Below are 129,589 nucleotides of genomic sequence, written 5' to 3' on the forward strand. Positions count from 1 at the left end.
GCTCCATCGAACTTAACAATAAACAATAGGAAAGAAAGGATTTATTGACTGTTTTATTGATTTTTCACTACTTAAATGTCAAGTACTATAGACATGATATACATCATTTTAATGCTAATTTCAAGCAGAATATTTTGGTTGAATATCTCAAAAATGATGATTGGCGACATCCGGGCTCAGTTGTGGCGAGGAGTCACATATGTGGTATTCCCATGTTTCTTGATGGGTTTTTTTTTTGGGGGAGGTATTTTGTTCAGTTTTCAATGTTTATAAACAAAGGGACGGTATGCAAGCTTTAAGGTGGTGTGCGCTAACTTATTGTCAATACTGGCTTTAAAAATCTGCTAGCGCAGAATTTCTATACAAATAACGGAACAAGAAAATAAAATGCCACAGCTCTTTTTTCCTTTGATATTGATTTTAATGTTCTTTGTTGTTGTTTAAAAAAATAATTGTTAAATGAATTGGACTCTTATTCAAATAGAAAATACAGGTTTCACATTCCCTGTCATGCACCGTCTGGACTGCCAAATTTGAACTAAATTAAGCCTGTAACCCAAACCACGCCCCCTTTCCTGGGTGCAGCAAAACAGGAAAATGGCAGAAAATACACTGAAACATCACCTTGCTAAAGACGATTTTAACCCTGATGCCTGTAAGTATTTGTTGTAAGGATAACATTGTTTCAATATTTAGAGTAACTGAAAAGCTATGGTTGTCTGTTGTTGCTCCTGCTTACTTATACTCGGTGTTTCAGGACTTTATAGTGGTGTGTGTGTGGACTGATTTTTTTTTTCATATTGTTTGTATATTATTATATCAATAGGTAAGCTTAAATTTATGCTTATTAAACTAGCTTGAAATGTTCTCAGACTCCATCAGTATCAATTTTATTTGTTTATTTCAATTACGACAAAATAAGTACTTACATGCTAATGTCAATTTCAGAGAAAATCGGAAATTTGTTCTTGAATTTGAAAACTAGGTATGTACATGTACGTAGCAATAATTCTTCAGCGAATGTTGTCGGTTTTCACTCATTGTTCACAATGTGACATGCACAACAAATACAACCCCCGAAATGGTCTACTTTTTAGCGAGCCTTAACTCCGAAACAGTTTAGTCAAAGTTAAAAATGCGATCCCCAACCCTTTGCTTAATACCTTTGGACGAATTTGCAGTAAAATCTGCTAGCTCTGTGTTGAAAAATGTCCGGTACTTGCCCGGTACAAACATAGAAATGGCCACACCGCTTCAGTCCTGGCAATGAATATTTCTTGCGTAAATCCAATGGTTCCAACGTGGGCATCACGATGATAGTCTCCTACACAACCAGATTGTGTCGGCCTGACGTTCGTCGATCCTAATCGCTAAAGTGAGGAGAGCGTGAGCTCTTACCTGCGTAAGAGTCTGTTCGCTGATTGACAGCGCCGTACATTGGGCGGAGCCATTATGCCCATATTAGGTGCATATATTACGGCGGACAGGTTGCGCTGTCCACTGACCCTGACTGTTCGTCACATAGACAGACCGTGACCTGGGTATGTACAAAGCAGGGGATGCGACTGCGAGCCGCCATTTTGACACATGGTATCTACTCTTCAGAAAAATTACTTTTGTTGACGTTTTATATCAAACAATTTTCGATAACGGATTTCTACTAGGATTTAAATTTTTTATTAATGGAGGTACATGTAGTTTTGAGGAATAACACGGGATGTTTTGAGTTTTATTACAACTGGTGGTGTAGGAAGGTGAGTGAATTTGTGAATGAGGCCGGGGATTGAGGTTTTGTTGTTTCAACGATCCGATAGTAGGATACGAAACGTAGGCTAAAAATGTCTAATGATGCCATGTTTACATGAAAACATTAGCTGCTGCGAGGTCAGTGTCGTTGAATTCGTTACCTAAATTCCTTTCAGGATATTCTGATTTCACTTATTTATAATGTGTACGAATGTGCTCCATACAAACTCAAAAGTATGAATGCAAGGTGTTACTGCTGACAATAGAAACATTGTTGCAAAGTCATTAAAAACAGGTATGTACTAGAGACGTTCTTTCCCTGAAACGTGATACAGGCCAGTAACACAGTCTGTTTGAAAACAATGTCAATGGAATTTATAACTTAATAAATTAACAATCCAACAAAAGTCCAAAATGTTGATAAAATCACATGACAATCCACTTAATAAGCTTTGATGAAGTCTTTAACTTGTAAGGGGGGTTTCATTTTCTTCAGAAGGGGGGTCATAAAGAGAGAGAGTTGGCGTAGGCAGCGGTAGTTCCACCCTCGCCTTGCTCGAGATGTCTAGCCAAGAATTTGCTCACCGATAGCTTCACATTCAAGGCTAGAGACCGTAGCATTCAAAATGTAGTCGGATTCGCTGAAGCATGACACCGTGTAAAGCAATGGAAGTTCAGAAATAAATACAGCCGATCACGACAGGCGATTGCATCAAAAATGTTGCTAAAATTACACTTCAGCAAAATTTTAGACTGCCCAAAATAGGCAAATCTTGTCAAAAGATACAGTTGACTCATCGAAATAACTTTCATCCAAATTTCAACATTACCAGAATAAATAACCTCCGGTGCAAAAAATTGCACCGCTGTCCGACCGAAAAACCATAGCAAAGCACTCTAGCTTCGAATGCGTAACTATCGTGTGCAAATTCGAAGCTTAGAGTTCTCAAGTAACCCTCGCCTTGCACCACTGAGGTCCCGGGTTCAAGCCCTGGCCGTGCCCAGAGACTGTATGTGCATTTGGTTTATCCCGATTCCATGCTCGCTCTCGCAGTTTTTCCCCGGGATCTCCGGTTTCCTTCCGCTTTCAAAAAATCGGGTGATTAGTTGTTTGGTTATCAAAAACTTACTTCATCAATGGAATTTGGGGAGCTGCGCAGATAATTGGTGGATGTTACAATCTTAAGTTTTTGTCAAAGAAGAACGGCATTTGTTTAAATTTTGAGAGCGTGCAAAGCGTATACGGTACATGGAAGTGTTGTTCTGATTGGCTGAATCAATCATCTGACAATCATAGCAACAGACCGATAATCTGATTGGCCGATTGTGCGTCAAATCGTCGGTCGGCACAGATCGGCGCCCTTGAAGTGAACACAAAGCTCCGCGTATGTCACTCATTAAAGTTTCCACAGGGCGCTCGCATCAATCTGAGCAAGGTACTGCTGTTCTTCTCTGAAACCCAGTGTCATAGCAACAGACCGATAATCTGATTGGCCGATTGTGCGTCAAATCGTCGGTCGGCACAGATCGGCGCCCTTGAAGTGAACACAAAGCTCCGCGTATGTCACTCATTAAAGTTTCCATAATTCCAGGGTTTAGACCAACCTTAACAGGACGCTCGCATCAATCTGAGCAAGGTACTGCTGTTCTTCTCTGAAACCCAGTGTAAGTGCGGATAGGTCTGCGCCAGGTTCGGCTGCAACTGACCTAGATGATGCAATCTGGTGATCCACCATGGCAGCGAAATTATGTACAGCGCTTTGAATCCTTGAAGATCTAGCTGGAAAAAGGCGCTATAAAAATCTGTAATTTATTATTTTATTTAATAAAGAAAAATGGGGGGTCAAAAACATTTTGATGACCGAAAGGGAGTCACAAGATGACCACAGATAGTGTGTTTATTTTATGCAAAAAGACTGATATCAATACAATTTTAGCCTGTTTAGGGGGTATGGTGTATCGGTGGGGGGGGGTCATAGTCTTTGCTGACGAAATAGGGAGGGGTTGCAATTTTATTGAAGCCGACTTTTTGTAAATGTGGCCCCCCTTGCGAAGAAAATGATAGCCCCCTAAATAATCCAACAAATCAAGGACAGTAGCACACGCGCAAACAATGCTTCAGTCTATCTAGCATGTTTTTGATGGTGTGAAAATGATTGGTCGTTGGAGGGGTATTTCTAATTGCTCAATAGTCAATTACATCAATTATAGCAACACCTAGTATAGACTTTTAGACTTACCTCAATTATTTCGATGTCCGTGCAGTGCACTGTTCAACATGTGTGAAGCGGCCAATTTTTTTCAACTGGAACAAGATTAGCTTGATTGTTAAAAAAGGCTACCGTTTGGCGTAAGTTGGCAACATTTTCAGTGTAATTTTAGTGTATGCCGGAGTAAATCCCAGTAAATGTTCAGTTCAAAGGTTTAAGTGACTGATTAAGATTTTTTTAAAGAAGTGGATACAAGTACATGGTCATTAAATTTTTACATGCACACTTCCACAGTGTGCATGTATGTTCAAATGTTTAATTGTACAGAGAAATAAGTACATGCGCTGGTGCATGCTTGAACCCGTCTAAATGGAGCAGAGTGAAACAAAGAAGATGTTGGTCGTACAAATCTTTCAACAAATTATTTTAAAACATTTTTTTGCCAATATTTTTGTTAAACAAATATCGGGGACGGATTCAATTGTCCAATTTCTCCGAGACAAATGAGCACCGCAAAAATAATCATGCAGGGCATCTCTGAGACCCCCCGGTTCTAATTTCTCATTCATGATACAAATGTATGTTAGGAATGAATTATGACATACCTGCTGTTGTTTAGAATAATGGTGAAACTAACTGGTACTTTCATTCTTTTGCATAGATTAGCATTTCAAAAGTGTTTCCCTTCACATCCACAGGATATTTTGAATTAATTGAGTTAGTACCTTCAAGACTTTATTTCCTTCTGAGAGCATACATAGAGTGAACAACACTTGTACATCATGCATGCTACATAGCCAAGTCATGGTATGTTTCATACTAATTTGCATCATAGTCCGCATGTGGAATGCTCTCCATGCACATATCCCTGATCTGCCATCAGAACACAGGTTTGATTCAGCAAGGAGGTTAATCGCTGTGTAGGTGACCATTTTGTCTGCAGCTTCTACAACAAGATGATAGCTAGTTTCTTGCTGTTAATTCATATCTTGATATAAAAAAAATTACCAGAACAAACAAGTCCCTCATAAAATCTACAAAAATCATGTAAAATCAATTATTTGGGAGTACAGTCAATACAACCTCTCAGCTGTCCCCCAATAAAAAGACTATTATGAATTCCAGGATCCATTGCATTGTAAAATGTCTCAGTGTGAAGGGTTTACTGGATTACTCAGGACTGTTTTCTCATAATTATTGGTGTGCAAATGAGATGGAATCCTGAATCGAACATTGATGTCGAAAGTTGAACATGAAACTAGCTTTCCTAAAAGTTTAATTTTTTATGTCTAACCCATTTTGCAATTGATTTAACATTTTCAATATATTTTTGGGATTTGAAGCATATTTTACTGTACATTTATATCCTGACACACAAATTTAAAACAAACCACCACATACATATCTAGAATCTTGGGTTTTTTTTTAGTACTAACTAAAGAAACATGGATTTTTTTTCATCTAATAGACAGGTTAAAAAATAGGTAGGTACCAGTTGGAGGAGATATATTATTATATGGTTTACAAGAATTTGTGAGGTAAAAAGCATGTAACCTGAAAACTTTTCAAAGGGGCCACCAAAAATCAATAAAAAGCATATAAATGGTTAAAATAGCCACTTGTAACAGGTATACTTGACCAGATTTTAGATCAATATTGATGGCAGTAAATCACAAAGTCAAGTTATTGATAAAAAGGTACCAGGAGGACACAGTTGTATACAAAGATTTGACATATTGTTTTCTTTTTAACTTCTTCTCACTCAGATGTATCTGACATCTCATCAGGAGGTGATGTATACCAGGATTTACTGGAGCATCGTCAGAGGGTACAGAAGCTTAGTGATGAGACCTCCATAGCACTCAAGAAGAATGTCTACCGCAACTATGCTCAGTTTATTGAAACGGCCAAGGAGATCTCCTGTATCCTTATTGTAATAAATGCAAATAAATTGCATCCACAGGCCTTTACATTGCAAATATCAAGAAACTGAATTACCTATTTACCAGGATCATGGCCCGATATATTCAAGGGGGAAACTCAGGAAACAACATAGAGGGCCAGCCTTGAGATCAATATATAGGACTTCCAATGACTTTTTTTTTGGTACTTAGCAATCAACCAGTGTCCGAAATAAGGAAAATATGGAGGTTGTCCTGAGGACAACTAAAGCATGAATTCTGCTTGTCCTCAAAACATTTTGGTTGTCCCCACTCCCCAAAATATATATGTCATGTTTTTGAGTGCAAAGAATCCAAATAGTGGTTGTCCAGGGGATAAGTACACAGCTCAATATGGTTATCCACAGTGATTTTTGGACAACAGGATAAGAGAATTATAAGTGCTTATTTCGAACACTGCAATCAACCATATCGAATCACATTATCATCATCATGCATGAGGTGCATATTTTTGGATTCAGCACACCAAAATTGTCTTAAAAGGATTATGTTTAGAATCTAACAGACCTTTTGCACACTAAGTTTAAATGATTTTGATGGCCATTTTATTTTTATGCAAATTTTGACCCAAAATGCCAAAATTGTAACAGCCAACACCCCATGGGCCAATGTGCACCACATAATGATGTGATTCCACATGGTTGGCTGCTTGTAACAAAACATGCTATCAACAAAACACTTACACTTTAATATTATCCCCATGACTGCTTGTCTAAGAGTAACACCAGTATAGTTTAAAGCAGCCATATAACAAATTTGACAAACAACTCTTGCTGTAAAATTTCTTTACTCCAGTGTGTAAATCGTTACAGGTATTTGATCGTTTAAAAGAAGCATATGCTTGAAAATTTGTGAAAATAGTTTGCAAGTTGACTCTTAAAATTAAACTTGATTTAAATAAAGCTGCACAATAACTTTACAGCATAAGCTAATACACCCCCCCTCCATCCCTCCACACACACAGAAGCAGAATAAAACATAACATGTGAGCAAGTTTAATTAAGCACACACCATCAGGGATTATTCAGTAAACTGTAGCAGTCGTAAAAATAACAAATTAACTCCTTAACTGCTTTTTACTCAGATCTGGAAGGAGAAATGTACTCCCTGAGTCATATATTGACTGAGCAAAAAGGCATTATGGGCCAGATGCTAGAGATGTCTGTTGCTGGCAAAGGTAAGTCGTGTATGGGAAAAAAAGAAAAGTGATAGTTCCTTAATTAAAATACAAACATTAAAATGAAATTAAATCTTTCAGATTTGTTTAAGGGGATGGTAGTAAGGGGATGGTAAAACACACCTATTTGTGCCAATTTAGATTTGAAGTATTAAACGATTCTAAATTTGGTGTTGACGTGATAACGCCTTCATGTGTACATGAGTTGTTCCCATTAGTCGTGTCGACAATGTGACAAGACAAAATGGCGGATTGTATCGTGAAGTAAACAACTTGTTCTACTACCATAATTTGACTAAATTCATTATTTAACAGCATTCCACTGATGTGTGGATCACCAACGAGTATTTGTTAAGTAAGTCAATGCAATATTGGTGCATATGTCATTGTCAAGACCAAGGTGTAATTTGAGTAACAATTTGAGTAGGAACAGAATTTTCGTCTCACATGTCCCAAGGTTTCATCAGAACACCTGCCTAACACTCTTTGAGTTTATTGAAATGATGCATCAAACATGGAATAAAGCACAGCTCAAGAGTGGCGTACTTGATTGCGCAACCTAGCCGACAGTATCAGGATGTGACACTTGACATTTGTTTTTTATTTTCAGAGGACAACGATAGGGAAAAGGAAGCAACACCACAACCTGAAGAACCTAAACGGAGTATAGCCTCCATGTTGGATAGAGTAGAGGGGTGCTCGGTAGGTTTATTCAAAGGCTATATTTAAAAGTCAAATTTGTAATGTTGTAAGAAGTTGAAGTGTGCCAAGAAAGGAATTCAAATTTATTACTTGGCGGTCAGGCCTCAAAATGCATTTTCATTTTCAGGGGTTACTTTTCAAAAACATCACCCCTGTTTTTTCGGGGGTTACTTTCAGGGGCTAAATATAACCTAAATCCCCATTCATTTTGAGCCACAAGCCTCAAAATAGTTTCCTTTCAGGGTCTACTTTCTATTAAGAATCTCCCGTGTTATTTTAATTTTTGAGGGCTATTTTGTAATTTTCAGGGGAAATTGCCCTTAGCCCCTGTTTATTTTGAGCACTGCTTCAGGTCAGGTTACATGGTTACTTTGAATAGTGGCCTCTGTGAATTACATGGAAAAAACAAAAACAGTGTTTAAAATTGCCCTTTATAGAGGGTATTCATTACTACGTCATTGATGTGATTGCTCATGCATAAAATTCCTCCACATAGGTTGTTTAGCTTAATCGGAGAGTGACCTCTTGAAATGATGATCACAGTTATCTTTGAGTTATTACAGTGAGGCCCACGTGCAATGTTCAACACAAAGTGAACAATGCTATAACTTGGAGGACAAACAAACCAACACCGCCAAATTCGACAGACATGTGTACAACGTGGGAAGCTATGGGGAAATTGAACACTTGTTGTCTGCTCATGCATGTGTTTATGGTTCGGGTAGCGGTTACTTAGCAACTTTCGTTCCGCTTGGGTTTATTGCATACACTCTATAATCAGGTGTTAGTTAGAACGTTTTATATTATATATCTCTTTGTTTTGAGACGTTTAGAAAGAGACCAGTAGTTTGATAGATAAAGCTGATATTTATATTCTGATATTCACTGCAATGTTTTGTCCATGCTCAATTTTGCAGCGTATAACTGAGATTCCTGGTCGCTACATAGTTCACGATGGTGATCTAGTGGAGCTGGATACTGACTCGTTCTCTGAAGTGCAACATGTCCATGCCTACTTGCTAAATGATTGTTTGGTCATCACAACACCAGTTGTTAACAGGTCAGTAAAAGTGGTCAGGCAGAAGCTATATTATCTGAGGAGGAAGGAAATTCAAGAAATTGTTCATACATATATGTGAGGATTCATGCTTCACTTGGCCAGTAAGAACTTGCTTGCAAGTCAGGAGTATCATTTTAGAGAACTTGCATTTTCCAAACACTGTGATCATATACCAGTGCATCTATTCAAAATCCCAACATAAGAGAATGATTTTGAATAGATGCAAGGGCGTACGATCACGGCATTGGGAAATCACAAGCTCCCTAATATTTCTCTTAAAACACATTTTTCATTGCGACTCTTTTGGTTCCCACAAATTAGTTATATATAAAATACTTTGGTCCATCTTGTTTTCACAATATTTCAACATAGAAAGAAGGCTGGTATATTTACGCGCATATTGATACCCCATTTGTCAAATGTTGTTCAAATTATACCCAAATTTAAAAAAGGATCAATGGTTATTAACACAGACATTATGGCACGAATAACCCTCCATTATCTTCGCGCTGACTTTAAATCAATACAAATAGCTGCAACTTTTAAATTATGTTATTTTTCTTTCAAAACTATGCTGTGCTGTTAATATTGAACAGAATTGGACAAATAGGGTATCAAAATGTGCGTAAATAAATCATCCGTCATGTTATGTTAAAATACTATGAAAACAATTATTAGTTCTGAAGCTATGCGCATGTTAATAACAGCTGAGTTACTTCTTGTACAGACTTAAGTTCATCAGTCTGTGTAGATAGTTGTTTGAAGATTGATTACATTGACTTTGTATGTTATTACTTTTCAGGCGAGGTCCAGTGAGGTATAAATATCAAGCTCTGTATGAATTAGACAGTCTTGCTGTTGTCAATGTCAGAGATGTAGGACGTAAGTTGTTATTATTGTTATAATTAGCAGGGATAGATTCTCTTGCTAGAGCTAACCAGTGGCATGGGTTTACTATGTACAGGATTTCCTGAAGAAGTTACTGTTGAGCTTTTTGCTTAATTTTCATTACTGCAAACATGTACTGAGACATCAATACCTGAGTAAGTGGACACAGACCGTTGGAATATACTGCCCCTCCATGGCAAAAGGGCCTAACTAACAATTTTTTGAGAAATCAATTATCTTAAAAAGATCAATATGTTAGCCCTTATGCTGTGGAGGGGCAACATAAGTGTCCGAGTTCAATGAAGTTTAACTCATAGCCAAGTGTTAGTCCAGTTAAGGGGGTACTACACCCCTGTGGTAAATTTGTGACTATTTTTGCATTTTTCTTAAAAAATAATAACACACTGGTAACAAAAGTTATGTATATTATTGGGGCAAGGAATCTAATTACTACACTGAAATTTCAGTGACTCAAGACAAGCGGTTCAGTATAAATGATCGGAAATGAGGTACATCCTAGCGGTACCTCTTTTCTTATCATAAATAACGAACCGCTTGTCTTGGGTCATTGAAATTCCAGTGTAGTAATTGGACTCCTTGCCCCTATAATATACATAATTTTTGTTACCACTGTGTTATTAGTTTTTGAGAAAAATGCAAAAATAGACACAAATTTATTGAGGGTGTAGTACCCCTAAGCCAATGTACAAGTCCAGCAGTCTAGAGTCTTTGACTTGGTTAAAACCAAGTCAAGGTCAAGGTCCAATGGAAAATGCACTTAATTCAGGACTCAATTCTCCAACACAAGTGTTTACATAATCAAAAAGGTAATTTTGTAGAAATCTTACTTCATTACTTATATGCTCAGAATAGTCATATTGGAAACTTCTCTGTATTTTAGTATCAAAACTTCATCCCTTCAAATTTTATAATGATAAATGTCCACACTGTATATGAATAATGCATGTGAACATACTGAATCAATGTTTCTATTGCTTTCACAATACTAGCTGTCAAGAATGCTTTCAAGCTGCTTATGTTTCCTGACCAACGCATCTACCGAGCTGATGAAAGCAAAACCAAGGTAAACATTCTTACATAATCAGTCTTTTAGCGTAAAGAGGTACTTTATGATCCACATTATTCTTTCAATTTCAAACTCTTTCAGATTCATTTTCAGTTTCAAACTATTTTTGCTCAAAATGAATCTCCAACACAGGAAGTGATTTCAAATTGAGTTACCTGAATGGGTGACTCCCATTTGAAAGTTACACTCCTGTGTGGGAGATATTATAGGTCATGTCTTCTGAATACACCACGCTGCCCTGGTACATTCACGCGGTACCTCTGCATTGAACCATATCATGCTTATCACTCACACCTGTAAGATTAGTATCTTTGAAAAGACCAGTATTGTATTCAATCTACGATTGCAGACATACACAGGTGACGAGTGCAACCTGCTTGTAGTGCAGCGCGATGTATTCAAAATTGTTTTCACCTATTGCTATGGTGGTTAATCCGATTTATTACGTCACTTCGCCAGCGTACGGGGTTGTATGGATTTCAATTAGAATAGCTCACTGAGTACATTTTTTATAAATATACCAATCATCAAATTAATTTTGACAATCTTCTTTCTCGCTTCACCCAGAATCGCTGGCTCAAGAAAATGGATCAAGCCAAGAAAGCAAAACAAGCACATGACAAGAAGAAGAAAGAGTTAGAGGCACAGAAAAGTATAGAAAGTGATGCTTATAACCGTAAGTGAAACAATCCAATGTGTTTGACTGTCATTATTCTGTAGTCTTGATCACTTGGTTCCTGGTACATCCGCCTCCACTTGATTCACATTCACACTACATGTACTGCTACAAGTCAATTGAATCCACTTTGGGTGAGACTTTTTGCTTACATGTAGTGCAGTCAGTGACATAAACACATTATTGAGGGAACTGTTTCATGCATGCATCTATACAGTGTCTTATAACGTGTACATGTATGTGTGAACACCATCGCGTTGAGTGAATGATTGCGATTTGAAGTTGTGCCAAATTAATTTTGAAGTGGTGTTACTGATTACCCTTGGCCAAAAGCACTGTTATATTTAGTCTAGATGTCAAATAATACAGAAGTTGAATCATGTTTGGCCCACAAGTTGGTTCACATGGATGTGGAACGCTTGAGGACAAACTCATATTCATTTTATGTAATTTGGTTTCAGGTTCTTTATAATAGGACTGAATCTTCACACATCAGATAGAACTGAATTGCTTTTTATTTCCTCACCTCCTGTACCCTAATAACAAATTGGCATAATATGAATGCACAGTTAGTTCAGTTCCATAATATATAAGAATTAACTGTATATGAGTGTAATGGAAGAAATATAATCATGAGGTGAAAGATAGATTGTTCCATTTCACAAGACAGGTAATATTTTTGTCACATAAATTTGATAACTTTTCAAGACTAGAACACAAGTTATATGCTATGGGTATTAGAAATCTTGGTTGGGGGATTGTGGTTCACTATATGCATGTTGTGGAGGAATCATCTATTATGAGTTCATAAACTTCTTTAGTGTAAAATTTTAATAAATAAAGTCCGGGCACCTCAAGGCGTTAATGGGTGAAAATTCCTGATTTTAATTTCTGTGTAAAGTTTAGACAACAAAATCATCATCATACCATCTGTAAAATAATTTTCTTATGCACAAAACCAAAATATTTTACTCACTTGACGGTTTCGCCTATCATGGTCGATAGGCATCATCAGAATGATGTTGGATGATCCTTACTTCCGGTAGGGCGATCCCGACTGTAGAGGGTGTATTTACAGCCAGGAGAGGATCATACACGTGACTGAGAGTAGTGGGCCCCTCGTCTCTATTCATGACATTGGGTCCTCGTCTCCTGATCCATATAGATTCTTTGACATATCTGGCATTTGCATCACACTCCTTGCTAAGAATTTTGGCATTGTCCCAATTGATGATATGATTTTGTTGCACTCGTGGTCTGTTATAGCTGACTTGGATTGTTCACTTGCTGATTGTTTTCGGGTTTGCCGGGTGTAATTTGATTTGGTTTTTGACACCCTGTCTGTCTCTTTCTGGTGTTCTTTTAGACGAGTCTCAAATTTTCTTCCCGTTTCACCAACATATGAGTGATTACAATTTAGCATGGAATTTCATAAACGCAGATCAGTTGTGCTAAGTGGGTCTATTTTGTCTTTGGGATGAACCAGTATTTTTCGGAGCGTGGTGTTAGGTTTCATAGCAGTGGCAATTCCGTGTTTCGGAAGATCCTATTGGCTTTGTCTGCGAGACCCTCTACGTACGGTATCGCGACAAATCCCTTGGTCCGATCGCTATTATCTTTCTTGGTGTTGGGCTTGCTCTGTTTGTTAACCATTTTTTCTTTCACTTTCTTAAAGGTCCAATTAGGATAGCCACAACGCCCGAGCGCCTGCTTGATCTTCTCTTCTTCTTGTTTTCTGTCCTCGTCTTCCGTTACAACACTGTTCATTCTGTCTAACAGAGTGCGAATTACACCTAGTTTGTGGTGTATGGGATGGTGCTTGAGTCGAAATTTAGGTACTGGTCAGTGTGAGTGACCTTTCTATAGACTAACAGCTTGACCGAGCCATCTGCTTTTTTGACTATTAGAGTGTCCAAAAATGGAATAGTGCCCTCATGCTCTTTTTCATACGTGAATTTTATGCTACCTGTTGGATCGCTCTGGTTTAGATGACTGGTGAGGTTATCGACCTGGTCTTCCTTAACAATTTCCAATATGTCGTCGACGTATCTTTTCCAGAGTCTAGGTCTACAATCAAGCGGAGCTGTGGCTAAGGCATGCTGTTCTAAGAACTCTAAATATAAATTAGCCACCACCGGGGAAACCGGGCTGCCCATAGCAGCGCCGAACCGCTGTTTATAAATTTTCCCGCGGAACAAAAAATACGTAGTAGTGAGGATAAACCGAAGCAATGTCATCACATCTGTAGCCGAGAGTAGAGTTCTTTCTTTCAAGGTGGTGTCATTTTCTAGCCGGGTTTTAATGACTTCAAGGGATTTGTCTATGGGAGTGTTCGTGAACAACGAAACAACATCGTGTGAGTTGAAAATCTCCCCTTCCTCGATCATTACTTCTACCATATCTTCAGCTAAATGTTTTGAATTGCGTACATGGTGCTCCGTACCACCTACTTAGGGAGCCAAAATATCAGCTAAAGCACGCGATGTCTGGTAACCGATAGAGCCGGTGTAATCGACTATCGGGCGAACTTTGTTACCCGGCTTGTGAATTTTGGGGGTACCATAAATTGGGTATATTTTCAACCGTAGGATAGAGGAGATCATACTGAAATCTTGTAATTTTATCCTCTTTCTTAAGCTTACTCAAAGTAGCCACTAGCTCTCTTTTGTACTTTTGAGTAGGGTCAGCAGGGAGTTGTTCATAGGTTCTTTCATCATTCAACAACTCAGATAATTTGTCCTCATATTCAGACACTTCCATAATAACAGTGGCTTTGCCTTTGTCTGCAGGGAGTACAAGCAATGATTCATCTTTTTGAGCTCATTGATAGCACGTCTTTCCTCCCTGGTGATATTAGATTTAGGGGTTTGAACTACGCATGGCCCCGGCCATTTCAGATCTAAGCAAAGTAGCTTCATTTTTGGGTAACTTACGGCACGCTAGCTCTGTAGCAACGATGTAATCTTCGTAAGGAAGCTTAGCCGGAGTCGGCGCAAAAATTCAGTCCTTTCGCCAAAACACTCTCTTGTGGCTTGGTGAGCTCTTTCTTAGAAAGATTGATCACCCATTTCTTCAGTTGTTCGCCTCCCAACTCCACATTATCCGGTGTATTTCTCCTCTTCTTCGGTTGGTTTCGCTGTTGTAAGCGATCCAATTTTTGCATGTGCCGACATTTTGTTTTGGCATGTTCACTTTCTGACTTCGGGTCACATGATCAGTCACCTGATTCGCAAGATCTCCAGGCAACCGCGAAAACAAATCGGATTCAACTCGCGATTTTCCTTCCTTTAGTGACTCTAATTTGTTGTTAATTAAACGGATGCGTTCGCGAACAAGTTGTTGTTTTGCCTTTTCTACAATGTTCCTAGCGTTCAAGGTGTTAATCGGGCACTTTAGTTGCAAACTGCGAGGTGTGATGCGTAATTATTTACATCGGAGTGTGAATACCAAATGATTTCTATGTCGGGCGATTTTCTTGCCAAATCCTTCCAAATCACGTAGTTGTTTCACAGATTCTTGTCCATAATTATTCCTCAAATCACTAAATAGATTCATCAGGTTTGTAGATATACAGTAAAATAATTTTCTTATGCACAAAACCAAAATATTTTACTCACTCTCCTGGCTTTACACCTATCGGGATGGTGCCCTACCGATAAGGCATCATCAGAATGATGTTGGATGATGCCTTACTTCATGATAGGCGTATCCGACTGTAGAGTGTATTTAAAAGAGGATTTTGGTTTTGTGACTAAGAAAATTATTTTACTGTATATCTACAAACCTGATGAATCTATTTAGTGATCATACCATCTATTTTGGGCTAAGAAAGCAATTTTGTTTCAGAAAAAGTCAACAATTTTAGTAGACATTAAAAAAGCTTACACGGTTATCAGAGAAATTTGGTGTTTTTTTGCCAATGTAGCACATGTGTTGCATACACACATTCACATTAGAAACATCAGCACCTCATTTGCTGAACAAGCCACATAACACCACCTTGACTCTGACTCGGCTCTTTTACATAAAAACAAACAGGACACGCCTTTCAGCAAATGCTGAAGTTCTCTGGCAGACACTGTAGGACTTCCTGTTGTGTTCTATTGCATCATATTCATTGTACTCGTTGTGTCACACTTACTGTTGTCAAATCATTTCGAGTTAGCTGCCTCGGCTGCCAGGACATATTTGTTTGCACAGATATAAATTCACAGGCAAAACACCAATATCTTGTTTTGTTTACAGCCTCACTGTTTAAAAAAGCCACGCTCCTTATTTGAAGGTATTATGTTGTGCATGCTAAGAGTCTGATTCTTTATTTCAGCATGTTCTCAATTACTGCATTGTTCCTTGATTTGTGTAGCATATGTTTGGAAGTCATTATTCCTTTTTCTTGTTGTTGTCACAGTTTTTAATTTGAGAATAGGTTAATTTTTCCCACAGCATGGTTTATTTCCAAAATAAGTCTATTTTAGTAATCCAAATTGTCGGTTGTTTTGTGTCTGTGGTTGTTTGTTATTTGTTTGTTTGTTTATTTTTTTCTTGTTTTGTGTAATGTCTACCTGTCATTGTAATCCCAGGATTAGTGTGTGTTCGTAATCCCAGGATTAGTGTGTGTTCATAATCTCAGCTCTAGAGGGCATGTTGATAATCAGCAGATGATTGTCAAAATAAAGAGTATGATTTAGACTAGAGTACCAATATGTGTGTTGTTGCTATGTTTAAAATGTAAGACAGTGATTGTTGACCCTACCAAAAAAGTTCAAAGGGTAATTAGAAGTGGAATATAGGAAGGACCTGCAAAATTGCCAAATTTGAAATGAGCGCTCTCCCTCTTTCTCTCTCTCTCTCTCTCTCTCACTCTCTTTCTCTATGTGCGGAGTGTGGGTATCAAATGTGTCAATACTCCGGCTGATTATTACCACAGTTGAACCATACCTTTAGACACTTGCTGAATTGCAGATTGTAGGGGTTGTATATGAGGGTCAATGGTCACCAAGAGATCAAATCGGAGAAAACCCTCAAAATACCAACTTTGGTATAGAATTATTTTTAGATTACGTGCTGTGATCAAAGTTGGACCATGAATAGACCATAACTTCAGTCAAAGGTCAATTGGAGGTAAAGTATGTAAAATCTGCGAAATGACCAAATTTGGTATGAATTAATGTTTGACCAAATATTGTAGATGTTATGATTTTGTACTTCTGATTTTATACATCATATAATTTACTAATCTGCTTGTTTAATTTTATTAACCTATATTTTATGATATAAATGCATTCAACAAATCCCGAATCCAATTTCAAGTTTCAGTGCATGATGCATTTTGCTTTTAATTTTGCACCTTTTTAATCATCAAAAGTAAGACAAAGGCCTTGCTACTATCAGATTCAATCATAATACAGTCTGACTATCATTTGTGATTCAATACGGCTATTCCAGATGAAATACATCACTCCCTATGGATAGCATGACCTTTTAAATCTTCCGCACAGGGAGTGTGAATTTCAAATGGGGTGACCTGAATGGGTTACTCCATTTAAAATGTATGCCCCCTGTGTGGGAGATTAAGGTTATGTCTTACACAGGGGGTGTATGGATTTCAACTGGAATAGTATATTTGTTTGCTTTGAATGCCACACAGGTTCTGTATAGTAAAATAATACTAACATCTATTTATTTTACATATTATTTATATTTGATATACCAGCTTTTGCAGAATCAGAAGACACATCACCCTTTGGTTCTTCTGAGCACAACATCTTGGAAGAAGAGTGGATTATGGAGCTACCAGAGGATTTGGACATGCTCATTGCTCAGAGGAACTTTGAAGATGCTGCTGATCTTGTATTAAAAGGTAAAATCAAACCTTTCCGCCAGATTCGTGTGTAATGAAGAAGGAGGTAGCCTATATGCTTCACCCTAGCAGGGCATAAGACAATGCGAGACACAAATTAATATATAAGAGGATCGGAAATAAACGATGCAAGCCCAAGAAGTTATGAGATTGCGACTCTCAACTGCCAACAGTCAATTTACAAATTGGAGCTTATTAGAGGTTATTTTCTATCATGATGTTACTGGGGGTGGATCAGGTGGTGTAAATGAAACCCAGTTCTGCAAAATATTGGAATTAGAAATTTATTCTCATTAACCTTAATCATTAATTGTCTCTTTTGTTATTGCAGCTAATGAGACTCTATCTTCAGTACCACAAAGTCCTGCATTAAAAGAAATGAGGTAAGTTAGTGGGTTATTTTGTCAAGAATAGTTCCATCAGCCAGGAGCTGGACTTGAACTGCTACCAGTTCTTGTTTTTGCAGTGATGCTTTTTGTAGGCATTTATGGTGCAGAGTTGTATTAAATGACCCATATCATTTCATGGTCAAGTCATTTCTAGCAATTTCTAGAGTTGAGTTGATTCCACAAAATTAGAGACGGAGAACCGGGACTCCCTATACCGCCACATACAATCGCGCTGTCAGCTATGGGGAGAAAATTGGGGATATTCGGGTCATTGTCGACGGTGCGCGGAGACAAACGAAAACAATTCTGCGTCTCATCTGAAGCATCTTGGTACTCGCGTGCAGGTTGCATCAAATGCATCTCTCAAATGTGCCCTACATCCATGTTGTGCTTGCATGACAACAAATGCCTCAAGTGCAATCCGAGGGAAACCGAATACCCCAATTTTTGCCCATGCCTGTATCAAGATCAAGGCGGTCGAGTCCCGATTCTCCTACTCTGATTTTGTGGTTGATTCCAAATTATTTTTGAAAAGGTGAGTCTTGAGTCACGACTCGTCACAAATCTGCTATTTTGAAATTTTGAGTAAGGAGTTTGATGTTAGCTTTTTTAATCCCACATTGATTATTCAAGTAGTGTCCACAAAGTATACTTATTAATATAAAATATTAATACTATTCTTGCAGAGCTCGTGTAGACCACCGTGTCAAGCAACTCACAGATGTCCTGACTCGTGAGTTACAAGTCTCACCAGATAGATCATTACGTGGAGGACCACAGGTGACAAGGAGGGCCGTTACACAACTCATTAGATTAGGCAGAGCCACACAGGTAGGATAGACAGGGGAAATATTGGTCCCATGATGTGGTACATCAGTTTTAGGGCTCTTATGTTCCTTGTTAAAAGTAAACATAATAATATAATGTTCCTTGTTAAAAGTAAACATTTTGTGCACTTTTCATCAGAGAGTACTAATAGGTAATAAAATATCACAAATATTTTTTATAGGATATACCTTTGGATTCCTAAATTGTTTTCTATCTTGCAAGCTGTGATTTGCTATATTATCAAGCAAATATACCAGTTATCATGGTTATAATATATTCACTATTATGATTAAATTATACCTATCAAATTTGGGCATATGGTTCCCAAAAATTATTATTTTAATTTTTACTATAAACAATAAAATACAAGAACAATATTGTACCACTCTTTTAGTAAATTCTCATTAACTGTATGCAAATTTAGGCTCATTTAGGCTTGATCACATTTTGTATTGGCTTTGCTGATACTAACGATTGCAAAAACAAATTTACTTAATTAATTGATAAAATATTCTCATCTTGTCTATGAGAAACTAAAATGGTAATGATAATGAGATTTGGATAAAAGAAGGGTACGTTATTTGATTGCTTTGTATCTTATTGTTTTCAGTACACATTGTTAAATTTTGAAATTAATTTGAACATTCTCCGTTTATGCCAGGCTCCTATTAATCGGTACGGTGCGAGACGCAGCTAGCATGTGTAGGTTTATGGTCCAAATTGCTGCTTCCACATTTTATATAGTGCAAGATGGAATTCTCTCTCATACGAAATTTTAAAAATTCAACAATGAAGAAACATCTTTCAAACTTATAGATTGTTTTGAAATCTGCATCAGTCATTTTGTATTTTAAAATTCTCATGCAAATCTACTCAATAATAAAGCTACTTCTTCTCTATTTAATAATAGTTTAATATGTAATATTTATTATTTTTCAAATATTCTTGAAAAGAGTTGTTTTTTGCTTGCATGACTCTTAAGCCATTTTCATTACAACTCGATTCCAAAACTGGATTATCTTTCAATTACAATCCCAATATTCTGATGCTGCCTATATTGGTAGTAATATTTTGATGTAAATAAATGATGTATGTGGTCTCTGGACGTAATATTCTTACTACATCGACTTATTGCTTTGTCAACAACTTGTAGATGTCGGATCTTGATATTACTCGACATTTACAGCCCTATTACTAACACATATACTGCACCAAGAAAGTATCTGAACACTTGGAAAAAAAATCATAATTTTAAAACTAAACTATATTTGGGTAAATTGATTTTTTGAATAGCACATTGTGACATTGAATCCAATGCGACTTCTAGAAGCAAAGTTATAATATGAAAGGACGAAGGTTCAATTTTAAAAGCGACACTTTGGGCTATAAATTTACATAAATATAGTTTAGTTTTAAAATTAAGATGCCGATACTTTCTGGGCACAATATAGATTCTAATTATTTGAATGGTGAAATTGTATATCATCATCATAACCATTTATATTATAATTGAAGACACTTCTTCAAAACTTCACTCAGACCGCTATCTTCATATTCATCACTTACATGCAGTATTGTTTGGTCAGCCAATATTTTCCAAAGAAAAGGTTATTTTCCCCAAATATTGGTTTGAAAATACAAATCTTTCACAGACTGGTTTATAATATGACAGTCTGCAGACAGATATCGTCAGCCTGCTATGCTAATTGCCCAAGTCATTTTTTGTAATTTTGAGAACAAAGTACAAAATATGGTTCAAGCAGGTATATTATAAACATACTAATTCACCAATCTTTGCACAAGATACAAATGAAAGGGAATAACCTGAAATAATTAGGGTGATTACGTTACTGATGCATGCTTGAACCACATTTTGTTCCTTGTTCTCAAAATTACAAAAATGACTTGGGCTGACGATATACGAGGGGGTATCCAAAAGTTTTTACATCACCCAGAAGTGAAAGAGCTATACCGATGAAAACCTGTCAGTGTAATCACTGGTCCCCATGCACACCATGGTCCAAAAATGGTCTCATAAGCACGCTTACTTTCTTCACAGGCGGCGCTAGATGGGAAGTAGGCGCATAACCTTTTCATGATAAGATCCTCCGCTTTCTTGAGTTTTTTCACTGTGGCCGCATCATCCATAAGTGATGGACGTCCACTTCTTAGCTCATCTGTGAGGGACATGTGGCCAGTTTGGAAATTCCTTTTTCAAAAAGCAATAGTGCCATATGATGGGCAATCATCACCGTGAGATTGCTTTCATTTCATCATAGATTTTCTGAGCATTGTAGGCCTAACCCTTCAAATGCAGGAACTTAATCACGCTATGTGCCTCAATTTTCACCATCTTGCAGGTTATGCGCCTACTGCCCATCTAAGCGCCACCCGTAAAAAAAAGTAAACACACTTATGAGACCACTTCTGGACCACAATGCACATAAGGACCAGCGACTACACTGACAAAATTTCATCAGTACAGCTCTTTCACTTCCTAGTGATGTCAAAAACTTTTGGATACCCCCTCGTATTGAATAAATGACTATATCGAATGGATGAGTAAAATAAGACCGATATTAATTGCTTCAAGTTGTGTGATAGTACATGATCCCATCCTTCAATGAAATAAGAACTGTTCTACCATCAGCTAATAAAAAGAAACAATCCAACCAGCTCCAAAGATATGAGCAATTAAAGACTTTCCAAAACAAAAGGAAATTTTCTTTTGATTGGCTATATCTCAAAATCAATATTTCCGAGTTCCGACTGATTTTGCTCGATCACATCACATATTAGGCCTATCACATATGTTTCAAAAAACTTGAGATGTCTATGGAAATTCTTTCTTTACAGAACTGAAACATTTTTGTGTCTTTCAAGATGCAAAATCAAGTCAGAATATTTAATTCTGTTTGAAATGGTCTTCAGTGTGCTATTGATAAATTACATGACTATTGTTTAAGGTTAGCCGAGAGTTTTTCATGCGCTGGATTTCAGAGGGGCGTAAGTTCATAACAGAAACAGCCATGCAGAAAATGAAAAAGCGCGGGACGAAGGCCTACTTACAATAGAATATCGATCCACGGTCAAGACATGAAACTTGGTTTAGCTCGAGCTCGTGAGTCGGGTGGGGGGGGGGGGTGTCATGAGGGGCGGCATGCCGGGTCGGATGAGGGGGGGGGGGGGCACAAGCCGGTTTCGGCCATTTTCATAAGGATTTTATAAATTTTAAAATTGATTGGGGGCACTTCATCAAGCTACGCCCTGGAAAATGTGTTGATTATGAATTTATAGCCTTCATATCTTTGATGAAATAGATCAGTGCTGCTATTCCCCTGATTACAATGTAATAGGGTACAACAATAACATGAACAACAATATCAAAAAGCAATTATTTGCAAATCGAAGTTGGGAAGAATATTCAACAATACATTTTCGACTTAGCAGGCCTACAAATTTCTGAATTATATAAAGTGAAAAACAATCAATCACGATTCACGATCAATCAAATAAAACTAAAAAGAAAGGAGCAAGAAAGAATAAAGAAATAGTGAAAAAGAAAGAAAGAAAGAAAGAAAGAAAGAAAGAAAGAAAGAAAGAAAGAAAGAAAGAAAGAAAGAAAGAAAGAAAGAAAGAAAGAAAGAAAGAAAGAAAGAAAGAAAGAAAGAAAGAAAGAAAGAAAGAAAGAAAGAAAGAAAGAAAGAAAGAAAGAAAGAAAGAAAGAAAGAAAGAAAGAAAGAAAGAAAGAAAGAAAGAAAGAAAGAAAGAAAGAAAAAATGAAAACAGAAAATGAAAAAAGAAAAGGAGAAAGAAAAGAGGAAAGAAAGGAAGTAAAAATGAGAAAAAAAGAATAAAAAGAAAATTCAGCCACACAGGACTTGAACCCACAAAAATAGTTCTTAACAGATTCCCAGTCCAACGCTCTATCCACTCGGCCACACATCAACTTACGCAATTACTTATTCTCGAAGCGGATATATAACTATAATTGGATGCAATTACTTGATTACAATCGCGTCCGCACAATGGCTCTTAGAATAAACACGCATGTCGGCGCTGAAATTTTGAACGAACTGATGGAGGAAAAACCTCGCTTTTTGCAATACTAGCTTCAATTTGGAGTGCAAATCAAATGGGATAGCAATTGGCAGAATGTTGAGAAATACTGTAGGTATTCAGATGTCTTATTTATCGCCCCGTTATCAAGCTTTCGATAATTTCACAAAACAGTTTTTTCGGGCAAGATTCTCGAAAATGTTCCCCAAAACGGGCTTTTAAAATTTAATCGGTACTGTATTTGGTTCTTCCCAATGGCAACATTATTTCTTTAATCGATTTGTAATAAAAAAAAAAAAAGAGGAAAACAATCACTTGGCATGGTTTTATACGGGCGCACATTTGAAAAAATCGTCATGGAACGCAGCGTTTTTGATCTTGTGAACATGGTGCGTAAAAAGCGGCTTTAAACGAAGGATTTTCAAAGTTATTCTAAAAATTTGCATAAATCCACAAGAAAAATGTTAAGCTACATCCAATGCACCAACATTTCACTTGCTGCGATATTTGATTACTGAGAAAACTCTGTTTTAGAGAACAACTTTATACGTCTTTTATACGTCTTTTATACGTTTCTTCGTGTAACCTTAAAATGGAAATTGTTGGTTAATATTAACAAGTCAAATATTATGATATTTAATAAGCGTGGGCTCATTTAAAAAAAAATTTGCCTTTAAATATGGTGATAATAATTTACAAATAACGGATGAATATTGTTATTTGGGTATTATTTTTACACCTTCAGGTTCTTTTAAAAATGCTATGGTTCGGCTACAGGACAAAGCATTAAAGGCTTGTTTTAAGATAAGAGACAGTCTTTATAGTAGTTCAGTTAAATGTAGTACAACTCTATTTCGTACTCTTATTCAACCAATTATTTCGTATGGTTGTGAAGTATGGGCTCCATATTTACTTACCTCGCTTAATGAAAGTAATTTTATAAATGTTTGTGATAAACCTCCTGGTGAGAACTTAAATATCATATTCTGTAAATTAGGTCTGGGTGTACATAAGAAGGCTACAAATCATGCTGTCAGAGGCGAACTTGGCAAGTATCCACTCCTTCTTGCTATGTTGTCACTTTCCATAAAATATTGGTGGTAACTCAATATTAATTGTATGGATGGTCATGATTCCCTTGTTATCAAAGCTTTAATTGAAAACAGAAAAATTGAGTCATTTTCTTGGTCTACTGGAATTCAAAATATTTTGGGATTGCTTAAAAAAGAAGATATATGGTACAAACCTATTCTTATTTCTAAGAATAACTTTGATTCGATGATTGTTTCTTGTTTAAAAGCAACGTATGATAACTTATGGTTAAATTCAATTACTAATCACTCGCCTAAATTGTGAACATACTGTCAGTTCAAAGATACATTTTCAATGGTGAATTATGTTATGTTTTTGAACCGCTCTGCAAGATCTGCTTTTTGTAAACTTCGTATCAGCGCTTATCAACTCATGATTGAAAAGGGTCGTTATTCCTCACCAAAAATTCCTCCTGAAAATCGTCTTTGTACTTTTTGTGAGCTTCACGAGGTTGAAGATGAATTCCATTTTGTTATGCGTTGTTCGCTTTATGATAACTTGCGTTGCGTGGTAATTTGTTTGATAAATTTAGTGATATATTTGATTTCAATTCAATGTTAATAACAAATTTCATTTAATTATGAGTGCTAACGATCATGATACAGTTCATGTAGTTGCTAATTATGTTAAATCTGCATTTGATCTACGATTATCAATAAATTGATTAATTAGTTTTCAGTGTTACAGTATTATTGTGCTAGTTTATAATAGTAATTTTAAAAATTGTATTAGTTGTAGTATTTAGTGTTGTCTTGTATTTTGACCATACCTGTTATATGGTGAATGTCAATAAAATTCTGATTCTGATTCTGATTCTTATGAAATGCCAGTACACAGGAGGATGCTAAGAATACCCACTACTTCCTGGGTTGAGAATTACTCTATAGCGGGAAATTTTGTGAGGTTTTATTTTTCACTGTTAATTTCAGAACCGCAAATTTAAAAGCTACAAAAATATTTTTTACCATAGCCTGTAATGTGTAACTGTTTTTAAATGCAAATATAAGGAACCACAAAAGTGCTCTGAACAGGTGAAATTGAAAAAAAAATCAATACCGCGAAAATATCATGCTTTACACTCGTATTAATGGCTTAAGTATCCATCAGACACCAAAATGTTTAAAAAATGTTTGTAATGTGTTTTTTGTTTTGTTTTACCCAGAACATTTTAATGTTAATAACATTAAATATTGGGTTATCTTAAGGTCGTGAAAACATTTCCATAATAATACGATTTTTCACTTTGTTGGGCAGATATGTGAAGAAAGAAATACGATTTCAAAATTTTGAGCAGATTTGTAAAAGGGAGCAGGACCCTTACTTACCTTTTTTTTATAGTACATCTAAATGTCATATTTGTTATTACACATAAGTTTTTTCCTTTTATCTCTCCTCTAGGCCTGTGACTTGTTTCTGAAAAATCGTAGTGCTGCAATAAAACAGTCTCTCACGACAATTACGTATTGAAGGTGCTACTAGTATATACATTACCAAACTTTGCAGTGTGTTCTTCAACCATATCATTGAAACAGGCAAAGAGTTCCGCACAACCTTTGCTGAAAATCAAGGATGTTTTTCAGGTAAGTGTATCATATATTTCAATATTTTGGGTCAAATATTTTATACAGGCTGTTTCATACATGTAGATGCAAAATGTATTCAGTATCTACTTGTATCAGAATGAAAGTATATTGCATGATATTTTTATATCTCAAGACAAGCTGGTACTACATTTTAACTCTAATGCCAAAAGTGGTTTTTGGCAAAAAGGAAAGAAGGAACGGAAAAGGAGAGAAAATTAACAAAATGGATAAACATGTTACATTATAGATATACGCACGTTTTCACTATGGCTTCTATAGGGTATTGCAAGTGATTAGATACCCAGCTATTTTGATAATAGAAAATAGTATATCAGTATGGAACCAAAATCACCAAACATGTCAATCTTTCTCATTTAAGAATCCTCAGGGTTCTACCAAGGCTCAACATTTATCTTTTACACCCCTGTATGGGTGACTAAGGTCATGTCTTCCATAGCGGTGTATATTTCAACTAGAATAGCCCATTGCTTGGCTGCCCTCACAGAGGCCAAAATGAATGACTGAATTCACCTTTTCTTTGCTGGTTTCCCTTCCTCCAACAGCTTTTGTAGTGTGGTCCAAAGGTGAACTGAATGGTTTCATACTCAACTTCTCACGTCAAGCTCTTGCCAAGAAAACAACTCTATCAACCGTTGCTGAGTGCGTAGGCATCGCCAGAAGCTACTGTGAACGGCTGTCTACCATAGGTCTCGATCTGCTGTTTGCAATGAATGGTTTATTACTCAAAGGAATAAGAGAGTCAATACAGTTTAATAAGGATCAACTCATTGAAGCCTCTAGACATAGGAATGCTGTAGGTGGTATTTCCCAACTTAATGAATTAATAACATATTTGCATGTTTGCAGCTATGGGAAAGTGTGTTTTTTTAATATGCAAATAGGATGCATGGTCCTTCTTTAAAATTCTATAAAAGTGTTACCTTTCCTAATCCAAGGCTTTTACTCATAAAAGCAAGAAACTATTATTTTTAGCCAAAACATATATTGCAAGAATTTTATTCAGGATAGAGGTGTAAACCTTTACACACTGCTAAAAGTGATCACTTACATGAGCTTTTGATGTAACAACTCTCTCTCTCTCACTCTTTGATAATGGTGTTATACTGATACTGATGGTCACATTACATCTCGTTGTTCATGCTGTCATGTGATCAAATGGATTGGATACTGTGGATACTGGTGCAAGATTGCAAGGTCTTTGTCTTCATTTTTGCCGATTCCCTGACTCCTCAGCTAAGCCAATTCAAATCCGGGTCCAGTACTTTGGTTTAAACTGTCTGAATGTCATGGGGCAGAAAGAAAGTGCTTTTATATGTGCAAAGAATATACTTGATTGAATGTGTGTAATAAATAATTGTTTTAGTGTGACACAATATGGAATGCAGCTTTTACTATACATATGTGTGCAACATTTGCTTTCTTCTTTTTCATGGAAGTGGCTTTTTCATCCAATATGCAGTTTGCTTTAATGAAAGTTAATTGTATTTGGTTTAACCATGGAGGTAGGTTTAACAAAGTCTGTGTCTGTCTTTCAAAGGAAGAACGCTGGTATCCACTGAATCAGAAGAACCCACATGCCGCCAACAACCTGACTCAAGAAATGAGGAACCTGGGATTTGAAAACTTCCATACATTAGTTTATGGTAAGTGAGTGTTAAGAAACATACATAATTGGTTACAGTGCATTCACTTGTTTGTATTGTAGAGAGGTGATTAGTAGAGTTTATATGATCTTGCAAATGTGACATAATAGCATAGATATTACATACTAGCCATCTACAACTGTCTTCCGAGTTATGTGAAACCTTTGGGAACCACTGCCTTGGAAGAGGTCTCTCAATGGTGCCCCACATAATGAGTTGTGGTGAGCTATTTTTAACTAAAAATTGTCTGATCATAATAGTTGAAAACCTGAGCAGATGTTAATTATGCAAGTTTCAATACCTATGCCATTGGTTGACTGTATGTTTGGCATTTTATCTATTCGGTAGCAATGTCAAAGACAGTAGCTTTCATCAAAATCTTACATTCATATCTTATTTTTTTTGCAGACACTTGTTTTATAAGCATTGCTGGAACTACGGTAGCCTTCACCAAAGTCTTACTCTCATTCCTGAATGATTCACTTAGATTATATTTACCAGACGTAAGTAGTATTTTACTTACGCTTTTTGAATTGCATCTGTGAAGATTAAATGTTTTGTAGCTCCACTCTGTCATGAGTTTTTGGGTCTTGATTCTTGAGTAACTCAAGTATAAAGATATGCTTGTTCCAGGAGGATTATGTTGTGCATACATGGCAAAAGGTGCAGGAAAATGGGAATGTATGTTACCGCCATTGGTCTTTGGACTGGCAATCCTGCATGCTTATAATTATGGCAAGGCACTCATTGGCACGGTGTGTCTTATGCTGCATCGTACCTTAATGGCAGTGTGCTGAGTGGTGATTTATGAACAGTGGGGAAATGTGTGAATGTTTCATATGTGTTTAATGTTCATGTTTTCATGCACCTGTCAGTGCACTTTTGAAGTAATTATTGAAAATATTAAACAAATTGATAATCTTGGTTGTCCGCTTCATTCAACAGAATGAAATGTGATCATTACTTGTTTGTACCATACATATAAATGTATTACATGGGATTAAAGAAATAATTGTCAAAAGTTTCATCAAGGTTAATCATTATATAACCTGTATAATTTGTAAACACAAATTGTTTGCTCCACCAGCAGAAACAGAGATTTGCCGCAGGTAAATAAGAATGTTTTTCCAGAGGCTACCTGTGTAAATCATGATTGATTTGGGATAAGTCAAACTTTGATATGGTAATGGGGTTTGCTGTGTGTAATGTAAGGATCAAAAGCAAAAACAAAAACAGAATGATTTGTAACCAACTTCTAGCTTCCAAGTTCCATTGGGCAAAAACTTGTAAATATTCATTTGAACTCACTGTATGTACTTCCTACTTAAAAACCTTTATTATAAACTTCAAACAGAAGTGTTGTGTCTTGTGCTGTTTATCTTGTGTATGTGTTGTGTACATGTTTGTTTGTCTGTTTGTCTGTCTGTAGCCTTGCTATCTGAAATGTTACTCTCGTCTCACACTAGAGCTCATCTTTATTGATTCAGAGCCTATGCCTCGTGTTCATACATTTGATGAGGTTTGTCACTGCATGGACCAATGTGTACTACTAACTTTTATAATCAACATTTAACAAACTGTGTTTCAAAAATTAATCTTAACACATTCTTTAAAATTGCAAAATTAAGTTTACATGTCATCATTGCATGATAAATTGTTACAATGAATTGTGTCTCTTGCCATGCATTGTATTGTATAGTTAAGGGGGTACTACACCCCTGCCAAATTTTGTGCCTATTTTTGCATTTTTCTCAAAAATTATAGCGCATTGGGGACAAGTAAGATATGTATATTATAGGATCAAGGACTACAACTTCTGCACTGGAAATTTTATTTCAGCACAGACAACAGTTGTGGAGTTACAGTCAAAAATGAGGGAAAACCATTATTTGATCAATAAATCAATAACTACTTGCTTTGAGTTGCTGACATTTCAGTACAGTAGTTGTAGTCCTTGCCCCTCTAATATACATATCTTACAAGTTGTCACCAATGTGCTATAAGTTTTGAGAAAAATGCAAAAATGGGCACAAAACTGGCCAGGGGTGTAGTACCCCCTTAAAAGTATAAAAAGCAAATATATTCATCTTGGATATTCTTCAAACAATGAAATAAAGGGTTATGATGAATTGCAAAAATACACTGGATTATTCTTAATTGAGCCCAAATAGATGTGGATTGGCTTGGAGGTTAATAGTCTTTAAGGCTCAAGAAGATATTTGTAATTATCTATCACTGATTTAGACCAGGCTTGCCAAGAGAGCTTGGAACTCATATTGGATTGCCATTAATAGAGACCAAAATAGTGTAGCGCTGGTATTTTTTATCAAATGCATAAAATTGAATGATAATCAGCATCTGAAAGCATGATGTAAAACCAAAGGTTTGCACAGGTAATTGTGGTAATGCATTGGTAATTATCATAATTATACACTTACATGCATTGCAAATAAGCAAAAGCAAAGTTTGCTGATTTTTGATCAGAACCAATGCTGTATTTTTTGTTCTCTGCAGAGAGGTCCTTCTCTGCAATTTTTGGGATCAGCTTTATTTGTGACTTTATTCATTTTTGCTGCAGTGGAAAAATATTGCACCAAATTTGTCTCAACAGCAAAATGCATGTAAGATTCTAGTCTTTGTCAAAGACTATTCGCGATTGAGGGGGCACAAAGCCCCATTCGCAAACCGCAACTGTGGTTACAAAGAGTGTGTGGTTCCCAGTAGTTTCTCTCCCTATGGGTAATATAGTTACACGGTCAGTAGCACAGACTAGTAAAATAAAATTCAGGACTATATATTGGCCTTAAATCAGTGGCTGTCAACACATGTTCCTATTCATCTTCTTTTGCTTGATAACTATTTTGCAAAAATGTAAGTCTGTAACTAATTGCAAAAATATATAATCAATTGCATGATATAATCCTAACCCTATAAATAATATGTTAACTTTTGACAAGCCATTTATTTCTAGCTTAAATATATTAAGGGGGGAAAAGTCTTTTGCATATCATTCAAAAGTTCACAAATTTCAGTGGTAACAAAATATAGACTATCTGATAATGTAGCAATTGAATTACACAAGATCACAAGGTCAATTTGTGGGTCTATTTATTAGAATGTTCCACATCCTTTGAATCTCTGTCCTATAATGTAATTTACAACTGAAAGTATTGTATTTGACCTAATTAGTGCACCTCTCCTAATAAGTGCCACCTGCAAAAGTTTTCAATCAAATACCTGTGCCTAAATGAAATTACCATCTTAACTCCCAATAGCTTTTACTCTTTAAAAAATCATGTTTTTTTAAATAAGTTCTCCCGAAAGCTTATCACCCAGGGCGCTGATTTAATTAATTAATTTGGCTGTAATAGGTTGTAATTAATTATGAATGTCAAAGGATGACATTCACTATTACCGTAACCACTTGGGTATACACCTACCCCCCCCCCTAGATGGCAGATTTCACTTCAAAATGGGGGTGGGCTTATACCCAGGGAGGGGCTAGTACTTGAATTTAGAAATAAGATAAATCATCCCCAGGAATCATCCCCATTTGTATATGCCCAATGTACCAGTAAGTTCTATCATCTATGTCAATTTCTTAACATTCTAAGTGTGGAATGTTAATTATCAGTTGATATTTTATTTTTATTTGTTCTTAAATGTGAGAGAAAAGCATTGATTTGATTTAAGAACTTGGCCAAAATTTAGTGCTGGGCTGATAGCCGAGTGCATTCTTGTTCCCAGAATGTTTTGAAAAATAGGGGGTGGGCTTATACCTGAAGGTGGGCTTATACCCGGGTGGTTACGGTATACAATTTATATGATTGTCCGCATTTTAATACAACCTTCATGCATATTCTGCACTGTATTACTCAAAATCAAATCTGCTAACTTTACGAGCGGTTTGTGATGGACGGTATATATGTGTAGAATATACATTACATTAACTTCAGCAGTGGCAATTTGTGACCTGTTCAGCAGAATGAAAATATGTGAGTCCTCTAGCCATACTACTCATGAGAACCCCATTAATATTAACCTTTTATTATTTATATTAACAGCGTAACATTTTGTTTTGATCTCATTGTCTTATCAACTTAATCATATTATATTTATAATGTTTAAGACTAAACTTGACTGCTCTTTGTATTCATTACTCCTCATTATTCCTGTATTGTTACTTCCCAGTATGAGTATACCGTATATCCTCAAATAGTAGCCCCCCTTTAATTAAACGCCCCAACATTTTCAACCAAGATGTTTCAAAAATGCTGATATTTTCATGCTATCTTGTGTAGCAAGCTTACCAAGGTGCACACATGATCGCTAATTTTGGTGGAAGTCTGATCGTAAACCTGGAAGAGAACCGAAGTCACTGTTCCTAAGTTTATAGTTTCTCATTTCAGCGTGAGTTTTAAGTTTACCTAATGATTTTAATGGGAATTACCATTCTAAAAATGACCTGTAATAAACGTCCCCCTTTTGGAAAATGCAATGCCCCTGGGGGTGACTTGGAAGATATACAGTAGGTTTAAAAAATGCTAAAAGGGCACATAGTTATCCCATTCTTGTACCACTTCCATCAGCAAAATAGAGACCAATGAAACAGGTAGCGCTTGTTGATGGTTGTGGGGTTTTTATGAGACAATCCGAGATTTCCTGTTCAAAATATTTACCTAAATTCTCCTGCAGATGATAAGGCATACGTAAGTCAAAATTCAAATGCTTAACTTGTTCTGTATGTGGCTATCCCCAGTGTCTACTACACATGCTGAATTGTTAAGCATGGTTTCTGAATTCGACAGCCTCAATTATTCAATGATAAAAGCATGTGCACTTAACTTTTCTAAGCCTCTGTCCTATCTTCATAAGATATGTCAGATATTGTCTAGTAGATTGCTTTTACATTGGATATTTGCAGGGTCCGTTACCATTTTTTGCTTGTCCCAGAAAAAGAGAAATTGAGGTGGATTTTGATCATTTGCAGAGTGTTCAGCAGATCTCTGATTGGCCCTTTACTTTGATTTCAAATCAGTATTTGTGCATGTGACTAATTAGATATTTGTTGTTATTTTAGTTATATCCAGACCTGACAATTGCTCTCAAAGAAGTTATTGACAGCCATGTGAATCTTGTTGAGGGCGCTGTGATCGCGGAACGGTATGAGGAGGAACGGGCATTCATCATGAAAAATATAGACTACATCTTCAAGAACTTGCTGCCACTTGTAGAGAAAAAATTAAAGGTAAACACATGGAATATGTTGTATCAATGAGCACTTTTTATGAAGGATTAGGAAGCCCTATGAAGCATGATCTGTTCTCGGCAATGAAATTAAAATTGTAAAAGCTACATGTATGATCCTCTGAGCCAAACCTCTTTTGTTTTTGGCCTAAAAGGACTTCAGCGATATTGTTGTGTTCCTTCATTGACATGTTGCGTTCCCAAACTATGCAAGCAATCAAATGATATTCAATAAATAAACAATATTTATATTTGCCACCTTTACATAAAAAAATTGACGGCATACTTTGACCCTTTCAAAAGGGCATTTTGTGATCCACAGCCTCACCCCCCCACTTTTCTCAAAAAAAGTTGAGATTTCTATATCACTGGAAACCTCTGGCTACATAATGTTTATGTACAAAAAATTTCTTGTAGATTAATTTGTTTAGCAAAAATATTGTCAAATTTGAATTACATTCTGGTGTACCAGAACAAAATTACAAAAGTGGCCTATGGACCAGGGTTATATGCATAATCATGCATAACTCGCAAACGCAAAATCGGAATCAACTCAAATTTTGGGAATAAGCTTTTTTTGTTGATATCTATTGAAAAATGTCATAAAAAGAGGATGCTTGGATCACAAAATACTCCTTTAATTTATTATGTAAGGTTAGATTTTCTTTTAACTACTAAGAAAATAATCATATACTTACAACACAGATCAACAACCTGGTTTCTTGTAATATAATCCTTCAATTTTGGTTTATTTATTTACAGGACAAGTCTGGGCGAAGTTTGAAAGAGTTTGCACTACTACGACGTCGACATAAAGATATCATGCACAAGGTCCAGAATTTGGGAGCATTATGTTGATCTGATATGAAATAACTATACAATTCGGAGCAAGAAATAGTGACTTATTCTCATCAAATATAATGTGCAATCATTTTCCCTCTAAAAATAACCATGTAAACTACAATTCCAGAAAAATGCAGCACTGAGTTTGTTGCTGTTGTTTTTATGCACTCAAACAAACATGTAAGTGTAAATTAAAATGTTATGCAAATTGCTTAGCATTTCATACAAAGTCTTCGTATTTTCTGATGAAAAACTAAAATTTGGTGACCAATATCATGAGTTACATCTAAATATAGGTATATTTTGGAATTGTTCTTGAATTTGATGCAGCTTATTGGTGAAACTTTGATTCTGATGATTCTTGCGACATTTGCTTGAAAAAAAACCATTTGATTCACTGAAGATCAACCTACAGAGATCAAAATCAGAACCGGTTGGGTTGAACAGCCACACTTTCCGGTCTCCAGGCTGTATCAAAATGATTGGTACTCTTCAGTTTTGATGTTTATTGAAAATCTGCTTCTTCCAAACGCAACAGCAACATTATATAAGTCTGAAAATATTGGGGTGGCCATCAATAACTACGGGCCAAATTAAGGTTTTGTGCAAAATCAATATGATTTTGTAAAGAAATACATACCAGGACTGTATGACATTTTATAATATTACACTACACATTTGATAGATCATATGTTTTTGATGTGACAGTCTTGTGAAGAAAACTGATGGGTAGGCCTACCTGCAATCAGGCCAAAAAAAGATTGTTTGCCTGTCCTTGTCTGACCAACTGCCCCAAACGTTCTGACAAAAATTCCAACACAAAGAAGCTAAAAAAATCATATTCTATATTTCAGAATTCATAAGGTTCATAATTCATTTGCCAACCCAAGTGAGAATGCATGAATGTTGGCATGCTGCCTGGGGCATGCTGGTCACTTTTCACCAAAAAAATCTTACACAAACTGACTAACTCAGCCATTTAAAAAAGTGGTCTATGGACAAGCAAATTTGTCCTCCCCCGACCCTAATCTGGAAAATCTGTAAAAAAGTTTTGTTTTGTTTTGTTTTACTGTACAAATGAATACTGACCCTAATTTTGGAAATTCCAGAACAAGTTTTTTTTCTTTCAACATTTTGACATCCTGAAAAGTTTTTTACAGTTTCTAAACTGTTTTAAAACCATGAATGAAGTGGTATACAGTAGAGAAATACCCCCAATTCACAACTATTTGGGCTATCTATTAAGCTAGTTAAAGTCAAACAGTCATGTTTTGCCTATGACCTTTAAAAAAAAAAAATTTTAATCCTGACTGACCGGCCCAATTCTGAAAAAGTTGTGGAGGACAAACAAACAATCTTTTTTTTGCCTTATCCAGCTGCACTACGTACATGACATTTATAGCAGACTGCTGTCATGAAGTTGATAACCACTCTCTCTCAAGTGTCAGCAGCCAAAAGACTTGTAAATTAAGAAGATGGTCACCTAGCAGGGGCAAGGCAGTGTGAGGCACAATTGATATAGTATGCATGGATAGAAAATAGAAGATTTTAGCATGAAAGCACAATCAGTCCCAGAATAATGCCAGATATGTAAAGATGAATGTGTCCATGGCACATCAAGAAATCTCATTTCTATCAACAGGCAGTGACCAGTATATAGATTCACATGAATGCCTAGGGTGGGTTTTTGTCTTGGATTTGGATAAAGCTTAAGAATATTGGCTGTTATATTGTGAAATTAAGCCAGAAAGTTGTCTCACACAAACATATACATACCTTGGCTGACCTTGTAATTTCTAGGTCCAGCATGGGCAGATTGTCTCACACAGTAAAGGATGTGGCCCGTGTACTGATATGTACATACCTTGGCTGACCTTGTAATTTCTAGGTCTAGCATGGGCAGATTGTCTCACACAGTAAAGGATGTGGCCCATGTACTGATATGTGCATACCTTGGCTGACCTTGTAATTTCTAGGTCCAACATGGGCAGATTGTAAAGCATGTGGCCCATGTACTGATATGTGCATACCTTGGCTGACCTTGTAAATTCTAGGTCTAGCATGGGCAGATTGTCTCACACAGTAAAGGATGTGGCCCATGTACTGATATGTGCATACCTTGGCTGACCTTGTAATTTCTAGGTCCAACATGGGCAGATTGTAAAGCATGTGGCCCATGTACTGATATGTGCATACCTTGGCTGACCTTGTAATTGCTAGTACAAAAGTAAAAAGTAGGAAACTGCCGTGAAGTATATAAAATTGGGCAAGCTTTCGGCCATAGGCTTTTTTCATAGCCATGATATAATACTTGTTATTATAATACTTGTTATTATAATTGCTAGGTCCAGCGTGGGCAGATTGTCTCACACGGTAAAGGATATGGCCCGTGTACTGATATGTGCATACCTTGGCTGACCTTGTCATTTCTAGGTGTACCGTGGGAGATAGTCTCACACGGTAAAAGATATGGCCCATGTACTGATATGTGCATATCTTGGCTGACCTTGTAATTGCTAGGTCTACCGTGGCAGATTGTCTCACACAGTAAAGGATGTGGCCCGTGTACTGATATGTGCATACCTTGGGTGACCTTGTAATTTCTAGGTCGAGCATGGGCAGATTGTCTCACACAGTAAAGGATGTGGCCCATGTACTGATATGTGCATATCTTGGCTGACCTTGTAATTTCTAGGTCCAGCATGGGCAGATTGTCTCACACAGTAAAGGATGTGGCCCATGTACGTACTGATATGTGCATATCTTGGGTGACCTTGTAATTTCTAGGTCCAGCATGGACATAATTATTAACTAACATAATTATTTAGAGATTGAAAACATATAGGGCCGGTTTCTTAAAGCATGCCTAGTGGTCAGGCTTCCTAAGACATCAGGCTAATTAGTGCTACATACCAGTGCTTACACTATCATATCATACATCACCTAGAAAGATAAAATAAAATGAATCCACTTCGTGAAGTCTGACCACAAGCTTGGAGAAATCGGACCTTAGGGATCAAAGCAGTCAACTTGAGATAAACATGCTATGGACCCTTGAGTGCATGTGCAATGATTCAATCCCTTTTGATTCATGTTTTAATCGGTTACAGCCTGCTATGTTGAACGTTGGTTATGACAAAAATAAGGTTCGCTATACTATGATCAGCTCTTAATAGGCGGGATTTATTTGGTTTTTGTTACTAAAGTTCCAACTTACGCACGCGTAAATTCACAAAAGCACGCATCATTCACGCAAAACGCCAAGCGCAGTTCGCGTATGTGCTGCGCCTAGCCGTGTGTACGCCATTCTGTATCAATCCACAATGTTATGAGTCCCGCCTATTAAGAGCTGATCAGAGATTAGAGACATTGCGATTTCCAAACGTAGCATCGAACGTACGTGGAATCTATTCAAAATCCCGTCAAATCTAACCCTAACCATTACTCTGACCCATAAACCCTTAATCTAGTCATAACCCATAGCAGCTGAAGGGAGTATCCCATCATGCATTGCAGTATATCTGCATGCCCCATAGCAAATGTATGCAAAAAATAAACAAGAGCTGCTTAGATATTGAGAGCTATGGATAGTTTCACAATACTTTAGGGGTCATATTTTTGCAAACAAAAGTCTAAGCTTCCCTGATTTAAATGAGTTATTTAAAGTTAAAGTGAGGGATTTTGTGTACATTTTCTATGGCACATTCAGTTCTATTATGGTAACGCAAAGCATAATGGGATACTCCCTTCAGCTGCTGTGGTCATAACCATAGCTCTCCTGATTTCATATTGGACTTTTTTTAAATATTTAGCTGAGCTGTAGTCAACATAGCAGGCTGACACTTTTTTACCTCAATTCGGTTGTCAGTTCCACCAGCTTCCTTTTCTGCACATTTTGTTGCATGTACTATAGCAGATTCAACCCATCGAGTAGACTATGCCATAGTCGAAATTTATTAAAAATATGTTATTATTAGTCATGATGAACCCATTTCGTTAAACTCAAAATTATACTGATGTTTATTAAAATATTCAATAGTAAAATGGTCATAAAGAGTTAAAAATATCAGATGATTAGTGACAATAAAAGTAATTGAATGCAACATTATCTTGCATAAATATAATGGCTCACTTTAATACTGAACAATTCTGATTTTGGAATCTACCAGTTTATTGATAGCGAACCCCGAAAATTCGACTATGGACTTTGAATTGTAAGCAGAACTTTACCCCCTGGACTTTGCTCTCTAAAAACACACTGTCAAGCATACTTGTTTATCAGTCCATTAACCACAAGTACTAAAGCATGTATAGTACAAGACGCGCTAGATGTTTGATGAGATATTAACTTTCAACGTCAACACAAAAGCGCCGCAAATACCACAGACAGTTGTGTACGGTGTAGTTAATGGTAATGGCGCTGGGCCCAGAAGATTTAAACCATAGCGAGATATGGGCGACCAATCACAAGGCAGATCCATTTAAAGATGCATTACATCATGGCCAAATATAGTTAGGCCAGAAATTGGCCTAACTCTCCATAGAGCCCGTGTTAAAAATCTTAACCGCAAGGCAAAGTCAGTAGTCTACTTGGGAAGCTAACAAAGAGAGGGAGTAGGGTGACTGAAAAGATCAGATGTGAAAATCTATCAATTGTGCACACATTAATTAAATCAGAGTTTTAAGCTTAAATACAATATCCAGAGTATGCACAATGGGCAAGTGGACTACGGGGTAGTCTACCCATCGAGTGACTTTTTTCAAACAAATCTAGGCTACCGGGCGTTCATGCATATCAGGCTAAAGACGAGGTACAAATGATTGACTGGCAACCTGGATTTTTTGGAAAAACACCCACGATGGGTTGAATCTGCTATAATTAATGTATGTAGAATGGCAATGTGATTTGCTACAATATAAAATCATAATAAAAGGTTTTTGTTTATTTGTACATTTCATTTTGCAGATGCATGTAAAAAATATATAAATATATAGTATACATAATATAAAACATATACTCCAGAATATTGTCTTACACTTTGTATTTCTTAATGTTAATTTGAGATCTAAGGAAATAACTCTAACCATGATAACCTCCTGTAGTCCATTGGGCTTCATTAAGGGAGTGAATACTTTCTTGCAGTTGCCTCACATATGTGCAAATGCTTCACCTCTATTAATACTGCACCTGTTGGAGCATGCACTGCAGTCACTACCTCAAGGAAGCCACTTAGTTATAATATCTATGCTGAACACTTTGTGTAATAACTAAGTTTATCTCAGGTAAACTGAGTTTATCAAAAGTGAGCAACTGATAAACTTCAGTATTTCTTAATAGATAAACTTAGTTTAACAGGCCAAGTGTTTGGTACTTAGATTATCAAAGTTTATGTCAGAAAAACTAAGTTTATGTGAGTGAGAAAAAACTAACTTAAAGGCTTAATGTACGATTTCCTTCAAATTTTAAATTTGTCATTATATACTCAAAATGCTGAAATAATACTAGTAATAATGATCGGGAATTGTTTCTGTCCATTTTGAGCTGACATAACGAGGTAACGTGAAAGAAACACTGCTTGTTATTTTGGCCGTTTAACACACAGTTCTATGGGCGGACATAAAGTCATAATTTCTTGAATTATGACTTTATGTCTAACTTTGCTCTGTTTACCTACAAACACAACAAATTTGGCTGATTCCATTTAGGTGCAAGTTGTGACATGTAAACATTACAAATATGCCAAAAATCAGGTTTGAAAAAATTAACCAAATTCATATTATAAGATCGTACATTATGACTTTAATCAAATTACTGAACACATGGTTAGCTCACTCTGGGGTAGTTTGAAGTGAATTTGCTAATTGTTCACAGTGCAATGGTGATCATCAAGTGTGTAGAAGAAGCGAAGTCTCTGTTCCTTCTATACGCTCGATGACCAATGGATCAACCATCTCATTGTCGTGATTGTTGATCAGCCAATTACTTCTGCTATGTCTTCATCCTCATATAGGCTCAAGGCACGGCACGGAACTCTTATCTGAACAATTAAGAAATTTACTTTGACGCAGTGCAAATATCTAAGTGTTGAAACAGAGTGTTACTGAACATGTAGCTAAAGCATGCATTGCCAGAAGCATTGCTTTACAAGAGGCAGTTAAATTAGCATTGGTAAAGTATTGCCTCTATGCATTTTTTTGCATTGGTAATGTATTGCTTTTATGCATTTTTTGCATCTAGTGTAAGGGGTCAGTCACCCATCTTTGCACAGTATTTTTGTGGGACCTAAGCGCATTTCAGACACAGCAAATTGCATTCTGAATACAAGGAATGTCCTGATGATATCAAATAATTTTGAGTTTATGAAATTTGCGATATACAAATTTTATGGCAAATTATTGATATTTTTGACATTCAACAGTCCTCGAAGAAAACTATAAATCTAATGATACATGCTTTAAGTGTATGTAGCTGGGAGGAAAAGCCGACCATCATATGAACTTTTGTATTGATAATATACATGAAGCTCATAAAAGAACTAAAATTTTAGGTCTTTTGGGAAACTTCATGTATTATCTTCATTACGAAAGGTCAACATTTTCATATGATCTTTGTTTGAAATACAAAATTATTGGGTAAATAAAATTTTGGAGAAATATGTCAACCAATATATTATTATATAAAATAACATTAACATTATACTCATGTTGATCCAACAAATTGTAAAATAAGTCAGCCGACACACGAAATAATATATTTTAATTTTTTTATTGAACATGTTAAAAACCGATTTCAAAGCGTTTTTTCCCTGATCACGTCAAACTGATTTCGATTAAAAAGCCCATTCAATAATCCAAGCGAAAGTGTAAAAAAAAATAAAAATGTGTAGGACATAAGTCATTAAAATTGTCTTTTGGTATTGATACCATGCATTTCAATCAGTTCATTAATCATGTTAATCTTCCTTTTCTGTGTTTAAAGTTTCTTGCACATAACCCACTATTTACAAGGCGATACTAAACAGTTCAGCCTGTGTTTTTGTACTTTTTTTTCAAGTTATGTTTGCATTTACAATTGAATACCTGAGTGAAAGAAGGGCCCAACTCCATCAAAACTGTTTTTGAGATATTAAGAAAAAACTTAATATTTGGAAAAGTTTTGTAGACAGAATGTTTTCATCTTCAGGGGACCTTCAATACATGAACATACAATATTACATACATTCGAAATTATATATGATGTTTCAACGGTACAGGTCTTAATACGAGCTGGAGTTGGGCCCTTCTTCCACTTATATACTGCAAGTGCCAGTTCCGTAAGCAGATGTGTTATAAATAGCTACATAAATTTGATAATTATCCATTAATTGCACAAGTAGAAGCATGTACCGTAATATGTTAGCAAGATAGTTTATTGTAGTGAAAAGCAGATTTCATGGATGAACAAAATTCCTCTTTAACCCAATATTTGTGGAAGAAGCGCCCAACTCCATGGAGTTGGGCCTTTCTTCAATGAAAACCATAATTAAGTGTACGCGGAAGACTGTTGAATTTTGGCTCATCTTTCACACACAAGGAAGAACAGTCTACTGGCAATAAAATGATGGGTCTAACTCATTTTTGTAAAACTTTGGAGTTGGGCCCTTCCACTCAGGTATTCAATTTTACATAAACTCTTTAAAATACCTCTGCAAAATGTTTCAATCATACAATATTATAATTGTGAAACTTGTGTTCTCCTGAGTTGTAATAAATGGGCTACTGTAAATATTACAATAATTTATGTTTAACTTGCAAATTTAATGTCCGAATCAACTTAAATTTCAGATATATATACGTTTTTTGTGGAAATCTATTAACCAATGCCATAAACAGAGGATCTTAGAATCACAAAATGCCCCTTTGAATGGCAACATTTGCACAGTAGTTTTTGTGGGACATGAGAGCACATCAGACATATCGAATTGCATTCTGAATACGAGGAATGTCCTTTTGATATCAAATAATTTTATAAATTTTTTAAATAATACTGTGCAAATGTCGCTATCTGAGCAAACAATGTGGTAAAATAAAATCTATTTGATTGCACTGTCACAAGAACCACCATTCCCGGTCCCAACTCCCGATTCCAGAAAAACAGCACTAATTGTTTGCTATCAAAATGTATATTGCCGATTGAGAAGTGTACTTTCTTTCTAATTGAATCATAGCTCAATCCCAATCCTTTAGTTAGTTATAACTGACAATATAAGTCAAACTTTAATATTTAATATATGGGCCTAAATCATGCAATGTTGCATGTTTTCTTGTAATTGTAGTCACAATTTTGACTTGGCACAAGTCTAAGCATTCAAAATCTTGAGTATAGGCTAATAGTTAGCTCATAATTTTAACATTTTGTGTTATTTTTGACAATTGGTTACTAAACGATTAGAAAATGTGTTTTTCAAAAATTCGAATGTATAACTTGAAATTAGTCCTTGTAGGCGTATATAAGTATTTTGGCTTGATTGTTGCAGCATGTGAAAAACGTCCTAGGCTGTTTTTGGCCCTTATTTCCAAATATGGACCAAAATTTGACTATCATTACCAGTAGCAACTATATAACTAAAGGATTCGGATTTCGTTTGGCAAAACAGGATAATGTTTTTTTTAAATAAAAAAACCCAAAAAAAACTAGTTCTGTATTTTTCCGGAATCAGGAGTAACCACAAATGCAGGTGAAATGTCATTTTCTACTATAAAATGCTGATACAATAGTTCATCATCAAATACCAATTCCTCTGTAAATGTTGAGGAAATTATGAATCGCCCAAAGTTCTGATCTGTGTGGTGACACCTTATTATGTTAAAAGTCATTATTCTTTTATTATGTAGGCTGTAGGTGTGTGAGCCCATGGAAGCGTTCTCAATTTCTGGTTTGGTTTGTCCTCCAAGAATTTATCAATTGCATTGCTTTCTGACCACCTGGAATAAAAAACAACAAAACAAATACCGTTATTAATTAACATGTTTATCATTTAGGATTTCCATCAGTGATGTACCGGGATTTCCCCTTTAAGTGAATGAGTGAGATTTTTTGCCAGCCCATAGGGGCTGGCATTTGTTTCATAGATGGGATTTGTGTTCACAAAAGATTTATAGCCTTTTTCTAATGGTATGAATTATTTTATTGGACTGGTATGAATTATTTTATTGGACTTTTTGTGGCGAAAATGTTTTAAAGTAGTATTCGATTTGTAAGGAAAAGAAAGTATGTTTTGCCGTTAAACGAACGAAAACGAGTGAGTATTGCCAACGTTATGTTTGAATTAATTATGACTTTAAAAGCTACAGGTTAGGCCTACATATAACAATAACTTGTTCTACAGCATATCAACATGGTCAACAAGAACATAGTATCACGAATGAGGTCATATGATTCATATCAGTGGCATTTCAATGGTCATGTACAGTATCCTTGACCACTGAGCATAGCATGATGTTTGGGTGCCTGTGAGACAAGCGGCTACGGGACGACAGGTAACCTTGTCAATCAAACACTCAAGCTATTGTTCTCTCTCCGTGCCTGTGACCGTTATCCACTCAATTACATCGATCGGAAAACAAAAAAAAACTTCACTGAGATACATCATCATGATCATATAGGTAGCCAGGAGGCCTAGGCCTATTAATAGGTTAAAAAAGTAAAATATTTTTAATATATAGGTCTATATAAATGAAATGAATTGTGTAGTGCTGTAATCGATTGTCGTAAGTATCGATAGTCGGAAAATACATAGACTTCCGACATGTCGAAACACTCAATGTCAGTATCGATACACAAACGACATGGCACACATGCTTAGATTATCTCAAATCAGGTCTCAAATTACCGTCAAATACTCACAATTGCAGATTTGCAATACCACTTTCGTTTGTTTGATGCATGATCCATGTAGTTTTAGCTGTTAGGCTTCAATACACTTGTTGTTAACTTGTTTCTGGAACTTACTGATAATAAAATTGGTAAACTCAAATCCGTGTTTCAAACTGCGCGAGTATCGATAATAGTATCGACATGTCGGATGTTTGCCTCCCGACATATCGATACCCAGAAAGCTTATCGATTACAGCACTAGAATTGTGTATTATATATAAAGTATAGGCCTATAGACAAAGTAAAATACATGAAAAAGGAAATAAAGGAACAAATTGAGAAAGAAAGTAAATATTTCAAATGACTTGAATAAAGAAATATGAAGAAAAAATAAGGAAAGGACCAGGAGGAAAGGAATACTATGAAATCAAGAAAGAAAGAAAAATCATAAGGAGAAAAGAAATATATATTTTTGAAGAAATAGACAGAAACACGACGAGAACAGAAATAGAAAATCGAAATTAAAATAAATTAAGATAATAGGCCTATATAAAGAATTACTAGTGGAATGGCAAATGAAAGATGAAGAAAAAAACATTTAATATTAAAGTAAACCATTGAAATATCTACTATTTGAGTAAACAAATAAGGGAAATGCGTACAAAGAAATGAATAAAGAAAAAAGATAAAAGCAAAATTAAAGAGAAGAAAATTAAGACGAATCAAATCATGAAAAATCAAATATTAGGCCTAAGAACGACAAGAACTACATATTTTGAAGAAAAGGGAAAAAATATTCTTGTGATGAGAAGAATAAAGAAAATGAAAGAGAGAAAGAAGAAAAAGAAAAGCAATAAATGATGAGAAATAAAATAAAGATAGAACAATCCACCCCGCAATCCACAATCAGAATATTTTTAGCGGATATTAATTGGATCAATCGATCAATTAGATTGATCCTGATGATAGCGGTCAACGACTACTGGGTGACAACAATAGCTGACCGGAAGGTTACCTGTCGTCCCGTAGCCGCTTGTCCTGTGAGTGCATAATTGATATGTTGATCAAATAATAAGATCTAATAATGTTGTAGAATCAAAATCTTCATTATATGGACCACATTGAAGTCAAAGTAATTATCTATCCTATCCTGTGTCGTTTTATGGATAAAAATGACTCAACATGTTATTGATGAAATGATCTTAAACATCAGTTTTGTCTTTTCAACGGAAATCATTTCGCACATTATATTGCCCTGTTCGTTATTCAATCTATATTTCAATTAATTTCAGAATTTTCTTCTTCTAAAGAAAGTGTGTTGACGGACGGAAGATCAATTATATGTTATATCGAATGTCTGGTGGAAGTATTAGCGATTTACGTCAAAAACACACATGTGGAAACATCAAAATGGAAATAGATTAAATAACAAAGACATGTTAGTTACATCGAATATTCTATACTGCGCCAAGAAAGTATCCTTACACTTGGAAAAATAATCACAATTTCAAAACTGAACCATATTGGGGTAACTTGTTCTTTTAATAGATGCACTATCTAATCGGGCACATTTTGACACTTTGACCCCATTGAATCTTCTCTTTCATCTTCTAAAGAAAGTGTGTTGACGGACGGGAAATCAATTATATGTTATATCGAATGTCTGGTGGAAGTATTAGCGATTTACGTCAAAAACACACATGTGGAAACATCAAAATGGAAATAGATTAAGTAACAAAGACACGTTAGTTACATCGAATATTCTATACTGCGCCAAGAAAGTATCCTTACACTTGGAAAAATAATCACAATTTCAAAACTAAACCATATTGGGGTAAATTTGTTTTTGTAATAGATGCACTAGCTAATCCTGCACATTATGACACCACATTGAATCCAATGTTACATCAAGAAGTAAAGTTACAAGCAATTGAATAGACGAAGGTCCAGTTATAAAAGTGACAAATTGGCCTATACAAGGCGCAAACAGATTCCAACAAGCGCAACAAAGAGACTACACAGTTTCTTCAATGAAGCCTTATTTAAAGCAGTATTTATTTCAGTTTTTACTTCTCTGTACTTTTCATAACTTGCATTTTATTTGTCAGCTCTTTTGTTTCAGTTTTCTTTTGTACCTTTTGTTTTAAATTAAAGGCACACACAAATTAGCCATTTACCACTCTCAAATCAGATGTCTAGTCCGTGGAGTTTTGAATAGGCCAGTGTGTCACTTTTAAAACTGGACCTTAATGCTTTAGTTTGCTTCGTGAAGTCACATTGGATGGATTCAATGGGGTGTCAAAATCCCAAAATGTGCCCGATTAGATAGTGCATCTAAGAACAAAGTTACCCCAATATGGTTCAGTTTTGAAATTGTGATTATTTTTCCAAGTGTATAAGGATACTTTCTTGGAGCAGTATACATCCATTAAAAAGTCTATAGCGGCCCTGCCCCTGACAAGCCTGAGGGGCATTCGGTGATTAAACATGTAACAAATTGGGGGGTCTCTGGGTGAGAGAGTCCTTTTGACCTGCATTAGGGGATATTGGGTAAAATCATGATTGAAAACATTTGATCACCTCACGTGCAAATTTGGTCAACATAATATTGCCGTTTTCGAGGATATTTTTCAACACATTCTATCCTACCTTGATATTGCATATTCATCAAAGACAATGACACCACCTTTGCAGACCTTTGGCCATAATGCTTCCAATGACTTTAGTGTGGGTATCTCAACGTCTAGGTCCATGTGAAGAAATGAAATCCTGAAACCAGGACGAGATGTGGCGTACTGTATGAAACGAAACAAAGGTTTGAAATAAAATATCGAGAATTATCTTATCTCTTTCATCCATGGTATCTCATGGTTGAAGGAGAGACAGTTTCCTTGTCTGTTTTCATCAGTGCAGAGTAACTATAGGCATACAGTAAAATCATAATTATTCTAATCATAATTATTCTAATCCTTATTAAGGTGATTTTGAAATGAACAATTTGGCAAAAAAACACCATAAAAAACAAGGAAAACAGCAGTATTGACGAAGATGAAGCCATTCAAATACACTTAGCGAATTTATATACCCAAGTAGAGAAATTACAGATTCATGCCAGTCTTATTTCTTGACTGGGCTTTCGGCTTACTAGCCATGCTAGCAGGCTATGTTAGCATATCTGAATACCTGCATTCCAGTTTCATTATTCTAATCAATTTTAGGGTGGAAATTTATATATATAAATTATGTAATCAGTAACTATAGTCTCAAACATGTGAACATTAAAACTTGCAGTATCAGCTGTAGTTAGGTTAACAAAACGACTGGAGGTCTAAGACTAATTCAATTAGTGTTTCAAAGATCATTCCTTGTTCAGCGAAAAGTTTGTATTATTCATGTTATTATCTCCGTCATTACCCGTCAGTTGTAGATTCTCTAGCTGTATAAAAGTTTCTTCACAAAGCTAAACTTTTATTTGTCAGTGTTTTGTGTCACATAACGTATAGGTTTAACTCCAGTAAAATATAATTATACGCTCTATAGCTATAGCATTACTTGTGATATATTAAGGGATGTGGAATGAGCGTTTCGACAGTATTTTTTGTGGGACATGAGAGCACCTCAGACATATCGAACTGCATTCTGAATACGAAGAAAGTCCTTCTGATATCAAATAATTTTCATTTTTTGAAATTCGCGATACAACACAAATTTTATGACAAATTATTAAAATTTGATATTTTTAAAATTGTTGATATATAACAGTCCTCGAAGTAAACTTTAAAATCTAATGATATATTCTTAAAGTGTATGTAGCAGGGAGGAAAAGCCGACGGTAAATTGAAAATTTCGACCTTTCATATTGAAGATATACATCCCCCTAAACACCTAATTTTTAAATGTTTTTGGGAAAAATATCCATATCGTCAATACGAAAGGTCAAAATGTTCAATTGATCGTCGGCTTTTCATCCCAGCTACATACACTTTAAGTACATATCATCAGATTTATAAAATGTACGTCAAGGACTGTTAAATATCAAAAATATCAATTTTGATTATTTACCATAAAATGTATATTACATTGCAAATTTCAAAAAATCCAAATTATTTGATATCAGAAGGACATTCTTCGTATTCAGAATGCAATTCGATATCTCTGGTGTGCTCTCATCTCCCACAAAAAATACTGTCCAAACGCTCATACCGCATCCCTTAAGTGAACGTACTTCTTGGCATGTCTTTGTAACATCTCCTGCAATAAGTTCAACACTATCTGAATTCCCAGTTATGGCTTCAGCTGCTTTCCTTAGTTCCTCGGGATCAATACCAGTAAACTGTGCATCCTTGAATAATTGGTTCATTTGGGTATCATCATTTCCTGATAGCTCTGGTTGTGTGTGAAACAGGTCAAATCCTATAACCTGCAATTTTGAAAGATTAAAATGATTGTTACAGTAAACTGAAATAATCAGACACCACTATTGTAAAGAGACAAATAATTATGACAAGACTCTCAATTCCATACAAAATTGTTGGTTTTCTTACCAGAATGCTATAACAGCAGTTAATAGCTAAGGCTACAGCTATTTTGCATTGGTGAGATCGCAGCTTATTCTGCATCAAATCCAACATTGTTATTCAAGTCAACAATATTTAGGTATTTTAAAGACCAAAACTTTAAAGTATGGGTCTTAAAAATAACATGTGTTAGGCTTATACAAGCTGTATCAAAACGGTTGGTACCCATCAGCTTTGTTGAAACGCCTGTGTCTTCCAAATTCAACATTATATCCTCTTGAAATGACTATAACATTTTATTACATAAATCTACAAATTATAGTTAATTGTTATGCAATTTGATGTGGTGGTCTTGACCACGCTCTCTGTATTTGATGGGTAACACCCCTGTATGTTTGTGTATGTATAATCTTGACCGGTTTTAAGTTAGGATGGGGTATTGTTTATAGGTAGATAGGTATTCCAAAATGCACGTTGCTTTCCTTACCTTTTTGATCGAGTTGGGAATGTAAATCTGTCTCAGTTTAAGAAACTGCATCAATCCTGTACCCTTAAACACTCCACATTCAACTATGTCACCTGGTAATATCAAACACACAAAACAAAAAACAATATTAAATTTTGCCTGATCACATCAAAATATTAAATGCTAAAATGGTAAATGCTAAATGCTCCACCTGCAATTAGGAATATCACGGTCTGTATCAATACACGCGTTCAAAATTTTGTATTTTTTGCCAATTTCGAGATATATTTGCATTCCTTTTATCATTTCCTTTCCAAAAATGTACACTTTCACATACTTGTCATACACCAGAATCATTCAGCGCGCCGCCATTAATTACGGGTCGGTATAGTCCTAAAGGTCAGAAAACGGTCAGAAAACCCAAAAGTATAGTCTTCATCCTTACCTTTACCATAACCTAAGCCCTTATTCAACTTCACCCTATCCCTAACGGTAATCGAATTCTGACTTTAATCCTAACTTTGACCATACCGTAGTCTGACCCTATCCCTAACAATAACCCTACCTTAATCCTAACCGTAAATGCTCTAAACCCTATTTAACCTTAACCATATTCGGACTAAATTCGGGCTAGTAATGGGTTGTTCCAATAGTTGAATTCAATATAGGTCTATGCTGAGTGTTGGAATTTGGTATAGCTCGGGTATAATACTGGCCACTGTACTGAGATTTTTTAAATAATTTTTTTTTAGAAATAACAATTAACATTTTTATTTACACTATTTAATCTAAACTTACCTGGAATTTCTAATGACATTTTGAATAATTCATGACGTGCTAGAAGTTTCCTAAGTCTGCTGACATCTGGACATTTCATCAAGAAATTATAGGAATCCCACATCTTGTCTTCCCATGCTGGTTTCGTACTAGGCACAGTAGCATCGCCCATTCTAATTGAACGAACAAAAAACAACCAAAATATTGAACAATGCCATAACAATTGTTAATGAAGGATAATAATTAATAGCCAATTCAGATCGTTTATGACAACGAAAACTTATAGAAATTGCTTCATAATCATACAAATGACGAAAAAATATTAAATTCAAATTATTGCATTTGTTAAAATTATTGCATGCCAGGTGCATGTCAGATAGTTAATTAGCTATACAAAGATCAGGATAATTTTTCTAAAAATGGTTAAATTTTATTCCTTGAATAAGTTCATCAGGATTGTTAGGTATCAATTATTGGTAAATTGTGCTTTACAAATCCACTTGATTACTCACGTTTTTAGACGTTAAATTTTATGTTTTTAAAATTAATGTAGATGCATAGTTTATAGTTACAGTATGCATTGCAACGTTTCCTTTATTTATTATTCATTTGATGTCAGACCTACTCATTTTTGGACGGGTATCCTCTATAATTACATAATTACATAATTCCCTGGGCCTCATGGAAGAACAGAGGATACCTTAAAACATCCACTGAATGAGTAACCCAGGCAAAAGAAGAAATAAAACAAACAGGATGAAATCAGGAAGCGTGCAATTTAAACCAACACCTTAACTGCGTGCAAAAACTGTGAAAGTTCTATTAAAGTATAAAATGTGTATATATAATTATTTAAGGCCATCATATCTTAAATAGATCAACTTCATAGCTCTGAAAATGCGTACTTTTACAAAGTTTCACTGTCATGACAACCTGAACATTTATTTTTCATCAAATAATAAAACAAGCTATAAGTATAACAGGCCAGAGCTTCTGCGAAGTACGTTCACTTTACTATTATTTTTATTGTTTGATTTATTTATTTTATTATCTTTATTGCACAAAGAACATCAAAATACGACGTGTGTTGCAAAAGAGTACCCCGAACAGGCACAATGTCCACAAACTCGGGCCCTCTTATACTCACATCAACTAAAACAAACAAAAATATGAACCGATATAGAACATAAAAATACATTAGAGGAATATTAATATACATGATTGAAATATGAGAAAACACAAATACAAATGCCGCAGCCACGGGAGATTAAAGGGCAGGTCTATTGCAAAAACAAGTTTATCTCTATTCGAAGAGAATAATTATTACATTACAAGTTGACACTTGTTGCAATTTTTTTATGCGTATTTCTCCTGAAAAAGGAGAAATTGTGTTGGTAAAGTTCAGCCTCGTACGTGTTCTTCCCCCGTTTGAAGCGTACGTGTTCTCCCCCGTTTGGCTGATGACATAGGTAAATGAAGCGGACACTATATCATGCTCTCATCATACAATCACAATCACTTTGACAAGTTTGACATTAGCAACAATGAGTTGTACTATCATTTACCATAATAATACTGCATAACAATATGCAGAAATTGTTCTCATTTCGGGAACAAAGCCCACACAGTATTGTTACTATGCGTTTGCTTTGTAATATTTCATCCAACTGAAACTATATAGCATTGCAATATACATGGAAATCAGATACATGAGTTTGTGGACTTAATACGGTTTATGTGTGGTTTATATGCTAGTCTCAGAAGAAATTCTAAGCTCAAATTATGTATTTATTTTTTAGGCCTAATATTTCTCATGATATTGATATGAATTGCAATATCACAATTTACTAATATATAAAAAAAGAAGCGGCTGATTTTATCCATATGTTTAAAACCATTAAATTTATAATACTTAATTTGGAGGTTTTTTTTCTGTAAACAACAACAGTACGTTCAGTCCATTGAGAGCGTTTATAGTCCCTTTTCTCAAAGCGGGCACATCTCATTTCATGACGTCGCCGTTTTTCTAGGCCAAATCTGTCTCGTTCGAAGGAACTCACCACTTAAGTTGGTTTTTGCGGAATATCAATTTTCATTGTCCTCATAATATTAGCTTGCCAATGATATGATGTTGTTTTTGCAATAGACCTGCCCTTTAAGAAAAATGACTCTCCAGTGGTTGCCGTTTGCTAGGAAATATTTAAAAATGACATTTTTCCCTCTCAGTAGTTGCCTTTGAATTATTAGCCACATACAAACAAAATATTTATTTCTCGGTGTTAATGACAAAAATGTTATGGAGGTAACCTTGTGAAGTAAATGTGTTGCTGATGATGTCATCCAAGCCAACAAATAAATAAATAAAAATGTTTTCCATGTTATTCAATCACCATTTATTATTATGACTTACCTTTCACGATAATATGTCTATCCCACTGAAGAGTTTACCAGCGAGCAGAAAATGATTCTGGTTAAATGGCACCAGAGCTCAGAATAATATCTAAATAATATTATTGCAGACCAAGAGAAGAGTTGGTGTTACAGCTGTAATGACAATTCATGCGCGAAAACTGTTTGCTTCTGATCAAATGATCATTGAAACTGAACAACCCATAGGCCTGTATATCACTACAAGTGCATTTATTTTGCTAATTGATTTAGTTGCTAACTTCCTATGATTTGCTGTTTAAATCACATGTTCCGGTTGCAAAGTTTCCAAGACTTTTAAAGCTTTTGAACTTCTCCTTAGCTGAAATAACCACTTCCGCTTTAATATTATCTTTTCCACAAGTGATTAAAAAAACTTGTAAACGCGAATCGGATAAGCCCATTTATATATTTTAGAATGCACAACAAATCACAATGTATTTCGTCTCTTAAAATAACCTTTTTTAACCCTTAAAACGAGCGTATAAGTGTGCCCTTTCCCTTGAGTTTGCAGCTGACAAAACCCGGAACAAGTCGCCAGGCATGTTTTGAGTTATAGGCATTTCATTATCTGAATCAATATATCTATTATATTGAAAAATAACACTTTGGTGTTTTGCAAAAGTTCATTCTACAAATTATATACTTTGAAAACTTAATTTATTGTTGTTAATGAGATATACGTTTTACAAAAGTGTTGTTGTTTCACCCTCTTTACAGCATAACTAAAAAACCACAGGACCTACCTACAAAAGTATATCTGTAATATTTGAATTCTTCTATACACGCTCGCTATGAATTGAGGAATGCAGTTTTTGCTAAAGCTCAGTACCATTCACAAGATGCTGTGAACTACTTTTTTTTCTGCTGCTTCGACCAACAATACATCGTATACCCTTAAAGATGACATTCCCATAAAAAAATCAAATTTTGGAATTCCTATTTTCATGGTATTTGACCTTGTGACTGAGTGTACTTTCAAATCCTTGTAAGTACTTATTAAAAAGAGGTTTATTTAATCAATATAATCAATAATTGACAGTTGAATTATGATAATCCATATTCGATCCTGTGTGCAAGGGCGTAAATCGGGTGGGTGACAGGGGGGTACAATGTCAAATGCCCCCCCACACACACACACACATTTTGGTCCCCACCCCAAAAAAAAAGGAAAAGAGAGAAGAGAAAGGGAGACAAGGAGAAAAAGAGAAGAGAAAAGAGAAGAAAACATGTTAAACTAGTGGCAAATGGTGGTCATAGACCACAAACCTAGCTGGGGCATGTTGGTGTTGTGGAGGTATCTGACCCCTACAAAATGTTCCAAAAATGCTCCCCTGGTCATGGGGTTTGTTTTCACCGAGTTTGAGTCCCGTACTCCTAACAGATGTCCAAAAAATTTAATTCTAAGATTTGACCCCAGATGACCTTTGACCTGACCTATGCATGATGTTCCATAATGTTCCCCTGGTCTTGAGGTTTGTGGTCACCATGTTTGAGCCCCGTACCTCTTACAGATATCCAGAAAATTAAATTCTACGATTTGACCCCAGATGACCTTTGACATGACCCTTGCACAGTGTTCCAAAATGCTCCCCAGGTCAGTAAGTTTGTTGTTGTGGAGTTTGAGCCCCGTACCCCTAACAGATGTCCAGAAAATGCATTTAGAAAATTTGACCTCTACATGACCTTTGACCTGACCCCTGCAAAATGTTCCCCTGGTCATGAGATTTGTTGTCACTGAGTTTGAGCCCCATACCCCTTGCAGATATCCAGAAAATGAAGTTATAAAGATTTGATCCCAGATAACCTTTGACCTGACCCCTGCAAAGTGTTCCAACATGTTCCCCTGATCATTAAGTTTGTTGTCACCAAGTTTGAGCCCCGTACCCCTTACAGATGTCCAGGAAATGCGTTTCTAAAATTTGACCTCTGCATGACCTTTGACCTGACCCCCGCAAAATGTTCCCCTGGTCATGAGATTTATTGTATAGAGTTTGAGCCCCATACTCCTTACAGATGTCCAGATAATGCAATTGTAAGATTTTACCCCTTAATGACCTTTGACCCCAATTCTGTGTGCAAGGTATGGGCACTGGGTAAAGCCGATGCACATGTGGAAGTGACGTCATTGTGCCATGTAATATGTGGCAGAAGAAGCATTTTGAAGATATTTGGTTATATACCGAAAATGCCCCTTTAATGACCTTTGATCCCAATTCTGTTTGCACCATATGGGCACTGGATATAGGCGGTACATATGTGCAAGTTACGTAATTGTAGGGTGTAACATGTAGGAGGAGAAGCATTTCGAAGTTTGTTGCCAGAAGAAGAAGAAGAAGAAGAAAGAAAGAAGAATCGGAGAGCATTACAGTACCTAGCTGGGGGTGTAAACCCCCCAGCTAGGTAATTGCAGTAATTGAGTAGGCCCATCACTGCCCATGCCTAAAAATCCGCACAGCCGGGTCGATCGTAAGTATAATAATATATTATAGGCCTGTGATTATTTTGGGCATTGCTTGAAGGCGGGTCATCGGCCCAACTGTACTGCGGGCCCGTCGACATGCAGGGCCCGTCACATTTTATCGCCAAAGTCAGTTTTAAGACGGACTCAATGCTGACTTTAACTCAATCCATGCATGCTTTAGTAATATTACTAATAATTCCGAATCTCAAATCTCAAGTAAAATTTTGCAAATTGAGTTCGGTCCCTTTTTTTTGTTTTTATTATAACAGTGTAAAAATTTATGCACCAAATGACTTCAATTGGACCTTCATTTTGCAACATTTTCCAATGTCTGAGGGGGGATGTTCCACACCCCCTGCGTATACATGAACAAGTGGTCGCTTTTGCTTCTGTTTTAGTGAAGACTTATCCACGAATGGCTTATTAGGCCGTCATTTCACAATTTTTCAGCTGATTCAAGCCGGGGTTTCAAGCTAAAATTTTACACTATAATAGTGCCAAAATGGTCCACCAAACGGCTTCAATTAGGTCTTCATTTTGCAAAAGTTTCTTACTTCTCTGTGGGGCACATCCCCCTCAGACACCCCCATACGTCGCGGGGCGCGACGTGCGGCACTTTCGCGCCGAAGTATCAATGACTAATAATTTTCATTGTGTCCCCCCCCCCCCCACTTTCAAAAATGGATTTACACCCTGCCTGTGTGAAGTAGGAAACTAATTAGCTCATTACTCAGATTAGTGGTTCGGCAAAAATATCAAGGTATCATTTACAAAATTATCCATATCTTGAAAAGTATTGATGCTATGTTTGGGTCCCACCCCTGAAAATCTAATGGTGTTTAGGGAGCGCACCACTATTAAACGCGCCCATTGAAATACACGGTAAAAGGCCTATATTTGGATCTCGTTTTGGCACTTTAAATACGTATTTCAACTATAAAGCTTGGTATCAAATTAAAGCTGATCATGTGTAGAATATTATTCTTTTAACGGAATATATTGCTAACCACCGACTTTTTCTGTTATTTTGCCGTAAAGAAAAATTGTGCAAATTTAACCCTAAAAAATCACTCAATTTTGGAAACCGGACGTTGTTCAAATTCGCGCCAGAACTTCAACTCTGAAAAAAAAAATTGGACTTTTTCGCAGGATTCTTCATGTATACTTGTCGGAAGCAAATGAGCTGAAAACGGGCAAAATTTGACTATACGTTTAGAAAATAAGGCCGAAACAAGCTCAAATAAGCGGTGGACTATTTTAACCGAATTTCACTGGTACATAAATCGTGGAGTGATTTGGTGGTGCGCCCTCTATAAAACGTCACTAGTTATCAAAATCCACATTTTTACTTTTTAAAGTAAACTAGAGATAGTTTCTAGTCATTTTGCAAAATTTCATCCCTCTGCGGCATTCCGTTCGGAAGAAATGATGTTTTAAAACTCAGCTCGGAATCACCACAAGAACCAAATTTCATCATGTTCATCAACATGCAGAGTTTTGCAGAGGTTGGACAGAAAATTAAATGTTTGATGCAAAAGGACGCTTTCTAATTCAAATTTTTTAGTTGTGAAATGTAAATTCACGTTTTGAATATCTTCAATATAGGCCTATTTACTTAATTATGTCAAAGTACATCCTTTTTTCTCTGTCTTCAAAACAAGGCCTACTGATATTGGCAATTTAAGCAAAAATAAAAGTTTTATGCGTTATTCTGATCTGGTATAAATTTACAGCAAAAGCGCTCACGAAAGTGATTTTTCATGCTTTTCTTAACGTCAGAGACTTGTATTTTTGGGTAAAATTTTAAACAAATGTTCCTAAAATTAATCACAAAAGTTATTTAAAGCATTTGTGACTGAAATAAAATGATTTTTTAAGACTTCCGCCCTTATTCGATGTCTTTTTTGTACAGAAGCGCGAACATAGTAACACATCTCGAAAGCCTCTTATAAGGGAGCGCACCACCATTAAACGCGCCCATTGAGAGAATAGCTTGCGTCTTGAGTCAAAAACTACCATACTCGACCCCGGACAGCGAGGTCAGTCACCGAGCTAATCGGGGCTATTGTCAGTAGCCTTAGTCAGATGTCCTTCGGCCCCGCGATGATTATGGGACTCAAAACTATTAAACAGGTCGATACAAAATGGCCATGCGTGGCGGTGGATTCTACCTACCATGGCGATTTCTGCCATGAAGATATCGGGGCGATGACACTGTGTGGGAGTGGTATTAATTTTATTACCAGGCAGGGATTGGCCTATATACATTTTCTTTACTAATACTAGTCACTTGCTTGGGTTTATTTTACTTGGGGATCACTGGATCTTCTAAGGTAGGCCTACTGTGAGGGCTCTGATCAAGAGCTAACAATCACACTCACACTCCCACATGTAAGTTACTACCGCACCCCCATGAAACAAACATACACTCCACTCACCCCTTTCACATACACACCCCCACACCCCAACTCACCATGCATAATGTCATACGGTACCCTTTCATCCCCTCAACACGCATCATCCATACCCAGGATCCATATACGATTTATATACAAATTAAATTCAAATTTAAATTATTAAAACACATCATCAAGATTCATATTGAACGATACAAAATATACAAAATGATGAATTATTCACAAATATTGATTTTGAAAATTATTCACAAACATTGATTTTGTTTAAATGATGCTGAGTATCATTTTATTATGTCATGTCCGTTTTTTTAGATACAAGATCTGAAATGTTACCATCATGGTTTATAAATGTACCAAATTAAGCCAAATTTATTTCACTAATGAGCACCGAAAATGCTCATGATTTACAATGTTTATCTAAATATGTTTTTTATGCAATGAAAATTAGATTTAATTAAATTATGTTATTGATGTTTTGTTTGTATTATGTACTAAATATATTGTATTGTGGGCCTGTGGCCTTGAATTACATGATAATAAATGAACTGAACTGAACTTAAATGATGCTGTATGTAGCCATCAAACAATATCAAAAAAATATAACATTTCAAACAATTGTTTACGTGTAGAAACAATTGATTAATTAAATAAAAGTGTTTGAGTTTATTGATTCGGACCAGCTGGGTTAACTAATTTGTTGCAATCGATACATTTTTGATACCAAGGTAGTATGGTACCACGGAGGTATCATAATCGTGGAGGCGCAATAGATTACATAACGCATTGTAACTTTGTGCCGATTTGATTATCCGCCAAGCTATTCATCGAGAGGTACCTTTTGTTCATGACAAAAGAGTTCCGCCATTCTAAATCGGTAACTAACCTGACAGCGTATTAACGCTTTACCAGGCAGGCTACTGTCATAAGTTAAGTGATCAAAAGAATGTCATGTGAAAGCGCCCACTTGAGTGAGAGGTACCTATTGTCCTGATTCAACCCAAGGGTGTGACTGAGTGTTCGCCAGCACAAAAAATCACACTTAACCGTCGAAGTACAATTATTTACGGCCCCTTTATTTAGGCGCCTCTCAGATGGTTATCTACAGTCTGTTGTATTCGGTTAAAGGAGTATTTCGTGATCCTAGCATCCTCTTTCTATGACATTTTTCAGTACATATCCACGAAAAAAGCCTATTCCCAAAATTTCAGTTGATTTCGATTTTGCGTTTGCGAGTTATGCATGATTATGTGTATTACACTGCTCCATAGACAATGCGTTGTAATTTCGTTCTGGTGCACCAGAACGAAATTCAAATTTCACGATATCTTTGCAAAACGAATTAATCTGCAAGAAATATTTTGTACATAAACATTATGTAGCCAGAGGTTTCCAGTGATACAAAAATCTCAACTTTTTTTTTTTGAGAAAAGTGGGGGGATGAGGCTGTGGATCACGAAATGCCCCTTTAAGAACCATCCTACAGAATACTTTTCCCGGGATTGACAAGAGGGTAATAGCTCTGTAGTTGGCTGGGTCCAGTTTACGCTTTGTCGCCCTTTTTGTATACAGGGGTTATTAGACCTTTACTCCAGTCTTCAGGGATTTTTCCTTCAACCCAGGCCGTGTTGATGATCTTCAACAACATTTGCTTCATCATGGGTCCTCCTGCTTTCAACACTTCTGCTGGCCTCTTCAACTTCATCTATTGAAAAGGGCACACTTGCTGTAGCAGTGTTGACAGGCTCCGGGATGGAGTTAAGTATATTACAATCCCTGGGGAATTCTGTATTCAGATGATTTAAAATGAAGTATTCCTCCCAGCATTTCATTACTTCCTCTGGGGCTGTTTTCAGTGAACCATGTTTGTCTTTGGCTGCAGTTTGATAAATATAAAGAAGAAAAAATGTTTCATACATTTTCATACGTTTTCAGTTTCTAAATGTGTTTTTATACATGTATTTAGAGACCTACAATACAAAAAGTGGAATTTTGAATTGGGTAAAACTTATCAATAGATTTCAAGTATATTTTGTTGATATTTATTCACCATTTGTAAATAGATTTCTGGAAAACTACTGGGTGAGGTCATAGGTCATGCAAAAAGCAATAAAGGATCATGATAGCTGTGGCCGAGTGACGGTTCCAGCTCCCCTGAAAACCGAGGCACGTGAGACCACCTAACTGATTCAAAAAAAGTTTGTCCAACAGCCCCCATGCTAGGCCTGGACCCCAGACTCCCTTGAAAGCCCCCCCCCCTGAAAAGCCCATACTCCAAGGCTGAACCCCCCGGTTGAACATTCACCCTATCTCACCCACGCATCAAACTTTGTTAATAGAAAGAAGTCAAACTAACAAAATATCTTGCTGGAAAGGTATTGTTACGCCCCGGGCAAACGTTAAGCATGGGTTCGACGTTCAGACATGGGGGGCTAACAATACCACCCCAGTGATATAGTTAGTTTTAGTTTTTAGTTATGTACTGCCTTAGTAGTATAATACTTTTTTTGGACAAAGTTTGGTGCATGAGTGAGATGGTGTGGATTAAACTGGGGGGGCTTTCAGGGCGGCCTGGGATCCAGACCCAGCATGGGGAGGGGGATTGCTGGTAAACTTTCTGAATTATTTAGATGGTCTAAGTTACTTAAACATGATGCAGTCATGTCTACAGTAGAATTCACCGCGACCTTTGCAGGACTTAAACCCCATTAAAAGCTATTAAACCAAGATAACACTCATTGAAAACAGCTCAACTGATTAAATCAGATCTTCTCTGGTTGTGCACATGTGTCTGTTTTATATGTGCGGTATCGCAATGAGCTGGTATTAAAAGCTTCAGTTGGGTAACCGATTATAAAGGAAACGCAAGGAAACAATGGTATGTGGACCTTTGTTCACGAAATGAGACAATGGTCTGCTTTTTGTTAACCAGCATTCTTGAAAATGAGCAACATAATGATTGTTGACTTAACACGGTTTGGAAATAATTTCTTCATATTTTTTGGTGTTATCTGTCGTTTACATATCCTTCGTAAAACACCAAAGTACGAATATTTCCAAACATCTAAATTAGCTAAAAATTTAGGACATGTTACAAAACTATATTTTCTAGAATTTTAGAAGAGTACTTTTAATATTGGCCGGTTATTTTTCACACAGCGACGTTAACATAGGCAATGTACTATTATATACCTATAACATACACTAAAACACCAAAGTACGCATATTTCCAAACATCTAAATTAGCTAAAATTGAGGACATGTTACAAAACTATATTTTCTAGAATTTTAGAAGAGTACTTTTAATATTGGCCGGTTATTTTTCACACAGCGACGTTAACTAGGCAAATCCCCATACTTCTAACGTACGCTATTTGTAGAGGTCACGCGCCAATGGTAAGAGCACTGTGTATTGTGTATAGGAAAACGGACAGTAACTGCAGTATGAGGGGTCGTCAAACCGTATGGGTGAAATGAGTTAAAATCTAAACCAATGAATCATTTAGTCACTTAATTTGTTATACTTTACAAATTGAATGTTATAAGTCACGAAAATATTTGTGAAATAAAGCAAATTAATGTTAAATGCTATTACTGTTCTTTTAGCATTCCAAATGTGATGATTGATTGATTTATTCGTAATTCCCGCCTTACAGTAAGCGCACCCCGGATAAACAGGGTAATGATAAAGTTCATAAAAGTACAATAATTAACATCAAAATTAACAAAGTTTACATACAATATCTATACTATAAAGTCAAAACAAAAGTTTTTCACAACAGCAGCCAGTGTGGTCTGTGGAGACGGGTGCACTGCGGAAAAGAACTGTTCGTCACTCACTACCAGTGGCGTAGATTTCTTTTTGACATTGGGGGGTGGGGTTGGAAAATAGTATAGTATAGCGATCCAGCACCTTTTGGCGACAGAATAAGTTTATGGTACAAATGCGCGCAAATGTTTGCCATTTTGAAGCTAAACTGATTAAATATTGTGCAAACGTGGAATAAATTCGCGCGTAGCACGAAAAAAAATTGCACTTTGGGGGCTAAAATAGTCAAATATGAGGTTAATTTGGTCAGAAACCCACATACAGACGCGACGTCAACATTGAGGGGATGATTGTATGGACCACTCCCCTGGCAAAATATTGCCCCCCCGGATCTATACGCCTATGCTCACTACATGGTCAAACAATGGATGTCCAGGATCCTTTTCACAAATTCAACACGGTTTAATCCAGGATTCAAATCCACCCACTGGTCAAACACTAGCTACACTACAAACTACAGGATCAAACGACGGATGGATCCGGGATCCTTTTTATATACAAATTCTATACAGATCGATCAAATTCTATAGATCGATCTTCAAAAGTCTTTCAAAGGATGAGAGTCATAATAACACCACTGTGAACAACAACAATTAAACTAGGTGAATTCATTAATTAATTAATTAACACAGTGTTAACAAACTAGTAGGTGATTTACAAAGTTAATAAAAAAAACCAGGGTGCTTTTTTTTTTCAAAAAAAGCAAAATCAACCGGAAGTCGGAAATATTGATTTTGAGATAATTTATAGCTAAACATATCAATTGCTCATATCTTTTGAACTGGCTGTCTAAATTCATGGGGTTTTAATATCAATGTCATTAATCAATGTCATATCTACTGCTAATATCAGGTAGTTTATCAAGGGAGGGCGAGTTAGCGCAGCGGTAGTTCCCTCGCTTTGCACCACTGAGGTCCCGGGTTCAAGCCCCGGCGCGGCCCAAGGACTAATGTGCACTTGGTTTATCCCGATCCATGCTCGCTCTCGCAGGTTTTCTCCGGGATCTCCGGTTTCCTCCTGCTTTCAAAAATCGGTGATTAGTTGTTTCGTTATCAAAAACTTCCTTCACCCAATGGAATTTGGGGAGCTGCAGAAAATGGGTGGATGTTACAATCTAAGTGCGGATAGGTTTGCGCCAGGTTCGGCTGCAACTAGCCTAGTTGATGCGATCTGATTGTGATGATTCACCACGCAGCGAAATTACAGCGCTTTGAATCCTCTGGAAAAAGCGCTATATAAATCCCGAAATTTATTATTTATTTATTTATTTTATTATGTCATATCTATACTGCTAAGCTAAGGGTAGTTCATCAATGTCACATCTACTGCTAATATCATGTAGTTTATCAATGCTGTATGACTGATATCATTAAGTAGTTTCAATATACCTATCGTACTGCTGATATATCAAGTAGTTCACCAATGCAATATCTACCCCTGAATCGCTGATATCATATCAGTTAGTTTATCAACTTGCATCTACTGCTGATAGTGATATCAAGTAGTTTATCAATGTCTTATCTACCGCTGATATCAAGTAGTTAATCAATGCTCAGTATGACTGCTATCAAGTATGTCTTATTTACTGCTGATATCAAGTAGTTTATCAATGTCTATCTACATCTGATATCAAGTAGTTAATCAATGCTATATCTACCGCTGATATCAAGCAGTTTAATCAATGCAATATCTACCGCTGATATATTTATATCAGGTAGTTTATCAATTCCCTATCTACTGCTGATCAAGTAGTTTATCAATGCCATATCTACGGCTGATATCAAGTAGTTCATCAATGTCATATCTACTCTGATATCACTGAGTGGTTCATCAATGTCATATCTATACTGCTAATATCAATGTCATACACTCATAGAAATTGTTCGTTGGCATTACTCAGTAACCCAGCAAACACAAAACGTTTTCGACATCATTCGCAAAAGGTTATAAAAGGTTGTCAGAAAACGTTTAAATGTCGGGTTATATAAAGGGTATATTAAGAGTATAAAACGTTTTCATAACCTTAAAAACATTTTTGATAATCTACTGCTCAGCAAACAAAAATGTTTTACAGAAAACGTTAAAATGTCGGGTTATATAAAGGGTATAAAAACGTTTTAATAACATTCCAAAAACATTCTTGAAAACTTGATACAAAACATTCTAAACAGAATGTTATTTTGTAGTTGAAAAAATATTTTGCGAAAAATGTTTGGCCAAAATATTTCCAATAACGTTTTAAAAACGTTTTCATGACCTTTATATAACCCGACATTTAAATGTTATTAAAAGGTTTTGAAAAAACATTTTAAGAACATTTCTGTGTTTGCTGGGTTCAAATATTTTAACATAATGTTATTTAAGTATTGACACAATATTTGGCAAAAATGTTTGCAAAAATAGTTTACAATAACATTTTTGAAAACATTTAAAAATATTGTTGTAGTGTGTTTTCATACAAAACGTTTTAAAACGTTATCATGACCTTTATATAACCCGACATTTTAATGTTATTAAAACGTTTTTACCTAAACCAAAAGCCAAAATATAACTTATTTAAAACGTTTTTAAAACGTTTTTGTGTTTGCTGGGAAGTTGATGTATTATAAAGTCGTTGCGTCAACTTTCCGAGTAATGCCAACGTGTACAATTTTGAGTAACGCTGACTCGATATCATTATGTTGGTCGCACTCATTTGCACTTACTTTATTGAGTTGTTACAACTCAGAAAATGAAACTAGGTTAGCATAATTTTCTAGAGGTGTGCTATACAAAATTTTGCACTGATTACAAAAATAAATATTTGAATACTGCTAATTGTGCAGAAAATGATCCAATTACGTGAATTTTAATTCACTTAAAAGTAACAAAGTACCAAATTGGAATAACTCAAAACAATAAGTACCAGTAACTTAATATGAGCGAGTTACATCAAATTACATGTTGAGTTACAATAACTCAACTAATTGGTTCTTTGAACCTTGTTTATTTTTCTAAGTTCCCTGAACTTGAATTCAGAAGTTGGCATTACTTAAAAAGTTGACGCCACGACTTACATCAACTTTTTAAGTAATGCCAACAAAGTTGATTAGTTGACGGAACTTTTGAGCTTTTTCAGCATTTTTAAGTTCGGATAACTAAAATGAATTTTGTTTTGGCAACTTTTACACTATTTTTGAGTTGTCCAAACTTACTCCTTTTGAATTGCGCCAACAAGGCGAACAAGTCATTTCTATGAGTGTATCTATTAGTTCATCATGTCATATCTACTGCTAATATCAGGTAGTACATCAATATCATATCTACTGCTAATATCAAGTAGTTCATCAATGTCATATCTACTGCTAATATCAGGTAGTTCATCAATGCCATATCTACTGCTAATATGCAGGTAGTTCATCGTAAATTATCAATGCCATAATTATCTACTGCTAATATCAAGCTTTATTGTTCACGGAGTGAACATTTCCCCCACTTGAACCCATATCCCATATGCACAGTTTATCCCTTATATACATAGGCCTACATGTGTCTTGATAGCCCATCAACCCCGTGGTTAAGAGGCTAGGAAATAATTCCTAATGTCTCATACCCAGGTTTGTACCCGGGGTTTGTATCCCTTTATCTAATCCTGCCCCACATGACAAGGACTTTTTAGCACATCTTATCTTGTATTGAGACAATGGCAACCAGGACTATTTTTTTGCCTTTTTTCTAAGCATGTTTACTATTGGATTGAGCCATCACATGATTATAATAGGCTTTTCTGATTGGTGGGTAAGGTCAATGCTATTGTTTATTTTGTGATAAGGCTGAGCATATTACTGCGTATCATAATTGGACCCCTAATAATTATTTGGCCAAGGTTGTTATCTGCATGGTAGGCCTATATTAATTGGATTTCAATAGGCCTGTGATAGTGAGTTTCTTGCTGGATGGAGAGTTACTAGATAAAAATTCCCTTTAAAAGGGAAAGCCAGCCTCAATGTAGAAGAGGTCTTGTAATTAGTTTTGGTCAATGTGAAAGGCATTTTTAGGATCACGCTTACATCCATGTTACATGACAGTCCACCAAACCATCAATGATGAGAACATGTACACTGAAACATCAGAAAACATTAATTCCTAATCTCATGTCAACTCTTTAATTCATTACTCCAAAATGTTCTGGTCTGTTTTTGTTTTGTTTTGTTTTTTTGTCTTTTCAGCTTTTTCCCCACGATATCTCAATTTCCAATTTTGTAATACCAGAACTTACGAACTCAATATCTTCGCTTAGGAATGTCCGATTTCACGGCTTTCGATATACCGCGTCACAAATACACTGCCGGTTTGAGTTAACTTACATGTACATTTTATTTTAAAATAACTTGACATTAATTCGCAATGTATAGTTTAAGCCTACTATATTATAATAGATAGTGGCCAGCACATTTATAAAGGACTGATTACTCACTATAATCTTCACTCTTAAACTGGGTTTTTCTGAATGTGCTGATCATGTTGATTGCTAGTCGGAAACTCCTGCGAAGCTATGGACATGGCATCTTACCTATTCCATTCTATAACAGTCTGCCTAGTGCCTTGTGTGTTTTCTCTTCAATCATTTTGTTGAATGTAATTTTATGAATCAAATAAAAAAGATAGAAAGTGACTTCACATAAGTTATGTGTCATTTTATTTATAATAAAGAAGTTATTAAGTTAATAAAGTAAGACAATTTATTTATCTATAAGTGCATAACAAATGAGTTACATTGTTGGGATTGTTCAATAGTATAGGCCTGCATGCATAAATTATGCCCATAGTATAGCTAGGCCCTGAAAACTTTATTTTGCATCGGATTTTTCCTGTTGAAAAGACAAAACTGATGTTTATGATAGCAACCATTTCATCAATAACATTTTGAGTCATTTTTATCCATAAAACGACACAGGATATGATAGATACCTACTTTCACATCAATATGGTCCATATGATCACAGATTGTTGAGAATCTGTGATATGATGAATTTAAGATTTTGATTCTATAGATCTGTTATCAACATGATATCACGTTGTTCAGTGGTCAAGGAGTAAGGACCCCCGGTCAAGGACACTGATATGACATCATAGGTGATGTAATTTTCTTCTGCTGACCATATGATGCTGTATATTAACTATTATTGTTACATTTAGGCCTATACCTAGAACTTTTAAAGTCATAATTAGTTCAAACATAACTTTGGTAATACTCACTCGTTTTCATTCGTTGAAACAGAAAAACATACTTACTTTTCCTTACAAATCGAATACTAACAATAATTTTAAAACACTCCACCTCAAAAAGTAAAATAAAATAATTCTTACCAATCCTACCAATAAAGTTAATCTCTTGATCATACAAACCCAATCTCAGAAATAGATACCAGCCCGCGTATGGGCTGGCGAAAATAAGCCCCAGAGTCAGGATGTAGGTATTATTATGCCTCAAATCACTAATTTATTGTAAGATCAGTGCAGAGTAGGTTAGATATGAAAATGGAAAGTTAGACTACAAAGTAGGCCTACTATACACCTGATCCGTGCCAAATCTATAGTAGGCCTATGTTTGTTTCATGGAGTGTATGTTTGTATGGGGGTGCGGTAGTAGCGTACATGTGTGTAGGGGTGTGTATACTAGAGTGAGAGTGTGATTGTATGAGGATGAATGCAGGGTTACTATTTTATTTATTAGGCCTATATATATTTTGTCTTTTAGTGAAATTAATTTTAGTTTTTAGTCTATGTACATTTATAATGCATTGTATTTTAAAATTAACTTGTGTAATTTGGGGGATGATGCTGTGGATCACGAAATGCCATTTTTATGTACAAGTTTAGATCATTGTGTGGCAGAATTTTTCCTGAATAATTTCTATATATAGCAACAACCGGATTCGGTCAAAAATACGGTATTTTTCATGTGATTTCTTTGTTACTATGTGAAATTGTGAATATGATTCAATTTGAACACAACCACAACCACACAGCGGCAACAACGTGACACCTGCAGTCAAGTCTATTTATTTTTCCAGGGATTTGAGGACAGTCTATGTATTTTGCCTGATTTGCCCATAATGCACCACAGAGTCCACAATGGCAAACATGGCGACGTTCAGAGGAATCTTCTGGTGAAGAGCTGAATGTGTCGAGTCATGAACTAGTTTCTTATCAAAAACCTATATTTCACTTTGAAATATTTCTGAAACTTTTCATATTATTTGTTTTACTACACACCTGCTAGAATTATGAGTGAGCTTACGCCAGACGAGGTTAGTTCTTGTGGAAAGGCTGCATTAATTTTAAGCTTTCTCATTTTATGAAAATATAAATTCGACTATTTACCGAAATTTATTTTGTGACTTATCTAGACTATGTGTTCAGGAACAAAGTTTGCTAATTTTTAAGATACTAACCATGCTAATATTTCACCGACGTGTTATTTGAGCAGTTCTTAGAGGCTAGACCAGTCAGTTATCATGTCTGACTGGTCGGGTCTTGACTTTGTTTACTTCCGAATTGCCGTGTTGCCATTTATTTACTCGAGAACTCTATCGTAAAAAAACTATTATTTTTTCCAGATTTCTTCCTTCCTTCCTTCCTTCCTTTAAGTGCACACTTAACACATTTGCTAGTCAGCCAAATTCGCCTAGCATGCCTAGCACTATACTGATACATATTAGCCCGAAACTAGTCCGAATAATCAGACCCAGAACAAAATATTAATTTCTGACATGATCCTGTTCTGGGTCTGAACTGTTTCCATATGAAATCCTGATGGCAAATTGGACAATAGAAGCACATGGTTCTACGTGACAGCTTTTTAATCCCTATTCATTTTACGTGAATCACGCTATTGTGGACCATCCTTCAGATACTTGAGTGTTTGGACAAGCTGAACGGTCTTTTGTCTACCTCTCTGTTTGTAAACAAACCAGGAGGTCGAAATCGTCCTCCTCGCCGAATACGAAAGGCAGCGTAATAGTACGGCACTGGCCCGAAACGAAACATCATGATTCATGGCCCTATACTATAGTATTATAGTAGACTGCTGCGGAACTCAGTCCTCAATGATAGTCAGTCATTTATCTTTTGGTCGTTATATGACTATCATTTGAGGGACTGAGTTGTTATAATATATCTTCCGAGGTGCAATTTCAGACAATAGCTGGGGATTAGTGGGGCAGAGGTTATCTATTGAATCCTTTCATGACCACTGAAGCATAGTCAAGTCTGCCAAGGACACTCCGCACAAATTGAAAGACCATCACAAAAGAATGCATGCATGTCAGGTCATCGACACCAATTTGGTGTTTGTTATGACACAAATTTTGTGTCTGTTATGCACCTCGAAATATGTACCTCCAAGTCTGTATCTACTATTATAGTTGTTCCTTCCTCACCATAGGGCCATGAATGCCGTACGTACGTAGAAACGGGCATCTATTTATAGGAAAAATTCAAAACACAGCGATGATAACACTACAATCACAAGTCTGGTCTTTTACATCCTCAAAGTCAAATGTGCTCAAAATTTACGAACATGCACCAATTATGTTTTGTTTAAGTCTCATCTTCACATGAGGAATGGTAGGAAGTGGTATTTATGAGAAAAAGTGATATTTTATGTGTACCCTGGACTCGGGAGTCTCAGACCTTCGTACGGAGAAGGACACTGGAAATCGTAGTGACGGAGGTGTGAGTACCTCGGGCTAAATACATATTTACATAGAAATTTAAAAGAACAGGCAGGTCAAGGAAACCTACATAAATACCAGATGACGTTGAGTATAGTCCCACCCCGCTTTTGGGTGAACATTTTTCAAAATTGGGGGTGGGACTATACTCAATTAAAAAAACAAACCTAAATGCTAGGATCATTCATGGTTGACCTAAAAATAAAAAAAATTCAAGATGTTTTGTATTTTTAATAATGAAAATTGATAATTTGTATTCATGTCATACTCTATTAACCCTAACACCAGTAAAAACCACAAAATACCAGGATGAAAAATTCATAACATGCATGCATCCCAGGGTCTGCGATGACGCAATCACCCGAAGTGTGATATGCTCACGGAATTGCTGGCCGGGCAGCAATAACCCGAGCAGCTACCGGTCCGCGATCGTTTGCTTGGCATGCGAGGGGTCAAAGGTTCGAATCCCGGGGGTGCCGTCGAAAAATTCTTCTTCTTCTTGAAAAATTTGGATCTTCTCTGACTTCCGATACCAAAAAGCATGGGTCAGTGTTAGGGGTAAAAAGATGTATTTTTCCAGATTAGAGTGTCCTCTACCCCTAACACCAGTAAAAACCACAAAATACCAGGATGAAAAATTCATAACATGCATGCATCCCAGGGTCTGCGATGACGCAATCACCCGAAGTGTGATATGCTCACGGAATTGCTGGCCGGGCAGCAATAACCCGAGCAGCTACCGGTCCGCGATCGTTCGCTTGGCATGCGAGGGGTCAAAGGTTCTAATCCCTGGGTTGCACAGTCAAAATTATTCTTCTTCTTGAAAAATTCGGATCTTCTCTGACTTCCGATACCAAAAAGCATGGGTCAGTGTTAGGGTTAATGATTTCAAAATGCATTGAAATTTTTTTTTTTTTTAATTTCTGAAATTTTTCGAAAACTTGGGGTGGGACTTTACTCGAAGGTGGGACTATACTCGCGTCAGTACGGTATGTTGTCTATACTTCACGTGACCCAAATATATGATTTTTTTATGGTGATGAGACATTCGCACATGGAATTTTAGAGGGATTTTGATAGCAGTTCCACATAGAAAAGCTGCTATCTTCATGAGACTAAGATCTAGAAACACCACCGAAATGCTGTTTTCTTTTTTAAAGCTGAATTTATACTCGATCGCTTTTGCAGAAAAGCGATTTTCACGCATGTTCAGTGTTTACTTACATTTCCAGAGCGTCAAGCCGATCGATTCGAATCGCCAAGGCAAAAACGATGTCGCTTTTGCAAGTTGAAGAAATCTCAACTTCCCTGCGATATCGCTTGACACGTGAATGCGTCAACCAATCATATACAACCATCTGAATCTATTATTAAATTGATAATTAATTGACCTTTCTTGATTAATTAATTTTTGGTGATGAATTAATTCAAAGCAATAATTATTGACAGCAACTGATGTTTTAAAAATGTATTTTGTGGCATTTAGAATATTTTAATTGTCGTCTGCAATCGCTATCGCCGTGATAATTATAAACGCAAAAGCGACGAGCGATGCATCGCAAAATTCGGCGATTACCCATCGCTTTTCAAAAGCGTTTTTAAACGTTTTTAAACGTTTTTGCAGACGATTAAAATCGCAATCGCTCGGCGATTGAGTATAAATTCAGCTTTAGCTGAATCTTTTTGATGAAAGTCGATATTTGACAAGATGTAACTTTGCTACGGAAAGTGCTATGACAAAACGGTTTTCAGTTTTGGCTTTCTTTACTCAAGGGCTTTAATTTATATAAAATAATGCAGTTTGATGACAAATTTGAATTCACCTGGCATACCTGAAATTTGCACTGCGGTTGCGGGCGTGTGCGGAAAAGAAATAATCACAACCAACAATGACCAATATTGCAGCGTGCTCTACATGTATGTACAATGTGCAAGTAAAAACTGATCCTGGAAAAGGTTCCTTTTATAAGCGTACTGCCAGCTGTCCAGCGTGTATTATGTTCCACAAGGTCCACATGGATGAGTACTAGAGGAGCTTTCTCAAATTACATCAGAATCGGTGAAGCATGACATCATGTAAGCAATGGAAATTTGGAAATGGCGATCACGGCAACTTTGGTCTGAAGATACTATTACTTCTCGATCAAGTGTCAGTGGTCATGGAAGGATTCAAAAGATAACCTCTGCCTTACTTGAGAACTCTAGCTTCAAATTAGCACACGATAGTTACGCATTCAGTCGATCTGCATCAACATTTTTTCCAACAGATGTTATTTCACTGTGAAAAAAAAGTACCTTGTTTTTGTTTAATTTTTAATTCCCTGTAACAATGAGGAATTGTCTTGTCTCTCCTTTGTATTAGTTGCACAAACCTCTTCAAAAGAGGTTGCAATTCAAGATCAGCTTGAGTTCTGAGTGCTGGCCACTATTTGTATAGAGCATTGTCTTGTTTATTGTCTTTGTACCTTGTTTTGCTGTACGGGTTTGTATTATTGCCAGAAAGAATAACAAAGCTAATCCACCATTGTTCAATTCAGGGGAGCTTTAAAACAAGATGGTTTGGTAACTTGTCCAATATGAGGTACAGGTACTTCCTTTTCACAGTGTTTATACTGTTAATGTTGAAATTTGGATGAAGTTATTTTGATAAGTTCATATTTTGAACTACCGGTATTCAAAATTTAGGTTTTTTACTTTTTTTGGCCCAGATAATTTTTGATATAAATCTGTTCATTGCTCAATTTTGTGCCGGTCAGAAGGATGGGACAAGACTAGCCCCTGGCAGTAAATTTTGCTGGCTATGTGCCAACTTTTCCCTTTCGATTTCACCATGCACTTCCTGTTGTTGTTTTGGCCCCACTCCACCCTGGTAGCCAGATGCTGTTAAAATGGGCCAATGAATATTTACTGATTCTGATTTATTCTGGATTAATTATGGAGTATTAATTACAATTTCAAGCATTGCATTACAATGTATTGTTATCCTACATGACGTAAAATATTCTGTTCCAACCACATTTGCATATATTTTTCAGATACGTCGGAGGCGATTAGCTCGTCTAGACAAAAGCCCTTCTCCAAACCCACTGACCACAACAGGTAATGAATCTGAGAAGGCTGGTGCAAGTAATTCTTCATCAGGATCCCCATCTTTAACAGTGCCATCCGCAAAGAGAACACTTGCAGAAAACATTGAAGAATCAAGTCAGCCTGAACCAGCAACAGCAACGCCTACACAAGAAATACAAGGCAAGTTTGTCACCAGCCTGTTGTTATACCGAGCAATGCTGTTTTAAGTTGAATTGTTTACTAGTGATAATCTTGTAAAATTAATGTACATGTAGGTTGCACAAAGATACTAGACACACAAACATAGCGGAGTTGGTACTCATTGGTTCTACCTCATTGAGTTTGCATTATTAAAACTACATCCTCTGCAATCAAACTTGAGCTCGCAGCAGTGCGCTATCCTGCAGGCCATAGGCGTAGATCCTGGGGGATAAATCCCCCAAATATTTTGCCAGGGGGATGGTCCATACAATCATCCCCCAATGTTGATGCCTGTATGTGGGTTTCTGACCAATTTAACCTCATATTTAGCCACTTTAGCCCCCAAAGCCCAAATTTTTTCATGCACACACAAATTTATTCCACTTTTGCACAATATTTCATTAGTTTAGCATCAAAATGGCAAAACAATTTCGTGTGAATTTGTACCATAAAAAGGTGCTGGATTCACTATATTTGAAGAAATTTTTTCCAACCACATCCCCCAATGTCAAAAAGAAATCTATGCCACTGCTGCAGGCTTGAGCAACACCTCAATTGCTAATGTATTTTTTATCAGAATTTGGAATTTAATCACTTTTGATTATGATGGCATAGCACAAACATCATTAAAAATATAAGCCTTGTTAAACCGATCATGTTATTGGAATGATTGAGTTGTTAAATTTATTCAATGTGTTTGCATTGCGTAGATGTTGCTGATGGAAGTCAAAGCCAGCCCAGTATGGAGGTTGAAAGTGGTGCCAGCCTGGACTCTGGCTATCCACAAAGTATGGAAATGGAATGTTGTGAACAGAGGTAAGTTTTCTCTTCTTATCCATCTATGTATATTTTGTCAATAATTGGAACAAGCGCTGCCATCAGGAGACTGCAAGGATGTCAATTAGGGATGGCTTCAACCCACCGCTTGAATGATTGGGTCTACTAGGGTGGGCAGTTGGGTTTGACTGATTGGGTCTACCAGGGTGACGCAGGTGTACGGGCAGGTGGGTTTGACTGATTGGGTCTACCAGGGTGACGCAGGTGTACGGGCAGTTGGGTTTGACTGATTGGGTCTACCAGGGTGACGCAGGTGTACGGGCAGTTGGGTTTGACTGATTGGGTCTACCAGGGTGATGCAGGTGTACGGGCAGTTGGGTTTGACTGATTGGGTCTACCAGGGTTGGTCTACCAGGGTGACGCAGGTGTATGGGCAGTTGGGCTTGACTGATTGGGTCTACCAGGGTGACGCAGGTGTACGGGCAGTTGGGTTTGACTGATTAGGTCTACCAGGGTGACGCAGGGTGTACGGGCAGGTGGGTTTGACTGATTAGGTCTACCAGGGTGACGCAGGTGTACGGGCAGTTGGGTTTGACTGATTGGGTCTACCAGGGTGATGCAGCTGTACGGGCAGTTGGGTTTTACTGATTTGGTCTACCAGTGTGACGCAGGTGTATGGGCAGTTGGGCTTGACTGATTGGGTCTACCAGGGTGACGCAGGTGTACGGGCAGGTGGGTTTGACTGATTGGGTCTACCAGGGTGACGCAGGTGTACGGGCAGTTGGGCTTGACTGATTGGGTCTATCAGGGTGACGCAGGTGTACAGCAGTTGGGCTTGACTGATTGGGTCTACCAGGGTGACGCAGGGGTACGGGCAGTTGGGTTAAACCAACCCACCGCTTGACTGGATGGGTCTATCAGGGTGACGCAGGTGTACGGGCAGTTGGGCTTGACTGATTGGGTCTACCAGGGTGACGCAGGGGTACGGGCAGTTGGGTTAAACCATCCCACCGCTTGACTGGATGGGTCTATCAGGGTGACGCAGGTGTACGGGCAGTTGGGCTTGACTGATTGGGTCTACCAGGGTGACGAAGGGGTACAGGCAGTTGGGTTAAACCAACCCACCGCTTGACTGGATGGGTCTACCAGGGTGACGCAGGTGTACGGGCAGTTGACTGATGGGTCTACCAGGGTGACGCAGGTGTACAGGTAGTTGGGTTTTGAAGCCATCTCTGTATACTAGAAGATGCTTTTGTGTCAAACAAGGGTCAATACCAGGATCCTTGAAACTTGTTCAGGAAATAAAATCTTCCAGGCTGTTACTTTCCATTGAAAAGTTGATGATCAAAGAATTATGATGATCAAGATATTATAATGTGTGTAAATAATATATGTTTATGATTTTGCCTTGATTGTCATGGCATTCTCAACAGTCTGGCAGTCAAGGAAGGGCCAAAAAGGAAGGCAAGACTTTCAAATGTGATGTACATCTAGTGTATACAGTCAATGTCTGTCAAGGATATTCAAGGGTATTGGACATACCGTATATTGTCAGTAATAAAACCTCCATTCCAATAAATGTCCACCATAATTCTTTCCATGAAAAAATTAACCAAGATGGAAGACATTTCCCATGCTATTATACCATGTTGATGTCAAAATGACATTGAAAAAACCTATATTGTACATAAACTTTTTGGTTCATCCAAATCATGTATGTAAACTTTGATTCATTACCAAATTATAGCCAAACTTTCATTTTTGAATTAAGTAAACTATATTTTTGTTGTGATAATCACTACAAAAGTGAGTGATGTTGTTTACATCAGCCGCCATTTAACCCAGAAGCAAGTTACCAATACCAGCAACTGTTACACAAGGGTCATATCTTAAAATCCTCTCCATGTCAGTAACCAAGCAGTTGTCCAACTGACACAACAGTAAAATGCACTGACACGGAACAGCTTCCGGGACCACATTCACAGGCGAATAATTGGAACCCAACAAAAGAAGTCTGTTAGGCTGTGAATTTTGGTCCAGGAAGGTGTTCAATGTCAGTGCATTTTGCTGTTGTGTTAGTTGGACAACTTATTGGTTATTGACATTGATCAGTAGAGTATTGAAGTAATCTTGTGTGCAATTTTTGTTCATTTTTATGGAGAGGATTTTAAGATATGATCTTGTGAAAAATTATAAGTTTCTTTTTGAGGCCAGTTTAGTATCTTAGAAAACTGGTGTTTGAAAGAGTTGGCTGTCTGGTTGCATAAATGGAATATATAAAAAGGGGTATGGGTTAACTTGGTCATCTGTCACAAATATTCTGGTTTTTTTTATGTAGCACACTAACCCAGATGGATGTTGACTCTGGAATTGAGAACCCAGAGGTTGAAGACCCTGAGCAAAGAGTAAAAGGACAGGTTGCTCAAAAGGTAATGGTGAATTTAAGTACTTGACTTAACTAGATAGAAATTTCCACATAGTACAATGCCCCTCCTCCATTTCTGCATTTCAACTTATAATTGTCCCCATGTTGTTTACTTGGTGCCTTGTGATGTGCATGTTAATTTGTATTAGTGAGGCAAATGAGCAGATTTAGGCCAATATTTCATTTATGCACTCCATTATTCTAATACCAATCAAGAATTTTAGCTGGATCTGAGAATCATTTTGATTTTGTCTTCAACACCTCACAAAACTCTTCATGGATATTAAAGACCTTACCCAATTGTAAAAATCAGTAAAAAGAGTTTGGGAATACTTTATTTTCTATTTTTTAGAGGTTCAGTGGAACATATCTTAAATCTGGCTCTGCTGACATTACAGCCTATTTTGTTGTGGATGGTTATATATTTGATATTAATTAAAGCTTTATAGGTACTACACCCTGCCCAATTTTGTGCCTATTTTTGCATTTTCTCAAAAATTATAGCGCTTTGAGGGACAAGTAAGATATGTATATTATAGGGGCAGGACAACAACTACTGCACTGGAAGTTTTATTTCAGCACAGACAACAGTTGTGGAGTTACAGTCAAAAATGAGGAAAACCAATATTTGATCAATAAATCAATAACTACTTGCTTTGAGTTGCTGAATTTTCAGTGCAGTAGTTGTAGTCCTTGCCCCTATAATGTGTATATCTTACTTGTCACCAATGTGCTATAATTTTTGAGAAAAATGCCAAAATAGGCACAAAATTGACCAGGGGTGTAGTACCCCCTTAATCAGTTGTAATTATGGTATGATACGATAATTTTTTTCTATTTAATTCTTATCAGGATATGGTAGCTTGTTGTTAGTTATTCATTGAACTAATAATTATGTTTTATTGTTAAATGATTAGTGAAAAAATGAATGAATAAATGAATATGATTTATTTCTGTGGGTCACACAATCGATATTAAATAAAACTCACAATCAGTTGTAATAATGATATGACGGTTTTCTATTACAGGAATTCTGTGGTATAAGCGAAGATCAACTCTTACACGCTGCAAGTAGCATCTTTCATGTGTCATGGAAGGAACAAGGTAGCGGTGTAGTGTATCTGACTGGTCTTGCAGCAGAGTTTGGTGAAGAACCAGAAGAAGGTAAGCAAGTACACTTTTGGCGTCATAATTGTACAGGTATACGCTGTGATTACAAATGTAGCAGGTTGGATATCATTGCTGCCTTAAAAGTATTGTCGACAACAGCCCTACTCATAACTGCTAAATTGTTGGTCTGAAGTATATAAAATTCTAAATATTTAGAATGACAAAGAATTGATAAATCCATCTGTTTTGGAGACAATCCTCAAAACAGGTTTTTGACCCAAATTTTGAGTAAAACAAAAATAATTTTTAAAAAATAAACTTTTTAATTTTTTTTTGAATTCTGACTAACTTAGAGAAATTTTCACCAAAAATTGTTGAAAAATGTTAATTTTTGCTCAAAAATGTTTAAAAAAAGCCTGATTTTAACGAAGTTGATTTTTAATCAAAATTAAAAAAAAAATTAAAAAACATGTTCTAGATATGTATATCTAGTTTCTAAAAATTAATAAAAAACAAGAACTTTTTTGTTACGTTTTCTCTCAAACTGAGCATTTTTGCCCAAATTTGACCTGACAGATGGATTTGTCAAGTCTTTGCCATTCTAAATATATGTCTACTTTTGGACTAGGGTTTCTGAATTTCAATGTTAGCAAGCCTGCATATGTGCTACTTAGTGTGTGTACTGAGCAATCTAGTCTAGTAATTAATGGTGTTGGCATTGTTTTGTTTTATTCTTCTAGTGTTTTGCAACCTTGAGGACTTAGTAAATCAGATAATCATGGAGGTATTAATACAACACTCGACCAGTGGCAACCCATTTGCTGTATTACCAGCATCACCTAAACCAGGCACAAATCCTACAGAAGCAGGAGCAGCAGTAGGAGCAGCAGCAGCTGCAAGGTAATTACAGCTTCACATGCATTAGGCTGGGCAAAAATATGTCTATTTTTGGCTGCCTGGCCAACTCAAACTACCTGACTCTGACAATTTTAAGAGTTTGCTGCATTGAAATACTTGTCAGCTTACTTCTGATTGTCCCGACACACCTTAAGTTCAGACCGTAACTGAAAAAAAGCAAGAGCTTTAAATTGCTTAAAATATACCTTTGATGTTGGTTTCCATTTGAAATTATGAAAGGTATACGGACTGTAGGATTTTAGATTAATATTATTAAGGTTAGTGTTGGGTATAAGATTAGGATTATAGCTGTTACTGATTAAGGTTAGGGTTTATGCAATTAAGTAAAATCATCTCATAAATAGTTCATTTAATTCTGTAATTAATCCTCATCATTTTCAGTCCCTCATCAAGTGGGAAAAGTAAGGTGGCATCGACCTCACTCAACATGTTGGATGCTTCCAGTGTGGAAGGAGAGATGTTCAAATATCTTATGGAGTGTTATGAAAGAATAGGACAGGAAGAACGCAGTGCACCAAAGGTAAGATGGCATTCTGGCTGGAAGTCCCATATGATATTTGCACTTTGGATGGAAAAAATGTGAGAATTGATGATAGCTTATGAATGGACATCATGAATGGACATCATGAATGGTTATAATCAATTTGTTGCATCTACCTTTCACAGCTTCTCTGCAAACTTCATCGTGCATATGAAGCACTTGAGCAATTTTGAGAATACATCAAAAAATCATCAAAAAAATAAAATCACTGATATAAGGGGGTTTTCAACAAAAGCAGTTTTTGGCAGGATGCTCATCCTACGCAAGCATCCCGTCAAAACCTGCTTTTGTTGCAAACCCCCATATATCAGTACTTTTTTGATGATATTTTATGTTCCCTCAAAAGTTGCTCGAGTGGATGTAAGGGGTTTTGCAACAAAGCTCTTCATATGCAGTGGGATGTGAACGTTGACAGATGTGTCCCTCTGCATTTAAACTGAATTAATAGAAGGATGTTTAGGAATAAAATAATGTACTCAAAGAGAACTGACCTGCATTTTTTTTTCCATTTTACAGCGTTATAGTCAGCCACCCATGTGTGATCTGCTATCGACAGCTCGTAGCCAATGTGTTAGCCATGCTTCATTAGTATTACAAGGAGCCTTCACACAACACAGGTATGTAATGTTTATGATGTAATTTATGTCCACCTTTGAGACAATTTTTCTCATGTTCACTTCTTGCCTGAAGTTGGCAAATCCACCAAGTACTCGTTTGTCATACGTAATATGCACACATCTATTCTGAGATATAACACGGCTCTGATACAAGGCTACTCTAGGCAATGCGGATCACAGAAATACACATTGATGTACTTTAATTTAATGAGGATATTGCCTCCTGTGTAGGGTCTCCCTATATGTAGTGATTCACCATGACTGTGGCCTGCTTGTGATCACATGACATTATTTCTGAGAAATTCTATTATTTCTATTGCAGTCCATGCAGTAATAGATCGCTACTGTTAGCACCCATTATATCTCACACAATGCCACGAGGGTTTCTCCAGGAACTAGTGTGCGTGTCTTACAGGGATCCTGAGGCATTTGCGATGGTAAGTTGTACACTTTATTAATCACTTTCTGTTCCCATCAAACACTTAAGGGATCTAAAATGAGCGTTTATTGTGTTTCGACAGTATTTTTTGTGGGGCATGAGAGCACCTCAGACCTATCGAATTGCATTCTGAATACTAAGCATGTCTTTCTGCTATCAAATAATTTTCATTTTTTGAAAATCACAATATAATACAAATTTTATGACAAATTATAAAAATTTGATATTTTTCAAATTTTTGATATATAACAGTCCTCGAAGTAAATTATATAAATCTAATGATATATTCTTAAAGTGTATGTAGCAGGGAGGAAAAGCCGACGGTCAATTGAAAATTTTGACCTTTCATATTAAAGATATGGATTTTTATCAAAAAAAGACCTAATTTTTTTTTGGTGTTTTGGGAAAAATCCATATCTTCAATAATGAAAGGTCAAAATTTTCAATTGATCGTCGGTTTTCATCCCACCTACATACACTTTAAGTATAAATCATCAGATTTATAAAGTTTACTTCAAGTACTGTTAAATATCAAAAATATCAATTTTAATGATTTGCCATAAAATGTGTATTAAATTGCGTAATTTCAAAAATCAAAATTATTTGATATCAGAATGACATTCTTCGTATTCAGAATGCAATTCGATATGTCTGATGTGCTCTAATGTCCCAAAATATATACTGTCCAAACGTTCATACCCCAGCCCTTAACGTGTATAAAATTATATAATTCAATTATTTTTACCTGATGACCACTTTTTTCAAAATGTTATATCAAATGACCCCTTTAAAAAATTTTCATACCCAATGACATCCTTAATTATTTTGTTATCCCTTTTTAAAACAACATTTTGTACCGATAGGCCTCTACTTCCTGACGTTGGTAGGCACATACCTGTCACCTCTAAAGTTTAAGTGTCCCCATGTGGGATTTTTTTTGTATTTGATTGGAATGTTGTAGTGTTCTCTTTGGTTATGATTGGGTTGACTTCGCTGGTAATAATGCTTTAATATGGAACTGTGGGAGTTTATATTCTCCATTAGTTCACAATGATGTACTATTGGTGAATGTGGTCCAAGAGACTTCACTTTGAATCACTCATATTTTTGTTTTTATTTTCAGATATTTAATCCTTTAATCATGAGTCTGGTGCAAACCGTACAGAGAAGTACCATAGATTTACAGAATGTTGAAAGTGCTGAAGTACCATTAATGGTAGGTAGATCCCTTATTTTCATACCTATGATGTCAAACATGTTTGAAATGTAATCTTGATTCCAACAGGCTCATGGCATTCTGTAAAAACTGCCTGTAGAGCCTTTTTGACGCATTATTTCTCTACCGGGCAAGCCTATGTAATTACCGGTAAACTAAAATTCACCTCTCGTTTTAACTCCTTCTCATACTGCCAAATTACTCAACTGGACGATGCATGTATCTTTCATCTTTCATTTAATGTAGAAACAGCAACACAAAGTCTCAGGATTCAGTATTTGTAGCTATTTGTAGGCAATTTGTAGGTTAAAACTTAGTAAGAGATCCAGGTAAATACAGCTTGCTCCAATTCACGAGTGGCCAATCAATCGATCTTGTATTGATCTATCAAATATGCAAATGAGCCTAAATTAGGGGCGCACAACCAGAAATTGGCACCAACATCCCGGCCCTCAATTGCCATTAGTGTGAACATGGCAATTCCTGATAAAATTGCAAGCAATTGGGTGCCAACTTTCCTTGACACATGTCCAAACATACCTGGGATCACTACTCAAAAACTTAAGTTCACAGACTTTACCATGTAACAGCCTGAATGAGTTTGTCAAATAAATCTGAATTTGAAACACAAGATGATTGACTAAAATTGTGTTATTACAATGTACTTGTCCAAAAGGGTGCAATCAAGCCAAAGGATTGCAAATTTATATCAAAATTGACCCTTACTTTATGGTCACAGCTCTTTTGCAAGCACTTGAATACAATTTAACGCTAAAAAAAAAACAAAAATAAACTTTCTTTAGCTCATCATAAATAACAATAAAACAGAATGTGTATATATACATGAATGCACACCCAAGTAACATGTACCTACAGCAAGGACCAATTTGAACAAAAAACATTTGGACCAAAACGAAGACCAGAAAAATCTGGCAAATTTGGAATCCCATTTTTCCAACAAGCCAAAATGAACTGGTACATGCAATAAGGGAAAGCTTTCATGAATATATTCAACTTTAGCAAAACTATCACATAACATGTTATGGCTCATAGTTCTTCTTCTAATGAAGTCAAGTCCTAGATGTGATTAAAGGTTCCATAGCACAGAACACTGTACAATAACTCTGCATGACATGATATGCTAAGCACAATTTCTTTCTTTTAGTGAAGTAAAAGGCACAAAACCAGCAGTCTACTGACTTGGAAAGAAAGAACATTTTTTAATTGTGCAAATTTACAACCTAACCTAATTGTCATGCAAGTGTGTTGTTACTTTTCAACACAAGAAGATAAGTTACTAGTTAACTTGGAATTTGCTCAATGTATCAAACACATGCCTGCTTAATTTTGTTACAACTAACTTTTGGCAATTTAACTCCAAATATCCCTAATCCAAAAAATTGGAATAAACTAGATTTTGGCATTTGCAACAAAACAAGCATGTGAATCAAATTATTTATGTATTGTCTTTCTGAAACAGTCCAAATCATTCAAGGAGATGGTCCCAAGAGCACGGTTTACTCCCTTGGCTTTGGCAATGGTAGATCAGCTCCTATCATCTGACATGCCTGAAGAGTGAAGAAACACAACGGCAATGGTAGAATCAGCTCCTAACTTCTGACATGCCTGAAGATATTTAAATGGTACAGCTAGATGACCAAGTTGAGTCGGGTGGTTTTCTATTTAACCACAGACAGCGCTATCACACTACACATTGATGCATGGCTCCAATGGTGTTATCACAGACTATGGTATTAAGGGTTCCCTGTGCACAAACATGGGATACACACACTGGGGAAATTTCCACAAATTAATGTGCCATAGAAATGTTTGTTCCATTTTCAGTTATTTACAGGTGCACAGCTGCAAAGTTTAAATTCAAGAATCACCCAACTAGTTACGGATGCCAACAATGTCTTGAATCCTCCATACCAGATAATAAAGCATGATCCTGGCTTGTAAATTGTCCACAAATTATACACAGGTTCCAAGTTCCAACGCAGATTACACCTGTGTACCACATGCTGCGCAGGCCAGTTCCACATCCGTGAAACCATAATAGAAGCTGCTAAACAGTCTCGTCATTTACAGCAATAAAATGTTCTCTGTCACTCTGCAGATTTAATCATGCTGTCCTTATGTGTCCATCTGTACTCAATTCATCCATTTTAACAGATTTTACAGCTCCTCAGGTAGAATTTAGCCCCACTTGGTAGCATTCAATTCAAATCCCATATCACAGCTTGAGCAACATTCAGCTTTTCAAATGTTCAGTCAATTCTATACAGCTTGTGTATAGTATGTGGCAACTTAAGCATTTTTGGGACATTTCCTTCCCATGGACAAATCACTTGACAATTAGCCCAGAATCCTGAGGGTATGGCGCCTCAAGCTCGCTTATGAACTATGCCATGCTGGCTATATTTTGCATGCACAGTTCCTTTCATCTATTTCGTCTTCTTCTTTCATCATCACACTCAATAAATGTTTTTGCCACAATTAATGGTGGTACTTTGAAATTACATGTACACCATATTTTGTAATATAAGGTTGCTCAGAATAGTTCATAATAGCTGACAAAGGTTCTGGTGTCTTGCACTGGTTCTGGTGGTTATCCAAGTTGAAATCCACTTTTATCAATGGTAGGTCCATCCATGTGAAATTTCACTGCATTATAATGGTATGTATACACAATGTCGTATAGGTAGTCTGTTTCATGGCATGCTGCAGCGACTTGTGCATGTACATGTATTATAGATCCAGACGTTCTCTAGGCTTGATACGCGGTCTGGTTCTGGTTCCCTTGTGATGCAGGTTACTCGCAGTCGCATTACTGGAATCCGCTTTCTGATCATGTTTATCAGGTGTCAAGTCTTGCTGATTCTCAGTTTCTTCTGTTCCTGGAGCTTGTTCAGGTGTTTTTGCAGGGTTTTCAGCTTCAAGTAGCAGACATATCTTGCTAATTGGTCTCAGAATAGTTGACACCTGAGTCTTTACCTTGACTTGGCGGACATATCCACTCTTGTCGGGTAGAGTTTCCATAACTTTTCCCATTCTCCATGTATTTCTGGGTAGGGTGTCGTCGACTATAAGGACAATGTCCCCAACTTGGACATTGCGCTCGGGATAGCCACTTTTGCCTTTCTTGTAGCTGAGGTAAGTATTGTCTTATCCATCGACGCCAGAAGATATTGGCCAAATATTGTACCTGTTTCCATCGGCGCCTTATATATTGATCAGTATCTTCTGAGAGGTTGGGGGGCCAGATAGGTTGTCCCTTCAGAAGCAATAAGTGGTTGGGTGTGAGAGCTTCTAAATCATCAATGTCATCCGATGATCTTGTAATGGGTCTGCTGTTTAAGATCCCTTCCACCTCACAAAACAATGTGTGTAAATTGTCATCTGTCAGTACTTGTTCTTGCAAGACGGAGTTCAGTACCTTTCTAATTGATCGAATCATCCTCTCCCATATACCACCATGGTGTGATGCAGCAGGGGGGTTGAAGATCCAATTTATGCTCTTCTGGAGTAGAGTACTGTGAATCTGTGCTTGATTGAGTTTCTGGATTTCTTGTCGCAGTTCATTTTCAGCACCAACCATATTTGTGCCGTTATCTGACCTGATGGACTTCACCTGTCCCCGTCGAGCGATAAACCGCCTGATTGCGTTGATGCATGACGATGTGTCCATTGATTCAGCCTTCTCTATGTGAACGGCTCGTGTTGTTAGACACGTGAATATGGTTCCATATCGTTTCACAGATGATCTACCTACTCTCACATAAAATGGTCCGAAGAAGTCCATTCCAACATTTGTGAAGGGTGGCTGGTCTGGTGTGACACGATCTTTGGGTAGATCTGCCATGCGTTGCACTTCAGCTTTTCTGCTGTACTTTCTGCAGGATACGCATTTGTTTACTATCTTTCTTGTGCAGCTATTGGCATTTACAATCCAGAACTTCTTACGCAGGATGTGAAGAATGTAGTTACGACCACTGTGGCCTGTCATTTCATGTATTTCTCTCAGGATTAACTCTGTGACAGTTGATGACTTTGGGAGTATCATAGGGTATCTTGTGTCCTCTGGTAAAGCTGCCTTTGACAAGCGTCCACCGACACGTAACACTCCTTCCGAAAGAAATGGGCACAACTTTTTGATAGAGCTTGATCTTTGCACATGTGACTTATCATGCTTTCCATTTTCTGATGCAGGGTCCAGTGACTGTCTTTCCAGGATCTTGATCTCTTCTGGGAAAGCCTTGGACTGTTCATATTTCACCACTGCTGTTTCTGCATCTCGTATGTCCTTTGCATTCAAAAGTTTGGTGCCTCGTATTGACTTCCATATTTGTCATCGTCTTTGTCTGTGTGGTCTTCACCACTCTGTTGCAGTGTTGTACTGACATGTTCTGATTTCTTCTGTCTAACTTTGTAGCGAAGATGTTTCTTGATTCGTAGAATCCATGCCACTGCTCTTCTTAGACGATACCATGAACTGTAGTATGTGAGCAGTTTGTCGATTGCTGAATCATTCATCACTGTTGCATGGCTTATAACTCGCTTCTTCACTTCAGGATCATCTATGTCGATGCTTCTTTGTCTTGGCATTTCAGGCCACTTGTCTTCTGGCTCCTGCAGGAACTCTGGCCCGTTGATCCATCTAGTGTTATCGAGAAATTTCTGTACTTTTAAGCCACGTGAACATTCGTCAGCAGGATTGCTTTCACTTTTAACATAATGCCATTGGGATGGATCTGTTGCTTCTCTGATGAGCTCAACCCGATTTGCCACGAATGTTTGGAATCTGGAAGCTTCACTGCTAATGTATCCAAGTACCGTAGTACTGTCTGTCCAAAACACAGACTGGTCTATGGGAAGCTCCAGCTCTTTACGCAGCATGTTATCCATTCTTACTGCGACTGTGGCAGCCGTAAGCTCCATCCTAGGAATGGTGACCCTTTTGAGTGGTGCAACTCTGGACTTGGACATGAGAAGCTGACTGTGTACTTCGTCAGAACTGTTTACCATACGCAAGTATGATACTGCTCCATAGCCAACCGTACTGGCATCTGCAAAGTGATGAAGTTGCGTTGTCTTTGGACTCTCAAAGCCTGTAGGCTTGAAACATCTGGCGATGGAAAAGTTTTCTAACTTTGGCAGCTCGGATATCCAGTCCTTCCATTGTCTTTGGTATTCTTGAGGGATTTCATCATCCCAGCTAAGTTGCAATTTGCACAAATCTTGCAGTAATAGCCGTGCAGGCAAGATGGCGGAGCCACTAATCCGAGTGGATCATATAGGGAACTCACTGTTGATAGTATCCCTCTTCTAGTCATGTTGTGGTCTTTCACTTCTATTTTGAAGCTGAACTTATCTGTTTCAGGTAACCAAAGAACTCCCAGAGCTCTCTCAGGAGGCGTGACACCTTGCACATGAAGATCAAGGGACTTGGTTCCGCTTGCTCTCTCCTCTTCAGGTATCACTTTCATTACTTGGGAGCTGTTGGACACCCACTTGGTGAGCTTAAAACCACCTTTGCTCAGCACTGAGGTGAGATCCTCAACTAAGGTGATGGCTTCTTCATCTGAGGTCAGAGACTTTAAGCAATCATCAACATAAAAGTTTCTATTTATAGTCTCTGTCACTGGTTTAGAACAAGTGTTGTCTATAGCTGTTCTTCTCAAGGCATAGTTTGAGCAGGCTGGTGATGAAACCGCTCCAAAGAGGTGTGTAGTCATACGATACTCTTTCATCGCTTTTGATGTATCTCCGTTGGGCCACCAGAGAAAACGTAGGAGGTCTCTGCATTCTTCCGACACCTTCACTTGATTAAACATCCCTTGCACGCCTGCCATCACTGCTACTTGCTCCTGTCTAAAACGCAATAGAACACCCACAAGGAGTTTGTCATGTCTGGGCCTTGAAGCAGTTGCTTATTTAGCGAGGTTCCTCTGAATGTTGCAGCGCAGTCAAACACAACTCTGATTTTGAGTTTCTTTGGATGACGAACTCCATGATGTGGGATAAACCACCTTCTACCATCTGTGTGTGTGTCGTCATTTGGGACTGCTTCTGCATAGCCATGCTCAATTGTTTCATTCATGGCTTTGACGTATTCAGCTTTGAATTGCGCATCTTTCTGAAATCTCCTTTTCAGGTGTTCCAGTCTATTGGCAGCCATGACTCTGTTGTTGGGAAAGATCATTTGCTTGTCCCGGAGAGGTAGCAGCATCTCATAATGGCCCTTGGTGTGGTTTATGGACGCTTTGTACAATATCGAGAAATCTTCGATCATCACGTGATCGTTGAGGGGTGTCATCTACCGATCTCTCTGTGAAGTCTTGGTTATAGAGGTCTATCAGTTGCTGCTGAATGTTTTCCTCTACCTTAATCCTGTGCACAGATACTTTGTCTGTCTGAGTAGTCAAACCATGGACTTCCCACCCAAGTTGTGTCTTGCAGGCAAACGGCCCATCATCTTGGGCTTGAATTACTCTTGTTGGTTCAAGGGCCTTTGGGACATTATTTCCTATCAAAAGTTCTACCTTATCGTTAGGTTTCATCTCTGGTATGTTGATCTCTTGTAAGTATGGCCATGCCTTTAATGCATCTTTACCTGTTATGATGTCATCTTTGGTTACGGGTATGGTATCCTGAATATATGTGTCAGGTAGTTCTATGCGATTTTCACCTCCAATGTCTGAGACAATCAAGTTGGCTATCTTGTTAGTGTCTATGCACTTAGTGCCATTAATGGTCTGCACACGAATCCTTGTCTTTGCTCCTGTGGCGGACAGTCTGTATTGGAGGCTCTTTGTACAGAATACTGCTGTACTCTTGCTGTCTAGCAGTGCATAGGTATTAACTTGTCTTCCGGAGTCCGGAGAATACACTGTGACTGGTACCACCGACAGCAAAGAGCTTGCGCCGGCCCCCGTAAGGCCACACGCCATGGAGGCATCAGCAGCGTTATCTGGCTTCCTTTCTCTGTGTAAGATCGTGGATGCATTTTCATACATGTTCTACACTTCAGTTTTTTCTTGCAATCTTTTGCCCGATGAACACCCTTCTTCAAGCATGCAAAGCAGAGGCCTTTCCTTTTATCACTGCAATTCTCTCTTCATATGATTTCTTGAGGAGTCCTTTGCAATCTGATGTGTTGTGTGATTTGTTATCACAGTCATAACACCATTTCGGGGGTGATTCCTTTGCATCATTACCACTTGATTGTTTACTATCCTCAGTGGCATGTGTGGAGAAGTTTAACCTTCTTTTGTTGGCTTTGAATGGTGGAATTTTACTCTCCTTGGTAGTACCTTGAATATTCCCATAGACAGGATTAGACACAATTCTCATCTGCCTGTCCACAAATGATACGTAATCTTGAAACCCTGCCATGCGACCTTCCACTTCCTGTATGGTATCTACTTTAATTCTCCATTGATGTCTAATAGGGTAAGGAATCTTCTCGAGCAGCACCTTGACTGTAGCTGAATGATCTATCTCATTTAGACATTCCAAATTCTTCATGGTATTTAAATATTCACCCAAGAATATTGCATAACTTGACCACGCCTTTGCATCATCACGCTTTACCTCTGGCCAACCTCTAGCCTTTTTCTTAAAGGCTTCCGCTATCACAAACTTATCCCCAAACTTCTTCTTCAAATGCTTCATTGCTTCTTCAAACCCTTTTGGGCCCTTGCTCAGGTATCCTTTCACCACATGATTGGGTTCACCACTGGTGTGTTGGTCTAAGAAATACAACTTATCCATCTCATCATCAGTTTTTGCTTCTATGGAATACCTGAATGACTCAATAAAGCTACAATATTCTAGGGGGTCACCATCATATGACTTCATCTTTCTCTGAGGTAATGATGCATGTTTACTTTGCTTCAGAATTGCTGATGCCAAGGTACTTAACATTTGGTTTTCAGATGACACCGGTGGCTTCTTATCATCGCATTTTACCTCTCTATCTCTTCCACCTATATCATCTTCTTCTATTTCCACATTGTCATTCACTCTACTCATTCTGTTGGCTGAGACTTGTGGAGTGGGGTCTAACCATGGATTCTGGTCCACAGTACTTGTGTTTCTATTTATGACTTGATTCTTGTTATCTTCACTTCCGGTAAGTTGACTTGAAAATACTGCGGTAGCTTTTGTTGTACTGGATTCATTGGGCCATAACCTGTTTCATGCGGTGGCTGTATTTGCACCGGTTCACTATGCTTTGTGTCTGGTCCTGCGTTTGACATTGTTCTACCAGATGTATTGTGCTCCGATCATGCGGTTGCCCTTGTTGTACCGGATTTGACCTGCTGTGAGTGTGGTCCTGCGGTAGCCACTGATGTACTGGATTCAACCTACTGTGGATCTGGTTCTGCGGTGGCTGTTGTTTTACCATATTGCTATGAATTTGGTTCTCGGTGGCCATTGATGTACCGGATTCAATATACTGTGAGTCTGGTCTCATGGTGGCCATTGGTTTACCATATTGCTATGAATCTGGTCCTGCTGTGGCCATTGATGTACCGGATTCAATCTACTGTGAGTCTGGTCCTGCGGTTGCCATTGATGTACCGGATTCAATCTACTGTGAGTCTGGTCCTGCGGTGGCCATTGTTTTACCATATCCATGTTACTATGAATCTGGTCCTGCGGTGGCAATTGTTTTACCATATTACTATGAATCTGGTCCTGCGGTGGCCATTGTTGTATCGCATCCACATCGCTATTAATCTTGTCTTGCGGTGGCAAATGCTGTACCAGATTCAACATGTTGTGAGTCTGGTCCTGTGGTGATTGTTGTTCTATCAGGTCCACTACGCTCTGGTCTTTACCATTTTGTTGTTGTTTAGGTGGTGGTCTTATTACCTCTTCTTGTTGTAGTGAGTTTTTCACTGGTTGTAGTTCTGATGGGTTTTTCATTAATTGTTGTGGGGGAGTTTTCACCATTTGTTGCTGCGCAAATGTCTCTAGTTCTTGCGATGGAATTATCACTGATTGTTGATGCTAAACTTTCACTGGTTGAATCTTTTGTTCAGAAACTGGTTGCCTAGAACTATGTGCTGTTTGTACCTCTGCTGCTCTTATTATTGCTTGGGCGATGCTTTCAGCCGTCATACTACCGGTATCGGTGTCATTATCCGAGACACTATCTCTTTCTGAGTAGTAATTATCTTCATATAACTTTGTAACAGCTCTTGCTGCTTCTAACTCTACCTGTATTTGCATCTGCTCTTGTTTATATGCTTCATCTTCTAATTTCCTTTGTAATTCTCTCATATTTTCCTCCATTTCATGCCTTTTCTTCAAGACTGTGGCCTTTGCGGTCAACTCTATTTCTTTGGTCAATGCCCTTGCTCTTTCTGAATATCTACTTGATGCGCGGCTAGATGCACGACTAGATGCATGGCTCCTTATTGACTTTGATGCTGAACATTGTGAGGCACGATCTGAGTCTCTTGCATTGAAGTCTCTTGGTCTTAGAGTAGGGCTAGTAGGTTTCGATTCATCACGGCCGTAATTCATACTACTACGCCACCTTTCCACCTTTTCATGATGACTTATCTCGCTGTGGGTATCCCACGGCACCCTCAACCGTCCATAGTCGGCCAGCCTGGTTTCTTTACCGTTTCTCTTCCTTTCTGGGAGTTGCTCTGCTGGCCCATCTTCTTGTAGCAATTCACCACCAACAGCCCCATATACATCACTTCCACTACCATCTTTGCTGCCAGACATTTTTGTGTAGATTCAAGACTGTTTATGATAAATCTTGCTGTAGTTGACTAGGTACAGGTCTTGTATTTCCTTCTTGTCCAACACCGTCTGGGCCGCACAACACCACAACAACGCCCTCTATAACTCTAGGGAAAATCGAGCGTGACCCGTGTACACGTGAGTCTGTCAGTTCATGAAAACTTTTTTCCATTAAAAACAATTTAAGCTTATCCACTTTATCGGGGTATTTGAGGACCAAGGCGCCTTTATAAAAAAAAAAAAAAGATGATATTTAGTCTCTAGAAGATGTCCTTAGTTCATTTATAAGTAACCAGCACGCTTTGGCAATTCCTTCATTGTGAATTTCTCATTTTCTTCGTAAGTTTTAACTTGAATGTAGAGCCTTTTTGACGCATTATTTCTCTACCGGGCAAGCCTATGTAATTACCGGTAAACTAAAATTCACCTCTCGCTTTTAACTCCTTCTCATACTGCCAAATTACTCAACTGGACGATGCATGTATCTTTCATCTTTCATTTAATGTAGAAACAGCAACACAAAGTCTCAGGATTCAGTATTTGTAGCTATTTGTAGGCAATTTGTAGGTTAAAACTTAGTAAGAGATCCAGGTAAATACAGCTTGCTCCAATTCACGAGTGGCCAATCAATCGATCTTGTATTGATCTATCAAATATGCAAATGAGCCTAAATTAGGGGCGCACAACCAGAAATTGGCACCAACACTGCCTATACTGATTTTGTGGATCTCGAATTACAAAATGGCTGCTTGGTAACTGTCGATCAGTCAGGTCTTCTACATGTGCCAGGCAATGAGAAGAGACTGTATTGGCTCTGTTGAAGAGACTAATACAGTGGTTCCGATTTTTTGAACCATTCTCAAATAACAAATTTCATTTTTTGTACCGCCCCGGGATGGAATATCATCACTGATAAAAAACATTCTCAAATCACAAAATGGTTGCTCAAATTTAATTTTTTGTACCACCCGGCGTGGGAAATCATCAGAGGTAAAACTATTTCTAAAAAATGTAGCAATCTATGAAAGAGATGTTTAATTAGATTATCCAAAGAAGATGATAAAAGAAGGTATTTTTTTAAGGGAAGGGGTATGAACGTTTGGACAGTATTTATTGTGGGACAGTATTATTGTGGGACATTAGAGCACATCAGACATATCGAATTGCATTTTGATTTTTTGAAATTCGCAATGTAATACACATTTTATGGCAAATCATTAAAAATTGATATTTTTGATATTTAACAGTACTTGAAGTAAACTTTATAAATCTGATGATTTATACTTAAGGCGTATGTAGGTGGGATGAAAAGCCGACGATCAATTGAAAATTTTGACCTTTCGTATTGAAGATATGTCTGCTTTGATTCCATCATCCATGGCTCATTATACAGATATAAGGTCAAGGTCCAGCCCTTACACTGTCCAGCTCTTCTACAAGGTCCAGCTCTTAACCTGTTCACAGTTTTGCGAGCGGAGTGGCGCCTCTCATTATTTAGTACTCACAGATTTAAATCACCACAATGATATCTTACAATTTGGGTCTGAAAGAGCAACTGTTACTATACATGCTGTGCATACTCCTAATAAAAAATGCTGCACTAAAATGCAGGTGGTCTATTCATACAAGGAGGTACATTATTCATACCAATACTCCAATTTTGATTCGTACTGAGAGAGGTGCAAGAGAAAAAATGACAGCAGGGAGTAAGTAGGATGTCTTCTTGAAAGAAATGCACATTGCATATTCCATTTGAAATCCATACACCCCCTATGAAGAAGTTACCTGAATCTTTCACACGGAGTGACTCGATTTGAAGACTGCACCCCTGAGCTTAAGGTCATGTCTCATTGGATTTCAAATGGAATACATGTAGCCCATTTTGAAATTGAAGTTTTGTATATTTGTAGGATGTGTTAGTGCAAGTTTGATGGGTCGGTATTTTAAAATATTACTTTTTGATGAGGAGTACTGCTCCATTTACATTGATCATGTACCTGTTCGCTATCATCCATGCCTGCTATTTTTTACTTTAATCCAGGCAATGACTGAACTGTGTAGAATCAAGTGCGGACCGGTACGTCCCATATGCAATTTAATCATTTGGTCGCCGTACTGGCAACCCAGCCCAATCCTGCAAGCTGCCGGAAGGGAGGTTGCCAAATTGTCAATCCTTGGTGCATTTCTCAATTTATCAGTATTTGCTGAAGACGACGTAAGTGTTTTTAACATAATATGTTATCATAGAATAATCTTTATAATATTTTTAAAGGTATTTTCTTCATATTACTCACATTTTCTTCGTGTCTTTTTAATGTAAGCCTGTGTCAATTTACACCAAAATATGATTACAAGTCGATAGTCCAAATGGTCATCAGTCCGAAAACCTAATTTAGTTATAAACCCTAATCCAATTACTCTAACTCTAAACTCCACCCTAACTTATACCTAATGTCCTAATCCTAACCTAAACATTTAACCCTGACTCTAATCCTAATCCTAACTCTGACCCTAACCCTAGCTTAACATCCCAAACACTAAACCTAATGCTAACCCTAACCTTATCCCTAACCCTAGAACGAATCTAAAATACCCTAAATCCTAACTTTTAACTCTTTTTGGAATAAGCGCTGTTTTTCAAAATCAACCTTCTCATCTTTTGTGAATTCTGAATGTTTTCTTTCAGAACAAGGTGGTTGACAAGCATTTCTCAGGGCCAACTCTGACACATGACAGTATCAAACTGATTAACGATGGTCTGCAGCATTCCTTACAACAAATCAGAGTGAGTGTTTGTTACAAGTTGCTGTTTCAATTAGACAAACTACAGTAGGAATTTCAATTGAATGAACACAGCTTTCAACAGCTGTACTCGTCCCAACCGCAATCGTATATCACATATTTCAAACTACAATGCGAACGCACAACCTTGGATACAATACGAGAGAGTTGGCATAGTTGGATTCACTTCCGCGTTATGCACGAACAGTCGCATGCACTGGGGTACATCACGAAGTGTACGCGAAAAATTGTCGCGCTATGTCAGGCTGTGTTCATTCAATTGAAATTTCTACTGTAATTTTGTATGGAAAACCTCTGCATGTTTCCTTCAAGTGTCACACATAGAAAGGAAACCCTTAATTTAATTGAACTCTGTACACAGTGTGTGTTCTGTAAAGGAACATCTCTATAGAATCTGAAAGTATAAGTGAGATACACACATGTTTTTCAAAAGCTTGAGTATAGGTTATTAGTCTGTAGATAACTGGAAACGTGACACCTGTCATAATGGAAAATTGCTCACAAAGATACTGGACTTTTGCCTGGCCCACAGAATTAGAGAAAGAGAATCGGGACTCGATTGCCTTCTTGATACAGGCATAGAGCAAAAATTGGAGTATTCGGATTCCTTCAGAATGCGCTCGGGGCATTCATTGTCATGCAAGCGTGACATGGATGATTGGCGCATTTGAGAGATGCACTTGATGCAATCTGTACGCGAATACCAAGACGATTCAGATGAGACGCAGAATTATTTTTGTTCGTCTCCTCGCACCGTCGGCAAGGACCCGAATACCCCCAGTTTTCTCACCATAGCTGACGCCACAATTGTACATGTCGGTATAGGGAGTCCCTGTTCTCCTTCTATAATTCTGTATCCTGGCCTGAAGCTTATTTAACTCAATTTTGTTATAATTTTGTTTCTTGACATTTCAGAATGAATTGTATGAGATCATTCACAGTATTCTGGTGAATAGTGACAGTCGTGAAGCCATGATGAGTTACCTGGCTATGGTCATCAAACAGAATCACAAAAGAACACAAATGCAGGTCAGTTACATGTTACAAAGTTGTTTTTAATAGGAATCTTGTGCTGTCTGCAGTAACTTGTTGTAAATCATTTTATTTGCCAAAATAATAAGCTTTGCAAATTATGTATTACTTCTCTTATCGCTTATAGGCAAAATGGTGAATACCCAACGTATGTTGTTTAAGTTTTATTTAATTTGGTTTTATATTTTTTGTAAGCACTTTGATGGACTCTACTCTTTGTTCAACTCTTTGTTAGTAGACAGTCTTGCCAATGCTAAGGAGTATCAAAAATTGGTATAGTGTAAGCATCCAGCAAGTAATAATGTGGTGCCCCTGATCTGCAACATGTCGCCATCAGTATTAAGTCCTCCCAGTTAGTAATGGGGCTCTTACAGTTGAAATCCATACACCCCCCTATGGAAGACATGAACTTAATCTCCCATACATGGAGTGTGAATTTCAAATTGGGTTAACTGAATGGGTGACTCCATTTGAAATTGACACCCCTTGTGTGGGAGATTAAGGGTTCTACCTTCATGTAAGTGATCACGAAAATTACCGATCATGAAATGGTATTACGGTTATAATATAATATAATACTGTCATCACAAAAACAGCCATATAATCAGTAGTCACAAAAATTGTAAAAAAGAGTGTAATCCTACGGGCATTCCACTGTGGCTGGCCTCATGCCTTTTTAATCATCATATGACAGTCATGTGAAACAAGTGCCATAGATTTTTTCCTGTTCCATTGTGGCACCCTGGACGACATCACTTTTTTTACCTGTTGTGTATGGATTTCAACTGAAATAGCACAATGCTGATGGGGATTATGTAATCATGTTTGCTAATTTATTACAGGTTGTTTGATACTGTTTATGTTGTGTTTTTTCTTCAGGTTGATGAAAGCTTAGTTGCAGGTGATGGATTCATGCTGAATCTATTGATTGTGCTACAACGGCTTAGTCAGAAAATTAAACTTGACAAGGTAAAATTAGCTGCTAATTGGTTGATTTTAGTGTGCAATTTGTTGTGATTAGATTTGGCAAAGAATAGACATACAAATTATGCCTTTCACCTAACCTATAACTCTATTTCTGAGTCCTAACACTTGCCCTTAACCCTAGCCATAACCATATCACCCTAACCTTAACTGACCCGCTGGGCTGGTCACATGATATCATGCTGGTCACACGATAGGTATCATCTTTGATGACCTGGTCCCATGCATGAGGTAAATTAAAACGGTCCAGCGGGTCAGTTGCCTGATGAAGTCTGGTGGTTCCACACGCAACATAGGAAAGTTGTAAAAAGTAAGTTCCAGTGTTAGATTTAATTCCAAAACTCAGTTGAAAACTACTGGATGACTAAGACTAATTTGACTCAACACATTCTCATCTTTTGACACTCTAGGTTGACATCATGTACCCATTCCATCCAAAAAGTCGCATTGACATTTCGCAAGACACAAGAGTGAAAGCATCATCCCAGGAGGCTACAGACTGGATAGAACAACTAAGTAAGTGTCTGTATATTGAACTTCTGCATTACATAGTAACCTACTCTCACATCACATGTTTCAGTGTCTAATTTAGAGTCAAAGAGTGATTTTATCAAGGCTTGGATTTTGCACAAGGCTTTTGGCAATCGTGATTTGAAAATACACAGAAGAATCAGCTGGAACATTTCGTGTTTCGTTGCCCAAATGTCTAGTTGTAATTTTAAAACCGACTAGATTTTTGTAAAATTTTGGTTCAGGATTTTTTTCTTCTAAAAAATCACTATTGCTTTGCTAAAGTATCAAAATCTGAACAATTATTCACCAGTGTTTGGTAGAAATGCAGACGACAGTGTGTTTTCCTCTCTTTTGAAGTTTAGGTTTAAAATTGTTGACATGGCATATGGATAGGACACAAACATAAAAAAATACCCCCAACATTATCCAAACTTCTCATGTTAGGGCATCAGAACAATTTTTTTGCCTTAAATAAAGTCTTTTTTGACTATATAAAGCCTGGGCGACTTTGTTCGGATTTTGTGGAAGCAGGTGTCATATGTTTCAATTTTGTTCAATTATATCAAGATACCAAATTCAGGGTATGACTAGCTAAGATAGATTTTGAATGTTATTGTAAGTTTGAAATTCATACACCCCCTATGGAAGACATGACCTTAATCTTCCACACAAGGAGAGTGAACTTTAAATGTTTTTGGGTGCGACTCCATTTGAAATCTACACCCCCTGTGTGGGAGATTAACGTCATGTCTTCCATAGGAGATGGATTTTAACTTGAATAGCCCAAACAATGTGTACAGATATAAGGTGTAATACAATTTTGGTGTTACGTTTACAGATAAGAAATCAGAATGGATAGAACCTAAATTCCCCACCGAGTGCTACTTTCTGACTTTACACTGTCAGCATCTGGCATTGCTACCAGCATGTAGACACCATGCACGACGTATCCGTGGTATCCGTGAGCTGACCCGGATGGTGGATGAGATGCAGGGTCGTGAAGCAATGTGGAAAGGGACACCACAGGAAAGAAGAAACAAACAATTACTAGAGAGATGGAAAACACAGATTAAGGTAATATTACTGCTCATTCAATTCTTTGTGACACCATAATCTCAAACTAATTTTCCATTTTATGTTTTTCTTTAATAAAGGTGTAATCTTGAAATAGTATCAATTGGAATTCTTAGTAAATAACAGGCCTATAAATGATATTGTTACAAATGGTTTTTTAAGGTGCATGCACAACATTTTCAAATACACTGTAAACATTATTTATACTGTATAGTTGTGTAAGTTCATACATGCAGGTAGCAAACAGAAAGTAGAAAGGTTAAAGCACTCAACTGCACTCACTAGGGTATTTTCCCACAGTGGAAATGCTATAATGGGAAAAATAACCTGGTGAGTGAATGTTCTAATCTTTCTAGTTCCTATATATATTTAGGACAAATCTTGACGCAAGAATAAATAGTCTGTGATATGCTCTTCACAGAAAAATGCTAAACAGCTAAAAACATTACACAAGTAAAAGGACTTAATATTTGTTGTTTCTGTAATATTAGTTTTGGACACTCTTTGTTGTGTTGCTCAGATGAAAATGCATATTTTGTATTTGCTTGAAGAGTTTTTTGTTTTATTTCACAGCCGTGACGTTAGTCACGGCTGTGTCTTTTTTCTTACAGGTTCTTTCTGCCGACCACTACATTTGCTCTAGCACTCACATGCTTACACCGATTTGGACCTAACTTGGTCACAACCATCATTGACCATGCCCCTACATGTCACATGAAACTCGTGGGGTCAAAGGTCACGCTGGGGTCATAGGGGTCAAAAACGTGATTTCAACTCAAAATGCTTCTTCTCCTACAGATTACGTATGACGGTGACCCCACTTGCACACATGCATTGCTATTACCCAGTGTCTATGGGGTCCTCACAGATTTGGGGTCAAAGGTCATTAAGGGGTCACTTCCGGTATAAAACCAAAAACCTTCAAAAATTTTTATTTGCTAAGAAAAACATAGGACAGTAACGGTATGTTCACACATAAATTATAATTACCCTGTGTATATGTCGATTTTTTTTTTATTTAGGGTCAAAGGTCATTAAGGGCCACTTTCGCACAAAACGAAATACCTTTTAAATGCTTCTCCCACAAATTACGTAGGACAGTGACACCACTTGCACACATTCATTGTTATTACCTAGTGTCTATGGGGTCCTCACATATTTGGGGTCAAAGGTCATTAAGGGGTCACTTCCGGTATAAAACGAAAAACCTTCACATGTTTTTATTTGCTAAGAAAAACATAGGACAGTAACGGTATGTTCACACATGAATTGTGGATGCCCAATTCATATGTGGTATTTTTTTATTTGGGGTCAAATGTCATTAAGGGGTCACTTCCGGTATAAAACGAAAAACCGTCACAATTTTTTATTTGCTAAGAAAAACATAGGACAGTATCGTAGTATGTTCACACATGAATTGTGGGTACCCAATTCATATGTGGTATTTTTTATTTGGGGTCAAATGTCATTAAGGGGTCACTTCCGGTCTGAGACGAAAAACCTTCAAAATGCCCCTTCTGCCACAAGTAACATAGCAAAGTGGTGCCACATGCCCCCATGCATTGACATTAGCCAATATCTATGGCCGTTTTCATATATTTTGGGGTCAAAGGTCATTAGGGGTAACAACACGGCTGTTTTCGTGGGTTAGACCACAGCTTAGTCTAGTATTTTGTTGTATTTGTACAGAAATTAGAGAAGGCCAAGTTATGTGGTGATGCAGGGTTACTAGATGAGAATCTACTGAGAGGCTGCTTCCAATTCTATGGTACTGCTATGGCACTCCTCATCAAACTGGTCACACCCAAAGGTCTACTGTAAGTACTCACAACAATTTTACTCAAATTTTAGTTTATTTGATAGAATATTTACATGATTGGGTTAGATATCATTAACCCTTATGCCCTAGCTGCTTTTTGGCGAGGGGGAAGGAAAGATGGAGGAAAGAAAGAAAAGAAAACTTTTTTTCTCAGGTGCGGTTTCGAACCCCCAACCCAACGGGTGCCACGCTCGTGCACTGGCCTACCTTGCCACGGGGAGTAGCTTGCCCGGCCAAGCTTTCCGTCCCCATATGACTGTTCGCATGATGACGCAATAGCATCACGTGGGATACCTGCTTGTGCCTACGCTTTCTGAATTGAGGTTTTTTGATGTTTAGTAAGGTTAGGGTTAAGGTAAACATATCGGAGGAAAATTAAGGTGTTATTAACCCTTCCGCCCTAGCTGCTTTTTGGCGAGGAGGAAGAAAAGAAGAAGGAGGAAAGAAAGAAAGAAGAAGAGAAACTTTTTTTAAAACTTTTTTTCTCGGTGCGGTTTCGAACCCCGACCCTTCGGTGCCACGCCCGCACACTGGCCTACCTTGCCACGGGGAGTAGCTTGCCCGCCAAGCTTTCCGTCCCCATATGACTGTTCGCATGATGACGCAATAGCATCACATGGGATACCTGCTTGTTCTTGTTTTTTGATGTTTAGTAAGGTTAGGGTTAATGTTGGTAGAAGCACAGGTGCAGATTATCAAAAGTTGACCTGTATTTTTCTGTGGCTTTCTTCTCTTTTTTAGTTTTTTGATCCATCTCACTTAGTAGATTTGTTGCCAAGTTGTAAAAGTGATTGATTGAAGTGTGTGTAGTATATAGGCTGTAACAAAATGATTGGTACCCATCAGTTTTGATGGCTATTGAAGTATGCTTCTTCCAAATGCAACATTGGATACTTTGAAGTTGCCAAATTTATAGTTTATGGTTTTCATCGTCTGTTGAATTTTGATGTGTCAGTCTCATCCATTGTCAATGAAAACTGATGGGTACTAATCAAATTGTGGGATAGTAATCATTTTGATATAGTCTGTACCTGTATGGACACAGGCATCTTAATTTATCATTACCAAAGTCACGTGTAACTAGCAACTGACTTTTGTGCTCGTTTGGTTCAATGCATGTCCATCTCAAAAGATATTGGATCTAAATGAAGAGAGATAGTGAGGTTATTTGTAAAATTTATCTGTACACATTATGTTTATTTTATTTTTCATAAGAACCAATCAGCAGATTTCCAACTTTTTATTGATTATTTCATTCTGTTTCACAGAACACCAACTCTACCATTACCAGAAGATGTGCCAATGGAATTTGCCTCTCTGCCAGAATTCTACATTGAAGATATTGCAGAGTTCATTCTATTCATAGTGCAGTAAGTAAAGTATGGATATTTGATTTGAGGGTAGAATAATATAGCAGTAACAAAGATTCTGCTCATCACAAAGTTGTTCATGGTCAGTGGTTTGAATCTATGTGATGTATACTAATGTGTAAAGGAATTTCAAATCATAAATTGTGACATGATCTTGTTCATTAATACTATAGTGTCAAGGAATTTCTTTCCTTCACAAATGTATTTTTGGAACAATTTCCTAAACATCCTTTGTACTTCTTTGATGAACTGTAGATTTTCATTTCATTTATTTGCCAGTTTGAATGATACCGCAAGCAAAATAGTATCAGTAAATAAACTATGAATACATTATTAACCAAAACAACAGCAACAAAGGGAATCATCTGCACTGGGTGGATGGCAAAACTACATGCATCCTGAGAGAAAACACAAAAAAGCAAACAAGAATCACTCTTGCTTTTTGTGAAGATATGTCAACATGTTTTCGCAAAATTGGATTTGTCCTCATTTTGGTGATGTGTTGCTTAATATGTAGTACTGTAATTCTTCCAAAATACCCTTGTAGGGACAAACCAAATAGTGAGTTTCAAAGTTGTTTAAAAAAAAGAAATCTTCAAAGCACACAGAACAGGAGGAAAAGGTTTTGTTCTCCACCAACTCAGTCCAAATAAAATCATGAAATGAGTTTGATGGCCTGTAAATGATATCACAACTCTTCGCCAGGTTACCAATTGCTGGTAATGAGTTGCTTTCCCCATCGACACCACATTATATAAAAGTAAATAGCTTGAAAAATATTCAAGGAGTGGAAACATATTATTTTTGGTGACATTGTCAGGTTTATTCCATAAGCAGGTTTGTAAAACATCAGTCTTGTGATTTAAAATCCCTCATGACATCCCACAACTTACCATGTGGGGATATGATTTCTTGGTGTTACTATTGTTTCTAAATGTGTCCTTTGTATGATAGACATTTTCCTCAGGTACTGGAAGACACAGCACAACAAGATATGGTGCTCTTCATTCTAGTTTTTGTATGCAGTGGACAGTATATACACAATCCATACCTTGTGGCTAAGCTAGTAGAGGTAAGAGATCACTATAATAAAATATGTGGCTTAAATTTTAACAGGGAAAATATAACCCAATGTACCCAAGGCCTTGGGTGTGTTATGGTGCCCCCAAATATGTAACTTTCATTGATGCCAGTATGCATGCTTTAGCCTTGAAAATGGGTGCCCGTGCAAAACCCTGTGGTTAGTTGTCAACAGTGTTACAGCAGCAATAGCAATATCAGTAACAGCAAGTCATTTATGTTCATTAAAGTTTATCTGTGTTGGTAGATATATGATTTAAATATAAACTATCAAAACACATGAAATATATTCAGGTGTTTATAATAACCTCAATAATGGCTCATAGAGGGCTGAGCTTTCAGTACTCTGACCAGATAAGGACCAAGATTACAGGCTTGCATAATAGTATGGTTTTGTTTCCCACTCATAGGTGATCTTTGTGATGAGTCCTGCTGTCCAGAATCGCACAGTGAAAATATATGAGTCTCTACAGCTACATCCGATAGCACTAGAACACTTGGTGCCAGCACTTATGAAATTCTATACAGGTAAGTCTAGGTTACCAACTTTCGTATGTTCCATGTGAGTCTTGCACTTGTTGGCTCTATTTTAGGATCACAGCAAAAAAGAACTTTCAAGACTTAAGGTCCGTTCATACTACCACCGCATTTGCGATGCGTTGCTTTGCGATACTGATATATCGATTACTTTTGCCGCAACTCAACGCAACTCGTCGCATTTCCAAGTTAAAATGTATTTAACTTTATTGCGATATCGCAATTTAATGCAGTAGGCCTACTTGCAGTACGATGCAGTGAAAAAACAGGAAAAAACTTTCAATGTGATTGGTCAGTAGACAACGTTTAGGACTATGCAAACATGGACGTCCAAATCCATTCACCAATCACATCGCAAAGCAACGCATCGCAAAATGCGGTGGTAGTATGAACGGACCTTAAAGGTGGTGTTAAAGGCAAGGTTTAGGGAAATCATGAATTCCAACATTTTTGCAAATATCTCCAAAACCTTTCATGATACAATCTCAAGTGAGTTTGTACCTATGTAGGGATATGTTGGCCATGTTATGAAGGTAATAAACCCGTTGCCATGGTAACCAAGCAGTCGCTATTGGCTTCTGACCAATCACATTGAAAGTTGGTTTTTTCCTGTTTTTTCGCAAATCACTTCATTTGTCCCAATAAAAGTATACTCAAATGTTGAGTCATGTTCCTCGCACCTCCACTGATTTTCCGTAAAAAATCCCAGTGGAATTCCCCGAGGTCAAAGTGAAATTTTTGTTTTTTGGCCACAGATTCCATATTACTTACAAACTTTTTACGGGAAAATCATTTTACTGTCCGTTGATGAAACAATATTTGTGGGTAACTTTCTTTTTATTTATTTGGACATGTGCAATTTCAACCGTATGAGGGCAGTATCCAGGTCTGAAATTTCTCGGTCCCTTGTTGATGTTTTGAAGTTGAAAATTGATATTAATATGCTAATAAGTAAAATAGTTCAGGTTAGACCATTCTTTCCACCTGAAACTAATAGTATGTGCTGCTATGTCTTATATATTTTTTTCCATTTTTATAACCCTATAATCTTTGTTTTTACCCCAAATCAGATAGTTCATTTTTGTTGGTTGGTTGTTTTGTTTTTAATTTATTCTCTCTTCCCTTGTGGTTACATAGCAGCGTTGAGTTTCAGACCACATTGATGTATAAATTGGGGAGTTTGTTTCAATTTTTAAGGACATTTTTATCTCTCTTTTTGTCACAGATGTTGAACAAACAGGAGCCAGTAGTGAGTTTTATGACAAATTCAGCATCCGTTATCATATCAGTATTATATTCAAATCTCTATGGCAAATACCAATGCATAGAGATGCAGTCATGAAAGCAAGTGGGTAAGTGGTGGAATGATGCTATCATATCTTGTATTTCTGTAACTCTATCATTGGTAATATAAATATGCATCCACACCTACACACACATTCAAACACCACTACATGCAGTCGCCGTCAAACGTGGACGACGTTTAGGACTATGCAAACATGGCCGTCCAAATCCATACTCAATCGACATACCGAGGACATTTTTCACCATTTTTTGTGTATTTTTGTGGTTATGGAATTAACCTAGTAATTGCGGATGTTAAATCTTACATAATGATAGATGACGTATTTCGCAAATGCTTTATATATGCATTTGCGGTTGTTTGCAAACCTCCACTAACCGAGAACGGTCCACGGTTGCTGAGTGGTCCGCGGTTGGAATGTAGAGTGTGTGAATGTGTCCTCAGTTGAAGGTGATTACACACGCACCCCTACATGCCTGAATGATTACAAGCATGCACACACACCCCAGCACACAACAAATATCCTGGATTGTCACAGTGGTCAATGCTTGCTGTCTCCCCCAAAACGCACATATTGCGATCCTCATCAACAGCAAGTCTCAAGTTTTGCAGGAATCATTATTTCATAAGAGTTTGTATTGCATCGTTCTCATTAAGTTGAAAATGTGAATTTAATCTGAAGAAATTAATTTTGATTTCCCAAACCATGTTTATTGTTTGATTTCATATATAATAATTGTGTCAAATGATATGTGTATATTATATTAATATTATTTTGTTAAGTTATGCCTTTCAACATACATTTCTAATGACTGTAAAAATAGCCCTTTTCGTATAGTGGTGTACATCTAAGTCATACAAGCTTTTATTCTGCTGATGAATGTATGTGGGTGTGTTTTTGATTTAATCCTTTTTTATCCGGACCTAATTTTGATTTTGATTTCTATTTTTACAGTGTGGGAGGTGAGTTTGTTCGCTTCATTAACATGCTAATGAATGACACCACATTCTTGTTAGATGAGAGCATCGGCTGCCTCAGACGTATCCATGAAGTGCAACAAGCTATGAATAATAAGGACAATTGGAATTCTCTCTCACAGGTAAAGAATTAATGAATAATGGCATAAGCAACGCAACACAATTTATGTATGCAAGGGTCGCAAATAAAGGTTGCGCATGTGGAAAATATTATTTAAATGGAACAGGGGACTAATCCAGAGCACTCATGATTTTTGGTTGAGGGCCATTCCACTGCAACTCACAGATATACAGCCAATTGCAGGTGAACCATTATTATACTGGGAATTTCAATTGAATGAACACAGCTGCACAACATTGTGATGATCATCTGCGTACACTGTGTGATGACGCGGAAGTAAATCCCACCATGCCAACTCACTTGTGTTTGGTTAGTATTTTAATTATTTCATCCAAGGTCGTGCATTTGTGTTGTAGTTGAAATATGCGATATACAAGTGGAAATATGTTTAATTGATATTCTTACTCATGTGTCTCTTATTTTCTTCATCAACTCTACAGGAAGACATGCAGAGCAGAACCCGACAATTAAACACTGATGAACGACAATGCCGCTCCTATCTCACACTAGCTAATGAGACTCTGGACATGTTTAACTATCTAGCTCAACTCACAAAAACTCCCTTCTTGAGACCTGTAAGTTGCAGAAAACATTATGTTGCTTTTCCCAAACAAATACAGACAAAATATTAAGCAGTAATATTATTTTGAATTAAAACTGTTCAAAAATATTTGTTAAAAAGAGGATATTGTAATCTTATAGATTGTTATGTTATTGTTTTCTGAATGTATACCTTATGGGTTACATTCTGGGTAAACTAAGGGGAGTTGCTTCCCCACGTCGTAAATCATCATTTCAGGAAATGCTGTAGTAATAGCATAATGCTCAAAACAGATCGTGTATCAGTCATTAAACATTTTTGTGCAGAAATATTCAACATGATGTGTCATGATCTATTAAGAAAAATAGGGAACCCTGCTTGAAAGTGGTATGAAGACAGTACTCTCAAAATAATACAGCCTTTTATATCAACATGGGTCATTGTAAGAATATTGTACAAAGATGTTAGTCTAGTATCACAACTGGTTGTTGATTCACAATATGAAATTATTAGAATGTCAAGTGTAAACTTTTTCCTATTCAGCAGATGTAAATAATTACTTCTTACACTGACTCCCAAAGACACATCAAGTATTAATAACTTTGGTTTGATTAACAGTGTATATGTACATAACAATTGTTATTATTTTGATTCACAGGAGCTTTGTGATAGACTAGCAGCTATGCTGAATTTCAACTTACAGCAGCTCTGTGGACCAAAGTGCAATGACCTCAAGGTTGAAAACCGGGAGAAGTACGGGTTTGAGCCACGCAAGATGCTTGACCAGCTGACCTCTATATACATTAATTTGGACAGTGAAGAATTAGCTCAGTCCATTGGTAATGATGAGGTATGTCATCAATGCTTCATTCATTTTCATCTTTGTACATTCTGTTTGCTATAGTTAATGTAGACATGCACTGATGCTACCGGCGGTTAGAAGTGGTTTAACTAGTTACTTATTCTGCAATTTCTGAAATTCTGAAATTTGGGCGAAAATCACACTTTTTTATGATTTTTTTGAAAATTGAGCATTTTTTGACCATTTTTGGTGCAAGTTTCTCAAAGTTGGTCAATATTAAAAAAAATAAAAAAGGGTCCCAAATATTTTACCTAGTTTTTAAAAATTATTAAATTTTTTTTTTACCCAAGAATATTTTTGTTACGTTGTCCGAAAAAACTTTGTTTTGGGGATTTTCTCCAAAAATGAAAATTTTTGTACAAATTTGACCTCTCAGATGAATTTATCAAGTCTTTGCCATTCAAAAATTATACTTTTATATTCTGTAGGCCAACAATTTAGCAGTTAGTTTCCATAATTTCAGGGTTAAGACCACCCTTAATAGAATGTGGGTTATTTTTAAAACAACACACCTAAATATTTCTTTTTCTGTGTTTTTCTCTGCTTACCCTGCAGCGTTCTTTCAACCGAGAGCTCTTCAGAAATGCCGAGACTATAATGCGATCCAATGCAATCAAAACTCAGTCTGAAATTGGTCAGTTTGTAGCCTTAGCTGATAAGTCCCATCAAATATCTATGAGAAAACGAGCACAGGATCTAGACCTTGATGATGCACCCGATGAGTTCAAAGGTGAGTCGTGCATTAAATAAAGTCAAGAACTATAAGAGTTCTTTTTGCTGAGAACTTATTCAGGAGCAGGAGTGTGATTTGTCTGCATTTTTCCTGATTTCAGAATATTTTGCCTCCGATTTATCAGATACATGTATTTTCAGATATTAAAAAAAAAATTAGCTCCTCAGCATGAGTGATTAATGCTCAGAGACATTGTTTCATATAATGGGTAAATTGGAGAAAGATAAAAGCCATTAGGCTAAAGGGTCATTAGTCCAAAAATGACTAAAGTCCGAACATTTTAGGTTAGGATTAGGGTGAAGGTTAGAGTTAGCATTAGGGTTATTTTTAGGGGTAGGTTTAGGGCTTAATCAGGGTTAGGATTAGGGCTTAGGTTATAGGTTAGGGTAAGGATTAGGGTTTATAATACTTTTATTGGTTTTTTGGACTTAACAGTTTACAGTTAACAGTTTACCAGGAAAATGGTTAGATAGTAACATGAGTAGGTGTAAATTTCACTTTGAGCATAGGGATAGTCTTACAATTAGGGTCTGATTTTTACCCTAGGGCAATATGCCCTACATAGGCCTGCAACTAGTCAGTTTATGAGTTAACCATTGTTAGACCATTTTCCACATCTGTTTTTTCAAGTGATACCTTTAAGCTTGAGTTGACAGTAGGCTAGAGTTGACTATAGCTATGATAAAAAGACATTGTTTTTAAAGCTACATCTTTTATTTTCAACAGACCCACTCATGGCAACATTAATGAGAGACCCTGTTGTGCTACCATCTGGTCATGTAATGGATAGAGCCATCATAGATCGTCATCTATTAAACTCACAGACAGATCCATTCAACAGACAAGCATTAACCAGTGATATGTTAGAGCCAGGTGAGTAGGGTAATATGTTTGAGATTACAAAGATATAATCTATTATAAGTTCATCGTCTCTTGTGATGTACAAAATATTTGTGTGTGTGTGTGTGTTGGGGGGGGGGGGGCACATTGATCGCGCATAAAAGTATGCACACGCACCGAGTAATGCTAAGTTAACGCAGAACACACTGAACTTCAAAGCTAGTGCCGGTGACACAAGGTAGATATATAGACTATAGACTTGTATGGGGACTGGGAAGTACCCTCTCCAGTTGGACTGTAAATAGTCTCATTTTTCTGTGAACTTTGTGAAATTTTGCTTGTCAATTGGGGATGTTACATGCATGCAATTGGGGAACCTTTACTCATCGCCAGCAGTTGTGTGTGTATTCCATAAGATTACCTGTCATGTGGTATAATATGTGCCCATCCACCACAAACTGGTCGTAAAGTCGGCATTTTCCATTTTGAAATACAATAAAAAACAGTATATGGATTTCTATATAAAATATATTAGGAATTTGACCTTTGATGAACCACAACTTCACTTCCAGATGTCCGATGAAGCTGGTTGAGGTGTCATTTTAAAGCTGAAAGTGCACTCTTTCAAAATTTGCAATAAAAAGAAAATGACCTAGGGCCGACTTTACTACCACTTCGTGGTGGATGGTCACATATGTGACATGATCTGGTCCATGGGGGCCAAATGTGGCAAATTTGAAACTGAGAAAGGCAAAAATATGGAGTAAAAAAACAATAAAATACATAAGAAAATACACATCACAAATCTTCATAACTTCAGAACCAAGTATGCTAGACCTTTGGGGTTTTCAGTATATGATAGCCTAATGTATATATGGTGATAATTATAGTAACTCAATTTTCAAAAATGCCTCCTTTGGCCCCCATGGAGCAGATCGTGTCACATATAAGATTAACAAGAAATTCTCAATTGGTTAGCCATTATTTTTGTATTTTCTGTTTCTCTTTTCACAGCCCCAGAACTGAAAGCCAGAATAGAGGAATACATCCGTAGCAAGCTTCATAAATCTTAAAGAGAATGCCAGCAATGCCGCCTGTATCCTCAGTTTATTTTCCTTTCATTCCAGTATGCAATACATTGAGCAAATTCAGGATTGTAAAATTGTAATTCACATCATCTATACAGATGTGACACTTCTTGGAAAAATGTACGACCATAAGCACTACAAAGAAATTATAAATGTTCTTTTACATCCTTTTGGTGATGCTGACCGATTGCAAAGACATGATGCATAATTTTGCCAAATGATATAAAACAGCGAAGTCACAAATCCTGATAAACAAAGGCTATTGGTGGTAGATTGTACTTATAATAGTATCAGGCATATAATGCAATATGTAAAGGATGTCACTTTCATGATCTGTGTTTTGAATATGCATCAACACAGTTAGGATCTGAAGTGGACTGTGGACACACATGATCACATTGGCTGATATGACAACCATGCAATGCGTAAGGGATGTCCCTTTCATGTGTCTTGAATAAGCGCCATTGTGACTAGTTAATGAGTGAAAGTAAATGCGGATGCAATTGATCCACTATCGATGAAGTTGCCATAGACCTTTTGCATGGTTATCTTTGAATGAAATGCTACTTACAAAGTTTGTGTGTTTTGTTTGTACCTATGTTTTGCTATTGAATGTTGCAATTAGCATGTGCTTTTGCTTTACAAAGGCATTCCGTCACATTGTGTAAATGTGTGACAGAAAAGCATGAAAAACAGAAATGAACTTTTGCACTTTGGTAGAAAGATTGCAGACTTGTGACTAGTGGGTACAGCTAGCATCAACATACATGGTACATGTACTGTGGTACTAATATAAGGAACATGTGTCATGTATATTTATGATTATAGTTGTACACTCATGCTAGTTTTATGCCAGAAGACTAAACATGGTTAACAGTATGACTTGGATATAATAAACTTGCGTGAAGTTGTTTGTTTAAAACATATTACTGTACTGCAGGTCCTATTGAATGCAGCACCCAATGTGCAGTTGAAACAAGGAAATACTTGGCTCAATTTTGAAATGCGCAGACATTTATCGTCATACGGCTCACAATCACAAATGATACTTGAAGACTTTTGTATACTTTGTTTGGCTCATAATTGCAAAATGATTTGGTTTTTGTTACTGTGCATGTCAACAAACTTACGCTTGTGTAAATTCACATAAACACACACTAGTCACGCATTGCGTATCCTTCATTAATAAAGTCCCTTGTTTCTATCAGCACGGTAAACGGCCGATTTTCCCATTAACAATAGAATAGAATTGAGTGTTAAGTGTGCGATGCTTCTTACTTCACACAGTGAATAGACCATTTCAGCTTTCAGGAAAATGACTTGTGCCTGAATTGAAACTGCATCATCAAACCATAATGCACATCCTCAAATAGTACCGAGGTTGCTCTGACTGAAAATCTCCTATCAATCATTTGGGAAGTTGTATATCAAGTCAGAGAGTTTGTTAATCGGGGGGTTTGGTATCCACACTACTGCACTTTTTAATCAGTTCTTTCTACGACTCTACCTTTCAAATATAAATCTGGAATGGTAAAATCTTAAAGTTCACAGTCTAAACTGTCACCCCAAATGCTACTTCACAACTTTCCAGTCGTTCATTATTGCTTAATAACAAGAAAATTGTTTGCGAAACGGAAGTGGAAGTAATACATGAGCTGACAAGTTGGTGACTTCCGGCAAAATTTGAACTTGGTGTAACACAGAAAATCATCTGAACTGTGTGTTTAAACCAAGAAATTTAATCTAGACAATGTATGGAATCAATGCATACCAAAAACGTGTGTGAATATCACAGCAGGTAAGTTCTGAAGCTTTCTTCTCTGGTCTTACTGCCGTTAGGAAGAATACACTCGCTACTGCACTTGTACGGTATGCACTAGGCTTTAGAACTGAGCTACTGTTCAAAATTCACAATTGTGACATGTTATGGTATGTTTTTCTATGCAGTGGCATGGAGCATGTTCAATAAGTTTCAATTCTGTAACAAACAATTTTGGGAAATGCTTGAATGGGTTTATCAGAAGTATATATAACTACTTAACAAGTTGTACAGGTATATAATTGCTTTATTCAACAAGGTTTTTATAACTTCTATTCTTTCAATATTTGATGTTGCATGAAATATTGTGGAATGTGAACAATTTTGCTGAATCTGATTTGCTGTTTGACTATCATAATCACATTTACCTTGTGAGAGCTAGGTTTCTCAATTTTTCACTGGTACTGTTTCTGTGGAAGTCTGTTCATATGAATTCTAATACCGTTTTTGCTGTTGTCAAATAGGGGTCACAGTTGTATGCAGGTGTTTTGTCTGAGATGGGAGTTTCAGCAACGTTGAATCAACTGTGTGTGCTGACAGCAAGTGGTTTAACTTGCTATGATATCCATGAAGTTAGTACAGCTATGCCTGTGAGAATTTTTCTTGTTAATTTAGGGATTCAATCATGTTTCACCGTTGTTCATTATACAAATATTGACTGCTATGAGGGGCACAGTTAAAATTATAGGCCCGAGGTGATGTCAAAACCATGACTATGCCCGAAGCGAAGCTGAGGGCATAGTCATGGTTTTGACATCACCGAAACCTATAATTTTAAACTGTGCCCCAAATATTAAGCAGTCAATATTTGTTTTATATACCGAATAATATAGATTCTTCTCATTTGATTGGTTAAAAGATTTCCTGACTGACAAGGCCTACAAGCTTTTAACTGCATAGGCCTTTAGGCTTAAATGCACACAGCATGACAGTGCATGCAAGAGCAAGGGTGCAGAATTTGGACCGATATCTACCGATGTCATAATCTAAAACAACCCTACCGTTTCTGTGCTAACATCACACACTGCCGAGTCTCCAGGTCGTAGTAATTTGTCTAAAAAGTGACATTTGGCAGGTATAAATCCTTGACATGTAACATTTTGTAAACAATCACTGCACTCACTACGGCGGCCGGTGAAAGATCGTCAAGCAAGGAGAGGTCAAATTCATTGCGAACTGTGACCGCGATAGTCTCAACACTGTAATCAACGCCCGGCCGTATAGTGGGTGCGCAATGTATACTCTGAGCGATCTGTGTATTCGGGTTGCGAATATACAATTCGGGCATAGAATCAACTGTGCCCGGGGCACAGTTGTTGTATGACGTCATCTTGATAGAAAAAGGGGGCACAGCTATTTTAATGACTCCACTTTTAACCAATCAGATGAGAGGAATCTATATATGAGGTATATAACACCGATTAACCAGCGATAAGCGTCCAGCGTCGTCTGAGTGGTTTACTTGCCAGCGAGGCAGCTTTAGCTGCCCAAGCCAAGTAAACTCACACAGACGCTACCGAATGACGAAAAGAAGCTAAAAATCGTATAATTCACGATTATTTCACGAGGAATGTCAGTTCATCATTGCCACTCTGCCTTACAAAAACTTTTGATATCAGCAATAAAACTACAGAATAAACGGCAATGTTTAGCCGCTTCCTGATAAATGCTGAATTCAACTTGTAAGCTGGCATACGCACAAAGGTTCCAGGCATGACGAATTTTACGCGCTCTCGCGTAACACGTAGCCTCGCTCGCGTTCGCGTATACGCTACAGTAAAAGTGTTGGTTCATCACAGATTAACAACGGTTGGCTCCTGTACAAAGGTATAGGAAGAGTTGTTGAAAATTCCATCTTTGGCTAATATCTCATTCATGCAACACCTCTAGGCTAATTGTGTATGAGCAAAATTTGATGGATCTTACTGTTTTTCCTTCTTGTTCTTTGCATTATTATTATAAGACGGTGTAGGTTTGGAATTAATTTACTACACTCTGTATTTTATATTACGCAGCAGATAAATTTTCAATGTTATTTTTTGGTTACTTGGGCAATTATTTAGAAAGATTGTATTCTGTCGATGCTTTCTATTCATATATGGATAATGAAGCATTTTCTAATTCTCAAGAATCCATAGAACATGTTTTGCAACATTTCCCTATGGATGTTTGTTGGGCAGGTAATTTATAAAAGTTTACTACATGTATACTATTTTCATCATGGCGAGTCAATGACATCAGCCAAGTTTAATTCCAATTCCATTTCTTCCTGTTGTGATATATTTGTGAGAATGAGGAATGTGAATTCAGTTGTGTGTATTCTTAAAGCGTTCTTAGGGAACAGACCATAAGATCTAACTAGTTTTGTCGGGGAGGGGGTGATGGGGTTAAAATGTTGTGGTATGGATGGAAGGGGTCAACTTTCTAATGAAACTAGTTACAATTCTAGGGCTTCAACAATTTTGTTGTTTCCTTGATGTCTGCTTACTTAACCAAATGTGTATGCAAGTGCACTAAATCCCAGCTGAACACTATTTGCTAATGTGTTTCAAACATTCAGTCCATTCCACTTGTTAAGTATCTAATGTATACATCTCAATTATTTTATAAGTAACTTATGACAGAATTTATAATGGCAGGCTATTTTACCAAACTTGCTGATCTTGTTCTTGGTATTTGGGTAATTTCAAATTACTATTGACTCTTTGGTGTTCTGTATTAACAGGTAATTCTAGTACAGTAGATATGGTGGTATAGTGTATTATATAGGTTGCACTGCTATAGCAAACATTTTGCTTTATTGTGATCAAAGATAATATGCTATCGTGGCTGTCAAGGAGAAACTTGGAATGTTGCATATGATGTTTTTTCATTCACACCAAATATGCCATTCTGCTCAGGTCAGCAACAAATCATGCCTCGCCTTTGTCCTGATGTCATCAGATGTAACATTTCAAGTTTTATCACAGCTAGCAACTTGATATCAGTGTTTCGTTCATGAGCAGGTTAAAGAAGTAATCATAAACCCTTTCGCTAATAGGCGAGGGTAGGTATGCATAAGGTACACACTTAAATGCTGCAAACAGCAAATGTGTAGCAGGTACATTTCAATACTTTGCAATGAATTTCTCCTATTGCCTTTGATCAATATCTGTGTTCAATTATCCATGAGTGGCTAAGTTGACAGGTTCACTTCTGGAGATATTTTACATGCAAACTTTCCCCCAAACAAGCTTTTATGATTATGATGATTGCTTGATGCCAGCTCAGGCTCTTACAACTGTGTAGTATAGGGTTCCACTTGAAGAATCATTGGTTTATTTTTATTGTCTTTGAAGAGCAAGTGTCTGTCCAATTTTGCACTCATTTTAAAATAAAACTGCTTAATGATTGTGCAGTGCGCCTTTGGTGCATGGTCACATAAATATTGGTGCAAGGGAACTCTATTGGGAAATTTACCCTACCATTTGGGGCGAACTCTTTTCTTCCTAATTTGTAATCTTTTCTTCCTAATTTGTCAAACTTGTTTAGATGACTCCTGCACCACTTTTGAATGAAATGATCTTCTTTTATAATTGATGTTCATAGGATGTGCATAGGAGAACACACAGTTGATGAGAAGTGTCAAACTGGACTTGACACTATTTTTTGGCAATATTTAAGTGTAATTGTAATTGTAACTTTTACTTTTACACTACTTTCAATTGGGCAATTTGGGTTATTCCACTTGAATGTATTTGTAATCATAATGTAGTAGCTTTACCCATGCAATGAGTACATCAGACTTGGGTTTTTTGTCAAGAGATATCAATTCTGAAGGAGATATCAGGACAGGAAATTTCATTTTAGCAAAGTAGTGGAATTAAAAAAACATGCTAAAAACATGTATGATAACATATTGGCTATTATAATAGGCCAATGGAACTTTTAGAAGGAATACTTGGAGCCATTTTATGAAGGTGTTAGTACAATACCAAGTTACAATGACTAAATGGATGTTTTTATGCAGATAGATTGATTCCTGTAGAAGTTAAATTCGGACAATATCTTTGCATGTTCCTTTATTGTCACAGCAAATTGTTTGGGTTGATTTCCAAGGTTATGACAGCAACTGTACAATTGTCGATCATTATACTTCTGTGCAAATTTTGGAACTCTCTTATCAAGCTCATTTGAGTTCGAATATAGTGTCATTGGTACATTTACGCAAAGTTTAATTCAAAGCATATTTAACATAAGAATAACAACTTTTTGATGATAACATTTCAGAGGGAGTTTGTTAATTCTAGTGTAATTTTATGACGTACTAGTCCTCAAAGCAAGCTTATTGTTATTATGTTGGGTGTACATTCCTGTTGTGTTTATACATCATTTTGTTTTCTAGTATTTTCTGTTTGTTTACTATTTTATTTATGAGATGGCATTTGCCAGTTCATCTGAAAGCAAAATCTAAGTATGAGTCTTCTATTTCTGAGTATGAGTCTTCTGTTTCCATGGATAGCAAGATAGGCACTATCATGCCACGTTTGATGTCATATTTCTTTCTCAATTTTATTACTGTTATTAGGTAGTAGATAGATGTGAAGATTTTGATTATTAGGCTGGGTAAAAATATAAATGTGGTTGTTTTCATTGTGAGAACATGAAGTCAGTGGGTTGATTAACTATTGTATTTTGCAGCAAAATATGTGTCTGAGAAACTGGGTAAATCACTATCTGATTTGTTTTCACTTTGAAATTGTGTGTCTCCAGTGTGCCGTCAGTCCACAACTGTCACAATTTTATATGAAACTAAAACAGGTCAAAATGTCATGATCATATGGTTGGATTCAAGTTGATGAGTCAATCAGAACCATGTGTATATGCCCAGCCTAAAACATGGTATCCATTTGTTTTATGAATTCACATTCTGTTGGAAATTATATTTTCCAAAGTACTTGCAGAATTATTTATTCAAGTTTATCTGTACAGCAATGAACATAATGATCGAGCAAGTTTGAATTTTAGCCCAATGCATTCAATATTGTCAAATAAATCAATTTCGAAAAGAATTGAACAATATTTCTGGGCACTTATATCTTGTGTAGTAGAAACTTGCTAATATATAAGAACAAGTAATAAAATTGAAACAAATAAGTTATACCATGTGTTTGTGTGTCTAATTTAATTGTGCATGAAAAGTTGGAAGATTTCAGATGTAAAATGAGATATCCAATTAGTGTTTAGACACATGCAGATATGCTGTAAACCATTATCTCTCAACTTATCAAGATTTGTTTTTGTAACATGCTTCGGGTATTCTGCTGTATACCTTTGACTAACAAGGCACCTCCAAAGCAAAGTATGTGCGCTTTATGAGTTGCACTGTTGTTAATTGAATACCTGAGTGGAAGAAGGGCCCAACTCCAATTTTTTACAAAAATGAGTTTGACCCAACATTCTATTGCCAACAGACTGTTCTTCCTTGTGTGTGAAAGATGATTCAAAATCCACTCTCCAAATAGTCTTCCATGTACACTTAATCATGGTTTTTATGGAAGAAAGGCCCAACTCCATGGAGTTGGGCCCTTCTTCCACAAATATTGGAATATAAGAGAAATTTTGTTCACCCATGAAATCTGCTTTTCACTACAATAAACTTTCTTGCTAACATATTACATGCTTCTACTTGTGCAAATAATGGATAATTATCAAATTCCTGTGGCTATTTATACCATATCTGCTCACGGAACTGGCACTTGCAGTATATTAGTGGAAGAAGGGCCCAACTCCAGCTCCTATTAAGACCTGTACCGTTGCCATGGAAACATCATATTTAATTTCGAATGTATGTAGTATTGTATGTTCATGTATTAAAGGTCCTCTGAAGATGAAAACATTCTGTCTATAAAACTTTTCCAAATATTAAGTTTTTTCTTAATATCTCAAAAACAGTTTTGATGGAGTTGGGCCCTTCTTCCACTCAGGTATTCAATTCTGCTGCCATACACATAGTATGTGTTGCGAGTTGCGCTTGGTCAACATCACAGAAGTACGCTATCGTCAAAGGTTTACAGCAATTAACTATAAGTAGGGATGACCAATGAACCATCAACTTGATTAGAACACTCCCATAGACATGCAGGGAGCTCAACTGTGCACTGCTTGCACATCATAACTTATTTGGTTTTTCTGTAAGTGTGAGTCAAAATTGGTCCATCGCCACAGTGCGCTTAATTGCCAGTGGCCCAGTGCAGCACTGCTCCGAATAGCACAAAATATTCAGATGAATAAGATCAGGTGAACACCTTGACCTACTGAGCTGTAATTTGGCAGAGTTGTCGTTATTACCTCTATCATATCCTCTGTAAAAAGGTTAAAAAAATGGACAAGTAGATCTCGAGTTAAAAATTAAATACCATCTTCCCTTTGGAATTTCCAAACACCTTTCGAATCATGTTAAATAGACACCTTTCTGAACATAAATGTGAAGTTTCGTGCTCATTTGTTGTATTATTCACCTGATCTCAACCCTAAACATTTTCTTATATTTATACCATCTGCACTGACTTGCTGCTATACACGCACAGGAGCCGTACTTTTAAAATACGTGCCAAATCAATAATGAGTCTTTCACTCCATTGTTAAAGTACTGTGCTCCCTGTAGCCATGGAAGTAAGAGACATGCAAGCTGGTCGATCCAACACCTATTGAATTATTTACGTAACATTCTATAGACGGTCCGTATCAAGCTATTGTGATAACAATGTAGTCAGCGTGTCTTTGATGTGGATCATACTTGCCGCCTTTATTGCCAGTTCGTTTTTTTACAGGTTTATTATTATGAGCAAAAATCGTGTTTTTTCTTGCTTATGTTTCAAGTATGGTGTTTATATTCGGAAAAAAGAGACAGGGATGTTAGATTTGTAATCCATAATTACAGAAATCCAATCAAAATATCGAGTTCAACCCTATACTTACAGATTTTCTTAAATTTCAAAATATTGGAAATCATGCATTTACTTCTAAACCGCTAATTAGCCGTTTAATTTGATATGCGCACTTGGCACATGCGTTACATTATAAAATTAATTCCGCATCTATTTGTGTGCCCGGGGCTGCCCGAAATTGCTGTTGACCAGAATGTTCCAGGGTCGGGTATTATTTTTACATTCTGCGTAAAATAAATTGTATTTCATTTCATTTTCTGTTTTAAAACTGCTATCTGAGAGTCTAGCATATATATACATTTAATCGGTAGGTTTTACATAATTACATACCTTTAATAAAATTGTATAAATTAAACTGATAGCATTCTGATCATTACGTAGGGATTTTATAAAATCTGTTTGTGTTCATAAAACTAGTCATGCACTGCGATAATATAACACAGCCCATTGTCAGGACTTAGTACACGACTTCGTACTGCTATTGATTTTTAAGCGGGAACTTTGATTTTAGACATGGTACACGTTGACCATGCGTTGACTCAATTGTTCCCCTTCCACCTGTACTTCTTTTGTTCAGTATCGCGGCAAGTATGATACTCACTTTGATGTAGTATTTGACCAGCTTCCATGTCTCTTACTTCCATGCTGTAGCATATGGAGTAACCAGGCCCTGGAGTGTGATGGTTTTGTAGCACATGACAGTATTCATTCAAGCCTATCAAGGTCAGTTATTAGCCACTTGCTGAATGGCTGGGCATTATCAGCTATCTAAGGCCTCGTATCCATAGGCTGTTCCCTTGTGGCGCGTGCCCTTGTTCCGTGCCATGTGACCTGCCACACAGACAACGAACCGTAGCGGCCACTAAGCAAAACAAAGGTTCGTTGTCTGTGTGGCAGGTCACATGGGAAAAAGTAAACACGGAACAAGGGCACACGCCACAAGGGAACAGCCTATGGATACGAGGCCAAAGAGATACCTTATGCTGCTGCCAATCACAATAGAGGTTAAACATTTTGTTAAAACCCCAGAAGTGATATCAGGACAAAGCTGTGCATGTTGGTACTTGATTATTTGGATTCCTGTTGAAAATCCCTTGTAGTACATAGTATTTTTCTTTAATATGTGTAGTGTATATTGTTGTGGAAAAAAAGTTCACCTGGACTTTTGATTTTGTGCCACTTTGGCCATTATGGATGATTTTTGGCAAATGTTTTCTAAAAGCATGATTTCAGTGCCTCGGTTTGAAGAAATACTTAATGCTATTGACTAGTAAAGTGCCATTTCATAAGAAACCCTTTGATACTTTCACAATATGCTTGTTTCATGTTTGCATATATATTAAAATAAAGAAATATAAAAAGGTAAATATATGCTTATACCAATTTTGCTCACATTGCTATATTTAGACTTTGTCAATTTATTTCGTTCAATGACCGGTCAGAATGGGAAACTTTGAAAATTCATAATTGAAAAGTTTTTGACCGATTTTGACCATTTAACCACCAAAATACTTCTGTTGATGAGTTCTTTCCAGACAACAATCTTTTGTAGCAATAGGGGCAACATGAAATTATGATGGTCATCCCTACTATAAGGGGGGTGTTGGAGGAAACCCCATACTGCTATGCTGAAAATCTGCACAACCCTGTATAAGTTTTTTTTGGCCAAACTTTGCCCCAAGGACAAAAGCACAAAATCACCCCTTGATTATTACTACCCAGGTTTTTTTTAAAAATTTTGTTGTCTCCATTTCCTAAGCTGAGCTGCAGAGATTGCTGAAATTAACAGGCTTCTTGCATAATTACATCACATCTTTTCATGTGCATTAAACAATTCTGAGACTACAGTTCAACAAAATCAGTCTTGTTAATACAAAATAGATAAATAGGTTTTTATTGAAACTACAGAACACTTTTAAAATCCTAAATCTTGCACAAAATAAGCAGTAAAACAAAATGATATATAGAAGTTGGCAAGGAGGGTTGTTTTAAATTTTCTGTGATCTGAGTGCTTTCAGTTTCTTATTAAAAGATTTTATTAAAAAGCACTAGGGTGTTTTAAAACTGATTTTGTACATGTGATACAGAAATCTAATTTTTGTAATTGGGAGCTTATTTTGATGCAATCTGTTTAGAACACCAATCGTTATGAAGCAGTTATTTATTGAGGCTGATTTGCAGGAAACTTGAAACAACCCACAGCATATTTACTATATTTGCTTAGAAGTTCAGATTTTGTGGGTAATGATGAAAATTTTACCGAATAAAACATTAAGGACATGATCCGATGATTCCCTTATTATGGTCATGGATGTTCTGAAAAATATGCATCTTTAAATATACCTTTAATAACCGTTTCATTAAATGTTTATGCAGATACTTATGTATAATATTAATATACTTGTGTACACAGGTATTTTCTTTTGTTAATCATGATTATTCTTTATTTTTTTCTATAATTCTTTGAAATAACAAGTTGTTTTTGCTAGATTCAAAGAACATTACTGTAATGAGAAGTAATTAATATAATGTGAATGCAAGTTATATGCTGATTTCAACAATCATGGAAACAATCAGTCAAATGTTTGGGTTCTTTCACCTCGTTCAATCTTGTTAAAGCTCATTTCTACACAGTGGAAAGACCCGAAATCAGATTTCCATTTCAGTATTTAGCTTTCATTAATTGTGGCATGCATTTAATATTTATGACTTTTGAAAGAAACCTCTGAATTTATTCCTGAAATTTCCAAAGATGATTAACATTATTTATATGATCACCTTTGCTATGGTTTAATAACTTGCAGCAGAAAATACAAATGACACACTTAAGTGTGTAAATGATGCACAAAACCATAAAAATGGTCTAGTCCAGTTAAAATCCATACACCCCTATGGAAGACATAACCATAATCTTCAACTCAGGGAGTGTAAATAAATTTCAAATGGGGTTACCTTGATGGGTGACTCCATTTGAAATCTACAGCCCTTTGTGGGAGATTAAGGTCATGTCTTAAGGGGCGTATGGATTTCAACTGGACTAACAGTGGCGTAACTTTGGGACAGGGTGCCCGGGGGCGAAAGTAGTTCGGGTGCCCCTAACCAAGGGTGTGCATGGTGCAGAGCTAATCAATTTTGGTATTGAAAGGCATATAGACCTACCGAATAACTTACAAATAGTGTTTCAGATTAAATTTATTTCATGTTTCAATACAAGCTAATGCAGTGCATGTTAATAAAACAAAATGTTTTCATATTCTCCAATGTCTTTACTTTTGAAGACTCATCACTAGCTGCAGTGACGTAGCTAGTGATTGTAGGCCATCAGGGGCAAGAATACAAAATACCCCTCTTCCTAAAACAATTGCGTGCAGGCGTGCAAAAATACCACTAATTTGGTATTAAATCAAGTTGAATTTAGGTCTTTAAAATGGCAATTTATGTTTCAATGCGCCTGCGCGAAAAATTTTGTGTTGAAGGGCACCCAAATGAAGAGTAATTCTATGCATGGTGGGTAAAGGTTTCCACTTCTTTCCTATAACAAAGTATTATCGTGTCAAAGGCTATCCAGACTTGGGTGCCCCTTAGCCCGGGGGCGCGGCCCCCCAGAGCCCATAGGAGTTACGCCACTGTGGACTAAGCCAATTTTGAACAATCAAGGAGTACCACGGCAACTATTTCAGAAATTTCAAGATTTGTATCATGATTTGTATAATATTCTATGCAGCTGAACTGATGTGGTAATTTGCTTTACCACATGCAAAATAGAATGCTTATTTAATGAACAAAACAAGGAAAGAAATTCAACAAACACTAGATTGTTTTGCATTTTCCAAGGTTACATATGCCCCTGTTATATTTTTCTGCGTAAAATGTTATTGGCTGACCATGAATGGCATTCATTTTATTGCCAAATTCCACATAGGCCTGCCACAGCCTGCATAAGTTCACTATCTTTCACTCTTCCCAACCAGCTCTCGCATAACTGCTGCTCTGTTGCATTTTGCCAAAACACACAACTGCCATGTTCCTCCCTGCTATAATCGCTATCTACAGTTGCCATGGAAACACGCAGCAGCCAGTTGGTGATGTGACGTTGTGTTGGCAAGATGTGGCCAGATTCCCAGCATGCATTTCTCCACCATTCTGGTTGCCATAGTGATAGATGTAGCATGTCTGCAGCCACCTGGGGCGTAGGCCTCTGTGGACGAAACATTTACGTCAGTTGGTTATTTTATAGTGGTGTGTCTTTGACTACTGTGGTAGAGTTTGCGAGATGAATTGTCAGCATTCTTTCAGATGAAGCGAAGTAAGGTACATGTACATGGAAGTAGCTTTAATACCATGGCAATTGTCAGCTTTCAAATGTGCCAATATTTTTAACATTTTGTTCATTTTTTAATTTTACCTGCACTTTTTAGTTATTTTATGACAGGGGTGTGCAGATCGAGCTTCAATACCCATTCTGAGTCTGTGTAAAGCATGCAATTTTATCATTGTTATGTTTTGGATCCAAAATTTTCATACACTTGTTGGATTCATCAAAGCATAATAATGTCAAAACATGGACCCATGTCTAAGGATTTGTTGTGGGGATTTGTTGTGGAAAAACAGACTCATTTGGCCGCTATATCCAATGGAAGACTATTCCAATTGAAATCCATACACCGTCTATGGAAGGTTTGGTTTTTAAATGCAGTCACCCATTCATTGACTTAGGGTCATGGTCATATCTTTCATAGAGGGCTTATGGATTTCAACGGTAATAGACCAAATTATCCCCGGGCATATGACATTTGATATCTCACCTTGCTGGGGTCTTTCCTGAGAAGCATTCTAATGACTCTACCCAATGCTGTATGAGTATCAGCCAATGAAGGTAGCTCACTCTCCTCATACATGCCACTATCTAAGCCTGCTTGGTTCCCTTGACGATAGAATGGGTTCCTATGGCCCAACACTTCATAGGCAATAGCCCCTATAGACCAGGCATCCGACTTGGAATAATCCAAATATACACCAGGTCCAGGTTCAGCTAGTTTGATCTGAAAAGGGAAGTCATTGTGAGTCAAAGTGAAATGATTTTGATGACTAATGGCTATACCATTCTTAGCAGAACTGCTTTTGTGGTGTTTTTGATGATATTTTTTGCATCTACATTCCATCCGTATAGCAAGACATCAATTAGGAGCAGTAACTAGCACACCAGCATTGGTCATGCTGTTGAACTGGTCAACTGGATTGCAAGGCTCTTGGACTTTAGTCTCACCTGAGACATTGACTTTTGATCACCCAGACATAAATCTGGCCAAATTCACATAATTGAAAGAAAATACATGTTACATGATCAAAGTAGCACAATTTTTTCAATTAAATGATTTCTGTACAAAAGCTGACACTTACCTCTGGTGCCATAAGGGCAGTGTTTCCTCCAATGCATGTATAGGTTGATGGGTAGGGAAGTACAAGACTGACATTACTATCTGCTAGACAGCACCCAAAATCAGCCAACACCACATGAGGACTGCCACCATCTGTTGAAATAATACATAATCAAGGACTACTGTAAAATAATGTTGGTGTCAGTCTCATATTTATCACAGTGCATGTCTGTTTTCAAAGGATTTCCCAGGCATCTTTGCAGTATTAAAATGCTTCGTTATCAGATTATTGCTAAAACAGGTGCATATAAATGAAACAAGATTTGGCAACTTGTGACACTTGAAAATTGCACTATCATTAACATCTATAAAATCTAGAGCATGAACTATTGGGCAATACTTCAAATATTATTATATTCTCAACTTCAGTGCTTGATTCCACTTTTAGCTAATTAATATCAACCATCCACATCACTCAGTTTTCTGTGATCATAAATGTATGATTAATTTAAGGCATCTTAATAGCTCTTAATATTCCTGCCCAATTTTCTCACCTGGATCCACATTGACAAGTATGTTGTTGCCTTTCAGATCTCTGTGTGCAATTCCATTAGCCACAAGATGTGATACACCCTCTAGTAACTGAGCAATGATAACCATGGCAACACGCTGAGATGGACAACCAACTGATTGTATGTATTCAGTCAGAGTCATGTCATACCTGTAATATATGGTACAGAGCATATTGGTTTTAATTTATGTATCTTAACCTATTATTGTGTTATGGTGTTATCATATTTATCACTTGCTACATGAGTAAAGGTCTGCAACTTTTTACATATCTGAAATTTATCAAGGGGTTGAGAGCCAGAAAGACTCAACTCACCATCACCTGCTCCCACAAAATGAGCATAAAGTCGCCAGTGCACTATAAAAGATGACAGTCCATCAATCATGACAAAATAGAAAACAAAAGACATTGTGTAAGAAAATATTGATTTTTGAAGACAAAGGCAAGGAGCCAACCTTATGCTCACTTTGTGAGAGCTAGTCATAGTGAGTTACAGCTTTCTGGTTCTGAACCCTTGATATTATTAGTTCGACTCACTGTCTCCTGCATTAACCTACATATATATCCTACTTGCATACATACATTTTCATTACAATAAACATGGTCATATTTCTTCCAATGCCATCTGTGTGAATTCTTCTTGGCAGAGCTGCTGGAAAGAGTTCCTTAGCTTCAGCTAAGTCATGCACATCAACGGGAGCAGAGAAGGCGTGGTACATGGCTACGATGTTTGGGTGTGGCACTAGGTACTTTTTCTTTTTCTTGACATGATTACTGTGATAAAAAAAAGTGTAAACATAAATTAATAATATAAAGTTTAAACATAAATCCTCTTTCGATGGATAGAATTGACAGCATGTATGTCTTTGGCATTAATGCTCCAAAAGGGTTTTACCTCTGTGGCCAATGTTGGAATTGTCATAAATATAAATGTTAGTATGGTGAAACAGAAAATCAATACAAATTTTGCATATAAGTTATAACTACATACACATTTATTGGATGCTCAGGTGGCCAATGCTTCTGGCTTTCCTTGAAATGCAAAGTTTGCCACAATCAACTATTCGAGAAGCATACCGGTACGTAACTTACATGCTGCACTGAAACTATTATCGAGCTAATCAATTAAATCGGGTAATGCAACCTCATTGCTTAATTATGACAGTGGCACAAACATTCACTCTTAGGAAGATGTTTTAAAATTCCCAGATTTGGGGTCTTGATTTTGCCCGCAGCCCTGTACCATTTCTCACAACACATACTGTGAACTTATCACTTTTAGGCAGAGGTAATTATCAGATCTTACCAGATCTGTGTTTGAAACCTTTCTCTAACTACATATACATACCCATTTTGCCATTGCAACATAGTAGAATCACACAGCTCATTGGGTACCTGTTGCAGAGGCAAGTACTCCTTCTCAAAGGCACGGGATATTGCTATCGCATTGGACAACACATCATAGTTGAACATCATCTGTATGGAGTAAAAGCACAGAAATGAAAGGTGAATTACATTGATAACATAATGTAAAGCAACAACTGTGTTAAACTGGATTCAAGCATTAGCTTACACACATCAAATGTGTGTCATTGGCCCGGTCATCGGCCCTCAGACTGTAGGAACCCATGGATTCGATCCATGTAGCATTAGCTTTGGTCATTATGGTCTAACTTCTAAATGAATGTCCAACCATATGATTTAGTATCAGCATCACTAGGCTTGCAATGCAGAATTGACTATATGCTCATCTCTTATTTTTTTACAATAAATTATAATGTATTCGCATGCACTCAATTTATCTATAATTTCAACAGACTGTCAAATGCCACAAAGCATAAATCCATAATTTCAAATCAACTTCAAATCATGTTCAAAAAAGTCTAGATCCAAGCACTGCCAATTGTATATGATACATCAAACAAATATGGCATACCTTTATTGCCAGATTGAAACTCTCTTCAGATTTGGCTGGCAATTCAAATGTTGCTGGTAGTTCAAGATGAGGCCCATGTTCTTCCACATCTGGATTTAGGACCACAAAATCATCTTCTAATTCTTCATCAATATCACTGTCGCTACTGGTATCACAAACTTCATCCATTGGTTCCATGGGAACAACTTCAAAATCATCAGGGTCCTGTAGGCTGGACTCTATGGAGCTTTCATGGTGGTTGCTGTTGACTCTGGCTGCATAGATGGAGGCATTGCATCCTTTGCCTAATAGCTGTGGGGACAGCTCGTAGCTTGCAAGATCTGATGGTAAATCAAGGGGGTTGTTGATATCGGTCTTCTGAAAAGTGTTCTGGAATGGGAAAACATGATTTAACAAAGGTTAAGGATGTTATATGATCTGCTGAAATGAAATAATTTATTCAGCAATACTTATGTTTGCTTTTATACATTAGTATCAATTCACTTCAGCCTATTTAGAATACCATGAAAGGACATTGCCAAATATATTAATCATAGCACTGCCATAGGCGTAGATCCCGGGGGGGGGGATGGGGGGGCGATAAATCCCCCCCAATATTTTGCCGGGGGGGGGATGCTCCATACAATCATCCCCCCAATGTTGACGCCTGAATATAGGTTTCTGAGCAAATTTATCTCATATTTGCCCATTTTAGCCCCAAAAGTGCACATTTTCGCGCGCATTTATTCCACCTTTGCACCATATTTCATCAGTTTAGCTTCTAAATAGCAAAATTTTCGCGCGCATTTGTAACATCAACTTATTTTGTCGCCAAAAGGTGCTGTATTCACTATTCTTCAAGAATTTTTTTCAACACCATCCTCCCCAATGTCAAAAAGAAATCTACGCCACTGAGCACTGCCACAAACTTGTCAACTACAGACTTACATCGTAACAGAATGATTGACAAACTTGCTGAATTTGTTGCTTCCAAAAAATCCCACTTTTGCTACCAAAGGAATCTTGTCCTGCTACCAAAAACGTATATCCCACCTGTGCCACTAGCTAGAATACTACACCAAATATTATATCAATCACTTTGGCGTTGTCTTTACTCTTATATTAAAAGTACATGTATAGGCCTACTATGATAACATCCGGGGATAACATAAATCAAATTTGAAGATACCAAGCCAGAGGTTTCCAGTGGAATAATTTTTTTTTTTTTAGAAATGGGGGGGCACACCGTCGACGTCCTATACGATAAATATAAATTTAATACTCCGTTGGTGAGCGACGGGCGAGTGGTAGTGAGCGACAGGCGAGTGGTATTTCACTGAACGCAAGAAAAGGAGTTCTATCTGATTGGCTAGCAATCGATCCCTTAGGTCGCTCACTAGTCAACTACAAACTCATGCATTCAATTCGATTGCAATCGATTATTCTATTATTGACGAAGATAAAGAGCGTGATAGTGTGTCAATAATGTACATTGTATTGCACCTGGTTTTACCAGCATTCCTTTATAAAATAATTTTCTCAAAGAGTTAAATATTATCAAAATTTTTACCCAGGATTTCAAATGTTTTACATCAAAATTGCAGTTAAACATATCCACAGCAAAATACCGGTCCTCACTAATTAGTACATTTAATTTCCAGTTAGTACATTTAAACGAAACCTGTGATTTACGTGACAACAAATAAAATTTTCTTACAATAGAAATATCATATGGGATACTGATATGGTAGGCCGCAACCGCCACAACGTGGAGCTGCTACGCGTAGCTGACTTTTTGTTCCGTGGAGCCAAATTGACCAATCATGTTAGAGTTTTTCATTACTCGGAGGTAAAACTGGCCAATCAAGTACGACTTACTCATTACGTGAAGCTTAATTTAGTCATTAAGAATTTGCCAGACGAGCTTCACGTGTAGGTTGCAAGATATCCTCGGTCACGATAGTTATGATTCAAAAAGTAATTTATGAAAAGTAATGAACCGACTTATTATTAAGATGGACATGCACTCATAAGAAACTCATACAGTATTGTACACAACTATATAGCTAGGCAGAGTGGTGGTAAACCATGCACACAATTCTGCGATCTGAGCCGATTTGTACATCTTGCGCGGCGTGGCCTGCGGAATTCGACCTTCAGCAAACCAGTTCGGATTTACTCTATATACTAGTAGTAGGCCATACATACTGTAGTTACGGTACTGCCCGTTTTCCTATACACAATACTCAGTGCGCTCACCATTGACGCGTGACCTAGTGTATGTTAGAAGTATTATGCCATTGCCTATATGACGTCACTGTGTAAAAAATAACCAGTCAATATTTAAAGTATTCTCTGAAATTCTAGAAAATATAGTTTTGTAACATTTCCTAAATTTTTAGCTAATTTAGGTGTTTGGAAATATTGGTAGCCTACTTTTGTGTTTTAGGAAGGATATGTAAACGACAGATAACACCAAAAAATATGAACAAATTATTTCTAAACCGTGTTAAGTCTGCAAACCATTATGCTTCTCATTTTCAAGAACGCTGGTTAACAATAAGCAGACTATTGTCTGATTCGTAAACAAAAGCCCAGACAGTATTGTTACCTTGCGTTAAGCTTTATAATCATTCACCCAACTGAAACTATAATACCAGCTCATTGTTCATTGCACAGGTAAAACAGACACAAGTGCAGTGTGTATTTAACCAGAGAAGATCTGATGTAACATAGTTGAGCTGTTTTCATTGAGTGTTATCTTGGCTTAATGGCTTTTAATGGGGTTTAAGTCCTTCAAAGGTCGTGGTGAATTCTACTGTAGACATGACTGCATCATGATTATTTTAAAGTCAACAACATTCAACAATATGATCACCGTGATAGTATGACAGTATCAGTACCGTGGGTGTCAGTGATCCTGGCCTGACACAGTAGACAAACAAACAAACACGCCACACACATGGCACATGCATGCAAGGTAACATTGACTATACACTAATCAAACAATGGTATTGATCCTGTACAACTGTTGGTGGTTTATTTACATTCGATTCATTTAAAACATTAAACATTAATTTTGGCAAGAGTTTTCTCTGGAGCGATGATGCATCAACTGGCTCCGCGTAATGAAAAGATCTAACATGATTGGTCAATTTAGCTCCATGGCGAAAAAGTAAGCTACGCGTAGCAGCTCCACGTTAGTGGCGGTTACGACCAGCCATATACTGATCATGCGAAAATCGTAAAACATAGAATAGAAACAGTGTGGCCGGCTCTCAAAATCTCAAATTGTATGCATAGCCTGAGTCGCACGGCCTATCTCAAACAAAATCACCATGCGTAGTTGTTGAAAACGTGAGGATTTATCGTTACTACCACGGCAATTTTAACACGAACATATAGGGATGATGACGGTGTGGGGGTATGAGGCTGTGGATCATGAAATACCCTTTTAATATACAGATTTTATTTGTACCTTGATAACTTGACAGCAGACATCCAGTGGCATGAGGTTGATATTCTCATCTCTTTTTTTGCCCTTCATTTGCTAAAGCCAATCCCAAGAACGCAAACCCCACGACATGTTCTTTCTTTGGTGTATTTCTTGCTGCAGACCTGCGCAATACAGCTGCCTGGGTATTCAACTTGGTGAATCGTGCCAAAATGGATCCAGGGATGCGATGGTTTTCTTGCTTTGCAATGGCAAATTGCAACTTGCCATTGATTGACTGCTGCTGCTGAGTGTCATTTGGAAGGCGACTTCTTGGGGGTACCCGCTTACGAACTAGGATTTCGCTGAACAACTGCCGCCCTCTTTCTACCCATACCCAAATATTGGAGCCTTGACTTCTCAGGAACATTGTGATTATTCACAATTTCAGTTAGCTCGTTCACGTAGCGGTTTCGTTGTCCCACTGGCCTACTTACCGCTACGTATAATAGTAGTGGCGCATTCCGGGGCAGAGCCGTGGGTGTTTACGTGCGCAACCGATTTATTAGCGTAGATTGCCTGGCGATCGGAGTGTTATCGTCAGAGCACCTCGGACTAAATTTCAGTAAGCTTAAAAGTTTTGCCTGGCCAAAAGGCCGGCCAGTTGAAAATTCCAAACACTCAGTGACTCACGAGTATCAGTTCCAAAGTGAGCTATTCACGAGAAACATCTGCGTCAATTATACACACAAATATATTGGCACTGAGGCCCCGAAGGGCCCACAAAACGATGTTTTTGGACCAGTCCTCCCGCTTTCTATGCACAAGAATGACGCAAAATTTTCTGACCTTTCGTCAATCACATGATCAACGTTGTTTATTTATTTTGGTCATGGTGCTAAAAATAGAAATGACGCAATGGTGCAGGATTTCGCTGACTTCCAAACTTATGCAGCTATTTTGAAATGAAAGGCAAAGGAGCTATACGAAAGACAGGGACCTTAACAAGAATTGTTTTTTAAAAATCCCTTACGTGTTTTGGTAGGTTTTTCATAAGAAAGCATGCACAACATGTATTTCTGTACTTTTTTCCTATAGGCCTACGCTTTTTTTTCATATAATAAAAGGTGTCCCGTTAATAATGGCACAAATTGCTATCCCCCTCCCATCACTTCAGTGCCACCCCCCCTCTTGGCCGCTGGCCGAGAAACCCCCCCCCCCAATTTTACCCTCCCCAGGGCTCATAATTATTGCACAGTTTATGAGCTCTATGCAAGAGGTCCCTAATAAGTGAGGGTCAATATTTTTTTTAATAGGGGCTAGGTCTAGGCCTACTATGATGAGGTGAGGGGTCATAAAATTGTCAACACTAAGGGGTGGTGCAATAATTATGTGTACTCCTGGTGAATTATAGGGGGCAAAGATTTTTTGGCAGGTCAAAAGGGGGGGCAAAGATGTTTGGCAGGTCGAAAGGGGGGGGGTCAAGCGATTTTTGGCAGGTTGAAAGGGGGAAAGCGATTTTTGGCACAGATATTTTGGGCACTGTTTCTATATTACGCCCTAAAAAGGTGTAGGAAAATGTTAGTATGCAAAATTTGCTGCTTGCTGCGCTCGCAAATAATATGCTAAGACAATTTAAGGTTTTAAATTCTGGTTCTCAAAAATCTTGCATGTGTAAGAGGGGGGCAAAGATTTTTGGCACATCGAAAGGGGGGGCGGGGCAAAGGTTTTTGGCACGTCAAAAGGGGGGAGATTTTTGGCACGGCCAGAGGGGGGGGGGGCAAGCAATTTTGGCAGACCATTTTGAGAATTCACCACCGGGGTACACATAATTATTGCACCACCCCTAAATGTGGGGCTTCTTTTTACAAATTGAATATGGGGCAGCATGTGACATCTTCTGCCAAAGGTGGGCAAAAGGAGGGGGGAGGGGAGCAATATTTGGCAGGGCAAAGGGGAGGGGAGGGGCAGGCAATTTGTTACAGGTCAAAAGCCTCGGAGGGGGAGGAAGAGATTTTTGTCATGTGGCACACATTTAGGGTACCTTTTTAATTATGATGTTCTAAAAAGGCTCAGGAAGTTGGTACAAAAATGTTCTACTTGCTAGCTTGCATAATATAGGCTTATATACCATTTAGAGCAGGCAATTTTGAAATTTAGTGCCCACTGGGCATAGCCCCTAATATAATTTAAATGATGGACTGTGCAATGATCAGGGCCAGATTTACCATTGGGTCAGATGGGCCCGGGCCCAGGGCCCCCAAAAATTGCCCTGTGCATCTCACTTTTTACCTTTCTGAAAAAACACCTTGTTTGGATCAAAATAGGGTAAAATTGCACATTTTTCCACGCTTCACCTCCATTTTAGGGCAAAATAGTCTGAAATTGAAAATTCTAATGGTCCCACCGCACAGTAGATCTTATACCTAAACCAAAACGTGGCAATTGAGTGCACATGCCTTCTTCACGGTGAGTTGGGGCCTCCAAATTTTGGCCCGGCACAGGGCCCCAGAGAGCCCAGAGAGGGCAACATAACCAAACAGCTTGTCCTTTTTGGGGTGCCACAAATTGTTTACCCCCCTCAGCCTACCAAAAAAATCCTTGCCACTTTCTATCGAAAAACAAAATAATGTGCTGAAAATTGGTTCTCCCCTTTCAACCTGCCAAAACTTTCTTGCAACCCGTTGGCTTAAGAGTCCTTTGACAAAAAAGTATGAAATAAGGTTAACTTGCTGACCCTGTAATTAGTTTTTTAATCAGGAAATTCTGTGTCCCAAATAACTGGTTTACAGTCAAGAAAGTTGATAATTTACTTGCTTAGGGATTCAGAAGACAAGGCCAACAATTGCCATACATATTTTTCAGATCAATGCATTTGTTTAAGGTACTTTTTTGAAAGTCCATGTTCACAGATGACATCTCCTTGTCAATATCAAGTGCCCCTCCCCCAGGAATATGTTACACATTATGTGCTAAAATTCAAGACTAAATTTTAGTCTTGGAGAAAACTAGATACATGGAACAATCTTATGGACAGACTTCATTGGCATATAAGAGTATTGCTTTAACATGCTCCAAAGCTATCCTTAAGGCAATATTGGAAAGGAAGCAACACCGTAAAAAATCCCCCATAAAACACACAGAAAAAAAAAAATGAAGCTGTTAAAACACCAGTAATTGTAATAAATTGATAAACTTATATTTATTTCTGTAATCATCTCTTCCATGCATGATTTTCAAAAGCAG

The 129,589-nt window shown here is 37.1% G+C and overlaps 4 protein-coding genes across 4 annotated transcripts; 2 read left to right on the forward strand and 2 right to left on the reverse strand.

Annotated features, from left to right (window-relative positions):
• The first annotated feature begins 570 nt into the window (after positions 1 to 570).
• LOC140155956 (exocyst complex component 8-like) lies at positions 571 to 34,214 on the forward strand. Its single transcript, XM_072178993.1, is given in 19 exon segments — positions 571 to 655; positions 5,723 to 5,878; positions 7,002 to 7,094; positions 7,705 to 7,796; positions 8,714 to 8,856; positions 9,659 to 9,738; positions 10,755 to 10,828; positions 11,399 to 11,507; positions 17,221 to 17,367; positions 17,699 to 17,750; positions 18,443 to 18,587; positions 25,134 to 25,184; positions 25,186 to 25,315; positions 25,882 to 26,132; positions 26,877 to 26,982; positions 27,391 to 27,485; positions 28,412 to 28,501; positions 32,063 to 32,230; positions 32,992 to 34,214. Coding segments are annotated over 19 exon segments (2,136 nt in total). The 5' UTR covers positions 571 to 597; the 3' UTR covers positions 33,088 to 34,214.
• Positions 34,215 to 39,821: 5,607 nt separating this feature from the next.
• LOC140155965 (8-demethyl-8-(2,3-dimethoxy-alpha-L-rhamnosyl)-tetracenomycin-C 4'-O-methyltransferase-like) lies at positions 39,822 to 51,311 on the reverse strand. The gene is made up of 6 exons (XM_072179005.1): positions 51,099 to 51,311; positions 48,710 to 48,861; positions 47,933 to 48,024; positions 47,154 to 47,348; positions 45,578 to 45,723; positions 39,822 to 42,036 (listed from the first exon to the last, which is right to left on the reverse strand). The coding sequence occupies exons 2-6, from the start codon at positions 48,858 to 48,860 to the stop codon at positions 41,928 to 41,930; spliced, it is 693 nt and encodes a 230-aa protein (XP_072035106.1). The 5' UTR covers position 48,861; positions 51,099 to 51,311; the 3' UTR covers positions 39,822 to 41,927.
• A 14,625-nt stretch (positions 51,312 to 65,936) lies between these two features.
• On the forward strand, positions 65,937 to 108,624 carry LOC140155986 (ubiquitin conjugation factor E4 B-like). The gene is made up of 27 exons (XM_072179040.1): positions 65,937 to 66,115; positions 70,576 to 70,789; positions 71,521 to 71,626; positions 73,926 to 74,016; positions 75,041 to 75,176; positions 75,863 to 76,022; positions 76,422 to 76,560; positions 77,098 to 77,198; positions 77,521 to 77,635; positions 78,761 to 78,853; positions 90,663 to 90,836; positions 91,308 to 91,406; positions 92,339 to 92,452; positions 93,335 to 93,424; positions 93,850 to 93,955; positions 94,791 to 95,026; positions 96,716 to 96,843; positions 98,114 to 98,215; positions 99,170 to 99,287; positions 99,706 to 99,823; positions 101,058 to 101,184; positions 102,091 to 102,235; positions 102,675 to 102,809; positions 103,434 to 103,625; positions 104,193 to 104,367; positions 105,097 to 105,243; positions 106,225 to 108,624. The coding sequence occupies exons 1-27, from the start codon at positions 66,092 to 66,094 to the stop codon at positions 106,281 to 106,283; spliced, it is 3,444 nt and encodes a 1,147-aa protein (XP_072035141.1). The 5' UTR covers positions 65,937 to 66,091; the 3' UTR covers positions 106,284 to 108,624.
• Positions 108,625 to 118,936: 10,312 nt separating this feature from the next.
• LOC140156002 (serine/threonine-protein kinase PINK1, mitochondrial-like) lies at positions 118,937 to 126,795 on the reverse strand. Its single transcript, XM_072179065.1, has 8 exons — positions 126,389 to 126,795; positions 122,932 to 123,300; positions 122,344 to 122,471; positions 121,578 to 121,769; positions 120,979 to 121,145; positions 120,447 to 120,577; positions 119,852 to 120,088; positions 118,937 to 119,244 (listed from the first exon to the last, which is right to left on the reverse strand). The coding sequence occupies exons 1-8, from the start codon at positions 126,455 to 126,457 to the stop codon at positions 118,948 to 118,950; spliced, it is 1,590 nt and encodes a 529-aa protein (XP_072035166.1). The 5' UTR covers positions 126,458 to 126,795; the 3' UTR covers positions 118,937 to 118,947.
• Positions 126,796 to 129,589: the final 2,794 nt, after the last annotated feature.

This window comes from Amphiura filiformis, chromosome 1 (genome assembly GCF_039555335.1).
Source record: "Amphiura filiformis chromosome 1, Afil_fr2py, whole genome shotgun sequence".
In the NCBI taxonomy this organism is placed as follows: domain Eukaryota; kingdom Metazoa; phylum Echinodermata; class Ophiuroidea; order Amphilepidida; family Amphiuridae; genus Amphiura; species Amphiura filiformis.

Bases quoted from the DNA above. Each gene is read 5' to 3' on its own strand.
- LOC140155965 (XM_072179005.1), bottom strand. From the start codon at position 48,860: ATGGGCGATGCTACTGTGCCTAGTACGAAACCAGCATGGGAAGACAAG. The intron at 48,025-48,709 runs GTAAGTTTAGAT...TGATATTACCAG, and splicing joins AATGTCATTAGAAATTCCAG to GTGACATAGTTGAATGTGGA. The intron at 45,724-47,153 runs GTACGTTCACTT...CGTTTCATACAG, and splicing joins TTACAAAGACATGCCAAGAA to TACGCCACATCTCGTCCTGG.
- LOC140156002 (XM_072179065.1), bottom strand. From the start codon at position 126,457: ATGAAGGGCAAAAAAAGAGATGAGAATATCAACCTCATGCCACTGGAT. The intron at 123,301-126,388 runs GTACAAATAAAA...TTCCCATTCCAG, and splicing joins TCTGCTGTCAAGTTATCAAG to AACACTTTTCAGAAGACCGA. The intron at 120,089-120,446 runs GTAAGTGTCAGC...TTCCCTTTTCAG, and splicing joins CTGCCCTTATGGCACCAGAG to ATCAAACTAGCTGAACCTGG.
- LOC140155986 (XM_072179040.1), top strand. From the start codon at position 66,092: ATGAGTGAGCTTACGCCAGACGAG. The intron at 99,288-99,705 runs GTAAGAGATCAC...TCCCACTCATAG, and splicing joins TTGTGGCTAAGCTAGTAGAG to GTGATCTTTGTGATGAGTCC. The intron at 105,244-106,224 runs GTGAGTAGGGTA...CTCTTTTCACAG, and splicing joins CAGTGATATGTTAGAGCCAG to CCCCAGAACTGAAAGCCAGA.